The following is a 114,891-nucleotide window of genomic DNA, read 5'->3' as shown; positions in this document are numbered from 1 at the left end:
TCATTGGTCACACACCATCTAACCAGATAGTTTGCCTTGGCAATTTTAAAATCTTGTGTAGTGTGCCTCGAGTTGAAATTGAAGAGGTTGAAAAACACTGGTCTAGTGTGTAGTACCCACCTTTACACTACCCCGGCCAACCCAGCTGACTGCAGCTGTGACCTGAGGTCTTACAGTGCAGAGGTGGATCTCCTTCCCATAGAAAGGATCGGGCCTCCGGGAATCAACGCCATCGAAAGAGGTTGTTTCTTCTCACAAGTAAACTAAAATTTGCTGAATACTAGGCATCCTAATAATAATGGGCTTGTTACAGAAAACAAGCGTTTCCACATGTGTAAAAGGTCTATAAGGCATAATGAATAGGCCCCTAAACACCTTTTCCATTTTAAAGGTAATGTCTGCCTTAAATGTGTATGCAGCGTCAATAATATAATATCAGTGTGGAACCTTTAGCAAAAGGCGCAAGACATTATAAATTAAGTAAAAACTGCTTTAGAACTAATCAGAGTGCTCTCTCATAGATAAATAACACAAGCAGTCATTTACTTTACACAAAATGCTGCTTATTGTAACATACCTCCATATTACATTGTGTTTAGAACCTAAGACAACTCAGTGGGATGAAAGCCATTCATATAAAAATCACCTTCACTGTACCTCCACTATGAAGACTGTATTATGCAGGTAACATGACTTAGTAAATAATGAACAGGCAGGGGAGTGAGCAATATGGAAGTTTGCATAGCATATTATGCATGTAATCGCTCTGTACATACCCAGAAAGTGGATGCACGGCTATGTTCCCATGCAGAGTTGCGTGATTCTGGCACTTAGGCCTGCCAGTACCTGGATAATTGGGACTTTCTAATGTAGGCAGAGTACAGTAAGGAAGCGTTCATGTCAATGCAATCAGATTCAGATTGACACACTTACACATATACATCTGAGCAAGTTGTGTTATCTGTGGTTGGTCAAGGGTGGGGACAAATACCAGATGATGATGGAGACTGCCTGCACTAGTAAAACTGCTTGTGACTGGCTGTTTGAGAATGGATCTCTGCCTATTTAACTAGTATTATAGTGGAACTTGCTCTGCCACATTCTGCTGGCACTACAGTATCTCATGATGGCAATAACAGAGTAAAAAAAAGACCAAACCAGCTCACACATGCACATCTGCAAAGAAGTAGTTTAACCCTTACTGCCCTGATCAAGTATTGCGATTGTGGCTTTTTTTTTAAAGGCTACAGCTAAGAAGGCAGATTATTTATTCATTTACTACAGTGGCTAGGGATGTGGGATGAACATTTATAGAAATATGGCAAGACTCAGTGAACAATAATTTCTTCTTTAATAACTCAAACTACTCTAGCACTCAAGGAAAGGTAGACAATATGGGGCCTGATTCAGAGCCAGTCGCAAATGGCATTGCAGCTGCGATCCCGTACACAACGGACGTGCAAAAATTTGCAACTGTATCAGCTTCCAGGATTTTACTGAGACGCCCACAGTCGGCATCTCTGATCCAGTGCTTGTGCATGAGGATGCAACAATTGGACACACATTGACCAATCATTGAACGTCCGAGTAACCCTATGGTCGCGCAGAATGGCTATAGGAAGAAGGACACCAGAGCCATTTTTAACTGTGTAGGGGATCGCAGTCGCAAGATGTGACACGCCACAGAAATGGTCGTGGCACATCTGCTTTTCAGTGGTTAAATCCACCCCCACCCCATTGCTATCCGGTCTGTCATTTACTTTGCAAAAAAATCCTCACTGCGATCACAGGACCATTGTGGTACAGTGTGACATATATGCATGCGCAGTAGCAAAAGATCAGCCATTTGCAAAACTATTGGCATTGCGACCTTCTCTGAATCAGTCGCAACCCTTATACAAAAAATACATTATTTTTGTTATAGCTCCACTATAAAATGGGTTGAAGGTAGGAGCTAGCTATGCCCTCCGTGAAGTTAGCCAGACCTCATCCTGTGCAAACCACACTGCTAGTTATGCACCAACATCAATAGTCACACTGCACAGCGCTAGTCACACCCCCGGTAGCAGCACACAATAGGCCCTAAATAAATGTCAGCTCCAGGCCCATTTGGACCTTAATCTGGCACTGGCTGGCCGTACTCCACTGGATGGGTGGGAGGGCCCAAGGACAATTCCGTCTTGCACTACCTTTCATTTCTGCCACTGCAGTGTGGCAATGTTTCATAGATGTGCTTTAAACTGTGGTGTCTGTGCCGCTGCTCTGTCGCTTAGTAACCAGCCAGCTCACTGCAGTCTTTGACCAATAATGGTGAAAATATTGTAAGCTGTGAGGTGGTCTAAATTGACTGTAAATAAGTGGAAATTAATGTTAATAGAAAGTATGGTGGTTGCTCACATCAGCTTAATGATATTGCTCAGGTGCTTGTAAAGGGCGGGGTTTATACTGAACCACAGAAAAAAGAAGATTCCCTCCAGCACACTGCAGCAATATTAGCAAAAATACTTGAATTCTACATTGGTTACATACATTTGCAAATATATGATTAAGCGCCGGGCCAGTGTCAAGGCTTCTCTATACCGGCGTCCCTAACATTAAGGTGGTCTATTTACTAAGCCTTGGATGGAGATAAAGTGAACAGAGATAAAATACCAGCCAATCAGTTCCTAACTGTCATTTTTCAAACTCTGTGACATGGCAGTTAGGCGCTGATTGGCTAGTACCTTATCACCATTCACTTTATCTCCAGCCAAGGCTTAGTAAATAGACCCCTCAATGTAAAAGAGGCCTTACTGTGGCAAAATGTGTAAGGAGCCTTACTGTGGCATAATGTGTAAGGGGCCTTACTGTGTCATAATGTAAAGGGGGCCTTACTGTAGCATAATGTATATGGGGCATTACTGTGGCATAATGTGTAAGGGGCCTTACTGTGGCATAATGCTTCATGTGATGCCCTGGGGATGGTCCTCAGCTGGATTCTTTTGGAGTGCCCTGCTCCTCAGACGTGAACCCCTTAATGTTAGGGATGCCGGTATAGAGGAGCCTTGACGCTGGCCCGGCGCTTAATCATATATTTGCAAATGAATGCAACCAATACCTCTGAATTTCTATTATCATGGAGGATTCAAGTATTTTTGCTAATATTGCTGCAGTGTGTTGGAGGGAATCTTTTTTCTGTGGTTCAGTATAAACCCCGCCCTTTACAAGCACCTGAGCAATATCATTAAGCTGATGTGAGCAACCACCATACTTTCTATTTGCAGTTCTGAGAGGCATGGAAGGAGCCAGCATTGGAAGGATGTGCTGGTCCGTGTAGTGCCATTTGGAGGTTTTTGGGGTACCTCCTAGGTGAGTCAGCTCTCAGCTTATACATGTGCTGTTATCATGCAGTACATTAATTGAAATTATATGACCCAGAGTGGGTGCTACTATTTTCTAGCAATTATTATTTTGGGGTGAGACTTTGGGCGTAGGGCCCCCGGAGTGGCTCTGGCTGGGTCTTTTTCAGGGCATCACCACTTCATTCACATAGATATTTTTTCATCACCTTTCCATTTGTGTTTATTATTTATATCATTTTAATTCGTTCTTATATTAATACTTATTGATTATCTTGACACATCTATACTTTACACTTCACTATCACCTTTCTTCCATTTCTCATGTGATGCCCTGGGAGTGGTCCTTGGCTGGGTTCTTTTGGGCTGCTCTGCGCCTCGGACGTGAACCCCTTAATGTTAGGGATACTGGTATAGAGGAGCCTTGACGCTGGCCCGGTGCTTAATCATATATTTGCAAATGTATGCAACCAATACCTCTGAATTTCTATTATCATGTGGGATTCATGTATTTTTGCTAACATTGCTGCAGTGTGCTGGAGGGAATCTTCTTTTTTCTGTGGAAATTAATGTTATTGAGGTTAATAATACTCTAGGTACAAACAAAGCCCAAATTATGTGATTTCAGCTTTTTTTTTGGCACTTTTTGCAAAAAAAATCCAAATCCAAAGCCAGTCACGGCAGGTTTGGCAAATCCAAATCCGGACGACGAATCAGATCCAAATCTAGCAAAAATGGTCCGGCGCACATCCCTAGTTTTAAGTAAAGGGCCCATTCCTTCTTAGTAGAGATGTGCAGGTCCAGTTCTCAAAGAACCAACAACAACTGAATTTAGGTGTTCCTAGTCAAACCGAGTCAGAGTTTGGACTCACTTGGCGGTACCGGGTCGAACAGAGTCCCGGTTCGGATCTCTCTGCGGTTCAGAACTAGGATTTAAAAATAGAACTCAGGTTTTGAATTGCATGCTATCAGGTAAAAATGACGTTTTCTTTTATTTCTTTTAAAAAAAATACAGATTCAAAACCAAAAAATGTGAGGGTGGTTTTGCAAAACTAAAACACGAAGATGAATCCTGATCCAAAACCAAAACAAGGGGGGTTGGTAAACATCTCTACTTATTAGTAGCCTGATGGGGCCATGTAGTGTTTCAGTATTTTCCTGCACTAACCAAAGCGATCTCAGATTTTGAATCTATTTTGAATCCAAGATGGATTCGTATACAGTAGTTTTGCATCAGTCATCTGGGATTTAAAAAGAGGCTGCTTCTTCTCTAAGAGCCAGCTGAGATCTGGAATGGGAATGCTTTAGGTAGGGGTTGAGGTTGCTCACCCCGTACGAATGCCTGTTGGGATTGTCCAAACCATAATGCTGACAGAAGATGTCTTTTGGTCCAACTTGTTTCCTATCGTCACAGTACTGTTACGCCCACATAGTGGTACACATTGCTGGTGCCACATTTTCCCTCTCAATACCATAGTGCCAATAGTAACACTAGGTAGCATACAATTTTATGTTATGTATTCCATGAATTACTCATGGGAGGAGATGTATCTACCCTGGGAAATATCAAGTAGAGAAGTTGGCCAAAGCAACCAAGCAGCTTCTGTCATTTATCTAACAGTCTTTAAAATGAAATTTAGAAGCAGATTGGTTGCTTTGGGCAAATGCTCCCCTTTATCTCTCTCCAAGGTTTGATACATTTCCCCCTTGATGTGGTCAGAGACAGAGTCGGCCAAGTTTTTGCCATTCCCAAAACTCCAAAAGTTATAATAAACGGCCGGGTCAGAGCTACTCTTGAAGCAGTGAAGTGCAGCCTTACATTGTTACATGGCAGACAGCTACACCGATCTATCTGGACAGAAAATAACAAATTGTCAGGAAATGTTTTTCAGCGGTAATTACATAATCCTCTCTCTGTATTACTTGTACTTATTCTATCCCAGTTATCCCTGTATACGTGACATAAATGTGAGGCTACATGTCGAGCAGCCGTATTTACCTATTAAACCAATAGTTGTTATCTCCATTATCTGTTAAAGTAAAAGCTATCCATGTTCTGCCAGCTAAAAAAAAAATATTTACAACCTGGTTCCAAAGATGTCCAGGAAAGTGAGTTTGCCAAAATGTTCTAGGGGTATATTTATTAAAGTGCAGGTTTATAGAAGTGGAGGAGTTACCCATAGCAACCAAATTCTTCTGATCATTTATCTAGCACTTTCTAGAAGATAATACCTAGAATCTGATTGGTTGCTATGGACAACATCTCCACTTCTAGAAACCTGCACCTTAGTAAATATACTTCCTAATGTCTACAAATAGTGAAAACAGAGTACCCTGGCCTCCCAGCTCCTCTTGGAACCTGTCTCCATTTGAATTGTTTCATTATAGAGAGACAAGTTATCCCACCCACCTATCCATATATATTTATATATATATTCCATAGACAAAAAGCCTTACGGTTTCACATGTCCCATTACGGCTGCTTAGACATGATCTGAAAATTCACAAAACCTATTGATTTTCTGCCACTCAAACTTCAAAAAGCAATGAAATTATGATCATTAAGGTTGACGCCTTAATAGATGTGTTCCTTGCGCAATACAGATATGGTATGCCATCACACCCTGTGGTTAACTGCAGATTCAGCACTTTCACAGAATGATATTGCTGTAACTCACAAAATGGTGGAGTTGCTAATTCACAGAATTGTGTGCTCATTGGAATACACACATGCAGTCTATGCAACTGAGGTTTGAGCAGTTATGTGGCTCCCACATCCCACTCCATGCCCACAATCTTCCCACTTGATCACCAAAACATGTGTGGTGCATATGAATATATAAATATTGTCTTTTGCAAGGGTACTATAGGTACCAGCAGGCCCTTAGTGCCCCGCCTGCTGGTACTTGTGGTTCTCCAAGTGCCAGTATGCGGGGGATGCCTGCTGGGACCTGTAGTACTACTGCAAAAGACAATATTTATATATTCATATACACCACACAACACAACACAAATCAACCCAGCACCCACCGCCCAAGGGTGCTGGGGATAGCCCGGGCTATCAGCCTGGGCCTGGGGTGCCCTGGAGAGGGGGACTCCTTTATTGGGGGGGTCCCCAACTCCCCAGGGCTCCCTGGTCTGGGCTGACTAGCGGTCAGGGGTGATGCTGCGGCTGGGGGGCCAGGTGAAAGGGCTCCCCTAGCTGTGGCATCACCCCCCCCCCGCTAGAAAGAGTCCGGTGCTGGTTCTGGGAAATACAGGGGGGCCCTATGCATTTTTTGCCCCTGTATTTCCAGGACCAGCTCAGAGCCCAGTGCTGGTTGCGCTAAATACGGGGGACCCCTACGTCATTTGTCCCCCGTATTTTGGCAACCAGGACTGGTTTTGAAAAGCCTGGTGCTGGTTGTGCTTCATACAGGGGACCCCTATTTCATTTGTCCCCTGTATTTAGCACAACCAGTACTGGGGCTCCATAGCCCGGGGCTGTTGTTTTTTTGGGGAGGGGGAAACACCATTTTTTTTTTTTACACTGTTTTTATTTTTAAACACAGAAGCACAGACGGGTCTCACTGACCCATCCGTGCTTCTGTGTTTGTTCTTTTTAAACCCAGATGCAGGTATCACAGAATTTTCAGATCCGAGCCTGCATCTGTGTGCTGCTACCTCCCCCGGGTCCTCACGCCTGCACCACCACCGCCGCACCACCACAACGCCCGCTACCGTCCCCGGTTCCCAGCCGCAGCTAATGCCCGCTAGCCCCTACCCCCTCTCCCCCGCATTCCGGCCGCAGCAAACGCCAGCTCCCTGTCCCCGAGTCCCAGGCCCCGCTACCACCCACAAACGACGGCCATCTTGCTGCACCCAAGTGACTATTAATGACTATGTCTACACCTGCTGGAGGCTCCTACTGAGGCTGCGCAACAAGTTGAAAAGTCCTATCTCTACAATGGCACATTCTTGAGGTAATAGTTTAAAAACAGTAACTTTCTAATTTACCTGAACCCCAAAAGCACATACCCTGGCACAATAGCTACCTAATAAAACAAATCCCAAGTCTAAATTCGCCACCTACCCTGAGTTTGCCTTCCCAAAACACCCCCATAGACTATAGCAGAAAAGTGGTCCTAACTGAGAATGTCAGCAAAATGTGACAGTTGGAGCTTTAGATTACTCCCAAATCCTCATTTTTTTATGTTTATGCCCTGAAATTTGGCATGCAGCACCGTGCGACAGTTCTACCCGCCCCTACCAAATTTCAACTCGGTACCTCCTATAGCTTTTGGAGGTGTAGCCCCTTAAACACCCTGCCCCCCCTTCGGAATACTCTATGGAGAAATCTGTTTTTGTAGATGTAGCCTTAATATAAGGGCATGACTGTGCCCTTATAATTTAAGTGGTCCTCAGGAAATTTTTCTCCTTTGACTGAACATAAGGATTTGACGATGACCAGACACCCAGCTGGCCACACATTTGGGGCTAATAGTGAAGGTGTGTAATCTGGCCCTCGTGCACCCTACATTCATATACAGCATCATGAAAAATATATTGGTCCTGGTGCCAGGTCAGGGTGGGGCAGTCCGCATGTCTCCACTTGTTCCAGTATTACACAATTAATTTGTAAGCTGGTTATCATTGCTTGACACAAGTCAATTAGTTTTTGATTTACAATACTCGGTTTGCACATCAAAAAAACAATGGAATACGTTAGTGTAATATGAAAATATAAAGAAAATATCAGTTCCTCAGCAACAAGACACTCGGGCCTGCAAAATGCACAATCTGTTTTGCTTGGTTGGTCAAATCAGTAAACAGTAATCGCAACAGGCAGAAAGGAAGAGGGTAAAATTATTTTTCATTACCATGGAAACTGTTACTGGAAACATGCAATGCCATTTAAAAAAACAACAACTTAGTGATTCAGTGAGTCTGAAAATTCAGATCCGAAAAAAATCAGGTTGGGTATGTTATGTCAACATGAGTTTGTCGACATGGTCATAATGTCAACAATGACCATATTGAAATTCATCATGTAGACAGTGATGAAATGAAATAGACAGTGATGAAATGTGGACATGTTAGAATATCAACATATTGTTCCTGGTGGCCTAGCAGTGACTTACCTGCTCCTGATGGCTACAGCAGCTCCCGTGTCCCAGTGGTCATGTGATGTTACTTTCAGGTCAGGCCTGTGATCCTGCAGCGTTCTGGTAAGTATTTTTCTCCTAACTGTAATGCCTAAGCCTAACTGTCCCTCTAGTGGCCAGGGGCGCCGACAGGGGGGGGGGAGCGGGTACACTTTACCCGGACCCGGGCTTGCAGAGGGGCCTGGCGGGGGTCCGGGTCCGGCGCCACCCCCCCCTCCCTCCCTCACAGCAGCCAGCACGTAGGAGATTGCTAGCGGCTGCTAAGTAGCAGCCACAGCAATCTCCTCTGCCTGATGGGGGCAGTGATCACACTGATTGCGCCCCCCTCTGGCTTTGCGCCAGGCTGAGGGGCTCACAGCGCCCCCTTCCTGGCCATGCCGCCTCCTTACCGGGGCCCGGCGACGCTCTCTACGGCCCTGCTAATGCCTAACCCTAACCTGCCCCAAACCTCCCCCACAGAGCCTTACCCTAACCCTACCGCCCGCAGCCTAACCATAACATCGACAATCTGATCAGGACAACATTTTACATGTCACCAATTTGAGAATATCGACACGTTGCCTGTCGACATTATACATGTGTACATCCTGACAAAATCATGTTTCTCTCCCTGCAGAGATTTAACATTTCTTATAATTTAATACAGAAAGACTACTAAATTTATGCTGCATTTAGCACTAATATTTTTTTCCAAAAACCGCTCAGAAACTGTTTTTTTTATGATTAAAGTAGGTCAAGAACATCTACTTAAAACGTATCCAACACTATTTTATTTAAAGAAAAATGTATTTTTAAAACAAAAATCAGCTGACTATATACCGGAATATTGATCATCGGGACATCACAACTTTACATTTCCTCAGCGGCTTCTCCTCTCTGCAGCTGCCGGGTATACACTGGGGTCTAGATTATTTACATTTCCCCAGCGGCTCCTCCTCTCTGCAAATGCCGGGTATACACTACGGTCTAGATTATTTACATTTCCCTGGCACCTGCTCCTCTCTGCCGGGCACCCGATGAGCAGTGATCGGCAGCACAGCAGACACTGGGGGATTATGCAGGGATGCAGAAGGCCCGTAGGCAGACGCCCAGTAGGTGTTTCTGACTGGTCGCAATATTTGCGACCATGTCAGGTAACTCACAGCCTGGTGTGGTCGCAAACGAAGCAACCATATTAGGCAAGTGGTTAAAGCTGAAAGGGTCAGTATCAAGTTGTTATTGTTATTCTAGTAGTGGTGTAACTAGGGGGGGGTCGAGCGGGGCACATGCCCTTGGCACCATGGCAGGCCCCGCAAAGGGGGGCGCCGCCGGGCCAGGGCATCGCACTCGCAACACCCGCCCCCTGGCCACCATTGCATTGTGAGTGACCAACTGTCGCTGCAATAAGCAGGCAAGTGTGCCTGCTCGTGCTGGCTGGGCTGCCTGTAGAGGCAGCTGTAGCAGAAGTGTGCAGCCCCTCCCAATCAGTCTTCTTACCATTCTCCATCCTAACCTGAGAGCTGCCACCTGCGCCAGATGAAAAGCGATTCTTCCTTCCTTGGCACCCACTCTGCAGAGTCCGCTTGCTGCAGGCTTGTATTGGGGTTGGGTGGGCAAAGCTGCTGTGGGGGGAGGGGGGCTGGCTGCATTTGTGTGAAAGAGGTGTGTGTGTGTCTGTGTAGGATTTCTCAGTGTGTGTATATGTGTCAGTATGTATCTGTGTCAGTGTGTGTGTATCTGGGTGCATGTCTGTGTCATCAAATAAACAGACATGCAATATGTGTGACTGAAAGATGATGCAGGGGGGGGAAGTGATAGTGTGCTGAGAGATGACACGGGGAGGTGATGGTGTGACTGAGAGATGATGTGGGGGGGAAATGGTGTGCTGAGAGATGATGCAGGGGGGAGGTATGGTGTGACTGAGAGATGACGTTGGGGGGAGATGGTGAGAGACAAAATGGTGGGGAGGTGATGGTGTGCTGAGAGACAACACAGGGGGGGAGGTGATGTGTGCTGAGAAATGACGCAGGGGGTGATGGTGTGAGTGAGAGACGACGCATGAGGGGAAGATGATGGTGTGCTGAGAGACGATGCAGGGGGGAGGTGATGGTGTGCTGAGAAACGATGCAGGGTGGGGGGTGATGGTCTGCTGAGAGATGATGCAGGGGGGAGGCAATGGTGTGCTGAAAGACGATGCGTGGGGATATGATGGTGTGGCTGGGAGACGCATGGGGAAGGAAGTTACACAGGGGGTTACAAGAGTCTTGTTGAACCGCTGTTGTATGATGATGACCTTGTTAATATTCTTACACAAACAGGCATCTTCCGGACGATGGGACTTACATGAATATTGAATAGCGAGTGAAGACGCCGTCTGCACAGGGAGGATATATTTCTTCAGAGGTTCCATATTGTGAGAAACCACCATATAGGTAAGGTGCATATGGAATTGAAAGGAATGTTCCCAGAGTGACGAAAAATGAGTGGCGTGTTATGTTGGCACGCCCGATTTCCAGTGGTCACGCCCCTTCTGGGATGTTGCCATTCCCTTTTTTGCCACGCGCTAAAAGCTACTCCTCAATGTCCAACAGTGGGGAATATAAAGGCAGCAGGTACTCCATGTCGACACTGCCATAAATTGTGGGCTTGCCACAAAGGGTGTGTGGTTACTTCTCATGCCTCGTGTCGCACCCCCGTCTTTCAGTATCCCCTCCGAGTAGAGTGCCAGGAGACAGAGCTGCTCAGCACTTGGCGCTGCTCCTTTGTTGATGCACGTGCGCTACTGCACATACATTTCACACACAAACACAGAAAAAAAAGAATTATTTATTTTTTGTGGAGCGCACTTTGGGGGCTACACCACCCTTTAACAGACTTATGACACAGGCGCACGCTTGGCGCTGCTCCTTTGTTAATGGACATGAGGCTACAGTGCACACAATTCACAACACAAAAAAGAATTTTTCATTTTTTTTGGAGTGCACTTTGGGGGTTACACCACCCTTTAACTGGCTTATGACACAGGCGCACGCTTGGCACTGCTCCTTTGTTGATGCACGTGCGGCTTCAGCACATGCAATTCACAATACAGAAAAGAAGAAATTTTTTTATTTTTTTTTAGTGCACTTTGAGGGTTACACCACCCTTTAAGAGATGAGCCAGCCAGCCCTTTACTTATGACACAGGCTGATATCCTGGTGGTACCTCCATCCGAGTCTAATGATCTTGAGTGAAGAAAGCAGTCCACTATGGGTCTGTATGGGGAAACCCTTATACTATAATATGTATTTGCAGTGGACTTTGCATATTGGTTACTGGAAAAGGTTGACCCATTCACCCATCTGCAAATACAGACAACAGGTGTTAAGGTGCACACATACAGATTTTCTGTCCAACCATCCAATTAGTTGATTGGTTGGAATGAAAATCTGGTAAGGTATGTAAGCAAATATAGATTGTAAGCTTGCGAGCAGGGCCTTCCTACCTATATATCTGTCTGTTATTACCCAGTTTTGTTCTATCAATGTTGACAATTGTAAAGCACAACGGAATATGCTGCGCTATATAAGAAACTGTTAATAATAATAATAATAATAATAATAATAATAATAAGCAAATGACAATCAGCAATTTGCTCCCAAATGCTGGAAAATGGACACAAACTGTTGTTTGAACAAATTATTTAGATCAAACATTTAACAAACTTGTCTGACGACCATTTTCATCTGTTTTCTGGCATTTATGAGAAAATTGCAGATCATCAGTTACTTCCATATGTTACCAGATTTTCATTCCAACCAATCAACTAGTTGGATGGTTGGACAGAAAATCTTTACGTGTGTACCCAGCTTTACACTTATTTGTTGGTACTAGGAAGGGGTGTGTCCTCATGATGAAAGAGATATGGCTTGGGCAGCTCTAGGTGTGTATTAGGCAGATATGAGTAGTGATCTAGGTTTGGTTTGGGTTGATCATGGAACGTAGTTTAAAAGCCCCTCAGAACCTGAGAAAGGAGGAAGAGAAGACTGAGAACTAGAGCAAGATGTTGGTGCATATAGGGGAGATGTATCAAAACCTTCTAAAGAGAAAAAGGTGAAGTTGTCCATAGCAACTAAACAGCTTCTAGCTATCATCTATCAAGTACAGTCTATAACATGATAGCTAGAAGAGGATTGGTTGCTATTGGCAACTTATGCTCTTTAGAAGGTTTTATAAACCTCCACCCTATGTAAGAAGCACTTAAAATGTAGAATGTATAATCTGAGTGTGCTATAATATGTCAAGAGTCATAATGTCCACATAGTCATGATGTCGACTTTTATCGTATAGACAGTAATGAAATGTCGACATGTTACATTGTGAATATATCGTACCTGGTGGCCCAATGGTGACTACCTGCTCCTGTCAGCTGCAGCGCGGCTTCCGGGTCCTGGAGGTCATAAGATTCATAAGAATCCTTAATCCCTACCCATGGAACCGTAACAAGGCTTTATGGCGCCCTGTGCCGGCCATTCCCCCTGACGGCATGACATTATGCCAAGGGGATGGGGCTGCCAGCACAAGCAATGACAGCTGCAATGCTGGAGCATCCTTAGGATGCTCCGGGATGCTGTATACATTGCCGTTCCAAATACCCTATAAGCCAGACTCAGATTGGCGGGGCAGCATTGGTGACACCCACAGAGCCCTGCACTCTGTGCGCAGCACCGCTTGCATACTCCTAGTTACGACCCTGCCTACCCCAAAACCGCCCTCTAGTTCCTAACCCTAACCTCTCCCTGCAGCCTAAAGAGAACGTCAACCTTCTGAGAATGTCGACATAATGAATGTTGACATTGTGATAGTCAACCTTTAGACTATATCCTGTATAATAATTTGGGAAAATACCTACTCCCAGGAATACCACTGCATTGCCTGGAAATTGATAACACAGATAACTTTGTTGTTTCCTATGAGAACTGCAATTGATACATTTGTTTCTGTGAACAAAAGACACATTTCTGCTTAGTCATAGTGAAATGAAGCTTTAGGCCACAATTACAGGTTTTGAATATGAATTGCGCCCTCCCTTATAGCTCCATATATATATATAGTATAAAAAGAGCTGAATTCTTCAGAAATGCTATACCTACATTGTTTGCATTAGCTCACAGTGGGGGAGATGTATGAAGCCCAGAAGCGGTATCAGCGCACTTTAGGTGCGCTGATACCGCTTCTCCCCGATGTATGATCGGGGGTCTGGGCGGTAAATGACAGGGGCGCTATGCACCCCTATCATTATCGGCGCTGCTATCTACAAGATAGCAGCGCCGATAGCCTGGGCCATGTACGAACGGTCATACCGCCTGACCGTTCGGCCCACTGTAGCTGTCGTTATCGACAGCTACAGCCTGGCGCTGTCCCTGCTGTAGCGGCCGCCGGCTCCAGGATGCACGCGGGATCTCGCGATACTTGTGAGATCCCGCACATGCTCAGTGGAGCCGGCCGGGACAGAGACACAAGGTATCAGCACTAGACTGATGCGCTGTGGTCTCTAGCGGGTAGAGCCGGAGGGGGGAGTTAACGCTCCACCACTCCGGCCGATGAGATGTTCTTACATCTCACCGGTAGTGCTTCCTGCTTCGCCTCGGTAAGGAGGCGAAGCGGGAAGCGGTATAGCGGCACGTTAAGTGCCGCTATCATACATCTACCCCATTGTGATATATTCCCTGGGTTAGCCAAACAATTGTACGATGTAGCATATAATAATAATTAAATGATGCACATTCTAGTTATGTAAAATTATACACATTTATTGCAAATTTTAAACCTTACCTATAATAGTGGATTATTTTCCTGTAAATAGTAAGTAACACATAGTAGAATGAGGCATTCTGTGAAGTGACCCTCTCTGGCTGCATTAGGCATTGTACAGCCATACATTACATGCTAGCCATAGATTCTAATGAAGTGTTTCTAGTGATCAATGTATCACTAAAAAAAAAAAAAGCCATAGATTTTGCACAGAACAGCTCACACATATGAAACTTCCATTTATCTTATCCAGGAACAGATCGGAAAATTGCATATCCATTTTTAAATACTCTCATTGCTTCTCTGTACTTCTTACAGGATTGATGAACATTTCTTCTGAGTCACGCTGCAATTTCCCACCATACTGCTTCTTTATTTTTTTCCCAATAATACTCCTCCTCCCATCTATCCTCATTGTACCTAATTTTATTCCCCAGATACATCCACCTTGCACTTTTATCTCCCCATACCCTAATTCCAAGCTACTCCCTCTTATGCTCCTCTCTCCCCATTCTACAGTATTAGTTAAGAGTGGAACTAACACTCTTGCAGTGGGGTTTGAGGTTAGCAAGTGGGATGCCATTTCTGCCTCCTCCTATTCCCTTGTCCTGTTCTTCTCTCGCTATGCCAGTCCATCTTCCTCCTCTTCTTACCTCATACCATTCTCTTGTCCTGGTCTCTCTCCATACCATTCCATCTTCCTGCATTTCTCTTCCCATACCACTCCCTCTTCCTGCTTTTAAATTCTCACACCGTTCCCAATTGCTGCTCTTCCTTTCCCATACCATCCAGTCCCTGCTCTTCCTTTCCCATACCATGCCCTCTACCTGCTCTTATCTTTCTATACCATTCCTCTTCCTGACCTTCTCTTCCCATACCATCCCCTGTGCCTGCCCTTCTCTTCCCATACCATCCCCTGTGCCTGCCCTTCTCTTCCCATACCATCCCGTGCCTGCTCTTCTCTTCCCATACCATCCCCTGTGCCTGCCCTTCTCTTCCCATACCATCCCCTGTGCCTGCCCTTCTCTTCCCATACCATCCCCTGTGCCTGCCCTTCTCTTCCCATACCATCCCCTGTGCCTGCCCTTCTCTTCCCATACCATTGCCTGTGCCTGCCCTTCTCTTCCCATACCATCCCATGCCTGCTCTTCTCTTCCCATACCATCCTGTGCCTGCCCTTCTCTTCCCATACCATTCCCTGTGTCTGCCCTTCTCTTCCCATACCATTCCCTGTGCCTGCTCTTATCTTCCCATACCATCCCCTGTGCCTGCTCTTATCTTCCCATACCATCCCCTGTGCCTGCTCTTATCTTCCCATACCATTCCCTGTGCCTGCTCTTATCTTTCTATACCATTCATCTTCCTGTTCTTCCATTCCCATACCACTCCCTCTGCCTGCCCTTCTCTTCCATACCATACCATTCCCTCCACCTGCTATTCCTTTCCCATTCCATTCCCTCTGCCTGCTCTCCCCTTCCCATAGCATACCATTCCCTCCACCTGCTATTCCCTTCCCATACCATTCCCTCTGTCTGCTCTTCTCTTCCCATACCATTCCCTCCGCCTGCTCTTCCCATACCATACCATTCCCTCCACCTGCTCTTCCCTTCCCATACCATTCCCTCTTCCCTTCCCATACCATTCCCTCCGCCTGCTCTTCCCTTCCCATACCATTCCCTCTGCCTGCTCTTCCCTTGCCATACCATACCATTCCCTCAGCCTGCTCTTCCCTTGCCATACCATACCATTCCCTTTGCCTGCTCTTCCTTTCCCATACCATACCATTCCCTCTGCCTGCTCTTCTCTTCCCTTCCCATACCATTCCCTCTGCCTGCTCTTCCCTACCCATACCATACCATTCCCTATGCCTGCTCTTCCCTTCCCATAACAGTCCCTCCACCTGCTATTCCCTTCCAATACCATTCCCTCTGCCTGCTCTTCCCTTCCCATACCATTCCTTCCACCTGCTATTCCCTTCCCATACCATTCACTCTGCCCGCTCTTCCCTTCCCATACCATTCCCTCCGCCTGCTCTTCCCTTCCCATACCATTCCCTCCGCCTGCTCTTTCCTTCCCATACCATTCACTCTGCCTGCTCTTCCCTTCCCATACCATTTCCTCTGCCTGCTCTTCCCTTCCCATACCATTCCCTCCGCCTGCTCTTCCCTTCCCATACCATTCCCTCCACCTGCTATTCCCTTCCCATACCATACCCTCTGCCTGCTCTTACCATACCATTCCCTCCACCTGCTCTTCAAATACCATACCATTCCCTCCACCTGCTCTTCCCGTACCATACCATTCCCTCCCCATACTATTCCCTCCGCCTGCTATTCCCTTCCCATACCATTCCCTCTGCCTGCTCTTCCCTTCCCATACCATTCCCTCTGCATGCTCTTCCCTTCCCATACCCTCTGCCTGCTCTTCCCTTACCATACCATTCCCTCCACCTGCTATTCTCTTCCCAAGCCATTCCCTCTGCCTGCTCTTCCCTTCCCATACCATTCCCTTCGCCTGCTCTTCCCTTCCCTCTGCCTGCTCTTCCCTTCCCATACCATTCCCTCTGCCTGCTCTTCCCTTCCCATACCATTCCCTCCGCCTGCTCTTCCCTTCCCTTCCCATACCATACCATGCTCTCTGCCTGCTCTTCCCTTCCCATACCATTCCCTCTGCCTGCTCTTCCCTTCCATACCATTCCCTCTGCCTGCTCTTCCCTTCCCATACCATTCTCTCTGCCTGCTCTTCCCTTCCCATACCATTCCCTCCGCCTGCTCTTCCCTTCCCATACCATTCCCTCTGCCTGCTCTTCCCTTCCCATACCATCCCCTCCGCCTGCTCTTCTCTTCCCATACCATTCCCTCCCTTCCGCCTGCTCTTCCCTTCCCTCTGCCTGCTCTTCCCTTCCCATACCATTCCCTCTGCCTGCTCTTCCCTTCTCATACCATTCCCTCCGCCTGCTCTTCCCTTCCCTTCCCATACCATACCCTCTGCCTGCTATTCCCTTAGCATACCATTCCCTCCGCCTGCTATTCCCTTAGCATACCATTCCCTCCGCCTGCTCTTCCCTTCCCAAACCATTCCTTCCACCTGCTCTTCCCTTCCCATACCATTCCCTCCCTTCCGCCTGCTCTTCCCTTCCCATACCATTCCCTCCGCCTGCTCTTCCCTTCCCATACCATTCCCTCCGCCTACTCTTCCCTTCCCATACCATACCATTCCCTCTGCCTGCTCTTCCCTTCCCATACCATTCCCTCCGCCTGCTCTTCCTTTCCCATACCATTCCCTCCACCTGCTCTTCCTTTCCCATACCATTCCCTCTTCCCTTCCCATACTGTCTCTCGTTGTTCTTTTTTCTCTCCATAGTATACCTCTCTGATCATACGGTTTTCTTTAAAAGATACAATCTAAATGATTCAACTGTGCTCTTATCTAATATAGTAATATACAGCGTGGAAATATTGTGCCTGCTACAAACACAGGGCCTGATTCAGACATGGATAGAAACGCAGAGCTGCACACAAGCGGCTGTGCAACTCTGTACATCGCAAATGCAGAAGGTGGGGTCTTTAGGAAACAGACACCTCCTTGCTGCATCTGCAATCCAAGCTTACCACAGCCTGACCGTGTCCTGGCAGCTTGTTAGGCCAGGAAGTCTGCATCCATGGGTTTCACAGATGCCCCGACCCCTGGTGATCGGGTAATTGCCCCAATCCATCACAGATGTATGGGGGCGTTAACACTTTCCCTGCCATAATTCACAAAGGTTTATCCAACTGATACTTAAAAACAGGGAGTGTGATTATTTTTTTAGCCATTGTACTCTGCATTTTTTACATCTTTATATATTTATTGAATAGCCTTTATGCGAGGTACAATGGTTAGAATTGCTGCCTCAGAACACTTGGGCGATAGGTCCAGTTCCAACAAGGACCATTTCTATGGGACATTTGTATGATCAATTCTGCAAGCTTACACAGGGCAGAGACTACTGGGAACGCTTATACATTCAACGATCAGCCCCACATAACATACAGTAATTGCCGCTGAAGAATAATCACTAGCCCTGTTTTTAAGCGTCAGATAAACCTTTATTTGGAGCTTTAGAGATTTTGCTTGAGGAGGATAGGTTTTACTGCGATGTGCGTAGCTTGTCCATGAAGTTAATTTAGGGTACATACATTAACATCACAGGATATTATTGTGCAATTTTCCCGTTAAACTTTCCAACGTTACCTTAGCAACGCAGAACAGAGAATCACGTCAAAGGAACAAACATTCAAACACTTGGCTCGGAATAAATTTCTATGCATTTTACTAGTATGCACTGAGATGTGATGCCAGATACACAAATCACGCTGACTCCCCCTTCTCTAAACCCCAAAACAGGTAGTATAAAAACAATAATCGGAAGTCCTGAGATAAGGTGAACACTGCTGAGACTGCCATAGGCTAAAGTAAAGCGTGAAAGCACAATAACATTTATGGGCAGGCAACCTGTGGCACTCCCGCTGCTGAGGAACTACACACCCCAGCAAGTCATGCCACAATTTTGCTGTTAGGGCATGCCAAAAACTGACAAGGCATGCTGGAGTGTGTAGTCCCACAGCAGCTGAAGTGCCACATGTTGCCTGCCCCTGGTCTAGTTAATGGTCGCCCTTCTTTTAATATTGCTGCATTAGTTTTATATTTCAAGGGCTGAGAAAGGCTTGTGTGTTACTATTTTCTTACACATATTGTTATTTTTGCCAATATCATTAATTTTGATATATTTTAGTGCCAAGTGTGCCCCATGTCATTATCTACCAACACCCTCCCAGGTAAAAGCAATACTTCCGTTATTTCTCTACAATGCTCTTGAGAATTCTGCAAAGACACAAGTGTTACATATACAAATCAGATGTCATGGAAGGGTGGGCAAGTCACTTATATGGCTAATGCAAAGCTGCCTGTTTGCGCATTAGATGGGCACACGTTAGTAACGGCAATGCAGAGTAACGCTGATCGTTTGCATCTAAACTTCTGAGCAAAGAGCAGTGTATAAATATATATATAGTAAATACTGATAATGCATGCATGATAATGTACCAGATTGATCACCGCAATGCACTTTAGTGACTATACCATTGTTCAGGGAAAGGCAGCATAACGTAACATATATAAATAAGCATTATGGTGATCATGTCTATATACACAACATTGATTCACTGTACATGTGATAGGGGACCCCGATATTGACTGGACAGTGTCGGAAACGCAATGACAACTGTATTAGGTCTAGTAAATGATTATAAAAAAAAACTAAGCTCTTACCAGTGGGATGAAAATTGTAGAGCCCGTCCAACCCTGGCGAAGAGGCAGAATCATGTGACGGGGAATACTCACATATGCAAAATTAAAAGTGAGGCCGTGTACAAGCAAACGCAGACTATGGAGACATCAGCAATACACCTTTTCAGGGGCATGTCTTTTGTACCTAGTACAGGACAGGTGCTCAGTTACGATGAGTAGCAAACCAGGTGCATATGCTACACACGTACATGCCTATTATCCCATGTGCGTGTGTACATATAGCAATATATGCCTGGTTCACTTCCAAACGTACCCTAAAGCTGGCCACACATCTAAAGATTATCTGTCCAACCAGCCAACTAGTTGATTGTATTCCTTACCAGATTTTCATTCCAACCAATCAGCAATTTGCTCCCAAAAGCCAGAAAATGGACTAAAACTGTTGTTTGAACAAATAGTTTATATCAAACATTTAACAAATTGTCTGAACGACCATTTTCATCTGTTTTCTGGCATTTAGGAGCAAATTGCTGATCATAAGTTACTCCCATATGTTTCCAGATTTTCATTCCAACCAATCAACTAGTTGGCTGGTTGGATGTAAGTTGGTCTAGTGTGTGGCCAGCTTAAGCCCAAACGTCTATTGTGCAGCTATAGCCTGATCACGTCCAGATTAAAGTAATAAAAACATATGCGTACAGCATATTAAAGATAATTGTACTAAATATCTAATAATTCAATTAAAATACATGCTCAATTAGAATGAAAAATAAACCAATTCACAGTTTGACACCTTTAATCGCTCATTTTAAATCAGTGGTTTTACAGACGCCTCTGTTGTTCGCACGCGCAACAGTATAAGAAGCTATGTCTGCACGATTTTCACAGGTGTTTGCTTCTGTGCCAGCGGAACGAGTCATCTACAACCGTGTCAGCAGCATTTGTCTGAACAAGACCTTACAATGAGAAAGGAGACGTCCTTATTACAATTTCCTTGAAACACTCCATATCAGCCATAATGTATAAGCAAACTACTTAGCAGAATACAAACAAGATAAAGAAACACCCCCAGGAAGGTATATAACAGCGGCTCCAAACTCAGGGCCTGATTCAGACCCACTCGCGAGCGGCTGTCCGCTCGCAAGTGGGTCGATGTTATGCACTGAGCATGCGCACGACGGAGGGAGCTCCGTCGTGCGCATGCGCCAGACGCGACGAGCGAAGGAAAGTCCTTCGCTCGTTGTGTCCGATCAAAGGGGGCGTGCTGTCAATGTTGATTGACAGCACGCCCCCTTTGGTGGGCGTGCCGGGGGCGTGCCTCCCTGACGGGGGCGTTCCCACGGGAACGCCTCCCGTCAGAAGCCGGCCCACTGACATCACTAGTGATGTCAGTGGGAGTGATTTTGGCTCTGATAGAGCCAAAATCACTCCGGAGCTTGCGGTTGAAAACCTCAACTGCAGGCTCCGGCTCGCAATTTCGATGGTCGCGATGGTCACGACCATCGCGGCCATCAAAAAGCACGCTCGTATAGCCTGTGGGTGGTGACCCACAGCTATACGAGCATCCAGGAGGACGCTCCATGAAAATGGAGCCCGGCCCTCATTCAGAGCGTGCGCTCTGCTCAGAGCGTACGGCTCTGAATGAGGGCCTCAGTCCTCAAAGAACTCTAACAGTTCAGGTTTTAAGAATATCCATGTTTGTGCATAGATGGTATAATCAAACTGACTGAGGTACTAATTAAATCACCGATGGATATCCTGAAAACCTGTACAGTTAGAGTGCCTTGAGGACAGGGTTTGGGAACCACTGGTATATAGTGAGATTCTTCCTTTCTGGGGGGGCTTTGAGAATGTCCCAATTTATTCCTGAAAAATAGAAAAAGGTAACATGGATGGTAATACTGGGCTGCAATGGAGTAGTTCAAAGAAATTATATTAATGGTGATAATGCCCTCATTTTCCCATCAACTCTATGGCAGCCATAATGGATGGGACATACCCAAGTAGGAGAGTGTGGGCACAATCCATACCCAACACCAAGTGCCTAGTGACATTTGTCACTGCACAGGCTTATAATAGTAATGACCGTATGGTGCACATTCTACAAGTGTGGTTACAACCTCTTGTGCTCAGAGGAGGATCAGGCAGCAGGGTGGTCATCGCTTCATATCTTTAGACATTGGGGAACATATACTAATACTCCATTTGCTGTGGAGAAAAAACTGCTCCTGCTTTGCCGGCTATCATTGTGAAGCCGGAGGTGACTAATACCCCTTTTACACCGGAGCTAAAAGCCTGGTTATTGCAGGGTTAACCCGGGCAGCTCCCTGGTGTAAAAGGAGAGAAGGTTGTATCGTCGGGTCGAGTGACCCGGCAATTCAACCCAGGTAAATAGCAGGGTTTAACACGGACGTAGCCCGTGAAACCCTGCTATGAGAACAGCGCACTCCGGGTCTCCATGACCTGGAGTGCGCTGCTAGCCGGCCGATTGGTCCGGCTTCAGTGGCGCTTGGAGGTGATATCATCTCCAAGCGTCCACTTTCACGCCGGGAAAGCCGGGTCTATGCAGACCCGACTCCGGTGTGAGTGGCGTCGGCTAAATTTCAGGTCTGATCCGTATAAGAACTCTGTTCCAACTCCGGGGCAGACCCGGAATTTGGGTGGAAAAGGGGTATAACACACTGTTTATCAAGAACTGCCGTACTGAAGAGGGTGAGCAAATGGTCAACCCCTCAGCGGTGGCCACAGAGACACAGAGCATCTTAAATTATTAGTGTGCAATATAAGCATGATCCTACTCAACTAGAACTGTTTTCTTACAACAGTTTTTTTTTATTCAATAGAAAAATAAAACATGTAAAAAAAAAAATATTCATAATATACAGCCATGGCCAAAAGTTTTGAGAATGACAAGTATTGGTTGTCACAAAGTTTGGTGCTTCAGTGTTTTAGCCCTTTTTGTCAGATGTTACTATGGTATACTGAAGTAAAATTAAAGCATTTCATAAGTGTCAAAGGATTTTATGGACAATTATATTAAGTTTATGCAAAGAGTCAATATTTGCAGTGTTGACTCTTCTGTTTCAAGACCTCTGCAATTTGCCCTGGCATGCTGTCAATCAACTTCTGGGACACATACTGACTGATGGCCGCCCATTCTTGTCTAATCAATGCTTGGAGTTTGTCAGAGTATGTGAGTTTTTGTTTGTCCATCCGCCTCTTGAGGATTGACCACAAATTCTCAATGGGATTAAGGTCTGGGGAGTTCCCTGGCCAGGGACCCAAAATGTTGTTGTTTTGTTCCCCGAGCCACTTAGTTATCACTTTTGCCTTATGGCAACGTGCTCCATCCAGCTGGAAAAGGCATTGTTCATCACCAAACTGTTATTGGATGGTTGGGAGAAGTTGCTCTTGGAGGATGTTTTGGTACCATTCTTTATTCATGTCTGCGTTCTTAGGAAAAATTGTGAGTGAGCCCACTCCCTTGGCTGAAAAGCAACCTCACACATGAATGGTCTCAGGATGCTTTACTGTTGGCATGACACAGAACTGATGGTAGCGCTCACCTTTCCTTCTCCAGACAAGCGTATTTCCAGATGCCCCAAACATTCTGAAAGGGGATTCATCAGAGAAAATAACTTTACCCCAGTCCTCAGCAGTCCAATCCCTGTACCTTTTGTAGAATATCAGTCTGTCCCTTATGTTTTTCCTGGAGAAAAGTGGCTTCTTTGCAGCCCTCTTTGACACCAGGCCAACCTCCAAAAGTTTTCACCTCACTGTGCGTGAAGATGCACTCAAACCTGCCTGCAGCCATTCCTGAGCAAGCTCTGCACTAGTGGAGCCCCGATCCCGCAGCTGAATCAACTTTAGGAGACGGTCCTGGCGCTTGCTGGACCTTCTTGGGCACCTTGAAATCTTCTTCACAGCTATTGAACATCTCTCCTTGAAGTTTTTGATGATCTGATAAACAGCTGATTTAGGTGCAATCTTACTAGCAGCAATATGATGACAGCAGGTAAATATGGTTAACAGAGGAAGAACAATGATTTCAAGCTCCATCCTCCTTTTGAAGCTTCCCGTCTGTTATTCTAACTCACTCAGCATGACAGAGCCTCTCCAGCCTTGTCCTCGTCAACACACTTACCTGTGTCAACGAGAGAATAATTGACATGATGTCAGCTGGTCCTTTTGTGGCATGGCTGAAATGCAGTGGAAATGTTTTTGGGTTTAAGATAATTGTCATGGCAAAGAGGGACTTGCAATTAATTGCAATTCATCTGATCACTTCATGACATTCTGGAGTATATGCAAATTGCCATCATAAAAACTGAAGCAGTAGACTTGTGAAAACCAATACTTGTGTCATCCTCAAAACTTTTGGCCATGGCTGTAATAAATTAGATAATTTCATTTACATTTTTTTTAATAACCATTATTTTGGGAAGTAGCAGACTCCCTTTTATAGCGGATGTGCTAATATTTAGTACCCACATCTTTAAGAGAAAAAAAAAAACATAAGGAGAACCAGACAGAGGTCAGATACTAATCTAGATGTTAGTGTAGGGGAGACAATTACAGATACAGTATGTGAAGGGAAGCCACAAGGTGATTTAAACACTTCAAGTTAAAAAAAAATTCTATTGTAGGAATTGGAAAATTCATTATATGGTCCAAGCCTAGAGTAGAGGATCCCACTTTTACTACCAGTTTACATATTCTTGCTTTTCTTACAGATCGCTTCTACATACAAAGGCCTTGTCTAAATATAAAGAAAAGCTGTTGTGCTGCCATTTCCAGAACTTCCACTTTGTAGGGCACTAATTGGATGGGCTGGGTACAGTAAGGGAATGAAATCGAAATTCTGGCGGCTGTTTAGCCACCGGTTCAAATAGACTGCAGATGCCCGACAGGATAAAGATCCCTACTGGGGCAGGTAAGTACTATTCCCCCCCCCTTCCCGCAACCTAAACCTAACCACCACCGGTCATTTAACTATGAGAGGGAGAGAGAGTGTTATAAACCCCACAGTGGAATTGGAGGCTCACAGATAAAGTACTTGTACCCTTAGGATTCTGGTTTAAGAGCTATCTTGTTCCTTTGAACATGTACAGAGATAGTGCAGCAGAATGGAGTGGGTGTATGGAAAAAGATTATGGAAGATGTACAGGAATAAACTTGCGTAATGCCTGATAGGCAAGCCTGACATAGAACACTGAAAAACAAACTGGGTGCATTACTGCAGTCACTTATTTAAAACAATATACTGTAGAAAGTTATAGGAAGCAGGTAGAGTGGTCACTGAATTAAGAGACGACCATAGACAACATAACCAGGAGTAAAAGGGGACAAGAACCTTCAGAAAGTCTGTGAATGGTATAATGTAGACCTGCACAGATGACTGGCTGTATACTACGGCTGGCAAGGTCCCTTGTATTTCAGGTAAATGACAGAGGAAGTTCCTGCCAGTTTACAAGTCATAACGCAGATTTTACCTCGCAATAAACACTTCCTAATAGGATAAAAACCATGACACTCCTGTCTCTTAAAATCCTGTACTCCCTACCAGTTTTTAGTTCTCAGATCAGTTACATAACCGGGAGAACAGCAGCGCTTCCTTGAACAGTGAGAGGAAATCATGAACGCGGTAGTAAATTGTGATAAAGCGATCACACACTGTCCGCACTACTTCTAGATCTAGGATGTGCCAAACCAGCACTTCATGCACATTGAGAGGTAGGTTCATAGCGTCCCCTCCATTGGATCCACGTTACATCCAGGTTCTGGTGGTTACTTGGCTAATAATATAGCACTGGGAAGGAATCAGCAGTCCTGGTGTCTACTGAAGCACAAAAGCAGGGAGCCACAGAGCGTGACATGACAGATATCGGAATAGCGCACACGCCACAACGCATTAGCACAAGATTTGTAACTAGAGATGACCAGACGTGGATAACTTTGCCACAACAGCACAATGCTGCTGGGTATAAGCTACAAACAGTGCTGTTCGTTTTTCCCATTCGTATGGTCAGATTAAGGTCAGACTATTCTCTAGATCAGTGTTGGCTAACCTTGACACTCGAGCTGTTATGGAACTACATAACCCAGCATGCACTGCTACAGTTTTGCTATTAGGGCATGCTAAAACTGTGGCAGGGCATGCTGGGATATATAGTTCCACAACAGCTGGAGTGTCAAGATTAGCCAACACTGCTCTAGATGTTGCTTGGAAACAGTGACACTTCAGTGGCCTAACCCAGAGTTTCCCAAATTTAGTCACTACAGTCCAGATTTTAATGATATCCATGCTAGAGTCCAGATTATTCAATCAAATTGACTGCGGTACTTTTTAAGTCACCTGTGCTCAAGCCTGGACATCCTTAAAACCTGGATTGTAATGGCAGAGTCTGGGAAACTCAAAAGTTCCAACCAGACATCAGAATTGGTGATTGGGGGGGGAGGGGGGGGGGGGGGGGAGTAAGGTGCGCTCTGCCTTGATGTTATGGTATGTTTGATGGGTGTGGTGACGTGAAAAGGGAAACCAACACCATCCCACGCACCATTTGTGCGAAAATTCTACCTGCTTTTACCGGTACAGGTGAAATCAGGATGTCTACCTGGACCCCCAAAAAGAGGCAAAGTGATATAGAATAACAATTTAGAGGTATATTAACGGCCCTAATAAAAGTATTTGGAGATTCTTAAATTGTGTCAAATGGCTATTTTAGGCATATTTCTAAATCAGCCAAATAATGTTAGATATTTAGAAATAAAGTGTTTTTTGGCAAAATAAAATGTTCTACTTAAATTGGGGGTGCATAAAGATGCCTAGAAGTATACATTTGTGTCATTTAAAGACACTTAAAAACCTTCAAAACACGCCTCTAAAGCCTCATACACTAGGCGATTAACGATATCTTTCAATTTATCGTCTTCAATATCTTCCAATGTGTATGCATGATATCGTTAACGAAGCACGCTCCCACGGATCGTTAACAATGTCTTCCATCGCCTGTACTTGCAGGGCAACCTGACGATATTGTCAGGTTCTGCAACTACGGTGATGGAGGATGCAGTCACTGAACAATATTGTGCACGATATCATTCAGTGTGTATGCTCAATGTCGTTAAGGACTGTTTCCGGCAGTGCAGGGGAAACAACGATATGCTCCATGAGCGATATCGTTACGTGTGTATGAGCCATAACACCCACCTACAATCATCTTAAAAACACCTGTCCCATTCATACAGCACACCCATATACCTGTCCCACATCAATTATCCCATTTCCCTGAACTTTTTCATCCCAAAAATGAAATGTCGTCATAGGCTAAATTAAGCCAATTAAAAAATTAGTTATAATAAGAACTTACCTTTGTTAACTCTTTCTTCAAAGTCCATAGGGTACACTGGGAGACTTTGGGGTGTAGCTGGTGGATCTGGAATCCGGGCACCCCGCTGTTAAAGGATGCACCGGCCCACTCTCCCTATACCCCGCCTCCAAGCCAGAGGCACCTCAGTTTGTAATAAGCCAAAGGCCGGAGGATAAAAGAGAAGGAAGACTGGTACACACAAGAATCACATTCTCACAGAGAAGGAGACGGGAAACCGGTGACCAGAAATGGGATGTTCCAAAGCAGTCCTTTTAAGGGTGGGGACGCTCCTGCGCTGAGAGGAGAATCCGGCACCCAAAGGAAGCATCCTGAGAGGCAAAGGTATCAAAGGCATAGAACCTCAGAGAGGTCTGGACAGAAGACCACATGGCGGTCTTACAAAGCAGAACAGCCGAGGCACCTCAGTGAGCTGCCCAAGAGGGACCCACAGACCGAGTACAGTGAGCAGTAACAGTGGCCAATACAGGAAGGCCTGCCTGCGTGTAAGCCTGTGAGATAGTCTGCAAAGCCATCTAGCCAATGTTTGTTTGTTGGCTGACCATCCCCTCTTGTGAAATCCATATAGCACAAATAAGGAGTCTGATTTCTGAAGGGAACTGGTACGGTCCACATGTATCCTGAGGGCACGGACCACCTGCCGAGAGGTCTGGTGATTGAGACACAGGGATTACAATTTCCTAATTAATGAGGAAACTAGTAACAAATTTTGGAAGGAACCCAGGGTGAGTCCAAAGTACTGCCCTGTTCTGGTGGAAAATTAGAAATGGGGAGCAACAGGAGGGCGCCCCTAAATCAGACACTCAAGTGGTTAACAGCGAAGACTCTTCTTCTGGCTATAGCATCAGCCAGAAAAAAAAAAAAAAAAAGTCTTCGCTGTTAACTACGAGTTCCACAGAATCCAGGAGGGCCCGAAGAACTACTGACAAATCCCAAGGAGCCACTGGAGGGACAAAGGGAGGTTGAATCTGGAGGACACCCTGGGGGAAGGTGTGGATATCCGGTAGTGGAGCAAATTTACGTTGGAACCAAATGGACAGAGCAGAGCCATGCGCTTTCAGTGATGCCAGGTGGAGTCCTAGGTAAAATCCAGCTTGAAGGAAGGCCAGGACTCTGGAAATCCTAAACAGTTGGAGGCCGTAGCTTTTGATATGTCTCCATTGGAAATATGTATGCCACACTCTGTGGTAGATCCGAGTAGAGGCAGGATTATGTGCTACAGCACTAGAGAAACCTTTGGACCTCAGGAGGGATGTGTCAAGAGCCACGCCATCAAAGTCAGATGACCCAGGCCCAGGTGAAGGAAAGGTCCTTGAGACAACAGGTCCGGTCATTGAGGCAACAGGAACGGAGTGTCGATGGAGAGGCTCCAAAGATCTGAGCACCAATGAAGTCTGGGCCAAGCTGGAGTCACCAGCATGACAGTGCCTCAAGTCTTGTTTCAACTTCCGAAGAACTCGAGGAAGAATGGGGACTGGAGGGAATAGGCACGCAAACTGGAAGGTACACTTCACTGGCGCGTCTACAAAAGTTGCCTCAGTATCTCAAGTTCTGGACCCGTACACTGGCAGTTTGTGATTGTGTCGGGAGGCCATGAGGTCCACCTCTAAGAGGCCCCATATGTTCACGAGGAGTTGAAACACCTCTTGGTGAAGCGACCATTCCCCAGGATGCTCATTGCGATGGCTGAGGAAGTCTGCTTCCCAATTGAGAACTCCTGGAATGAACACTGCAGAGATGGCCGGGAGGTGACCCTCAGCCCATGTCAGAATGCGTGACACTTCGGTCATTGCTGCCTGAATTAAAGCGCCTCCTTGATGGTTGATGTAAGCCACTTTTGTGGCATTGTCGGACTGAATCTGTACAGATTTTCTGTGAAGTATGAGCTGGGCCAGGTTGAGAGCCCTGTAGACAGCTCAAAGCTCCAATATGTTGATTGGCAAGGATGATTCGACCGATGTCCAACGGTCCTGAAAGGAGTGCAGACCGATTACTGCGACCCAGCCCGGGAGACTGACGTCCGTTGTTAGGATTACCCAGTACGGGAACCAAAAGGGGTGACCCTTTGTTAGATGAGATGTCTGTAGCCACCAAGATAGAGACAGACCCACCTCTGGAGAGAGCACAGTCATCTGAGCTTTGATCGGACGTTGGTAACCCGTTGCATCTGGAGAAGATCAGCCTTTGCAAAGGCCTGGAATTGAACTGAGCATATTCCACCAGGTCGAAGGCGGACACCATGGTTCCCAGAACCTGCATTGCTGAGTGGATCGACACTCAGTGACACTGGAGACATCTGCGCACTTGTAGTTGAAGTGTGGCGATCTTGTCTGATGTCAGAAAGATTCTCTGATCCTGAGACTCCAGCAGGGCTCCCAGATGAATCATTCTCTGTGAGGGATTCAGGAAGGACTTTTTCCAGTTGATTAACCATCCATGCAGGAAAGCAATGGTTAACTACAGACAGCGGTGAAGCACTTCTGGTGAGCCTGCTAGGAGCAGGTCGTTGTCCAGGTATGGTAACAGTCGGACACCATGACCACGCAGGTGGGCCACCCTGACAGCCATAATTTTGGTAAACATCCGTGGATAGTCCGAATGGCAGCGCCTAAAATTGGAAGTGTTGCTGTAGCATAGCCAACCGGACATATCGCTGATGTGAGGGCGCTATAGTTACGCATCCTGAATATCCAGAGATACCATGAAGTCCCCAGGCTCCATAGCTAGGATGATGGAGCGTAGGGTTTCTATCCTGAACTTTGGCACCCTTAGGAATTTGTTCAATGATCTGAGATTGAGGATAGGCCGATGAGACCCATTCGGCTTCTGAACCAGAAAGAGTAGAACCACCACCAGTCCCTCACTGAGATAGTGGGACTGGCACAATTGCCCCTGCTTGCAGCAAGGACTGTATGGCTTTCTGGATTTGTTAGGCCTTGCTCGGGACTGAATTAGGGCCTGTGTAGAATAACTGGTGGGGAGACCGTCTGAGAAATGAGAGTGCGTACCAGTTTGAGACCACTTCTCTTACCCAAGTATCCGTGGTGTTTTGACACCAGCACTTGGCGAACTGAAGAAGTCGGCCTCCCATTCTGGGATATCCCAGAGGGAGGCCCGTCCCGTCAGGCTGAGGGTTTATCCTTGGGTTTTGAAGCAGGGCGTCTGGTGTTCCAGGTCTGCTTGGTCCTGGATTTGGCGGCTGTAGTGGAAGCAGACTGCCTAGGAAAGGACTGACATTTACGCTTTCCGAGGCCTAGTAGAAGTAGTTACAATTTTGTCAAGGTCTGTGCCCAACAAGATCTCCCCATTATAGGGTAACCCTTCCAGGGAATTGGAATTCACATCAGCCTTCCATGAGCATAGCCACAGGGTACGGCGGGCAGACACAGCCGCGGCCGGGACTTTGGAGGTTAGGAGACTGGCATCTAATGTCACTTTTCCAAAATAGGAAGCTGCATCTCGAATGTAAGCAACAAAAGACATCTGATCCCTAGAAGCATCTGAGGGAAGAGTCTTCAAGTGTGTCAGCCCAGCTCTCTATAGCTTTAGCCACCCATGCAATAGCCATGGTTGGACAGGCAACGGCCCCTGAAAGAGTATATCGATTTCAGGCAAGCTTCTACTTTTCTATCCTTCAAGGAAGTAACTGTAGGAATAAGCAACGTAGCACTTTTAATTAAACCTGTAACATGTGAATCCACCACAGAGGGTGTTTCCCATTTTGAACAATGAACCGCAGGAAGAGAGTAACATGAGACAAGTATGAAACCTCTTACCAGGCTGCAGCCATGAGTTCAGCTAGATGATCGGATAGAGGGTGCTTAGATTTAGGGTCTGGCTCGTCATCTTCATTAATAAGATGGATCCGACAGCTCGTACCAAGGAAGGAATATTAATTTTTGACCGACTCTCATCCTCCTCCAGAGGGGAGTCAGGGTCAGAGAGAGCAACTACTGCCTCCTCAGATGATATTCAGAATCTGAGAGTTGCGTAGACTGACAATAACACAGTACACTTAAGAGAGCTTAATGGGTAAGTGCTTCTCATCTTGCAACATGGTTTGAAAGGCATTAACTGGAGCCATTAAGCTATGCACAGAGTTAGAGAGTACGTGTTCCCAAGGTGGGAGCACAGGAGGTATCCATCACCTGAACCAGTTGTGGCAACCCCACAGAGGGAATTACAGCTGTGATAACCCCATAAGGGGAATGACAGCCAGAACCGCTAGGCGATCCGCAATAGTGGCCAGAACCTGAGAAAATGAAGCCCAGTAGGCTCTTGTACAGGCACTGGGGTGTCTGATGGGCCTGGCCCATCTTGTATCAAATCCTTCTCACTTAAGTCTGCAGCAGATAACTTACATGATAGCAGTATGGGTGCAGATGCCTGTTTGTTACTCTTGCCTTTGCTAGACATCGCTGCAGAGTAATATGGCACTGGGTATAATGCAACCACAGTCTAAGTAAGATACTAGTAGAAATGCAATATACTGGTCCTGTCTTATGCTTGGGTAAGTTGCAGGAGCACGCAGCCCAAATATGGCATAGTGCACGACCAACTGTATGTGACAAACCTCACAAATACTTAGTTCTATATATGTGAAGTACAGGAAAACCCCTTAATACACCTGTATTTTAGGGTAAAGTCAGGAAAAGTCATGCAAATTGTCACTACAATCAACTACACAGACTCTGTGTCTGGTAGGCTATAGTAGCACATACGCTGACTCCAGAGAGATGCATGTAGAGGGACCGAACCCTGCATATCCCCGAGAGCGGTGTCTTAAAGAAAATGGCTGCCGGAGACCTCAGAGGGGGCATGGTCGGAGGAGAGCAGATCTCAGTGGAATGGCGCCCTGAGCTGAGGGGCCGCTTTAACGGGGAAGCTGACCTCCCCTAGCCGATTTACCCACCTGAATGCTGGTTCCCGCACCATGTGTACCCTGGTGGTCTCTAGTGGATCACGGTGGCTGGAGCCTGCGTCCACTCTCGGCACCTCAGGTCTGTCCCCTGAGAACGGAGGTATGACTGCTAACACGCGGGTCACCGCAAGCAGTGACCCACCTTACCTGTCCCCCTTAGTGTCCGGCTGCAGTCTGGGTCCTCCCACGGGGGCCTTGGCTAGCACTGACCCGGGATGCCCACCGAGATCCCCAGCTCTGTACTGGTGTTGCGGCACCGGAGGGGTGACGGAGTGGCAGCGCAGCCATCCCATGGACATTCTGCTGCTGCGCACTCTAAGTAGTAAAAGTAAAATAAAATCAGAAAAATAAAAAGCTTAAGGGCCCCGCATAATGGTGACCCGACTCCGGCCGGGCACAAACGAACTGAGGTGCCTCTGGCTTGGGGGCGGGGTATAGGGAGAGTGGACCGGTGCATCCTGGAAGCTGAAAGCTTTTAACTGCGTGGTGCCCGAATTCTAGATCCACCACCTACACCCCAAGGTCTCCCTGTGGAGCCTATGGACCCTGAAGAAACTTTTTTACCTAATAATTAGTCATTAAGTAGTGTCCTAGTGGTTCTGAAGTTTTTAGCTAAAAATAGGGGTTTTGCACAACTTTTCACTTGCTCAGGAGGTGGTGAAAACTTACCGTGGCAAATAGTATGAAGAATTTACACCCACAAAAAGTCGCGGCTAATAGAATTGCACAATAAGTCGTTTTTCGCAGTAAAGCAGCTTACCATGGCTAATTGAATTCCCCTTAGCCTTCGTTATAGGTTACCTTTGCTTTTATTAATGGCATAAAATGCCACAAGCAGATTTGACCCACGTAAAGCAGCAAATATCCCAGATTATATATTTTCATTAATGTTTGTTGTGTGAGCTCGAAAAAGAGGACAAGTAACTCGGAGAATGACCAATTTATTCCAAATTATTTTAAAAATTTACTTTTAAATTGAATGACAAAAATCATAGAAACAAAAAGAAAAAAAAAAAGAAAAAGAAAACTGAAAACCACAGTATAAGCAAATTGTTGGCCCTGTTTTCTAAAAGCTGTAAATGTAATGTGAAAGAACAGCTAGAAAGATTTTTACCATCCACATTTCCCTTTAACTGGTTTATTAAATAAACAATTCCGGCATCATGGAAGCCTGGCGTTAAACATCTGCATAGTATGGCTGGGAAGGAACTGAATTCTATGTTGTAGACCAGAGAAAAATAACCATTTTGCAAAGCATGTAAAATAAAGTTGGGACGTTGACTAGCAACAGGTTACTGGCCTTCAAGGCCTGCACAAATATTTATATTTTTCATTAAATATATCCATTTCTATACTCCATTGGCAAGAATAATTCCATATTTGAGTGGATGGGATTACACATTACAGCAAGCAAAAAAAAAAAAAAAAACACCAACTACAGAAACAAAATATTGTCTACGCCATCACTACTTAAAAGCGTAACACTATTTGCGATTTAGGAACACTTTTTTTTAAACTACCACCTTACTAGATATATATAGGATGCGGTATTCTTAACAGCAAATATTTTACTTTAAGAAATGGCCTTACCCTGTGCACTCCCGGCATTGCTATAACGATCGAATAAATTATACTGTGTCACTGGAAACTAATTGGCACTGGCTAATGGGCGTTGTCACTGTGCTTCCAATAGACACACAGGTGCCATGATGACAACCCCAAGGGGAACGGGGGAGAGGTTTAAGACACAAGCAAACAAGGAGAAGAATTGAAACATTTTTTTTTAAAGAAAACCCAAAAAAAAAAAAAAAAACACACTTACGAGTTCTTTTTATATATAGATACAATATTCTATATTTAGAAATAACAGATATTTGTAACTTTTTATTTATTTTTTGTTCTTGGGAATGAATAGTAAGAATGTCATTTGCAGCTGATTCATCATCACCTGGACACGTGCAAAGTAAGAAGGGAGGTAGGACCTCTACCCATTTTACAGTATAACATATGGAGTTGCACCATAAATATTGCCAAAATTAAACATAGAACAATGTTGTATAGAACTGGAATGGCAGATTCCCAGCTTAAGTTATCAGCGTAATAAAAAAAAAAAAAAAAAAAAGATACTTTTATCATATTGAGGGGTAAGACCACGGAAGTGTGTGACTGCCGCATCAGGTGCAAACTTCCCCACCATAAGGATGCAGTGCTTCAAGAGAGTTGAGAGTTGTGTATAGTAATAAAGCCAAACCACCCAGTGAGAAGAGGCTGCAGCCAGCATCCGTAAAGCAGCATACTATGTGGGGACAAAAAGTCTACTGTGTTTAGCCAAATGCCTACTGGGAATAGAGATTGGAGAAGATTGGCTTTGTAGCTAAAGCGTTGCAGTTGTAAAGAAATGGGCAAATTAAAGAAATTTAGCCACATTAACAAAACATTAAACAAAGTTCCCCCCCCCTCCCCTGCCCACCTCTCAGGAAAGTGGGACAAAAGGAGGTTCCCCAAAACCTGACCTATTAGGTCAAGAGGGCACAGCTGGGCCTTTCCAAGTCATGTAAGCTCAATGAGTTCAAAGATTGGCAATAAAAGGAAAAAAAAAGGAAAGCTTTAGAGAAGCAGTGGGAGCTGGCAGGGGAGTTTATCGGACAGTCACACCGAGCTTCTCCAACACACGTACGCCCTTCTCCTGGTACTCCTGTCGGGTCATCCAGAAATTGTCTTTGTCTTTCATAATGTCTGCTAACACTGCGCCCCCTAGGAATACCATGTGCTTACGACGGGGAGGATCTTCAATACGGATCTTAAATTTCTGCAATAAGAGGAAATTTACGTTATGTACAATATGCTTAGAACTCCGTTTCATTTCCATCATGCCTCTTATTTCAAACTGAAATGAAAGCAGCAATCCTACATAGAAGGGTTTGGTTTTTCTTTAAAACAAGTAACTTTTAAGCATGCATCTCCTTTTCAAAATCTCTCTGGAGGTTCCAAAGCATGACTCAATTCCCAGCATGTCTTGAGAAGGTACTAGGCGGGAGCCTCTGCATACTACATCACGTGTCAAGTGACTGTTATGGTAGTTCACAACAGTGAAGAAATATAGATCCTTCTAGAAGTCTCAAGAAACAAACCAAGGAAACATGGTAAAATACTTTTATAGCCCGCCATAGCAATTTTAGAAAAATACACCTAGCCTGAAATAAAAATACATGGTAATCCTCTCTTATGGAAATGTACACTGCTAGCTAAAGAAACACTATCATCATTGAAAATTGGTCATTATTAAAGTCCTTCATAATGTTTCTCAGTACACAAATGTTGATGTAAAGCAAAGACAAGATTGTTTCCCAAGTAATTAACCATTTACTTTTGAAAAACAGTAAAACTCTCTCCAGCTCTCCATACATTTGTTTTCTCATAATCTTTTTTTAATTTTACTAAAAATCTAATTTCAAAGTAAACAAAGATGCATATATCCATATCCCATAACAAGACTGACAAATATTTAAAAGTTATAGTAGGTGGAAAAAAATAAAAAACAAATTGTGATTAGAGAGATTAACGTGCTCCCTCTAGTGGTAAAATGGTGAATTTATGAACATTTTTCTCATGCAAAAAAAAAAAAATTAAAATCAGAATCAAACCAAAAAAAAAACATTTGTGCAGAGGCAGGAAAAATGCTCCAACAACTGCAAATTGTTTTAGTAATAAGGACAATATATGCTTTTATTTTGAATGTGTAGCATTCAAGGAACATTTCCATACTAATCATTCAGAGGTAAAACTGCTAGAATTGGGATGGAATATAGAATATGCCATGTTAATTTTGAGACTAATATCTTAATGCATCTTCTAATTCAGGGGTAGGCAACCTGTGGCACGCCAACCGCTGTGGAACTACACCTCCCAACATGCCCTGCCAGAGGCACACTGCTTTAAAGAATTACTTTACGATGGACAATGCCTTTAAGTGGGCCACTAACTACATTATAATGTCCACAGAGGCCAGGGAAATACAAGACTGGACGGCTCAGGCTGGTTGCTGGAGCCATTACTGTAGGTCACTGCATTACTACATAGTAACTCCATATACATACATAACAATGTTATAGTTTCTCTGAGTGTAATCAGGAGAGATTACATAAAGCTAATGACTATTTAATAATTACCCGACACCATGTACTAGAAAAGAGGCACAAAGAGCAGATCTGCACATTTTAAGTCCTTACCGATAGTTTCTCGACATCCCCCTTTAGGACTCGTTCTAAGTAGAGCTGCTTAAGTTCTCTCTCCAGGCGAGATGGCAGGCCTGGGTACATGGTGGAACCACCAGACAGCACAATGTGCTTATAGAACTCGGCCCTGCAAACGTGAGCAAACAAACATTAAGTGATCTATAAAGAATGTAAAACTAAAACACTAACAGCCTTATTGATTAACAATGTTTATTTCTGTACTGCAAGTTTTGTCCTTACATATGTTTAGCTTATACATCTTATGTACTATGTTCTATCAGTATTCTTCTCCCACCCTCTTCTTTGTTGTACCCCTTCTACAAAGAAATCTTTCAATAAAAAACTATTGAGGTTAATAAAAATGTATTACCCAGTCTTGGGAAAAATAAAACACACACACCTGTGTATCTAGTATTTAGGATAGACTAGATATCAAGAAAGGTAATTTCAGAGAGAGAGTGTGTGTGTGTGTGTGTGTGTGTGTGTGTGTGTGTGTGTGTGTGTGTGTGTGTGTGTGTGTGTGTGTGTGTGTGTGTGTGTGTGTGTGTGTGTGTGTGTGTGTGTGTGTGTGTGTGTGTGTGTGTGTGTGTGTGTACAGAGGTGGCTACAATAAGGCCTTAGCCAGGAGCAAACAAATTATTAAACACTACTAAAATGTACAATGATGAAGACCTCTAATAACCTACTATCTTCATGTAGAATATTCTGCTCCATGTACCCAATGTCTTCAGATTAATAAAATGTTCAGACAAGCAGGATCTAAGCAGTGTCTTACTAGCAGGAAAAGTACAGGGGAAAAAAATATATATACGTATAACAAAGTACAGAAAATCTCACCGAGTGTCAATGTCCGCTGCATGGATGGTGTTGAATAGTAACTCCGCAACGCCAACACCTTCAACATTGATCAGATGAGGCTGGAACAGGGCTTCTGGCGCTTCAAAACGCTCCCCACCTACTTTGATAACTCTGCCGTCTGGAAGCTGTGCAATAAAGAGGAACAAGTGAGCCTTTCCGTCGTCACCTATTCTTCCTCCAGGCGTAATTAGCCGGTGGTTTATGGTTCATACTCGTGGCAGAATTACCTTCCATTCAAATGCTCTACTACGTACTCATTGTATGTGGGGTGTATTTACTAAAGATTGTTTAGAACCAGGATGATTTTGCATGTATTACAATTGGCCTTTCAATTCAAGCCTTCAAAGCTGGCAAGACTCAGCATGGGTTATAGTAAACATAGCCCTAGAGATCTTCAAATTAGATTAATATTTACAACACTGTGCCATATGCATCCATGTGAAGTTTGAAGAAATTGCAATTAGTCTAATATAATCTTACACAATGAAAATGTGAGATTGTAAGCTCTCGTCTTATTGCACGCTCTCACGAGCAAGGACCTCCTGCCCAAGTGTTTTTCCTCCCCCTCCTTCCCACGTCCAACAGCAGCACCTAACCTTTGGGATTGGCCGCCCCACTACTCATGTGGGTGTAAGGACCACCACTGCAGCAATGTTTATACACCTTGTCTATGTCCTGCAATGATCTATACTGTAAGACACATTTTACTTGTTTTGTTCATACTTGTTAAGTATTCTGCAAAGTGCTACAGACCCCTTGTGTCGCTATATATATATATATATATATATATATATATATATATATATATATATATATATATATATACATATATACATATATATATAAAGGATAATAATACCAGGATATAAAATGTGCACAATAGTTTAATCACGTGAAAATACAAAACCCCACACACCAAAACACAACAACTGTCTCTATAAAACCATTCCACTCCCCACCCGCCAAGTTTTAAGTGCAGCTATCCTCTGAACTTGTGTACTTCTCCCATTGTTTTGGCAATATGGCGTTAGGCACCAAAGCAGAGAAACAGGAGAGGGTATCATCAGCGTTGGGATACTCACTGTGTAGGATTCCACGAGGACTGTGGTCTCTAATGCCAATTTCTGCTCCTGTTCTATATTGTACCCAACATAGCAGAGCTTCTCCTTAATCATACGAACGGTCTCAAAATCTGCAGAGTGATTGAAAGCGTATCCACGCAATAGGAGTAACTGGAGAAAAAAAATTATACAAGATTTTCAATAAATTTAGTTATGTACAGTTACTTATGCAGTGCCAGCATATTCAGTAATAAAACGAGACTGGGTAATAACAGACAGATAAATAGGTAAAAGGACCCTGCACGCAAGAGCTCACAGTCCTGTATATAATAAAAAATAGAATTAATCTGAGAGGTCAAATTCTATCCCCCTCCCCCCATTTCTAGTTTCCCAATCTCTTAAAATGTAGGTTGTTTTGCTGTAACTGTACAGCACTTTCTTGGTATTACTAAACTTGACTTCTAACTATAGCATGTCACAGAAATAGCCGTTTCCCGGTTATCTAATTAGTTGTATGAGCAAAACACTGATCACGTCAAAAGTAATCTTAACATTTTAAGTCTGTAATGCTGTAACCAGCCCGACTTCCAATTATAAGGACCAGCTTACCTATATGCAAAGTACTGCAGAAAGCCACTATTTATACACAACTGCATGCAATACTACTGCTCTTATGTAATTGCAGAATATGAAATAGTATTTGATAGCTGCAGAGTCATCCTTTAGGAAAGAAGCCTTTAGTACAGGTTTAAGTAATAACTTTGGGTTGAAAAAAGGAATGCAGAGAGCATTACATACAGTTAGGCATGGCACGGATATTATACAACCAGTGCTTATTTTACCTAGTTTAATATTAAACTCTAAACTACTAGCACTTAGAATACAAATGTTCCTAAAGTAACTGTCGGGCAGGCATTAGTCATTTTATTTGTGCTGCTTAAGTTTATTATAAATTGTAGCCACAAGATGGTGCTACAGAGCTAATTCCTGGCGTGTTCTAAGCTAGTCCGGCTCTCCTCTACGATGTTGCAGGTTAATAAGAAAATTGTCCAAGGAATCAGTTGCCTTTATCCATATATATTGTTGAAGGTCTCATGAACCTGTCCACTGTGAAAATGTATCATTATAATTAACAATATATTTATGGGTGTATCACATGTATGTATGCTTAAAATCAGTTTGTGCTTGTGTAACAGATATTATATAATTTTTCCCTCTTTAAACTTGAGCCAATACCAGTAGGTTAATTCTAGCAGCAATACAGTCTGCTAGGCTGCCCTGCATTATGATGTGTGTGACGTGTGCATGTGAGCCTAGTGTGCGGAAGACAATTATCTTCATCCATGTGGATTTGTTTTTTTTTGGCTCTTTGTATCACCTGGTCTTGATTCTTTACCTGCAACTTTATTAAGAACTGCACTACAACCTACTCTAACGCTTGCTGTAGGAGGCTTTTCCTGCAGTGCCTCTATTCTTCTCACAGACCTGGCTGAAAGATGTGCTCATTGGTGGCGGTGGGGGGGAAATAACAGCTTCTGACTGGTCAACACTGCAGAACCAGTGGAGTGCATAGAAGAGCCAGCTCCTCCCCTCAGCCCTGCGAGAAGACAGACAGGAGGGGGAGGAGCCTGTGCTGCAATCTAGCTGTACACGTTAGAGAATGTAAGGCCTCAGTGTATGTTCCTGTGCTGCAATCTAGCTGAACACGTTAGAGAATGTAAGGCCTCAGTGTATGTTCCTGTGCTGCAATCTAGCTGTACACGTTAGAGAATGTAAACTCTCAGTGTATGTTCCTGTGCTGCAATCTAGCTGTACACGTTAGAGAATGTAAGCTTTCAGTGTATGTTCCTGTGCTGCAATCTAGCTGTACGCGTTAGAGAATGTAAGGCCTCAGTGTATGTTCCTGTGCTGCAATCTAGCTGTACGCGTTAGAGAATGTAAGCTCTCAGTGTATGTTCCTGTGCTGCAATCTAGCTGTACGCGTTAGAGAATGTAAGGCCTCAGTGTATGTTCCTGTGCTGCAATCTAGCTGTATGCGTTAGAGAATGTAAGGCCTCAGTGTATGTTCCTGTGCTGCAATCTAGCTGTACGCGTTAGAGAATGTAAGCTCTCAAGTGTATGTTCCTGTGCTGCAATCTAGCTGTACGCGTTAGAGAATGTAAGCTCTCAGTGTATGTTCCTGTGCTGCAATCTAGCTGTACGCGTTAGAGAATGTATGTTCCTGTGCTGCTCTTCCTGGTGTGCTTCCTTTTTCTTACGGATTGTATTGTGGAACATCAGCGCAATATACCTGAAGGATTATCTCAGAAGTTGTAGAAACATCTGTAAAATGTCAATGAATAAAAGGAAAGTTATTTAGGGGTAGATTCCATTACACACGAACTAAGTTGCGCAAAAATCCACATTATCGTGTTTCAATGGGAGTTAACGCAACTTTCAATTTGCACCTTCTGAAAAAGGCAAAGAATAGGCAATAATCCTTACTTTGTGTAAAAAAAAAAAAAAAAAAAATGTAAAAAATGACAGTGCAGTCCCCCTGGGATATCTCTCCCAATGAATACAAATGTATTTAGGTTTTTAAAATGTAAAATGTGTAAATTTCTTATGTCATTTTCTGTAAATTGCAGAAAACTTTTTGAACAATACACGCTGGCGTGTAAACAATGTGAGGTGTGTTGTATTGATGGGAAAGGCGTATTTGAACTTGCAGATGGGAGTTTCAAGCATTTTTTACAAACTTGTATACACACACTTTAAAATCAGTATAGGGACACTTTAATCTACCCCCAAGATACTCTAGACCAGGCCTGTGGCTCTACAGCTGTTGTAAAACTACACATCCTAGCATGCCCTGCCTGTTTTAGCATTCCCAAATAACAAAACTGTGGCAGGGCATGCTGGGATTTGTAGTTTCACAACAGCTGGAGAGCCACAGGTTAGCCAGGCCTGGTCTAGACACTTATTTTCTGAACTACAACTGCTGAATGTCATTTTGCCGTCATTTATAAAGGTTATCAAAATCTACCATTTACCACCATATAACAGCCTCCAATACTTTGCTTATGGTCACTAGCAGCCCTCTACACTGTCCTGCTATCTTATATCCACTTCAGGATGATTTCCCCACTCTTCCTTGCATTTCACATAGGTCACACAATGTGTGAACATGACACTGCTGTAATACCTAAAACTTGGTCAATTCTGTATGAATGATGTGGGAATTGGGAGTGCGCTTAGTATAAATACCCAGTGAAGTGCGAATTACATTAACCTTCACACTACAGAACATCACAGCACCTTCATAATAAACGCACTATATAGATATTTAAATGTTCATTTAAAAGCAAATGTGGATTTGGCCCTTGAGCCTATCAAATGCAATCTGCTTATTCAACTCATCAGGTATTACTCTATAGAATGTATATGTACTGTAGGTGTATATCAGGATATTACATATACTTTCGGAAATACAGATCATTTAAAAGTAGATTTTGAAGCAGAAAAGCTTTTATAAAATGTAAAAAAAAAAAAAAAAAAAGTCTTAAAATAGTGTCAGTTCTTTGTAAGCAATAAATTACCCAGGGGGCCTGGTTTCTAATTTGTAATATCAAATTTCTTTTTGATGTGCGGCAAGATTAAAATTAGTTTCATAAAAAGTGGAATGATTATTTTGAGCAAACTGAAGGTATCCCGTGAATTTGCCTGCTATTTGGATTTTGGTGCCGCTATGCTTGGAGGTCCCCCCAGCGACAGTAACAATAACCCTACTGTGCTGCTCTATATGTGTGATCACAAAGGTACAGTCGTTGCCAACTCATCCGCTTACAGCCGTAAGCGGATGAGTTGGCAACGCTCGGTGACTGTTGTAAGGGTAATTATACTGGTACATTACTTCCTCAAAGCAACACTAATGAAACAACAGTTAACTATAGCAAAAATGTTGCTCTTGACCAGAAAATGTAATTTAATTTTTAAGCTGTACTAGATATAAGAAGAATCACAGGAGTGGCTATAGGAAATGCGTTGTTCCCAAAGCACCAGCACATCCATTGCACCTAGTATGGAATACAGCATTAATTCATGGATAAATTACTCCTAATCCCATAAACTGTGGCACAGGAGAACTATTTACTTCAACCATAGTCAAAGACATATTTTAAGCCAACACCACAAAAGCGGTCAGGAAAATGGATGACACATTAGTGAGTAAATATTAATGACTGCGATGCATATCACACACGTTCCTGATGGACTGGACATGTGGCTGGTTGAAGTTAAATGCACAAATGTCTAACACGTATGTTCTCAATCACCTAGAGCCATACTGCGCCAGACGCTTGGTGTGACGTAGAAACTCCGCCAAGGGTAGCAACCTCCGCACATTGTTCCTGAAGCCTGTATCTTATCTGCATCGCTGTCACATACAAAGATACGTACTGTGCACTAGGACTAGTACTTTTGTTGGGAAAGGAATTGCTATAAAGTTGCATAATAATATGTGACGCGGGTGTAATACAACACCTGTGTCTTCTGCCTTTTTACCCAGATTAGCGTCAGAGTGGCACACAGGAGCTACATGAAATGCTGCGTCAGTAGCCAGTGTACCCGTGCATTGTACTGTTGTTGCGTCAGTGAGGCTAATGAGACGCACATATTGTCAAAGAGTCTGACGTTTGCTTCATCAATTGTACATTTTTCCAGCAGGCAGCCATTCGAACACTGATTACATGAAGTGTCCATTATATATAAGCGGTTTCCAACGCACCACTGTCTGTAGAAGGCAAAGGGGCCAGGACATTTCACCCGAGCATTTGTGTAACTGGTTGCAGCCATTCTGAAAGGCAGCCTTCTACCGGTGTGGAATGAGGCCGATACATCAGCAAACACAAAAAAAAAAAACCACATTCTGCGCTGCGCCGCGCGCCTCCCCCCCCCCCCAAAAACGGCTCATCATTTTACTAGTAACAGTCTGCAAAACGTCTCATTGTTGTGTCATACACTGGCAATCTACAGCCCCAATTGGTCGGCAAAATATAACATGTTGGGACTTCTTGGTCAGAATTGGCGATTGGTGAACGCCATACGTTGCCAATTTTTTGTTTTTTACACAATCATCTGAAAACCGCAATATCGCCCTAAATGATTGCAGATTATGGGTCCCTTATTTTCTGCAAGTGACAATCCTAGGAGAACAATGTTAGCAAAAAAGAAAAAAAAGAAAACCACCCCATAACAAGTTATAAGAACAAGAATTTATTGTGAGCTGAGTGCAATTGTAGTTTTTACCTTGATAAGATAGCGGGTGATATCCCTGCCAGCGATATCCAGTCTTCTGGTGAGGTGAGGCAGAGAGAAACCCTCGTAAACTGGGCAAATATGAGTGACCCCATCACCAGAGTCCACCACAACGCCAGTCAACAAACCTGAGCAGAGACGGGTTTATAAAAAGGAACAGTAAGAAGATTATGCATTAAGCCTTGGCAAGGTATATACACATTACTTGGTTATGCATTACTCAACATTGTGTTTGCTGCTTGAATAAAGAAAACTATTTTGTAAACTGCAAACATATGGAAAAGTCAAACAATACAGAAGTGTGCACATTACTGCACAGGCAGCTGGGTAATACACTAACAGGACATGCAGGATTAACAGGAACAAGACAAGCAAAACAGGATAATAATAAATGTTCCCTACATCATATACACAGTTTATTAAAAAATTTTATTTTACACACATTTATAAACAGAAATAAAAAAAATGCCTGGCTCATTAGTAACATGTGTATCGGACATAAAATGACATTACACTGCAGAGACATGACATTATAAAGGGTCAGGCTCCTCTATCACGCTGCCTAACCAAATGGGATATATGCTGTACACTGTGTGACTAAAAATGTAATAACATTCCATCAGTGGGTCCTGGAATAGATGGCAGTTGCCGTGGAAACATGAGGTTCCCTGCACGCTTATTTCTTGAAAAGAATTAGTTAACTGCGTAGGATGGGAAGCAATTATACACAGTCATGCTCCCATGTACACCAGTGACAATGTGACAATACAACGCATATCCGAAAGACAGAAAACTACGTTTATTGCCTACAAGTGGTTTATAGGTGATAAACCCTAATCTACAGTATTTCATGTTTACTCTTCATAATGTGTCGCTGCTGCAGCCATTAACATGTTAGGAGATTATGGGCCGTGAATGTGCAAAAAGTCTTCACTTGTGTAAACTTTTCACCAAAATTGCATATTGTGCAATCCTATTAGCAGCGGCTTTTCGCTGGTGCGAATTCTCCATAGGCAACAGCTGCAAATAGTTTTCACCATCTCGGAGCAGGTGATAATTTGGGAAAAATCCCCATTTTTGGCGAAAAATGTGGGGACTTGGGTCAGATTTCACCATTTTCACCTGCACTTTCCGCCGCTAATGCCAAGAACTATTTTCAGGCGAATGCTGCTTCGAGTCTTTTACAATAGGATTGCGCGAATCCCGCCACCCGCAATAGACCCAAAAAGTGACACATTCAGGCGAACAGTGCAAAAAGTTAACGTTTTCGCGGCTAATTGGATACAACCCGATATATTTTCTCCATACACAAACACACACACACACACACACAGTAACAGTAGTTTGTATTTGTATATTTTAAGAATATATTTTAAATACAAAATTAAAGATCTAGTCTACCAAAGAGAAGAAAAAAAAAATCTGTTTGCAATGACTAAACACCTCTGAGAGGTGTTTTAGTTTGTTACCTAGGTGACTGCAAGCTATCTGAGATACAATAATTTAGACTACTGTCTACTGTTCCTCCTCCTTTTTGGACATGCAAATTTCAAAGGTCAAAGGATAGATAAAATGCTGGACATTTTTGAGCAAGCATAAACATGTCTTGTTCCAGAAGTATTATTTAGTGTCAGATAGTAGGAGCGCTGCTCACCCACCTTGTGCATACAATGTAAGAACAGCCTGGATGGCAACATAAACACCTGAAAACTGGTACGTCTCAAACATAACCTGTAAACAAAATAAAAAAATATGAGGCCATATAATATTCAGCATAAAAAAGTAGTTTTACATTATGGTCATGACACTCTACTGACAATGTTCTTAAAAAGATACATGTATGAATAGAACATCTGAGGACAAACCATACAGGAAATGTTTTAAGTCAATGGGCCAAATTCAATTCAGTGTGATGTTGAATAGCTGCGGAAGGGGGCTCCCGCAGATATTCAATACCCTGCACTGTTTGGGCGGCTAAAGGATTTCTTCTCACCCCCCCCCCTGGGGATGCAAGGAGAAATCTGACAAAACTGCTGGGCGCGCAGCTGTTTGCCGGCTTAGTGCGGCGCTAACAGACGCGTGCCCGGCACTTTAGTTGGAGAATGTTGGTCACCGCGCCTAAACACCCAGGTTAAGTCGAATGAACCGGCATTCTCAGACTTACCTGCTTCCCGACCAGACAAACAGCGCATTGAAGTGAATAGCCGCGGGAGCTCCCTCCCGCAGCTATTCAACATCGCACTGAATTGAATTCAGCCCAATGATATAAAAAGGTATAAATCGCCAATTAGTTATTTAGCCATTTCTTTTAATGCAAGAGGAATTTTTGACAATGAAATAAAAACATTTCAGTATGTTTTATTAACACATCTTATTTTTTTTAAATACTTGAATTATTAACCGAAATATGTTACCTTTTACTTTGGTATATTACTGAAAACAGACATAAAGTTCTGATATTAAAGAGAACTTCTATTATATACACACGCACAGGTTGTGTATGACGGCCATATCGCCACCTACTTATTAGATACAGGTGAATTGTGAATATACTTGGTAGTGTATTAATGCCTCAGTACTAAAAAATGAACTGAAATTTTTTTTTTTTTATTTAATTCTAAAAAAAAAAAAAAGTTAGTTGCAGCAGTTATGTCCCCGTTAGAAAACTACTTTTGGTTGGAGAGTCAATTAAGCGCAAGGTTTTGGCAAGACGTGAAGTTACGCACACTGTAAAATTACTAGAAAAAAAACCTCACTTGTTTTTGCTCGTACGTCCATGGGGTGCAAGCAAAAACCGAGCAAAGTTATCTGCATTGTATTAGCATGAGGTTCAAATTTAATCTCCTCCTTGGTATGTTGAGCAATAATCTGAATCTATGTAGAGATCACCTGTTGGAAGCACTTCCACACTCAAATAAGGGTACTATTCTACTCTGTACTAAGGTGCAAGCTCAAATCATCCCGTCCAAATTAATACTGCAAGCCACTAGGAAAATACACGAATGTGCAAGACACACAAAATACAAGGACTAAAACGCAGAACTCAATCCAATTGTTTGCGAAGGCTGTGAGGTGCTGTTGCCACAGCATTAAAACACCAGCAACCACACCTTGCAGCCCCCGCCGACCCCGAATTCGCATAATTTTGCTCGGAGCCCTATGTAGCTGAGAGCACTTTACGGCAACCCGAATTAACATAAAAGTGCAGCCATTGCCACGATGACTTGCACCCGCAAGATCATAGCAGCTAACTGGATCGAGCCCACAGTCTCTATAATAGATTAATATGGGTTATGATACTTGTAGATGGGGTAAGGGGTAGCTCTACCATTAAGAGTTAAAAGGCTATAAGAGCGATAGCAGTTATTTCCTTGTTAATACTACTACTGTGGGCAGCTTATTTAAAAGTCAATTGTAAGAGAATTGCTCCAACATCTTGTACACAGTATTGCACATGGATTATAAACATGATATATTAGTTTCATGCAACACGAGACCAAGTTACCTCGACTATTTTCTCTCTGTTTTTGGTCGGGTTCATCGGGGGCTCTGTTAGAAGAATTTTACAGTCTCTGGTGTCGATGTTCAGTTTTTCAGGCCCAAATGTATAGTCCCACAAGTGCTTCATGTCATCCCAATTCCGCACGATCCCGTTTTCCATGGGGTAATTCACTTCCAGCATTGAACGCAACTCGCTGGCTTCGTCGCCAACCATAAGGTCCTGAAATGTACAGACAGCGCTCAGTTAGTTCATACACAGACATCAGACACTTACTGCACCGAGACGGCACCTGTACATCAGTTTTGAGCAAATTCAGGCAGCCGTAAAGCGCGGCTGCTACTGCGCCGACTCGCAGCTGTACATTTGCGGCTAGTTGGATTGACCCCTAAAAGTCCTGACCGCAATGTTTGCAAAACCCACTCAGCTCCGAGACATTTAGGGGCTATGTATTAATAATCGCGGCACTGATGTGATTAAGTCTGTATTGCAAGGGATATTTTCCTTTTGTACTAAAAAGTTGTTCCCACTCTCCAGCGAAAGTGGTTTATGCCATCTGAGGATGGTGTAAAACCTACAGGGTCAATAAGTTCCTCCAATAAGTTTGCATTTTGGAATTTGGTACATAGGGGTCAGACCCTGCGATGTACAGCGCTTATTAGTCTTTTGCAGCAGATTCCTGTGACAGCTCCTGCATTAGGATGTCAGAACATGGTGGGAATACATAGACTTATGCAGTAACAATATTTTAGCGTGCCTCTCTCAGTTAATTGGCCTTCTGCAGTGAAGTGGTACCTTCGCAAACTACAGACATTCTGGCAGCTATATTGGATTTCTGAAGGACTGGACACACCATAGAAATTGTGCCTTCAATTAGATACCTCTCCAATTCATCAAAAACTGCTCCTGATGTCACTAGACCTCCGGTGGTGACATCATGATGGGGTCAAAAAGGGCTAATTTAACCACCAAGTACAACTACATGAAATAATCAGACTTATTAGCTGCACTTGCATTAAACTGGCCAAAGTTGATAGCAGATTGATTGGTACGGGTTACTGCACATGTTGTACTGTTGCAACATCCTAGCTGATCAATTGTATGCACCTACTTTTGTACTATACTGTTTTGTGGACATTATTTGAATTACCCACATTAACTGGGATCTAGTTACATTATATCAGTACCAGAAACAATGACGACTTGCCTTAGGTATTAATAACCACTGCAAGAGTCCTGCAAAACAGGTTAGTAGAGAACAGCTACAACACAAGACCATGCATGTTCATAAAGGCTGCAATACCAGATTCCAATTTCATATTAGGGCACAATTCATGAAATTTAATCATGCACATAGTGCATAAACATTTGATTATTCACAAAAAACACCACCCTCAAAAATGAAAAACAGTTATTACATACTAAAAGATCTAAGCAGCTGTGTGGATATGTTGGCGTATAGTTATAAGAGACACCCCAACACCCAGCACTCACAGGATTACATGCAGCCCTCCGGATTAGGGTCATTTCCTTGTTTGGTCCTTCTAGTAATTCCAATGTCACAGAGTGAGCACAGGGCATTCCCAGTGTTTATGTAACAGGTTAGTGGCAGTCTCCCTAGTTTGACTAGCCAGATACTAAACATGCATTTTTAATGCTAGCAGAAACATGTAAACTGGTCTGACACTAGAATCTATATCCCTATACCTAGTTATTTTACAGGCATTTAACAGGATTGCAGTAACATTCGATTGCTTTCAGTACATAATCAGGTTTTATTTCTGGTAAAGTGTACAGTAAGATCCATGAACCGTCGGACATGCGTTTTCAATACACTCGATATTGAGCCTATTATGGAAAAATCAATCTACTCATCTCTGACTGATAGCTACTGTTTAGGGTGAAGACCAGACAACTACTACATTGTTTGATAAACAAGGGTATAAGGGTGGAGGAAGATCGGGCACGAGTGCTCCCTCCCCTATTTCTGGCCTTTTAAACATTTCTCGCCTGGAAGGACTGGGCCTTAATGATGTAATCTCATCACAGCGCAATAGCAAGTCCCACTCCTCCCCATGTCCGACCTTGAAAGGTGAACTTTTAGGTTTCCTCCCCCATTTGGGGGAAAAAAAAAAAAAAAAAAAAAGAGTATTTATAGTCCCAACTTTAAATATAAGGGCAGCAATAACAAATAAGGGACAAACTTTTCTCATTAATTTCAATGGGGCATCATTTTTTGGTACTTGGGTTCTCTCTGTAATGAGTCCATAAAGTACACAAGTGTGCTACACTCGTTATCAATCATGGTAATGTCTAAATCCCCTTCACGGAGAGGACCCTGACGTCAGCCAGTGTCATTCCTAGTGTCCAGCGTCATTCCCAACCTTCTAAGTGGGCATAGAGGGGGAATATAACCTTGTGGCGAGGGTAGCGAGCCCCCAGCGTGGCGAGCCCGCGAGGGGACAACTTTCGGTACTTGTGTACGTAAAAGTACACAAGTACCCATTTTTCTAAACCTAAGAATGCAGATATCAGTGATTGTACGGATTTTGCATTTAGCAGATTCAGAAGAAAAAAAAAATCTGCATATGGACCTGAAGTAGAAGCTTGTGCGAAGCTTGTGCGTTCTGCTGGAGCTTTATTCTACAATGAGAGGAGTGGTGGAGGAGCTTGTGCGTTCTGCTGGAGCTTTATTCTACAATGAGAGGAGTGGTGGAGGAGCTTGTGCGTTCTGCTGGAGCTTTATTCTACAATGAGAGGAGTGGTGGAGGAGCTTGTGCGTTCTGCTGGAGCTTTATTCTACAATGAGAGGAGTGGTGGAGGAGCTTGTGCGTTCTGCTGGAGCTTTATTCTACAATGAGAGGAGTGGTGGAGGAGCTTGTACTGGTGCAGAGTTTTCCCATGTTCAACTGTATATGCTGGTAGTGCAGAGGCTGAGAGATGAACAGGTATGGCAGGGCAGGTCAGATAATGTACTGAGCCTTCCCTTATGAAGCTTACTGGTTAATATAGGTTGCACATAAAAGGCTGGAATTCTTGAGGGCAAGTGCTGGGAGGAAAAAATAAATAAATATTTTTCAGCAGGAACTACAAGTACAACACTGGCCCTTTGGGTTAATTAACTCTAGATTACAGAAACACTAATGCAAGCAGTTGTTTCATGCCTTAAATCCAGGATTTTCCGTACCTAGAGTGCAAACAATACAATCATAACATTCCAGGACTAGAGAAGCCTGGTGTTACAGGAATGCAGAGACATGACATTGCTAGCCCGGAATGTGTTCAAGGTAAAGCCAGGTTACCCAAATGCACAAAAATATGAGATATGGTAAGAACTTACCCTTGTTATCTCTATTTCTACGAAGTCCATAGGGTTCCACAGGATACCTTGGGGTATAGGTGTGACGTCAGTCGCAGGGCACCAAAGAGTTAAGCTTTCAGCCTCCCAGGATGCACTAGGTCCCCCTCCTATACCCCGCCCCCAGGCCAAGGCACCTCAGTTAGTTACCAAGCCATAGGCCGGAGGAGGAGAAGGAAGAGAGAGAACAAAGATCTGGACACATACAAGAATCACATTCTCACCAGAGGGAGACGGAAAACCGGTGACCAGAGCAAAGCCCATCTGCAGCACAGGTGCGACAGGGCGGGAGTCCTGTGGAACCCTATGGACTTCGTAGAAATAGAGATAACAAGGGTAAGTTCTTACCATATCTCATATTTTCTACTTCAGGGTCCATAGGGTATCCACAGGATACCTTGGGGATGTCCCAAAGCAGTATCCTTTAAGGGTGGGGACGCTCCTGTGCAGAAAGGAGAATCCGCCGCCCGAAGGAAGCATCCTGAGAGGCGAAGGTGTCAAACCTGTAATACCTCACGAAGGTATGGACAGAAGACCACGTAGCAGCCTTGCAGATCTGAACTGCCGAGGCACCACGTCAAGCTGCCCACGAAGGACCCACAGACCTAGTGGAATGAGCCTTCAGAGAAGGAGGGACCGGTAGGCCTTCATGAAGATAAGCTTCAGAAATAGCCATACGGATCCAGGCTGCCAAAGTTTGCTTTGAAGCAGGCCAACCCTTTTTACAGAAGCCATAGAGGACAACAAAGCGTCCGACTTCCTAAACAAAGAAGTGCGGTCCACATAAGTCCTTAAGGCCCGCACAACATCCAAAGAGGCCTCACCCACGGAAAGACCCGGTGAGTTAAAGGCCGGAACAACTATTTCCTCGTTAACCTGAAACTGGGAAACAACTTTGGGGAGAAACTCGGGCCGAGTGCGGAGCACTGCCCTGTTCCCATGAAAAAAACCAAGAAAGGGGGTCTACAAGAAAGAGCCCCTAACTCAGAAACACGTCTGGCTGAAGCAACGGCCAGAAGGAAAACAGTCTTAGCTGTTAGCCATTTAATATCCACTGAGCCCAGTGGTTCAAACGGCGGTCCTTGGAGAGTCCTCAGGACCACAGCCAAATCCCAAGGCGCCACAGGTGGAACAAAGGGCGGCTGAATACGGAGAACACCTTGCATAAAGGTGCGCACATCCGGGATTGTAGCAATCCTACGGTGAAACCAGACAGATAGGGCCGAAACCTGTACCTTCAAAGAAGCAAGGCGAAGCCCATGATCTAGTCCCGCTTGCAGGAAGGCGAGAATCCGAGACAGACGAAACTCCCGCGGTGCATAACCTCTCGGTCGACACCACTGGAAGAACGTATGCCACACGCGATGGTATATCCTCGCGGAAGACGGTTTCCGAGCTCGTAACATGGTACACAGCATAGAGCTGGCAAACCCCCAGGACCTCAGCATGGCCGTCTCAACAGCCACGCCGCCAAAGACAGCCGAGTCAGGTCCGGGTGAAGACAAGGACCCTGAGACAGAAGGTCCGGTCGTAGCGGCAACCGCAGAGGACTGTCCACGGACAGACCCTGAAGGTCTGAGAACCAGTGCCGTCTGGGCCACGCGGGAGCTATCAACAGGAGCGTCCCTCCTTCCTGTTTGAATTTCCGGATTACCCGTGGAAGAAGGGAGACCGGAGGGAACAGGTATGCGAACCTGAACGTCCACCGGACGGACAGAGCATCCACCAGAGACGCCCCTTCGTCTCTTGTGCGAGACCCGTACACCGGCAACTTGTTGTTGTGCCGGGACGCCATGAGGTCGATTTCTGGAAGACCCCACCTGTCCACCAGTAGTTGAAAAACGTCCGGGTGCAGGGACCATTCCCCTGGATGAACGTCCTGGCGACTTAGAAAGTCCGCCTCCCAATTTAGCACTCCCGGGATGAAGACCGCTGATATGGCCGGAAGATTGCGCTCCGCCCAAACCAGGATCCGAGAGACCTCTACGAGAGCCGCCCGACTGCGAGTTCCTCCTTGCCTGTTTATGTAGGCCACGGTGGTAGCATTGTCCGACTGGACCTGCACCGGGTGACCCTGGAGAAACCGCTGTGCCTGCAGGAGAGCATTGAAGACCGCACGGAGTTCCAAGATATTTATTGGAAGCTCCGCTTCTGTCGGTGTCCACCTGCCCTGGAACAAGTGTGGACCCGAAACTGCTCCCCAGCCTCGAAGACTGGCGTCCGTTGTCAACAGGACCCAATTTGGAACCCAGAACGGACGTCCCTTGTTGAGGTGGGTCATCTTTAACCACCACGCAAGGGACAGGCGAACCTCCGGGGTGAGCACAATCGTCTGGAACTTCAGAGACTGAGGCAGCCCGTTCCACTTGGACAGGATCAGGTGCTGCAGAGGTCTAGAGTGAAACTGGGCGTATTCCACCATGTCGAACACCGACACCATGGAGCCCAGTAACCTCATCGCCGAGTGTAAGGACACCCGGCGGCTGTGCAGACAACTGCGCACCCTTGACTGTAAAGCAGAGATCTTGTCCTCCGTCACGAAGATCCTTTGCTGTCCCGAGTCCAATAAGGCTCCAAGATGCAGAATCCTCCGAGACGGGATTAGAGTGGACTTCTGCCAGTTAATTAGCCAGCCGTGCCGTTGCAGCAGTGCAATGGTCAGGTCCAAGTGGTGTAACAGGAGCTCTGGAGATCCTGCCACCAATAACAGGTCGTCCAAGTACGGCAACATGCGGACTCCTTGCAGCCGCAGAGAAGCCGCCATGACCGCCATAGCGTCCTGTATGTCCAATGACACCATGTAGTCCCCAGGTTCCAGCGCCAGAATGATGGACCGTAGGGTCTCCATCCGAAACTTCGGGACCCGCAAAGACTTGTTGAGTGCTTTGAGGTTGAGAATCGGACGATATGACCCATTGGGTTTCTGTACCAAAAATAGATTTGAATAGAAACCCTGGCCCCTCTGGGAGAATGGAACAGGCACTATAACTCCAGCCTGGAGCATAGTGTGCAATACCTTCCGCAGCTCCGTAGCCTTGTTCCGGTCTGATGGTAGACCCGTGGTGAAGAATCGAGCCGGGGGTCTGTGCCGGAAGGAGAGGGCGTACCCGTGAGAGACCACCTCCAGAACCCAAGTGTCTGTCGTAGTGAACGACCAACACCGGGAGAACTGCAGCAGGCGGCCTCCCACCCTGGGATCCCCCAAGGGGAGACCCGGACCGTCAGGCCGCAGGCTTGTCATCTAGCTTGGGGGCCGGACGTCTGGTACTCCATGCCTGTTTCCGGGGCTTGCCCGATTTCTTAGGGCCAGCCTGTCGAGGAAACGACTGTGGTTTGGGCCTGCCCTGGGCCCTAGATGACCGAAAGGACGATGGTCCAGAACCAGAAGGAGCAGCGGCCGACGGGAGACAAGCAGATTTGGCTGCCGCCAGCGTGGCCACAATCTTATCCAGATCCGGACCGAAGAGAACTTCTCCGGTAAACGGCAACGCTTCCAGACCTTTCTTGGATCTGCGTCCGCCTTCCAGGATCGCAGCCACAAGGTGCGACGAGCAGCTACCGCTGCTGAAGAAATTCTAGACACCAGAGTACTAATGTCTAGAGCCGCCTCGTTGATGTAGGTGGCCGAATCACGGAGATTGCCAATCAACTCCGCTTGTTCGGCCGGACAGTCGGATTCAAAAGAAGCCTCTAATGAATCCGCCCAGCGCTCCATCGCTCTGGCAACCCAGCAAATGGCCATAGCCGGCCGTGCTGCCCCCCCTGCAAGGGAATAAGCGGACTTCAGGCAGATTTCTACCTTGCGGTCCGTAGCATCCTTAAGGGAGGACATGGATGGCATCGGCAATGTGGCACTACGGACAAGACGGGTCACGTGAGAATCCACCTGTGGAGGGGATTCACACTTAGCAAAATAATTATCCGCGAACGGATAAGCCACCGCCAGGCGTCTCTGCGGCTGGTATCTTTTGCCAGGTTGTTTCCACGCCTCCTCTAAATGGTCCACCAACTGACCCGAAAGAGGAAAGACTGTGGCATCGCCCTTCACATCTTTGAAAAAGGCATACTTAGATTTAGCCGCTGGGGGAACTTCGTCCTCAATCACCAAGGCTGTGCGGACCGCCCGAATAAGTCCAGGAATATATACTTTGGACTTAGCATCAGCGTCCTTAGTATGGAAAGGTTCCTGATCGTAAGGATCCAGAATCTCCCCATCATCAGACGTCCCTTCGTCATCCTCATAAGGAGCGGACAGAGACGCCACCGGCCTTTTATGAGGCCGCATCACAGACTCCCCTTGCAATACATCCGACAAGTGCTGTAAAGAACTCGTCAGGGAGTTAACCCACGCTGGCTCCTGAGAACCCGGGAGCAGGGAAATAGGGAGACTGTGGGGTACCACCAATTGTCGTGGGAACCCCTGCATGGGTGACGACACCACAGACTGCTGGGACAAACCCATCGGAGTAAACGCGGGCTGCGGAGCTAACTGGCCCACTAAAGCTGTTAACGCCTGAGCGAAACAAGCCCAGGGCGGCTCCTGTACCGGTGCTGTAACCGTAATAGGCCGCGCCATGGACAACACTGCCGGCAAAGGCCCTCCGCGCTACCCTCCCCCTCCGCTAACGGTACTTTGCACGTGGTACACTGTAGCCGGAGGGGAAAATCACTTTCAGACATGATGGCACCACGTATGTGACCTCTCTCACCAATTAAGTATTAAATAGGCGAGAGACCACCCTGCAGCACCGCACCGCAAGGGCTTTAGCAGAAAGAACAGGGACAGTAATAAAGCTGACAGTTTAGAGAAGAATAGTTACAGGCAGCGCTAGCACAGTCACATACAATGCAGAGAAATAACAATTCCTGCACTAACAGCGCTGATCACTCAACTACACAGACACAGGGCCTGGTAGGACACAGCGCTGCATACACAGACCTGAGCCACAGCGTAGGAGAGGTATGCGGGGGGACCCAGACCACGATGCTTCCTTCCAGACTTCCAGCAGCATTCACCATGCGTTGCAGAGAAGATGGCCGCCGAGGAGCAGAGAGAAGCTGGCCTGGGGGAGGAGCGCTGACACAGGACCAGTCAGCACAGTGCAGAGAGGGCTGTGTGCAGCGGGGGAGGCGCCGGCTGTGAGACAGGGAAGGCGCGCTCCCCTGGCATGCATTTAACCCCTGGGACGCCGCAGCGCTACCGCTCTGCTGCGGTCCGCTGTCCCAGGGGGTAGTGGAAGCGCAGGTTGGTCGCCTGGCTCCACGCTGCAGCCAGTCCCCAGGGAGCCCCCTGCCTGGGGACTTAGGACCATGTGATCAGCGGGGACCCACCGCGGGACCCCGCTGCTTACCTCTGTCCCCCTTGAATCCGGCCATGGTCCGGAACATCTGGGGTCACCGCTAGCTGTGACCCCAGATGCCCACCAGCATCCCCGGATCAGTACCGGCGTTCTGGTACCGGCGGGGTGTAGGGAAGACAGCATGGACGTCAGGACTGACTGTCCATGCTGTTCATCCAGTTGTGCAGCCACAGCTGCATGAAGAATAAGCTTCAGGGGCTCTTCTAGCCCCCACTCCAACAGGTGCATCCGACTCCGGCCGGGCACCAAACTAAACTGAGGTGCCTTGGCCTGGGGGCGGGGTATAGGAGGGGGACCTAGTGCATCCTGGGAGGCTGAAAGCTTAACTCTTTGGTGCCCTGCGACTGACGTCACACCTATACCCCAAGGTATCCTGTGGATACCCTATGGACCCTGAAGTAGAAATGGCCACTATCCCATCACAGTCACTTCAGGGCTGCTGTATAACAATACGGATAAGACTGACCTGTTTATTTTAGGTTATAAGTTCTGTGCTGTAGTCAGTGCGAGTAATAGGCATCTAATAAGAATCATGTATTAAACTGCAATATAGGGCAACCCAACACATTCCAAGGGCTGTGTGTATGCTCCTGTAAGCTTCAAAATGGCTGCTCACTACCTTGCTTCTCAGTGAGAACTTTACACTATATTTCATCGGAACAAAGAACTCCTGTCACACAAAGCTCAACATGCTGTAACATCACACATGGTGGGGTATTCAATTGTTTTATCGCATCCTATCTCCAATCTGCAGAGATGGAAGATCTGGGTGCGATATGAAATAGTTTTTGGGAGCCTATGCATATAACACGTTTTACCCAAATAGACAGGGTTTTGCCGCATGGAAACCGGCTAAATCCATGTTAAGTCCTGCTTTGGGAGTTTGGGTGCAAAAAGTGACGACTTATCGCACATTTCTGCTTGCCTGCCTGGGGGGTGTGCTCCTCTGGCTGTACAACTGAATTGCTCTGCCGGGCGAAAAGAATTGAATTTCACCCTTCTCTTCACATCACCCAGAGCATATCCCAATGGTTGGACCTGCCTTTCAGACACAATAAGAATCCCTGTGTTATGGGGAGGTGTTTTACAGACTGTTTATAATTATAACTCTGTTTTTTCATTATCAGGATTCATTTATTTTCACTTCTGGCGGGTAAAAGCAGTCAGTCAATGTTTCAACATATTGGATCAAGACGCTTAACTTGATTTTCATTAATAAAGATTTTTTGGAATAAAAAGGGATGTGGCATATGAATGGGCCAACTAAAAGGAGTTTAAAGAGATGGTGAGGGTGCTTTTATGCTAATCTATATTTTAAATTACAGCAACCGAGAGATCATATACGGTAACTCTGTACCGATTTTAGATTTTGTATGGAGTAATTGCTGCACTCTTTATATTTCGTTATTAATACCCCTTTCACACAGGGCAACCCGAGTCCAGGCTTGGTGTGAAAGGGTAAACCCGGGTTGTGGGTATCCTGGTCGCGACAAGGATTATTCTTGGGACTGACCCAGATAAGCTGCAGTCTTATTTGACCCGGGTCAAGTTAAAAAAGTTGCCGATTGGCTGTGGATGCAGAGGCCCGCCTCATGGGAGTGACGAGTAGTGTAAAGGGGATGACCCAGGAATAACTCAGGTCCAACGAGCAGTGGGAAAGGGGTCTGAGCAGCTGCGACATGGCTTGAAACAGTGTGCAAGGTTCAGACCTGTGAGTTTGGTCTGAAAGGGGCATTTATTTTATGGACAGTGCTGGCCCTATGACCAACGGTGATTCCATAAGAAATTTTGACATTAAGTAGTACTTCACTCCACCACACTCCCTTACTACAATTCTGTATATTTTTTTTTAAAAGAAACACTGATCTAGACCATTGTACGGAAATACTACACAAGCAGAAATACTGCTACACATCTAGGTGAGGGGAGAGAAATGCTCAGGTGTCACTGGGGAATACAATAGTCATTCTCTCTTCTAAAGTGGATATAACATACGCCAATATACAGATGTGTCCACATGCAACTAACCTTCCTGCACTAAAAGTCGCATTACACAACTCGTGACCGTCGTGCGACCCGATAGCATCAAGAGTCTTTGGGCAACTTTTTCCTTTAAAATTTGTCTTATTCACACACGCAGCTTCTGTCTATTAAAACTATGTGTGGCATGCCTATAATCTGCGTGTGACTGGTTATATCAGCATGCGACATGGTGTTTGAGGGGCTACACCTCCTGAGCTGATATTTGGCATGGGCGTGTAGAACTGTGTCTCTGTGCTGCATGCCAAGTTTCAGGGTGAAAAACAAAAAACAGGAGGATTTGGGAGTAATCTAAAGTTCCAACTGTTAGTTTTTTCTGACACTCAGTGGGTTTTTTTGGGAATATAATATATATATATATATATATATATATATATATTTATTAAGTTACACACACAGATTGAGTCTACCATATCCCGAAATACGGAATAATTTTGGCATGACAGATAATGAAACCTTTGATTTTTGATGGTTCAATGTACACAAACTTTGTCTAAGGCACAAATTATTGAAAATATTGTATAAAATGACCTGCAGGCTGTGTATATAAAGGTGTATTTGGGTCGTATTCCTAAGATATTTCATTATTAAATGCAAATATTCCAAAATACGGAATATTCCGATATCCAAAATACCCCTGGACCCAAGCATTTTAGATATGGGAGACTCAACGTGTGTGTGTGTGTGTATTGTAAAATATATAAAAAAAGCGCCCTGCCCCCCAGGAGGAGGGCAAAAAGCGCCCTGCCCTCACAGCCTGCGGGAGCCGTTCTCACCCGCGGGACGCAGTGTCCCGCGGGTGGAGAAACATGCGGTGACCCGGTCACCGCCGGAGAATAGACGCCGGGCGCATGCGTCTATTCTCCCTGTCTGCAGGGCTTGGGGGGCTGCCCGGCGTGTCCGTAAGTGCCGGGCACGCCCCCAAGAGTGACGAAAAGGGGACGCGTCTTATACACGCCCCCTTTTCCGATGACCGCGCCCCCTTCTCGGACGCACATGCCCTCTCTAGCTCCGGCGCCCTGCCTCCCGCCGGAGCTAGAAGGAACACACATGTTACATACCGGTTGTAAAGTTGGCAATTCATCTTTTTTTTTTATTATTATTATTTTAAATGTTCTCTCTCCTCCTTCTCGTTCACTCTAATATCCCATAGCTGCTCCTGGCTCATTACTAAATCTAACAGAGATCTGTCAGATCTTATTTTTGCAAAAATAAAATATACCCAGGTCTTATGACACAGAGGAAAATGAATAGTCTATTACAGGTTGTGACATTCAATGCTTACAGCACATCATTACAGACTAATAGGACAGTAGTATCAATTAAAATGACAATTGGAACACGCACTATCAATTGAAATTATACGAATGGAACATGCACCTACCACTGCTGTGTGAAGTTCCGTTTTCTTTTTTCCCGGTCATTTGCCAGTACAAATAATTCTTGTTAATTTGCATGCCCCATTTCTAAAAGCGTTCGTACTTCCTACACACTTATCTTTAACACTTCTAAATAAACAGGGGTATTATATATTTGTTTAAGCCAATTGACGGCCAAAGCACCACACGTGTTTATAGTGCAAGTATTACATAGACATGCTATGTATCACTAGACAAAACATGCAGAAGCTAGTAGGATCTGAGGAAGACCAATTCCTGAATTATGGTAGGTTAGATATCAGAATATGCATCATTAAGATGCACAAACACAGATCAGCAATCTCAAGCATTACACGCTGAATGTCTCCGTGATCTGACTTACCATCTTTTTCTTATTCTATTTGAGGATTTCAATAAGAAAGAAAGAGAAGGCAGGTGACCAAGTCAGATAACAGTTTCATGAACCATTCTTTATTTCAAATAATCTGTATCTCAGGCTTACATTAAGCAATTATCTAATTCACCACCAAAAAAAAAAAAACTATAATGTTGAAAACCATAAAATATTCACCACTTTAAAAGGGGTGGATTCAATTAGCATCACGTTGATGTAGCTACTGAGGTAAGTGCCCGGAGCTATTTAATTGTTCACACTGTAAGCCAGCAACTAGCGGATTTCTGCTTGTGCCTGCCTTGAAGTTCAAGCAGAAGTCTGCGCTAACTATCGCCTCGGGCTAGGCGTGGTCTCACCGCGTGCAGTAACAACATCGCACCCGGCACTTGACCCAGGAGATGCAGTGTACAGTGACTAAGCCCTGGGCATTAGTCGTGGCAAAGTGCACCAATCGGGTTACGTGCCAGACGCGATGCAGTCATTTGAATAGCTCCAGGCACTTAACCCAGTAGCTACATCCTCCAGATGATAAATTAATTCCCCCATAAGAAGTGTATGCATAATTAGTGAGCTATGATTTTAAAAATAAAACTATTAATACAAATGTGTAAAAAAAGAAAGGAAAAGTATTACTTTAAATGGGGCTCTCCAATGTAACAACAAAAATTACTTGGGGCTAGATTTACTAAGGAGGGAAGTTTATAGAATGCGTTATGTTCTTAATATAAATTTCCTTTTGACTGGCTCAAACTCTACATTTTACAGTCTATTGTGTTAGGCAATAATCTTCTTGGGCAAAGGAGACTCTTTAGTACCTGGGGACACATTAATTTATGGCTTGTGTTAATAGTTTTTGAAAAAGTGATTAGTATACGAAGTTTAAAAAAAAAAAAGTTCACATTTTTATAATTTGAAACAAAAGGAAAAAACACAAAGTATTAAATTACACAGTATAGTGTTAAAATATGAGGTCACTCCGGTAGATTCATATCCTAATTGTGACGCAGTGTAGGTTCAAATGCCTTGATTGATGTAATCCCCAGAAGCACCCTCTTTTAACACCTATCCGGTGATGCCAGAGTAATCCCTCACAATGAGAAATCCCTTTCCATGGTGCAAGTGAAAACAGTGTCCTCCAGGGGCCATAGGTGTCCTTGTCACCTGCACAGCCGTGAAGGAAAGCTAATAGCGGTCTTGTCCTAGAATACATTTGTAGACATTAAATTAGGTCACACTTAATAGTGTTCCTTTTCTGAATGTCTTCTAATAATTTAATCTCTCTGTCTAGGTGCCCTCTCAGGTTATTCTATGGCTGTCCTTATACAAGTGCCCAGAATTATATCCCATTCTTAGTATGTGGTCTAACAAGTTATACAATGTCTTAACTACATTTGCTTCTTCTGTAATTATGCCCAGTCTTTTAGAATACCTACCAATATTTTCTTAGCTCTTGCAGCAACCGTTTGATATTGAGCTCACCATCTACTAGCACACCTAATGCAGCGTATCCATTAGGCGATTAAAATGAGCGATTGAACGATAACGACATTGTTATTGTTCAATTGCTCATTAATCGTTCACAAATCTGGCATGAAAATGTAGAAAACGACCAGCGACCAGCGATGTAGAAAACGACCAGCGATGCACGCTCCCGCTGGTCGTTTTCGATATCAATCAGCGCCTGAACATGCCAGTCAATCTGCCAATAACGACAGATAGGGCATGTTCGGGCATGAGGGAGGGTGCCTGCACTGTACGACATATCGTTCAGTGTAGGCACTACAGGGGATGAGGAACGACAGTACAATTACAATGTTGTAATCGTACTGTCGTTCTGCCATCTACTAGTGGACACGAACTTACCTCTACCATTTATTTATCCAAACCATGTGGTCCAAGTCCTTCTGCAGTATTTAATGTCCTTTTCTCTTTTGATATACTTAGAAGCGAAGTGGGCAAATTGCTGTTGCAACGATCTAGAAATGCCGCAAGTCGCCATCTCGCAGCCCAATACCACCCCTGACGCGCACATTTTTGCTCACAGCTCTATGCACACAGCCGCACTCACACGTGCAGTGAGGGAACTTGCTCCTAATTGGATTGAGCCCTTAGTGTCATCTGCCAATATGGACACCCAACTTCCTAAACACTCAAAATCAATTCAAGTATTTTCAAAACAATCCAAATCATTACTTTATTAACTCATGAGTTGCATTGAGATCAGTATTAAGAATTCACCTTGCACCAGGATCGTGCTGCAAACACTTTATTAAATAAGCCTTTAGAAAGTTTGTGCAATGAACTGGGTGTCAGCATAAACAGTATATCGTGCAAGGCCAGGGTATTAAGGATGCATACTTTAATGGAACGTGATAAAATCCCTAAAGCAACAGAGAACCTGGTACCTCACATATTAGGCTCTGAAAGTGTATTCTACTAGAAGACTAATTGTAAACTGTCTGCATTAACTCTAGGCTTTATGCATGCAATGACGTAGGTAATTAATGTTTTCTAAACTGCTCTGTAACATACGCCCTGTCTTGCCTTTAGAATTGTTTATGTAAAATATACAGAACAGCTCCATGTGTCCCCTATTGGACGTAAGGCAGAACTCTTCTACCAAGCAAAGATTGTCTGCACGTAACTACCAGTCATAGCACAAAACCTATCACTGCAATACTGGGGAGTTTGGATTGCTCAGATACCTTGATTTCAATGTTCCCCACTTTGGCTGTAGAACGGATGACAGGTCGCCCGACCAGAGCCGGGAAGATGTGCTCTGGGAAGTTGGAGCCGGCATATCCACATTTCACAAACTAAAACATGGAGAAAATTTTTTTTTTTTAAAAAGTCAGATATAAATACATGAACACTGTTTCAAAATAGTTTGCACCAGGTATAGCAATGGCACACATGCAGATTCATTCCCTTTCATGTCAACCTATTAAAAAAGGTCATTTTCAAATATAAGAAAAATAAAACACACACGTGAGAAGTACTAATACCATAACAAGGTTATGCACCAAACTTTTTGGGATATTATCTTTACTACAGAAGTTCCCCTCCCCTGACATCACACTCAGTCCAACGCTATGATGTAAAGTTATACCTGTTTAATGTTTTCTTAAAACAAGATTTGAGACATGATCTGTCCTTGTCAAAGTATAAAATAATCCAAGCATTAAAAGGGGACATACCCTGCCAGTGCATATATTACCACTGCCGTGCTTATGTACCCACCAGAAGCTATACTACAGAGAGTGACCCACAATCAGTATAGATAGCCTTCTGCTTATATACACAGATACTACTCTAGTCATTTGGTAGAGATAAGAGTAGCTGTACAGGGATGCAGTCAGGAAGCAGACAGTCGAAATATATCTATATTATATATAAGAGATCGCCCAATACATTTGTTAGTGTGTACCCAGCATAAGTGACACCCTGCCTGACTTTTTTTTTTTTTTTTTTTAAACAAAGGAGCGACAAGGTGTCCACAGCGCAATAACCATACATTTGTCCATCTATACATAGGGTAAGTATTAAAGCGATAACACTTCACGCAGGTGAAGAAAATGAGGGAAGTGGGATGAAGAGTAGAGCAACTCATGGCTAGTAAAAAGCAAATAATGATAATTGGGTGGGGGGGGGGGTACGACTAAGGCAGATCCTTCTTCATTTACACAGGATCAGAGATGTTTGGTGGAACACAGAAATAGAGGCACATCGGTCACTTGGATGGTGCTCTGAGGATAGGACCCCGACTCTGAGGGCTTACAGCCTAAGAAGGAGGGGTGTAACCAGGAGGGTGAAGTGGATAGGAGAGTAGGTGACAGGTCAGAGGTGGAGTCATAATGAGTGCTAATAAGCTTTGATGAAGAAGTGAGTTTTAAAGATTCATTTGAAAGTGTACATACTGTAGGCAGCATAGGAAAGATCTTGGATGCAGGAGAGGTGACAAGAGGTGAGGCGGCAGTCAGTGGAGCAATGGAGAGAGCGGGAGGGAGCGTGAACATAAATGAGGTTGGAATGGTTAAGTGGGAGTGGTATAAAAAGAGACAGAAGTGAGGTAGAGGCAAGCGAGAGGCCAGAAAGGAGGCAGTCCCAATAGTCCATGGGGTAAATAACAGTATGAATGACCGTTTTAGTGGCGTCCATGGTGACAAAGGCTCAGATTCTAGGTACACTGTGAAGGTGAAAGCAGCATGATTATGAGATAGACTAGTGCGGCGAGAGCCGGGAGGAGTGAAGACGAGGGTTAGAGTTGTGGATTATGCCCAGCCAGCAAGCTTGTGGGAGAGAGGAGAGGATAGAGAGGAGGAGGGGGGCGGGAATAAATGGAGTTTGATTTTAGACTTATTAGTTTGAGAAGACACTGGGACATCTAGGAGGGGATAGCAAAGAGACAGATATACGGGCGGTCTGCAGACATATCTGTCCATCGGCTCTGCAGCACAGCCAATGCGATATATCGGTGAACGCAGACGTTCACCAACATATCTCGGGTACACACTGGCTGGCGGCCAACAGATATATTGGCCGATCAATTGATCGGCCAATGTATCCGTCAGTGTGTACCCAGCTTTAGTCATACAATAAAGTCCCTTTCACACATGCAACCCAGTAAATTGCCGGGTAGATCAATTCGGCAAATTTCCGGGTCTCTCAGTCCGACCCTGGTAAGGAGCAGGGTCGTGGACACGGTACTCAGACCCCCTTTCACTCTAAGGGCAGCATGCGATTAGCAGTGCTAAAGTAGCGCTGCTAATGGATCGTTGTGGGGCTATCCAATTATCCCCGAAGTGCCACCCAACTCTGGCAGTTATCGTGTGTTTAATTTCGGGACTGGATGTGTCCCGAAAAATAATCCAAGAAAAGTGCCATTTCATCACAGTCACAATGGCAAGAACACATAGGTCTGAGTTTATCACAGATCCAATGCGTTTTCCCCCAAATATCTTTCTTGGCGAAAAACAGGGATAATCGGCAAAAATTCCCAGTTTTTCACCCATGAAATATTGGTGCTTATTGGATACTGCACAGTCTAGATGCAGGTCAGTGCACATACACCAGCAAAAACCTAAGTATTTAGACTATCTGAAAGGGGTATAATACAAATATAGGGACCCTACAGATACACTACATTAATTTAAAAAAAATATATATACACATCTCCCCTGTTAGAAGCCCCCTTTACACACGCAAACTGCTAAACGGTTAAGTCACAGGCAATTATCCAGGTAACATGTAAGGTTTATATAGGGGAGCTATTGAGCACTAGATGGAAGCACTAATTGTGTGGAGAGAGGTAAATACTACATTTATTTCAAATTGCCTTTTCAAGCTGATTTAATCAGCCTGGTGCCAAGGCAAGAAATGAGACTAAAATGATTATTCCCCCAGTAGTCCCTACCAGTGTTCACTACCACTTTAAGCAGATGGCAGCCAGGGGCATCAGGTATTAGATACATGCTCTGCCTAAGGTTATGCCTTTTCACATCAATTCGCTTTTTACAAGCTTAAAGGTGGTAGTGGGGAGGGGGCGAGACTGATCGCTTTTCCCATGAGAAGAAACTCTGAAAGGGGTTATATTTTACCCTGAAAAATTTCATTTGATTAAGTATACAGCTATCACATGTCCTAAACCAAACTTACATGCACACAGTGCCCAATTCAAGCAGTAATCACTTTTGAGGGTATTCCACACAATAAAAAAAAATTTAAAGAGGGTTTCATTGGACACTTGGGAGGTATATTTTCAATTTCTATAGTGCACAGAGCACAAAGTACATGTAGCAGCTTACATACCATATATAGAAATGTGTGGGTTCACTTCCTATTGAGTCATACACAGCCAAAGTAGAGGGGGAAAAAAAAAAAAAAAAAAAAAACAGTATTGCAAACTACAGACTGTTCTCTATCAATTGGCAGCATGCTACATATTGTTCAGCTCGCCTTGCACAGTAGCAAATAAGCTTCTGAAGTGCTCGTACGATGGCGTGTCACTCCTATATACACACACAATCCACACTGAACTGTGAATATGATGCTGCAATGGCAAGAATAAAGTTGTACAATATGGGCACAGGGGCTAGTAACCGTAATTAGAGGGGTACGGACCTCCCTGCCACATCATTTTTGTGGGCAACTCAATTAGCTGCAAGGTTCTTCAGTGGCTAATTATCACCATCAGTTATTTATATAACATATAGCGCACAATATGTGTGGGGTTTTCTGCAAACCATTGCTATATGGACAATTTCTGCCATGTAAAACTCACTGTCAAAGTAGAAATAGGCTTCATGATGCCCTTCCCACATGATGGGTGATAGTTTTTGGAGGACAGTCTGCTGTAGACAAATTCGGCAGTGCCATATTGTCTCCAAATTGCAATGTGCTTTAGAATGTTAGAAGTTTTCTACATACTTCCCCTTTTTCACATATTAGTTTTGAACTTCATGATTAAGCACTTGACTAGCCTCCTAGGCCCTACATCAGGGGTCTTCAATCTTGGCCCTCCAGCTGCTGTGGAACTACACATCCGAGCATGCACTGCCACCTTTTTGATATAACAGCATGCTAAAACTATGGCAGTGCATGCTGGGATGCTGGGAAGTGTAGTTCCACAGTAGCTGGAGGGCCAAGGTTTAAGACCCCTGCCCTACATGTAAAAGTAAAAAAAAAAAAAAAAAAGTGACCCACTTCCCAATTTATTAATTTAAGAGTGTGATCAATGATCCATGCATGTATTTTCAGGTGTTAAAAAAAAAGTCCTGGGCAAGCCTGCGCTGCTCTTGACCCAATAAACTGCCATATTAAAAAGGGTGCAATGTATCAAACCTTGGAGAGAGAGAGAGAAAGTGAAATGAGAAAGCACCAACCAATGAGCTCCTGTCATTTTCAAACAGCCTGTAAAATGACAGAAGCTGTTTGGTTGGTACTTTATCTCTCTCCAAGCTTTGATACATGAATATTTATTTTTATTTATTTATTTTTTAAATCTCTTTTAACTAATTAATTGTTATAGGCAGGTTTTATACTGAAAGAAAATGAATAGAACCAGCTATGTGAGGTCACAAGGGAGGGTATGCATACATTCCACAAGAATCTTATCTGAACATGTCTCAACTAGGTAACTAGAGACTTGTTTGTCAGTGTAGCAGCCCTATCACAGGAGTCACAGATTCTGTTTTCATGCCACATTTGCTTCTATAGTCTGTAGTATAAAAAAAAAAATGCAGCTTTTATTAAAAATAATTGCATTAATCTGGTCAGAGAATTTTATTTTATGGAAACTGCAATGGGTGCAACATTGTGTCCAGTTCATAGTGACAGACAAAAAAATAAAATAAAAAAATTCTGTAGTCACATAATGACACCCGCTGAAAGGTAACATGCCCCAAACATGAAATTCTTACAGACTGGCGACTATTACACAGTAAGATTTTTTAGACGATGTGCACGATTTCGATCGATCGCAAAGATCAATCGTGCACATCGTGTGTGGTTTGGCATGCTGTACGATGGCGATGCGCGTCCCTGCCGCTGTACATCAGTACCGTAGATCTTATGGAAAAACCATAAGATCTGCGATCCGTCATGCTGTTGAATAGGTAAACGAAGCAACTTGTAAGATACATCGTGTACCACTCACAGCAGCATGCGATGCATCGGGCTGAATTTGAAAACGTACCGAGGTGTTGTAAGTTTTCATATCGCCCCGTGTAGGGCCCGCCTATGTTACTACAACTATGACCATAACAGTGGGTTTCCATCAGGTTTCTCTATGGGTATTTGGGTGGCTTTTATACATCCAAAACAAGTCACCTATTCATTTGCCAATAATCCGGAGATCACCTTTAGCTCACTTTAATAAAACCTCCTACTAACAGCTCAGACCCAGTTAGTACAGAAAGATACCAGCTATGCCAATATTCCTTCCACAGGTCAAAGTACAGATATATAAGCTCTCAGATATCAGTAAACAGAAAAGAAAGGTGTGGCCGGAGCAAATGAGATGTATTTGTGACAGTTATTTTTTTACAAGAGCTTAAGCCTGTGTCTACATCTGCGAACAGGAAAACCAGAAAGGTGCAAAACATTTAAAAAATAATAAAAATAAAAAAATGTGAAAAAAATATGATTTTTTTCTTAAAAAATAAAGAGAATGGCTGTATCATTTATAGGGGACCATATGTGGGCTGCAGCGCCGTACAGAGGGCAAATAAGACCGCACAATATAATAATACAGTATAAAATTAACAAACACCACTACAGCTCTAAACATAGCTATTGATGCCAGTGGGGAAAGCGGAATATTCATTACAAGATGAAACCTAGACCTAGATACTAGCATGCAACTAACAAGCTTAGAGCCACTGCAAGAGGATACAAAGGAAAGACAAAGACGAAGTGGAGTTCCAGGCAGAGAGTCCAAGGAGCAGGTAGATAAGTGTACAGCCATGGTCAAAAGTTGAGAATGACAAGTATTGGTTGTCACAAAGTTTGCTGCTTCATTGTTTTTAGACCTTATTGTCAGATGTTACTATGGTATACTGAAGTAAAACTACAAGCATTTCATAAGTGTCAAAGGCTTTTATTGCCCATTACATTAAGTTTATGCAAAGATTCAATATTTGCAGTATTGACCTTTCTTTTTCAAGACCTCTGCAATTCGCCCTGGCATGCTGTCAATCAACTTCTGGGCCACATACTGACTGACGGCCGCCCATTCCTGCGTAATCAATGCTTGGAGTTTGCCAGAATTTGTGGGTTTTTGTTTGTCCACCCATCTCTTGGGATGGACCACAAGTTCTCAATGGAATTAAGGTCTGGGGAGTTTCCTGGTCATGGACCCAAAACTTTGAGGTTTTGTTCCCCGAGCCACTTCATTATAATTTTTGCCTTACGGCAAGGTGCTCCATCATGCTGGAAAAGGCATTGTTCATCACCAAACTGTTCTTGGATGGTTGGGAGAAGTTGCTCTTGGATGATGTTTTGGTACCATTCTTTATTCATGGCTGTGTTCTTAGGCAAAATTGTGAGTGAGCCCACTCCCTTGGCTGAGAAGCAACCCTACACATGAATGGTCTCAGGATGCTTTGCTGTTGGGTATGACACAGGACTGATGGTAGCACTTACCTTTCCTTCTCTGAACAAGCGTTTTTCCAGATGCCCAAAACAATCTGAAAGGGGATTCAGAGAAAATATCTTTACCCCAGTCCTCAGCAGTCCAATCCCTGTACCTTTTGCAGAATATCAGTCTGTCGATGATGTTCTCCCTGGAGAGAAGTGGCTTCTTTGCTACCCTTCTTGACACCAGGCCATCCTCCAAAAGTCTTTGCCTCACTGTGTGTGAATATGCACTCACACCTGCCTGCTGCCATTCCTGAGCAAGCTCTGCACTGTTGGAGCCATGATCCAGGAGCTTAATCAACTTTAGAAGATGGTCCAGGCGCTTGCTGGACGTTCTTGGGCACCCTGAAAGCTTCTTCACAACTATTAAATCTCTCTCCTTGAAGTTCTTGATGATCCAATAAATGGTTGATTTAGGTGCAATCTTACTAGCAGCAATATCCTTGCCTGTGAAGCACTTTTTGTGCATAGCAATGATGACTGCACGTGTTTCCTTGCAGATAACCATGGTTAACAGAGGAAGAACAATGATTTCAAGTTCCACCCTCCTTTTAAAGCTTACAGTCTGTTATTCTAACTCAATCCGCATGACAGAGTGATCTCCAGCCTTGTCGACATACCTGTGTTAACAAGAGAATCACTGACCTGTCAGCTGATCTTTTTGTGGCAGGGCTGAAATGCAGTGGAAAAATTTTAGGTATTAAGTTCATTGTCATGGCAAAGAGGGACTTTGCAATTAATTGCAATTCATCTGTTCACTCTTCATGACACTGTGGAGTATATGCAATTTGCCATCATAAAAACTGATGCAGCAGACTGAAAACTTTTGCTCATGGCTGTAGTTGGTAAGGAAAAGTAGCAGATGAGACAGGAGACCCTTACTTAAAGGTTGGGATACAAGCAGACACTAACAAGAGTGGGGGAGATGGAGTATAAGAGAAGGTGAGGTGAACATGGTAAAGCAGTGGGCTGGTATGCTTTTATGAACAGGTGAATTTTCATCACCTATTTGAAGCACTGCAGGCTGAGGGATAGTCTGATCTAATGAAGGAGAACATTCCAGTAATGGGGGACAGCACAAGAGAAATCTTGGATTCAGCAGTGAAGGGTAGTAACCAGAGGGATGGAAAGGGGAGTCATTGGCAGACCAGAGTGGACGGGAGGAAGTACGTAGGGAAATGAGGTTAGGAATATAAGGAACAGTGGAGTTGTAAGTAAGTAAGGGCCATATACGTGAGGAGTAAGGAGTTTGAAGAGGGTTCTGTAGGGGAGGGAGAGCCAGTGTAAGGCTTGGCAGAGGGGAGACAGATGTGGAGAGGCGGGAGAGGAAGAGAAGTCTTGCTGCAGCCTTAAGTACAGATAGGAGAGGAAAGTTAGGAACACAAGAGGCTAGTAAAGAGAAGTTTGCAGTAGTCGAGCAGAGAAATGATCAGTGAGTGGACAATAGTCTTGGTTGCATCCTGGGAGAGGTAGGTTCTGATGCGAGAGATGCTGCCGGGCTAGAAACCACAGGATTGGGACAGGGATTTAATGTGGAGGCGTGAAAGAGGGAGGAGTGAAGAATGAGTTCAGTTATGGCCTGTTTAGTATGAGAACCACATGTGTAGCTATAGACTTTAGTCCAGATTGAACGCTGATTCGTAACTTTATGGTGTTATATTCTTAAACGGTAAGACAGCTAGCAGACACCAGGGGCTCAAACAATACATCAGACCTATACAAACAAACCTATACCCACAGTCCTCTCACTTAAGTCTCCTCTAAGAAAACTATTTGCCAAGCATACATCATTTGTTGTACTGTGGTGTATTTATGGAATTAGAAGACTAAATGATGGATGCAGTATTTTCTATTAGGGGTGGGAAATTAGTGCCTCACCCCCAGCTGTTGTAAAACTATGCCTTGTCACAGTTTTGATATTTGGCCATGCTAAAACTAACAAGGCATGTTGGGATTTGTAGTTAAACAACAGCTGGAGGAACGTTTATTGCCCACCCCTGTTCTATATGTTGACTGCCACCATTTTAGAACATTAGTCTGAAGTTTGATGCAGTGATCTCTAGAGGAAAGATCAATATAATTGCACTGTTAGGCTGGGTACACACCTAAAGATTTTCTGTCCAACTAGCTGATTGGTTGGAATGAAAATCTGGTAAGGTATGAAAGCAAATGACAATCAGCAATTTGCTCCCAAATGCAGGAAAATGGACAAAAACTTGTCTAAACCAATTGTTTAGATCAAACATTTAACAAACTTGTCTGACGACCATTTTCATCTGTTTTCTTGCATTTAGGAGCAAATTGCTGATCATTTACTCCCATACATTACCAGATTTTCATTCCAACCAATCACCTAAGCCCGTATTCAATTTGAGGCGAAAAGTAGTTTTCGCATGTTTTTGCCAGAAACTTTTCGCCGATGATGTCATTTCGCCAGACAGAAAAGTATCGCCGTATTCAATCTGAAACACTTTCCGCCTTGCAATGTAATAAGCTAAAAAGTTTCGCCTATGAATAGCAGGCGGAAAAAAATGCAGAATTGGGATTTTGGGGTGCAACATTGCGGGAACCCCCGTGCAGCCTTCAGACAGCCCCCCAAAGGTAAACTGTGTAAAAAAAATAAAAAACACTTTGAATGTGGGGACGAAAAGAAAAAATGTTGGGGGACAAAGTTAAAAACTAGCGAACTTGACTCTATGGGGGTCCACAAGTATGCCCCGGGTGTTTTTTTCATTGCAGGGGCTTGTGGCAGGTGGATTTTTCACATTTTTTTTAAACTTAACTTTAGCAACTTTAAAATATGCTGGCCCCCCATTTTCAAGTACCCCAAATTTGCTGGGATAAGTTATTTTCTGCAAAAAAAACTCCAGAATACTATTCTGCACCACTTATACAAAAACGCTATTTAGCAGCTATTAAGCCAGTTTAAAAAACACCTTCAGCAAGCCAAATTGGGGGGTATCAGAGAACCCCCATGTCAGAGCATCTTTTGGGGGGTGTCAGGCAAATTTCCCCAAATCTGACAGTACTTTCCGCTTGTTTAAGTTTTGCCAGGTCCCGTTTTCGCCTACTTTCAAGTTGAATTCAGGGATAAGCGGGCACACGCGCGATACTTAACGACCTGCAAAACACGCGATGTAGGCGAAAAAGTAACGCAGGTCCGCTCAAATTGAATACGGCTCCTAGTTGGATGGTTGGACAGAAAATCTTTAGGTGTGTACCCAGCTTAAGTGTTAGAGGGCTGGTATCATTTAGAACAGTACAACACTTCTGTGACAAAAGAAAAATAAGTTTTGGTTGAGAATTCTGAGCATAAAGAGGAAGGTAGTTTGTAAGAAGAGGAAATTACAGAGAAGGAAAATGGCTCAATGGGGGAGGTGCATTGGTTCCGGTCCCCAGGATTATGAAGTATACGTCTAGTCTGCTGCTGTGCATTACAGGCCCTCTATATCTTACTGGTTGCCTTCATAGTCTGGCAAATAGCCATGGAAATGGGTGGGGTGAAAGGGAGGCAGAGGAAATATATGTAAACCTGTAATCACACCAATATTTATGTATGCATAGGATGTGATCACACCTCACCTGCACGTTGGACACCACATTTCATCTCAGAGGAAAGAGGCAGATAATGGTTACAAAAGCACTGACATCTACAAGGGGATGGGTATGGGATGTTGGCGTTTGGGATCCCAGCGTTCAAAATACGGACAGGGTTAGGATAACGACACCCGTCGGTCGGTCTGTCTCCTTACCCTCCCCCTTCCCCCGTGCCTAAAGTAACTAACCTCCCCCCTAGAGCCTAACCCTCCCCCCAACTTACCTCCTGGATTCCGATGGTCGGGATTCTGGCGCCGGCATTCTGAACGCCGGAATCCCATCTGCCGGGATATTGAACGTATCCAGTCTGGTCGAGCTGCAGCTAAGAGCAGGTCTAGTAGTTTCCAAAAACCATCTAACACTCAAACTACAAATTTACCAAAGCAGATAATCAAAGTCTGCTGAAATGTAGGTCTATCCAAATGCAACTACATGGTTTCTAATCGGTTACAAACAAGCTGTAAAAGGCTAATGCTATATCAATGTTTTGCCAGATTGGACACAAAAATAATAAAAATGTAAAATAGGTACTTAAAGCAGATGTTAGTGCAGGCTTAAGATTATGTTTCCACCATGTTATGGGCCAGATTCAGAAATAGGAGCAGATCAAATAGGGCAGGGAGGGGGAACCTCAGGCCCGGGGGCCGTATGGCCCGCAGAATCATTTGGTCTGGCCCTCTGAGCTTTTTTTCTGCTAGCCTAATTTGGCTAGCAGGGTGCCTAGAATGGCCCCCAGCAGCCAGAATCTATGCAGCAGTGCCGCCTGGAGTGTTCTTAGGACGCTTCAGACAGTCACACCGCTACCCTTACAGTTACCCGGAAGATCCTCAGGATGCTCCGGGCATTGCTGTAATCACGGGAGATTGTGGCCCGGCCCCGTATGACATCACATGAAGGGGGTGTGGCCTGCACCGGTCCTGTGAATAATGTTCTATATATCAAAATGGCCCTCGGCAGAATAAAGGTTTCCCACCCCTGAAATAGGGGAACAGAAAAATAACAATTTCCTCCTAGAATAAACTATGTTGCAATGCAAGTAGCAACCGATACAGGACAGCTTTGTTTGTACACTGATATTTAGGAATAGCTGTTACTAGCTGCCCTGCAGCCAGAATCTATATGCAGTAGTGCCGCCTGGAGTGTCCTTAGGACGCTTCAGACGGTCACACCACTAACCCTTACAGCTCCCCGGAGCATCCTCAGGATGCTCTGGGCATTGCTGTAATCACCGGCAATTTTGGCCCTGCCCCCACGTGATGTCACATGGAAGGGGTGTGGCCTGCACTGGGCCTGTGAAAAATATAAAATTATATATATCTCAAAATGGCCCTCAGCAGAAAAAAGGTTCCCCACCCCTGTTTTACAGACTGTTTTTAAAAAATAATTTGATATGGTGCTGGACCACCAACCTGCCATTCTAGGCACCCTGCTAGCCAAATTAGGCTAGCAGAAAAAAAAGCTCAGAGGGCCAGACCAACTGATTCCGCAGGCCTTATATGGCCCCCGGGCCTGAGGTTTCCCATCCCTGCTATGAAGCAACAGTTACAAGCAGATTGGTTAGTGCATGATCTCCCCCCTGTATGCAGCAAATTCAGGCATGCATTTGTGGGTTTTAGGTCAGTTTATACTCCTGAGGGTTTTTAAAACGTGTAAGCGCAATGTAATATGCTAGCGCTATATGTTAATAAATGCTCCTGAATGTGACATGTAAAATTGTGTTGTCCCAGTCATACACTTGCTGTGAAAGCACTCTTTAGCACTTCGGGCAGATAAGGCACACTTGTGGGACAGAGTAACAGTGATTTCCATTGAAGGTCATATCATAAGAGGTTTTTCAAACTCAAAAGGAGTTGTAAAATGCCAGTGTGCCATAGCCCTAAATATAAAAAAACAAAACAGTAGTTTACCAGCAGAAATACAACCCATAATACATAGTAACAAGTTAATAGTTGGTATACACTGCTTTTTACAGACTTACAAAGTGCTCCAGTGTGATAACTAATGGTACAAAGTGGTTTTCAGTTGAAATAATAAATTACAGGTCAAAACTTGTCATTCTTTTACATATTTATAAGCATTTACTTCAATAGTGCCAGCATTGTCATTTGCACTTTATAATTAGGAGCAAAAAACAGTAATAAAACTAGACTGGGTAATAAGAGATCGACAAAGACACCAGAGGGCCTGCTTCCATAGAAGGGTGCATTATACCACAACTTTTTAAAAAGATAAAACAAATGAACGGATTTAACAATTCTGTGTATTGTAGTTGTGTCAGGATAGAGATATTCTGCTTTAGTATAACCCTTTGATCCTTCAGCTGAGCTCCAATACGTCCCAGTTCACAACATAATGAACACCCAGAAGTGTAGACTGAAGTCACCGCACTTGTGTTGATAAAGAACATCCAAATTATATATAGAGGGGAAAAATAGATTTCATGTGCGATAGGTTTCATGCACCACACATGGACAGGAGGAAACGTGAAATCAGTCTGGCTCAGCAGATACCAGAGCTGTGTGACCAGATGTGCACATCTTACAGTAATAAAATAAATACTTGTGGTCTGCAGACTATTTAGGAAAAAGATGGACTTCATCCAAAGTGAGCCAGAATGGGTTACTTACTCTGGGCTGGCAAGAGACCATCAACTACTAAACCAAGCAGAATAAATCCTTAGGGAAACTGCAAATCTGCTGAAGTTCTGGACAGGAAAGATGAGTCAACTATTTCCAACAGTTAAAAAAAAAAAAAAAAAAAGGGAAGAAGGATGAATTCTACTTTATGCACAGTACAAAGAAAAGACTGATGCTATTACAGGCAGTTCAACCAACTTAAAATGCCATTTTATTTTCCACACTTTTTCAACGCTGGGCACATACTTAGTGATGTGTACCCGGACGATATGTCGGCCCATTGGGCCGGCATATCGTACCACGTGTACACGTTGAGTGATGTAATGAACAGAACGATCCCTTGTTCCATCCTTCATTAGCTGTAACGGAGCGGTATGCATTAGCGTCCGGTTGGCTGTGCAGCATGACCGACATCGCATGTGACCGCAAATAGTCCATACAGACCGGACGATCTGGCCGTTATGTCATTCCGATTCAGGTGGAAAATGACATATCAGACCGGCATCGTCTTAGTTTTACCCAGATTAGGGTCTGCAGTCATTCTACAACAAAATGTACTACTTAGTAATACTAAATAAGCTTTCTACATAATTCAGTCAGCAAAAGAAAAACTCTTTGTGAGGGCACTCATTCTATAGATGCCTATGAATTCACTACGTTTATAAACTATGATAGAATTGTGAATTTTACCCCATCTACAAAATGCGCAGTGAAAACCAAAGTGCATTGTAACCACATCCCTTGCGGCACAGAGTGGTCCAAGGAGTAGTCCAAGGGGGTGTGTGTCCCCCTCCCCCATACTCAAGCTTGCCAGTGTCATCACATGCCAGACAAAGTAACATACCCAAGCACTCTCACTGGCAGTTAGAATAGTAACACACAGCTTCAATCATATTATCCCTGGAAAGGACACATGCCACATAATTCTCCATTTGCTTAATTCTTTTGTATCATTTCCTAATAAACCTGAACATGTTCCTTTTGCTAAAATGCTTCAACATGTGTGTATATTTATCTATAGAGCACTTTATAAATACTTCAGACCCTATTATGCAAATAATGCTTATAGAAATATAACCTGTGAGCCTCTCAAACAATAGTTACGAAAACTAAAGTTATTTTTGCCCAGTATAGTTCCCCTTCGTCACTTCCTCTAACTGACAAAGGACGAGAGTTAGATTAGGTCTTAAAGGGAAGTCTCAATTATTACATATATTTTTTTTAAATAAAATTAACCTTGAGCAGACCAGCTTTTCATTGAATTTTGTGCATCTTCTCAGACAAATGGGAGGAAGTCTCAAGAAAAATATAGATCTTGGAAAGAATTCACACAAAAAAATTGCTGAACTATGAAAATATTTAGGGAAAATTAAATATTGATCTCATGTGTTTAACCCTCACAAGTAGAGTAAAGCAGCCCATACACGGGTGAGATTTTTTTTGCACGATTTCGATCAATCGTAACGATCAATCGTGCGCATCATGTGTTGAGTGTTTACGATGCCGATGCGCATCCCGGCAATCGTATAGCTGGATCGTAGATCTTACGACAAAACCGTAAGATTGTGATCTGTTGTGTACAATGTGATACACATTAGCATCCGTATTGTATGATCATAACGATCAACCGCACACCATTTGAACTCATCGTATAGAGAATTTCAAGGGAAGAATCTCAAGAGAAATCATACAACACATCGTGACGTTTCAATATCGCAAAGTGAATGGTCGGCATAAGAGGGAAAAAAAAAAAAAAGAACAAATTAATATTTTATTGCAGTTTTATTAATATTAATGCCTTAAGTACATGCATCTACACTGACAGTCATTAGCAGCTTTCCTGTTTGTCAGAGAAGGTTAAAAAAAAAAAATGGACACCTTTCCTGTAATATAAACACCCCCTGCCCCAGCATAACCAATAAGAAAAGGGCAAGTCCTGGCTTACATTAACTATAAAGGCTGTGCTGTATACGCTGCATGCATATTGGTAAATATCAAGGTATGCAATACTAAAGTTTTTTTATGACTGAATACAGCAATCACAGAAACCATGCACTGTAAGAGACCAGTATAAACATGGATTACCATTATGAATATGTAAAACACTGGATAAGAGATATCCGATTTCTACATTCTGAAAACTTAGAAAAAAAGTTTTCTGAACCGGAATGAAGTTACAAAGCGTGCAGTGTATCAGCGGCACCCCATCCTGTCATGGTAGAAGTGAAACCCACAGCAAAGCACTATACGCCTCTTCACAGCACTGCCCAATACAGCCACCGCCACATCAATAGTAATGAATTAAGTCACAGGTTATATGATCACAGGAAGAGATCAGAAAGGAGATCTCAGTGCTCAGTCACACCAGGCAGATTATTCTCTATGTAATGAGGAGGTCACAAACTAATAATCTGTGTACTGCATTCCCCAGACTATGTTTTACAAAGATACAGGATAGAAGATGAAGGCTATCCCCGCCACATCCACATGTCAAGGTACAAGAGGGCCTTTGATCAGGCTGGGGCCTGCAGCTCCCATTCTACCCCAGCAGGCGGGGACAAGACTGTGTATAGCCCCTGTAGTGACAGAGGCTTCCAGGTGCCACACACACACTACACTGCAATCTCATGTGTCAGTGGTGTGTATAGCTATACATACACACATCTAACATGTTCTACAGGATAAATACTATGTATGCAGGTAAGGGACGCATACTGTATGTGTGACAGGTCATATGGGGTAAGTAAAGAGACACACACACACATATATATATATATATATATATATATATATATACACACACACACACACACACACACACATACACACACACACAGGTATGACAGGAAGGGATACAAGTGAATAGGGTCGCACAGACACTGGGGTCACGTCCACAAGATCTGTATAGTGTATGCGGAACAATCTTGGACCACAGCGGTGCGTGTGGCCCCCGAGGGCTCAGTATCCCGGTGTGCGGACGATGCCGGCACAGGGTGTGCCGCCCACTGACTGTACGGACTGTGTGTTTGGTGGGGTGGTGACAACCAACGCCCAGTGTGCGCCCGGGCAGCAGGACTTACCCCCGTCCCGTTGTCGCACACCACCACCTTCCTGCCTTGGCTGTCCATGTCGGTGCCTCCCTCCTCCGCTGGAGCCGCCGAGCCCTCAGTGACTGACTAGACCGGAAGTGTGTCCCCCGCCCGACACCGCCACTACTTCTCCTTCTTCTCCTCCTCCCGGTGGGTGCAGGCACGTGATCCGACTCGTCATCCGCTGCCTGCGCCCAGCCAGCCAATCATGGAGCCGCACACAAGACAATTGCGGTAGGAGTGGGAGGGCGGAAGTAGAGATGGAGAGAGCAAGAGGAGGGAGCCGGCTGCTCATTCACAGCCTGCTGACGCCGCCGGCGCCATCTTTCTTACTGGCGGTTCTGTAGCTCACTATAATATAGGCTGAGGGCTGTGTAGCAGACAAGAGATTCCCAAATCTTACATCTGAATAACCATCAATCATATTGTATCTACAGCTATCTATAAGCCTGGATTTGATTGCATTGTGGCTAAAAATGCTGCTATTACACGGGATCAAGTGAATGTCTGTGGCACTACCTAGGGGTCTAGATGATGACAAACCTGTATGCTTATATTGTAGTATGTCCATGAACCAGGGGGTATATAGATCACACTGAGCTGTCTACGCTTAACAAATATAATATATAATATTTTTTTCCAGCATTAAACATGGCCGCTAGTGGTAACGTCAGGAGGCGTGACAGCGAGTAGAAGGACGCTGTGGTCTCCGGGTCACTGTGCGTCCGAAAGACATTTTGTTGGAGCCAGTCAGTATCTGAGTGTCCCGCTCTTCAGCAATGTCAGTGCCCTGAGAGCGGAGACGGGTCGTCACTCTGAGCTGTGGCTCCATAGTAAGGAGAGAAGTCACAGGTTCCGCTATCCAATCTCACACGCTGGGCAGGAGCACACCGGCAGACGGTAACAGGTGAGGTTATATGGTGGGGCCGTCAGGTTATCTGCTTAGTGCTTACACTCCTGTATATGGGTTGTCGCTGTCACACGAGGGGAAGTGTTTAATAGAGCAGCGGGTGGCCACCCAGTCACATTCTGTCTGAGGGGGACATCATGTATGTAACCTTCTAAAGAGGACAGGTGAGAAGTTTACCCATAGCAACCAATCAGTTCCTAGATATCATTTTTTTTTTAGCATGTACTGGATAAATGATAGCTAGAAGCTGATTGGTTACAATGGACAATTTCTTTATAAGGTCCGACACATCTACCCCTAAATCCGCATATCCACTTGCCGACTGAGGAATGTTTGGACGATTACGACATCGTAATCGTTCCTCATCCTGTAGGTGCCCACATTGAACGATCAGTCTTTCAGTGCAGGTACCCTCCTTCATCCGCGAACATGGCCAATCTGTCGTTATCCGCAGATTGACCGTCTTGTTCAGGCAATGATTGATGTCGGAAACGAGCAGCGGGAGCGTGCTTCACTGGTCGTTTCTGACATTATACTGCCTGATTTATGCATGATTAATGAGCGATTAAACAATTACGTTGTCGTAATTGTTCTCTTTAATCAGCAAGTGGATACGCGGCATAAGACCTCTCCACCCCTACACTATTCTTATCCTTTATTTATATGGTGCCACAAGAGATCTGCAGCCCCTCACAAGGTACATAGACAAAAACAATATGAACAAAACAAGAACTAAGGGGTCTATGTACTAAGCCTTGGAGAGATATAAAATGGGTGCAGTTCAATTCAGTGCAGTGTGAATCGTGCTGGGAAGGAGTTCCTGGAGCTATTCAATTGTCATGCGCACGGCATCTATTCACTGGTGGTGAGTGCTGCACCACAATTTTTCCCAGCCTTGGGTCACTGCGGGCCATCATGTTTTAGCAGTGCGCCACTAAACGGGAAGGGTGTATTCTGCCCTTTTGAAATCGGGCAGGGCGCCGTGCCCTGGTAAAACAGCCTAGTGGGAACGCTAGTAACTGGGCTGCCCCAATAACAGGACATGGCTATTGTCATTTAAAATGTAAAACCTAAACAGTACAATATAATAGGGATTGCTTCACAGAACAAGAATGTGTCATTCCAAAGGTATAATACTGTAATGACATTTTGCTCCTATTTTTCTGCTGTCATGCCCATTTATATGGATTAGCGTGTCAGCGCCGGCATACAGTGAAACAGTCTTCCTTCTTCTGATGGTGATGTGGTAGAGTGGAAAATCAGATGATCAGTGGCTTGAGGACACATTGAAGTGTGAGGAGGTGGATGAGAGGGACGCCAGAGAGGATGAACTTGTGGTAGTTGAGGCGGAATATAATGAGAGGGTGAATGTTTTGATTGCGACTAGGGTGACGATTGGTCTGATACTGTGAAGGTGGACGGGGGGCAGGTTTGGGAGAGGGACTGAATGGGCAAAGGAGTGGGAGGAATCGGGAATACACCTAGACCTTGAACTTGAGGAATGGGGTGTGTTGTCAACAGAGAGGAGTGTGGATTCTGTCTGGAGGGAAGACTAGCTTTGTTTTGGAAATATTAACACACTTAACTGGCTAATATTTTTTCCAAAAACCTCTCAGAAATTCAGTTTTTTTTATGATTTGAATTAGGTAAAATAGATCTATAGCATACACAGCAAGATTTCATTAAAAAAATATATATATTTTTTGAAAAACAACATTAATATCGATTTTTAAAATATCGATCAACGATGTATTTGTCCATTGTACAACACGGCTTTGCATTTTCGCAGTGTCTGCTCCTCTGAGCACCAAGCTCACCAAGAGGAGGAGTACAGCGTGAAGAGGGCCGATGAAGGAATATAGGGCCTGATTCAGACCTGGTCGCAAGCTCTGAGCGCTCGCAACCAGGTCAATGTTTGCCCACTGGGCATGCACACGACAGAGCCGGCTCCGTCGTGCGCATGCGCGACACCCGGCTGGCGACGGGTCCTCCGTCGCTCTGGGTCTCTTACCAAATGGGGCGAGCTGTCGATGGTGATTGACAGCTCGGCCCCTTTGGTAGGCGGGCAGGGGGGATGGCCGGCCAAACGCAGGCGTTCCCGAAGGAACGCCTGCCGTTTGGGGGCGGTCCCACTGACATCAGTGATGTCAGTGGGAGAGCTTCCGGCTCTATTAGAGCCAGAAGCTCTCTGGGGCTTCTGGCCAAGAGACCCTACCACAAGTAGCGTTCCCGCTAGGCTGTTTTAGCGGGGCGCGGCACCCTGCCCTCCTTCTGGAGGGCAAAAAGCACCCTGCCCTACAGGAGGAGGGCAAAAAGCGCCCTGCCCTAACAGCCTGCGGGGACCCGTTCTCACCCGCGGGACGCAGTGTCCCGCGGGTGGACAAACATGCGGTGACCCGGTCACCGCCGGAGAATAGACGCCGGGCGCATGCGCCCGGCATCTATTCTCCCTTTCTGCAGCGCTTGGGGGCTGCCCGGCATGTCCGTAAGCGCCGGGCACGCCCCCAAGTATGCCAAAAGGGGACGCATCTTAGACACGCCCCCTTTTCATAACCACGCCCCCTTTTCGGGCACGCGCCTCCGGCGCGCGCACAAGGTTGCCCTCTCTAGCTCCGGCGCCCTGCCTGCCGCCGGAGCTAGAGGGTACACTACACAAGGGTCTTGTCGCAAGCCCAATGGTCGCAATGGTCTTGACCATCGCGACCATCAACCTGGCCGCTCGCAATAGCTGTTGGTGGTTTGTTGCAGGCGGATCTGGCATTCCGAGCGTGGAGGAGGAGAGTGACGTAAGCGCAGAGCTGTGGTTAAAATTTGTGGGATTGATGGTATGCCGGGGTGAACTTTTTTACTTTGGCCACCATGCACTGTGTGCCCATAATGCCGCAAAGCATTTGCTTGGAGACCCTTCCCTAAGAAAAAAAGTGGGTGTTTGTATAACTATATATCACACTTGCGTTTCCAAAAGGACGCCAACAATACAGTAATTAAATGAATTGTGTATTAGTACATACATGTTAAAAACTGTCCATACTCCTTTAGCAGTTCAGACCCCTCAATTTGCCAAATAACTTCCTTGAATTCCAGATAGGTAGAGGACTGGAGTGATGTAGCCTTCACTTGTTGGATCCTATAATGAGACCCTCATACCTGGGCCACTTTAGGGATAGGATGGTATCGACTTGCTGTCTCTCCCTATACAGGGTGCGCGCTCTTGACAGCAAAAGCTCCCATCGTGGTCAGTCCTGCACCAACACCCAACACGTTTCGTCATGGATGACTTCCTCAGAGGTGTTTTTTTATTCAGGTAATAGATGCTGTATGTGTTCTCAGTCTTCATCCTTCTTGTGTAATATAAATGCTGTTAAATTAAGTAATCTCACCTCAAAAATAATTTTAAATATATTGAGTTCCTGTAAAGAAATGGAGTTTTGTACAAGTACGGTAAATGGAGACTATGGTGAAATCTTTGTGCATCTAATGGAGCGTACACACGGTCAGATTTGTCAGACTTGTCAGATTTGTCAGATGAACGATTAAACGATTTGGACGATTTGACCAAAGTTTTGAACGATTTGAACGATTGAACGATTTTTGACTGCATTAAAATGAATGGAATCGTCCAAGTCTGACTGCAAACCCATCAGATGACAGATATCGTTATCTGACAAACGGGAACGCGCATCGTTGATCGTCCATCGTTCAGGCATGTCAGATATGAACGATTTTCCTTCAGATATGAACGACTGAACGATTTTTAAATCGTTATCGTCCATATCTGAAGAAAAAATCTGATCGTGTGTATGCACCATAACGGACACCTGCAACTTAGTGTAAAGGATGTTTTAGCTGTTTGTGTCATTTTGTCTTTTAATGCCTACAAAACAGCAGCGCTAAGGCACATGTACTAAGTAACACACGTTTTTCAATGTGGAAGATCTTTATCACATGTCATGTTCAGTACTTATGCAAGAACAGCAGTAAAGTCAGGATGTAGTCTGGATCCCGGTGGTGACCACAATACCGGCAGCAGGATCCCGACGGTCAAAATACAGACGAATCCCGATGGTGAGTATTATGGTTAGGCTGCGGTAGTGGTCGGTTAGGGTTAGGCTGCGGGTGGGGTGAGTTAGGGTTAGAATACTCACAAAAATTCATCAGCATTTCGACCGTCGGGATTCGGCTGCCGGTATTGTGATCATCGGGATGGTCACCTCCAGGATATCGCACCCAACCTGTAAAGATTGACTCAAGGGACAGTGGACCTCATTCAGAGTCGGTTGTTGCGGTCGTACGCCACCGATGTTCGCTAAACTGCGCATGCGTAAAGTTCGCAATGTGCGTGCGCAAACTAGCTGCTACAATCAGAAATTTCTCTCTCCTTGAATACAGTCAGGTCGGTAGTTTGAGTGACAGAATGAGGCTTTTGTGGGTGGTAACGGGAAGGTGCTTGAAAACGGGGGAGTGGAGATCCGAACGCAGGCATGCCTAATTATGCGAACAGCTTTTTATGGGAGTGCATAATTAACAAAGTAGCGTCATGGCATATGTGACATGGGAGGTTTTTACACTGACATGATCGTAGAGCTTAAGAGAGGGTATGGTCAATCTTAAGCTCTACGACCAGTTCCGATGGTTACCGATGGTCTCGATTAATCCTTATATGCCTGGAGATGACGTGTAATGCGTACGAGAAGGGGGCGTATTTTTTGTCTTACGGCCGCATTCTCCCCTTGGTCGGCCAGCTAACGATCCAATCTTAAGGACGCAACTTGCGAGTGCATCATTTGCATATCCGGCCCCTTTTCCCTTACGACCGTGCGGCCGCAACGACCGACTCTGAATGAGGTCCAGTTTGCTTCAGGATATGTAACAAGACAGTCATACTTTTTAGTTCTATGGATAATGAACAAGGATGTCTTGATAGAGATCACTTACCCTTTAAAAATAATTGGGAAGTTGTTTAACTGCATGGTGACTGGAGTTTTTGTTTTTCTTGGGACAGCTAAGGCTTCTTTCTGGTGGCATATTTGAATAAATTAATTTTTTTTATCTTAAGTCTGATGACTCCGCCGCGCCTATGCAGTCAAAAAGGCCCATATGAAGAATTTCATAAAGTCAGAGATGGAGAGAATATTTGCTATGAGCGTGTAGAGACCCGTGGCATGTGTTGTGTAGGATAGGAGCCACTGTGTTGCTAAGGTTCCAGCGGTGGCTCTGTCCCTCAAAAGAAGTCCATGATCTCTGTGTCAGGGTTGGGGCAATCTGTGGGACTATGGAATTTTCCAACATGAGAGTTGGTGATGGTGATTCATTAAGTTTTAAAAATGGAATGGATACCTCTCTTGAAAAAAAAAATGCTGCCTCCCAGAGCCCCACCTGTAATTGTTGGATAACTTTTTATTAGGGTTTGGTCTCTCCCAATATACCTCCTCACCCTCCCATGTGAGGGGGCACTCACTTGATCTGGTCTTCACTCACCATTATGATATTTATGATTACTCCAATTCCCCATTCCCCCTCTCTGACCATCAATTCTCTTTTATCTTATTCCTCTCTACTCCATCTCTGCCTCAGACTAAGGCTACCATTACTAAATGAAAAATTGACATTATCAACACCGTTTCCTTATCCTCCTTGCTCAACTCACTACTGTCCTCTATTCTCTCTCTCCTGCCCTGACCAAGCCACCCCCCTATACAATGCCTCCCTTACTTCTGCTCTTGACTCTGTTGCTACGGCGATCACTACTCACCCACGTGGATTCACACATCATCCCAGCATTCCAAATGACACCAGATATCTGCAAAAGTGTTCACGAACTGCTGAGCGACAGGGGAGGAAATCAGGCAGACTCCATCCATCTCAAATTTATGCGCTCATCCTACAGTGCTGCGTTTTCCCTCTATAAACAGTGATATTTCTAGAATCTCATCTCCTCCCAGTCCTCAAACCCATGGCATCTCTTCTCCATTTGAACTCCCGCCACTGCCCACCCCCTCCTCGCCACCCCTCCTTACTCTCTACTCTTGACTTTGCCACCTACTTTACATCTTCAATGACTCCATACAGCAGGACATCAAATCTCACCAGACCATCTGCTTTCCCTGACCACCCCACCCCAGCCATCTTACCAGCTCTGATATCTTTCTCCCCTGTATCTGAAGAGGAAGTCATGGCCTTCATCCAGTCCTCCTCCCCTTCCCCCCCCCCCCCCCTGACCCTATACCATCCCACCTCGTCCACTATCATTCTCCTTCTGCCTGTTCCCATCTTGCCCACCTCCTCAATCTCTCCATCTTATCAGTCACTGCCACTTCTGCATTCAAACAACCCCTTGTCTCCCCCATTCTTAAAACAAAACTTGCCCTTGATACTAATGCCGGGTACACACTAGAAGATGTCTAGTGTATATGACATCGGCAGGACCCGGTGGGGGTGCAGGCATTTGCAAGGGCATACACACTTTGCAGATCCTGGAGAGCGATGGCGGGGTCCATGCTGCATTTGGCAGCTTGGGCCCCACTAACGATAGCGCCTGTAATACCTGCATGCAGACTCGACCGAGGTTGTCGCTGATGGCTCATGGGAGTGTGCATAGTCAGCGATATAGTGGGTACACACTGGGCAATGTGGACGATATGTCTGCCCGATCCGCCGGATCGGGCTACATATTGTCTAGTGTGTAACCAGCTTAAAACTCAATTTGGCTTTTCCATTCTCTCCACTCCACTGAAACTGCCCTCACGAAAGTCAGCAACAACCTCCTTGCTACTAAATCCAAGGGCCACTACTCTATGCTCATTCCTCTCACCCTCTATGCTGCTTTTGACAATGTGGACCACCCTCTCCTGCAAATCCTTCACTCCCTTGGTCTACTTGATACTGTCCTCTCCTGGCTGTCCACCTACCTCTCTGACAATTCCATTTCTGTCTCTTCTCATGACTCCCCTCCCCGACTTCCACTAACAGTAGGTGTTCCCCAAGGTTCTGTTCTTGGACATCTCCTATTCTCCCTCTATACATCTTCTTTAGGTGAACTCCTTAGCTCTTTTGGTCTCCAATATCATCTCTATGCTGATGATACTCAGATCTTCCTTGCCCCCCTTGCCTCTCTTTCTCTCTACTCACTCGTATCTACAAGTGTCTGTGCTATCTCTTCCTGGATGTTCCAGCGCTTTCTTAAACTTAATATGTCTAAAGCTGCGTATCCACGACTAGATCTTGGAACGACCGTACGATTACGACATCGTAATAGTACAGTCGTCCCTGATCCCCTGTAAGGCCTACATTGAACGATACAGTGCATCCTGAAAGTATTCACAACGCTTCAATTTTTACCACATTGTTATGCTACAGCCTTATTCCAAAATGGAATAAATTAATTTTTGTCCTCAAAATTCCACACACAATACCCCATAATGACACCGTGTAAAAAGTGTTTTTTTGAGATTTTTGCAAATTTAATAAAAATAAAAACCATTAAGAAATCACATGTACATAAGTATTCACGGCCTTTGCTATGAAGCTCAAAATTGAGCTCAGGTGCATCCTGTTTCCACTGATCATCCTTGAGATGTTCCTACAGCTTAATTGGAGTCCACCTGTGGTAAATTCAGTTGCTTGGACATTATTTTGAAAGGCATACACCTGTCTATATAAGGTCCCACACTTGACAGTGCATGTCAGAGCACAAACCAAGCATGAAGTCCAAGGAATTGTCTGTAGACCTCCAAGACAGGATTGTCTCGAGGCACAAATCTTGGTAAGGGTACAGAATATTATATGCTGCTTTTGAAGGTCCCAGGGAGCACAGTGGCCTCCATCATCCGTAAATGGAAGAAGTTCGGTACCACCAGGACTCTTCCTAGAGATGGCCGGCCGTCTAAACTGAGCGATCGCGGGAGAAGGTCACCAAGAACCTGATGGTCACTCTGTCAGAGCTACAGCATTCCTCTGTGGAGAGAGCAGAACCTTCCAGAAGAACAACCATCTCTGCAGCAATCCACCAATCAGGCCTGTATGGTAGAGTGGCCAGATGGAAGCCACTCCTTTGTAAAAAGCACATGGCAGCCTGCCTGGAGTTTGCCAAAATGCACCTGAAAAACTCTGACCATGATGAGACAAAGCTTGAACTCTTTGGCGTGAATGCCAGGCGTTCTGTTTGGAGGAAACCAGGCACCGCTCATCACCAGGCCAATACCATCCCTACAGTGAAGCATGGTGGTAGCTGCATCATGCTGTGGGGATGTTTTTCAGCGGCAGGAAGTGGGAGACTAGTCAGGATAGAGGGAAAAATGAATGCAGCAATGTACAGAGACATCCTGGATGAAAACCTGCTCCAGAGTGCTTTTGACCTCAGACTGGGGCGACTGTTCATCTTTCAGCAGGACAACGACCCTAAGCACACAGCCAAGATATCAAAGGAGTGGGTTCAGGACAACTCTGTGAATGTCCTTGAGTGGCCCAGCCAGAGCCCAGACTTGAATCCGATTGAACATCTCTGGAGAGATCTGAAAATCTCCGACGCTTCCCATCCAACCTGATGGAGCTTGAGAGGTGCTGCAAAGAGGAATGGGCGAAACTGCCCAAAGATAGGTGTGCCAAGCTTGTGGCATCATATTCAAAAAGACTTGAGGCTGCAATTGCTGTCAAAGGTGCATCAACAAAGTATTGCTTAGTTGTGTGTTTTTTGTTTTTAATTAAATTTGCAAAAATCGCAAAAAAACTTTTTACACGTTGTCATTATGGGGTATTGTGTGTAGAATTTTGAGGACAAAAATGAATTTATTCCATTTTGGAATAAGGCTGTAACATTACAAAATGTGCAAAAAGTGAGGTGAATACTTTCCGGATGCACTGTATATCGTTGTGCAGGCACCCTCCCTCATCCCTGAACATGGCCAATCTGTCATCGGCGGATTGACCGGCATGTTTGGGCGATGATTGATGTCAGAAACTACCAGCGGGAGCATCTCTGGTCGTTTGACGTTCTAGTGCCTGATTCATGCACGATTAATGAGCGATTGAACAATATCGTTATCGTTCATTCGCGCATTAAAATCGGCAAGTGGATACGCGGTTTAAGACTGAGCATATCATCTTCCCACCCTACCACATAACCTCACTTCCCACAATGCCATTATCTATTGATGGCACAACCATCTCCTCTAGCCCCCAAGTGCGCTGGTCTTTGAGTTATCCTTAATTTTTCCCTCTCCTTTAAACAACACATTCAGTAACTCTCGCAGTCCTGCCGTTTCAATCTCAAAAATCTTTCCAGCATTATACCCTTTCTCTTAAGCTCCGTACATACGGAGCGATCAGACAACGATCAGATATCGTTGTCTGATCATCCTGCATGTGCTGGATGTTCGATATCGAACATCCAGCACATGCACCAACCGCCAAACAACTATAACAGCCCGATATCGACCAGGTTGGCCTGCATGCACGGGCGATTATCTATATCGACCATCATTTGGGGGTTGTAAGGGCCCAAAAACAGGACGATATGAACGATAACGATCTAATCGTTCTAGTTCTTATCGTCCTGTAATATCTAACCGTGTGCACGCACCATTACTCTGCAGTCGGCCTAGAATGCACCCATTTCTACAATTTGTCCTTGGAGGTTCTCAATGGGGTTAAGATCTGGACTCTGAGCTGGCCAGTCCATCAGGGTTACTGAATTTTCTGTATACCAGTCCAGTGTCGCCCTGGAAACATGACTGGTGGCATTGTGGTCCTGATAAAAAAACATTTGTTGTTTCCGTAGAACTATAAGTGCAGGGGCCTCCCTATGAAGTGTTCTTGTCGAATCCGCCACATTAGTGGAACTAGTGTGCAGTGTAATGCATGGTATGCATTTCGCTTGCGCGGGGGTGTTCAATAACTTTTGTTTACGTAGTATATCATTTACTCCTAACTCCCAACCAAATGATACCTAACACTTGGTTGCTGATACCCTGCTGCTTATTTGAGTGTTGTGATTGCTAATTCAGCAATGTATATAAACCATGTCCTTGTCCTGCATTGTTTTGTACTGTAAGTCACAGTTTTCTTGTTCACTCATTTCTTTATGTACTTTGTAAGGCACTGCCTGCGGAAACCTTGCGGAACCATATAAATAAAGGATAATAATAATTAGGGTGTCCATATTATATTTTCCTGTCAGTCTTTTTAGCTAAGGAGAAGCTGATCCTGTGAGTTGTTTTCATAATGCAGTAAGCACTGGATGAAAAAGGTAAATCCAGATACACAGGTGCTTAGAAATGTATCAATGACACTAATGAGCTCAAGGTAGAAGAGGAACTGTATGTCTACTCAGGAAATAAAAATTATTTCACTTTTGAATTTTGTCTCAATTCACAAACTCAGTCTGTGTCTATCTGCAGGCAGAAGTATGGCCCTGATGGACAGAGCAGTGAGATTTCTAATTTCCCAGTCCTGGCAGGCTGTCCACAAACAGACTTTCGGGTAAGTAAATTGCAGCATATTTACATATACACATACATAGAAATACACCAAACCTTATGCTATTGTACAGACGTCATGATTTACAGATGTTTTCCCTTCTAATAAAGAGACATCTGGATACAGACCTGCTTTTCAACTAATACACAGACATATTTACCAAGCAGGGGCTTTTATAAGCCACCGCTTCTCAGAAGGTTTCAGGTGAAAATTTAAAGGGGAAGAAGGAACATTGAGCTGAGATATACCTTTGTATAAAGCCTCAATATGGACTGATTATTATAAATCAATTTTATTACATCCATTATATAAAACAAACGCACCATAAAACGTAATAATTCACATATACAACACATTAAAATAAGCAATATCCAGTTATTAGTATATAAGCTCAATCTTGGAAATAATATCAACATATTTAAAATTATCTGGAACTAGATATTATACACTAGGGTTATAGTGGATTATAAAGTGCCACGTGACTGCTCTGTTAGTATATAAGATGCATTAAAGTGAATGCATCAGCCTCCGGCAGTTCAGTTATTTAAAGTGGCACTCGTAATAAGGCCAGTTTCACACCTGCCGGGTTTGGCTGTCCGGCCAAGAAACAGGCAGAAGCCGGACGGTGTTTTTCAGGCACTCGGTGACTTTCACAAGCAGCGGCTTTGAGACGCTTTTAATGTTTAGTTTTTACTTATCTACTGGGCATGCGCAGCAGCAGTATCTGCTGCACAAGCCGGCGTGTGTGTGTGTAAACATTGTTTCTTGTACAGCACTAGCGTGCAGGGACGGCACAGGCACGGCAGCCGTCCTTCTCAGATTATTTCCGTCTGTTACACAGCAACCGTGCCGTGCCCGAGCCGTGTGAAAGGACCAACCTGCTTAACTATATTTCACACCAGATCAAAACCGGCAAGTGTGAAACTGGCCTTAGTGTAAAGGACGGTGTTCTTATACTTAATGTGAGTGCTACTTTTAAATTTCACCTGAAAGCGCCGCTTTGTAAAGATAGCTCCAGGATACTGACTACTCACCTCTCCAAATACAGAGTCATCAGGACACTGCACTCTTCCTAGTACACAGGCATCAGGACACTACCCTCTTCCCTGTTCCTTATACACAGCCATTAGGCTATTTCTCCACACTCTGACACAGGATGTTTTCTGTCTCCCAGCCTCTCTGCATCAGTTGGAGGAATACAGAAGTTGACTCGAGTTCGAGTGGTGGATAACAGTGCGCTGGGTAATACACCTTATCACAAGCCCCCTCGCTGTATCCATGTATATAACAAGTCGGGCGTAGGGAAGGTCGGAGATGAAATCCTTTTGGCCATCAAGGGGCAGAAGAAGAAGGCTCTTATAGTGGGCCACAAGATGCCGGGGCACAATATGACTCCACGCTTTGACTCCAACAATGTAGTACTTATAGAGGACAATGGGAACCCAGTAGGGACCAGAATAAAGACCCCAATTTCATCCACCCTCAGAAAGGCAGAGGGCAAGTACTCCAAGGTGCTTGCCATTGCACAGACATTGGTATGATCATGACCTGTAGGTATTGGTTCTCTTCAATAAAACCTGTATAACTCTCTGTACCTAAATGTCTCAGGGTTTATTTCAAGAAATATTACAACCTAACTCTTTTTATACATCAGTGTGGACCAGTAGTTTCCAAACCTCCTTTTTGACATCTACCACTAGACCTCGTTTATTAGGCTTAGCACAAAACACCTTGGCTTTGCAGCAATTCTCAAATGACTGCCCAGCACATATGAAGGTTCCTTATCCCTTGGGCACACACTTTGTGGGGAGGCAAACTCCCCACTATGAATGGCACACAGGGGAACCTCACCTCAGAGACTACCTTTCTGCCACTTTCAGTATAAAAAAACAAAGACAACAAAATAAGAGTGTTGTGACAACAGGACAGTCTTTAGTACATATAGCATTTTAGCGTGTTTGAAGGTTGCTTGATACTGTGGGCAAAGTATGGCAAGAAATGCACTTCATAATGCGCCTCCTTAGAAGTAGAAGACCCTACGTCAGACTGCTCGGAGACTTATAGAGCTATTAGGACATGTTGTGCCAAGTGAAATAGCCTGACGAGAGTGCAGAGGTTTTTGACATGAGATTTAAAAGGACGGACCTTTTTTTTTTTTTTTTTTTTTTTTTTTTTATTGTTGCTGTTTATTTTTTTTAAATGGCATTTTTCAATTGACCAAAAAAAAAAAGATTTAGTGTGCTCTCTTTCTATTCTTTCTCTCATTTTTGGAAAAAATATTAGCCAGTTAAGTGGTTAAAAAATATTTGTCTCGCAAGTAACTCAACAAAATCTGTGCACTTTCCTCAAGCCGCAGCCTGTTACATTTTGTCCCTTTCTGTTTTAGATAATGAATTTTGCCCTTCATATCAAGGATACACAAATAAAAGTGCACCTTCTACACTCCTTTGTCACATACATGTGCCATGGACAGTTTTCATTTTGGGTGGGTAATACTGGGGGAGCAGGCTTATCTTTTCACCATCATGACCAGAGTCTTTACGCCTAGATTTCAGTTCAGTCTGCCCATGCTTATTTCTCCGAAGTACTAGCTCTAAAAAAATGTCTCTGCTAAGCTGGGTACACACTGAGTGTTGTTGGGCCGATATGCCGTTTCATAACGACACACTGATCAGTGTGTATGCATGATTGCGCGTTCCCGTGGTTGCTACCAACGGTCACAGGTTTTGATGTGCACATCAAACCTAGTGATATCGCTACTGGCCAATGCATTGTTAATGAATTGTTAGGATTTGCGGTTAGCAAATCATCTTGGTGGCAATTCCCAGTCTAATAGGGGTATTCAATATGGAGCAAAAACGCAGTTTCTGCGAGGTTTTCGATCGGATGACGTCATTTTCGCCGTTTTGACTTTTACGCCGTATTCAATTTGAATACTTTTCGCCGGTGCGAAAAGTATATTGCATTCGACCCTGCGGAAAAGTATCACCAAGGAATGGGTGGCGAAAAAAGTGCAGAATTGGGGTTTTGGGGTGCAACATTTCGGAAACCACCCTGCAACCTTCAGACAGTCCCCAAAGGTAAACTGTGTCAAAAAAAAAATAAAAAAATACCTGAGGACCCCAAAAAAAGCACTTTCATTTTGGGGCAAAATAAAAATTTGGGGGTACAAAGTTAAAAACTAGCGAACTACAATCTAGGAGGGTCCCCAAGTATGCCCCAGGTATTTTTTTTCTTTGCAGGTGTTTGCAGCACGTTGTTTTTTTAAACTTCACTTTAGCAACTTTTAAATATGCTCACCCCCATTTTCAAGTGCCCCAAATTTGCTGGGACTACTTATTTTCTGCAAAAAAACCTTCTAAATACTATTCTTCACCACCTTCCCAAATCCCCAAAATAGCAGCTATTGAGCCCGTTTAAAGACCCCAAAAACCTTCAGCAGGGCTAATCGGGGGTATCCAGAGTGATCCCCCATATCATAGCATCTTTTTGGGGGTGTTAGGGTATTCCCCAAAAATCAGCGAAGTTTTCGCTGATTTTACATTCGCCGTGTGCCATTTTCGACGATTTCATATTGAATACGGGTATAATCGGGGGCGCGTACGATACTTTTTCGCCGGCAAAAGCTCCGATGTGCGGTGAAAACTTCGACGGCGAGATTAACGTTTCATATTGAATAGCCCTCTTAGGATACTGCATCATGTCCTATCCTTGTTCTGGCTTTTTGCAGGAAGCTGGAAATCCTGTCTTGTCTGTGTCAATTCATTGCCTGTCATTCAGGTCTGTCTGTGTTTGTGTTGTTTCATGTGTTCACTAATTAACTAGCTCTCTCCTTGTAGAGCAGGTACACACATACCTTTTTTAATTAGGAATTACTCTCCAGGAATGGTCTCTGATTGGATCCTGCATCTCATAAGTATACACCCAGCCCTGATCTCATTGCCGGTTATACTGTGTCACTACCAGTGTATGTTTGCTGTGTTCAGTTCCTAGTGCTTGCCGGTCTACTGAGTACTTTGGTTATTGAATCTGGATACTGTCTCCATTCAGCCCTGCAGTATTACACCACAGTCCTGTCTGTCTGCATTTATCTTGTTACCTGCAGGGTTTCCACCTCACTGCTTCCATTATGTGTTACTGCAGCATCTGAATCCACCTGTCTGTTGTTTAGGCCCTTGCCTAGACCATCTCAGCTGCTTATGTCAACCGGGCGACACAGGCCGCATTACAGAGTGTCTGTGTGTTCCCTCGGCCTGGCTGCAGAGTCAGGTTTTTCCTGTTCACTGAACTCCCACACAGCATCCTAGCCGCATCCAGCAGCCCCCGTGCTGTCATCTGCTCAGCTATCTTCTAACTGCTTCCTAGCCGCTCCAAGTAGCTTCCGTGCTACCACCAAACGGTTTCCTAGCCGCATCCAGCAACTTCTGTGCTTCCAACGTTCACCATACGGCTTCCTAGCCGCTCCAAGTAGCTTCCGTGCTACCACCAAACGGTTTCCTAGCCGCATCCAGCAGCTTCTGTGCTTCCAACGTTCACCATACGGCTTCCTAGCCGCTCCAAGTAGCTTCCGTGCTACCTCCAATCTCCAAACTGCTTCCTAGCCGCATCTAGCAGCTCAAGTAGCTCCCTTGCCCCAACATCGGCACCATCGCTGCAACATCGGCACACTGGCCACACCATCGGCTCTCAAAGCCATTATCAAACCTTAGACTGTTTATCTACAGCAATTGCCCCAACATCGACTTCATCGCCGCACCATCAGCACAGCTGCCACACCATTGGCTCCCAAGCTATTGTCCAAAAAACAAACTGTACTCTCACAACATCCGTACCATCAATATCCTTATCATCATTAACTGTGTCAGTCCTAACTGTACATTCTTTACCCATTGAGTTCCCCTGTATCTCCATGTGAGCCACTACTACCACCAGCATAAGTCCAGGCGGCCGCCTAAGTACCGGTGAACGTATCCTAGTTCTAGGGGAACAACAGGCGGTTGTTATTGGCAGAAGATCTTGCTTTGTGGTGTCACATGGAGTAGGCATCGGAATTCGTAACATGAATTACGTAACTGTGATCACAAAATGATGGCGCAAATGTCTGAATATATCATTACCTTTTGAATAAGTATCTTGCGTATATGTGTGTATATAATAATTTGCAAAATCTAAAACCTCCCAGCACACTAATAAAACCTAGCTTGCCCCCGTGCCAAAATACAAAAACATGCCCATTCCAAAGTAAACGGCGCTCAGGGATGATAATGGAGTAGAAAAAATATATTAGCCGACGTTTCAAGGTTCAAAGCCTTTTCATTGGGGTCACACAGTAGAAAAAAAATATATATATCTACCGCTGTAAGAGAAGTTCTAAAATTGTGTCACAGATTTCCAAGTTTAGTAAAAAACAGTCATTCAAAAGTTCTGAATTTCATTTCATTTGCATCGTTACTTGGTGATGTGACCTCTAGTGGTAACTACATAAAAGTACGCATAAGGGGACTCATTTAGACAGATATAGGGGTATATTTACTAATGTTCAATTTTTATTTTTCAGTGATTTGACTTTCCATTTGCATTTGATTTTGCCTTTGGAAATTTACTAAAGGAAAAACCGAATGTCAAATTGAACATAAAACCAAATCCCACTCTAACTCGAACAACGGCGAAACTTCTGTACTTTTACATAGACCAACATACAAATCACACATTTACTAATATTCGTTTTGAAAAGGAACACCAAATTGAACTTCAAATCCCCAAAATATAGACCTGCTTCATGCTGGCGATGCATGAACAGGTATGTATTACGCAGATGCATGCACAGATCAGTGAGTGAAATGTACAAATGTAAAAAATAAAAATGGCGTGGGGTCCCCCTTAAAAGTACAACCAGCACCAGGCTTTTCTGAGCCGGTTCTGGTTGTGAAAATATGGGGGACAAAAGACATAGGGGTTCCCCGTATTTTGCACAACCAGCACTGGGCTCAGCGAGCCAGTCATGGTTTTGGAAATACGGGGGACAAAAGACATAGGGGTCCCCCTTATTTTCCAATATAAAATACGTCTTTTGTCCCCCGTATTATTTTCCAAAATATAATATATCTTTTGTCCCCCATATTTCCAAAACCAGGACCGGCTCGCTGAGCCCAGTGCTGGTTGTGCAAAATACAGGGGACCCATATGTCTTTTGTCCACCGTATTTTCACGACTGGGACCGGCTCAGAAAAGCCTGGCATGCCGCCGCCATTTTCCCTGTGATTTTTGCTGCTCTGCAGTGCCATGTACAGGTAAGTATATGACTATGGGTGCGCGGTGTGGCCCATGTGCACCATACACCCTGCACTCATTATAGATATTCCTCATGATGGAGAATGATGTTTGTTTGGTTCCACTTATACATGTAACCAACAACATTGCAGCACACTGATGTCCAAAGCTTGCCATACATGTACCGTCTATTGGGGCAATTACCCATTCTAGTAGATTCCTGGCTCGGTTGATTGGCAAATTCTGACATTTCCATGATTGGTATCAGCAAATTGGCAATTTTTAACATGGTAAGCTTGGTACACATTATTTGATGTGTACCCAGTGCGATAGCGCTGGCGACTGGACTTGCACCGGCAACTGCATACACACTTGCCGATGTCGGGTGCGCCGGGGGGAGAAGGACATGTCATGCTGCATACTGCAGCATGACATCATTAGTGACATCCCCTGTTGGGCCTGTGGTAGGGCCAACGGGCGATGTCGTTAACAACCTGCGGGAGTGTGCATGTCATGGGTACACACTAGACGATCGGTATTGGACGACATAGTCTAGTGTGTACCCACATTTAGATTTTGCCGAATCCCCCAACAAAAATCGCAGATCTACATCGGGGATTGGCACGCTAGATGTATGGCCCGCATAGCGGTAGCTGTAAAGGTGTGATGATTTATATTAAGTGTTTAAATTTGCCTCCCTCAAGTGCTTCCACATGAGTTAACTCCCCTCAGTATTGTTGCACATCAACGTCTTAGCCCCACTTATCATGTCTGGCGGTGCATCCTCAGGGTCCACCGTGCTTCATCTTTCCGTGTACTGCATCCCTGAAACACTGCATCTCTATTATTAACTAAAGTCTGGCTGCATGGGCGTGGCCATTTTGGATTCTGTCACATGATTCTCCCTGTCCAACTGGAATCTAGAAGCTGCTCACATGATCTGATTATCCAGTTGACACTGAAGGCACCCCATTTAAACTAGATCCGGAAACCAGCTAATTGGGCCTGATTTAGCAAGGAATTGGTCGATTAATTCGCACTGTGTATGCATCATAGTGTGCGCGAGCCAGACGCAGTCAGAACTGCGTACACAGAGGTTAGGCAGACGCATGACAGAGTGACAGGAAGTGCCTTTTCTGGGTGGTGACGGGGGTGGCCGTGCGTTTCAACGCCATTGCATGGGCGTACATAAATTATACACTGTGATACCAGACATTTCCTGAGGTCTCGTAGCGCGCACAGAAGTTAGCAATTCCGGAGTGAGGTCTGGGCTTCCATAACTGTGTGTCTGAGTTCGATGTTACTGATTGTTTTGCTATGTTGCCATAGTATACGGATGTGAGTATGCAGAAGTGGGCATCCTTATGTCAGGCTGTGTTCACAATGTGAATGTACACCGCTGATATTAGCAACTGTGGTGCGTGCATATATGCAAAATTGCGATCCTTAGTGAATCGGGCCCATTGTCAGAACACTGTTGTAAAGGAGAAAATGGCAAGCGCTCTCAGAGTTACAATAGGTGGGATGGTTATTTAACGTGTATGTGTGTATATATATATATATATATATATATATATATATATATATATATATATATATAAAACACACACACACACACACAAGAAATGTGCAAGGTAATATATATATTCACACTGTTTTGTATGTGTTGTATCTACCATTAGCTGCTTACCTTCTGGGGGTGTCCCAACCTCCCACAGTAGAGTGAATAAACAAATTGGATGGGTAGTGAGCGCTTTATGGTATATAAATATAAACTCTGTATGTGATTGATAATGAATGTTAGGTTGGTATAACTGGTTGTATATTGATTATGTCAGTATTGAGTCTGCTCGGCAAAATCTTTAGGCTGGATGTTCGTACTGTGTACAGGGTTTTGAAAAATTAATAAAAGGAAAAGAATTGTCCCAGTCTATTAGTCTGCTATGCAAAAACTGTAGGCAGGATGTTCAGTTTGTGTATGGTGTTAAATTAAAAAGTCTGATGAGTCTGCTGAGCAATAACTGTAGGCAGGATGTTCCAAGTATATGGAATATGGAGTTAAATGTTCACATGGGTAAAGGTGAGTCCCCCTTGTGGATGGAATATAAATCCTTTATGGGGTGTATCTTCTCAGGTGGATTGGTTTATATCAGTCCTCTTCTATACCATCTCACGATAACCTCAGGAATAATGGGTGCAGAATCAGAATGTTTATTTACTCCATTGTCAGAACAGCTCCCTTCTTTCCCATGAGGATAGTTCCCTGACTCCAGGCTTTTGTTGCTTCCAGCTCTGTTCCTGTGCTCTCAGCAAGTGCTCCAGTTACACAACCACAAGTAAACAGTCCGTCTGCTCGCATATCATCAGTGGTAGGTGACTGGTCTCTGAGTTATGGGTGTCTGGTAGACCGGGTGAGCACTGGGTCCCCGGTTCCATTTCCAGTTCTGTGTATCAGTGTTTAGGTTCCAGGTCTGTGCACCTGCAGTCAGCTTGCAGGCCTGAGGTACTCATTCCTGGTTTCAGTTCTGCGTTGCCATGACTCCAGCTTTAGCTTATTTTGGTCCTGAGTCTCTGCTGGCTGTATCTCTCTGAGTTCCCAGTAGAGGGTTCCATTTCCGAGTTCCTGAATTCAAGTTCTGGAGTTAAGTTGTCCATGCTTGGTTCCAAGGTCCTATAGCTGTGGGTTCTAGTTCCGTTATTGGGTCCAGTTCCTGGTTTTGGATTCTGTCCCTCCTGCCAGTGCTACTTTTGGCTCTGGTATTCAGAGGTTATAAAAGCCCCTAGCTTCAGCCGCACTTCTGCTTCAGCTAGACCCAAGGGTCCTGATATGTATCAACAAATACAGATGCCTGTGGATTGGCTAATTGGGCAAAGACAGGAAGAGCTTCAGGTCACTCACAGACGGAAACTAATTTCTAATGTCTATTTGAACTCAGCTTGTCCGATTTGATGCACTGTACTCGATTTTACAGGGATCAAAGCTCTTGGGGCCTCTTTGAGATGCGGGAAGTGAGTTGAATCATCACACTTTAGCTGACTAGACATAATTAATACCTGAAACATTAATTTTTAATGGTGAATAGGAATTGTTTTATTTTAACTGCATTGAAATGTCCCATTTGTCTGGGTGTCATCAAATCTGTGACAGGCTAGATTGGACATCAGCACTAATGGCCCACATACACTAGCGATGGTTTGTCACGATCCTGGGATGCCGGGTTGGAGGATCGGTGAAATTCAGCATGTTGGATTTCACTGATTTGCCGATCACGATCAAAATATGATCGTGATCGGTGCACATTGTAGGTTCCAGGTCTGTGCACCTGCAGTCAACTTGCAGGTCTGAGGTCCTCATTTCTGGTTTCAGTTCTGCGTTGCCATGACTCCAGCTTTAGCTTATTTTGGTCCTGAGTCTCCGCTGGCTGTATCTCTCTGAGGGCCTGAATCAGAGCTGAACGCTCTGACCAGAGCGCTCGCTTTGAATCAGGGCCGTCCCATCTAAATTTGGAGCGGCCTCCTGGCCGCTCGCATAGCTGTGGGTGACCACCCACAGCTTATGCGAGCGGCCAAAAAGATGGTCGCGATGGTCAAAGACCATCGCGACCATCGGGTTTGCGAAGAGACCCTGCAGTAGGGTCTCGCTTCCGCAAGCCCAGGAGTGATTTTGGCTCTATCACAGTAATGATGTCAGTGGGGCCGGACTCAGACGGTAGGCGTTCCCATGGGAACACCTCCGTCTGGCAGTCACGCCCCCGGCACGCCCACCAAAGGGGGCGTGCTGTCAATCAACATCGACAGCACGCCCCCTTTGGTGCGAGACCCGGAGCGACGGAGAGCCCGTCGCTATCCGGGTCTCGCGCATGCGCACGACGGAGCTCCCTCCGTCGTGCGCATGCGCAGTGGGGCAACATCGACCCGTTTGCGAGCGTCCTTTGCTCGCGAACGGGTCTGAATGACCCCCTGAGTTCCTAGGGGTGGGTTCCAGTACTGAGTTCCTGGATTCTGGTTTTGGAGGTAAGTTGTCAACGGTCGGTTCCAGGGTCCTATAGCTGCGGATTCTAGTTCCGTTATCTGGTCCAGTTCCTGGCTTTTAGATTCAGTCCCTCCTGCCAGTGCTACTTTGGCTCTGGTATTCAGAGGTTATCAAAGCTAACTTCAGCCTCACTCCTGCTTCAGCTAGACCCAAGGGTCCTGATACGGATCAACAGATACAAACAACCGTGACAAAAGTGAGTTGAATCATCACACTTTAGCAGACTAGACATAATTAATACTTTGAACATTAATTTTTAACTATGAATAGGATTTTTTTTTAATTTTTTTACTGCATTGAAATGTCATGTTTGTCTGGGTGTCTTGTGAAATCTGTGAGAGGCTAGATTGGACATGAGAACTAATGGCCCCTATACAACCTATAGCGATGGGTTGTTGCGATGCTGAGATCCCAGGTTGGAGGATCTGTGAAATCCAACATGTTGGATTTCACTGATTTGCCGATCACGATCAAAATATGATCGTGATTTGCCAATCGATTAAATTTAACATGTATAATTGCACCAATCCTCTGATGGATCGCGGAAACATCGATGGCCGTCTGTTGGCATTTCCGACTGGCGGATCATTGTTTCCGATTCAATCGCAGGCAGGCTTGGACTGGGCTGCCGGGGAATCGGGTAATTCCCCGGTGGGCCCCGCGGTGTTGTGACCACGCCCCTTTCCATGAGGGGGCGTGGCTTAGCGGGTCGCGAGCGGTGGGGTGGGGGCATGCTGCTATGCATGGTCTGGCCCTGGGTCACTCACTATCCGAGTATATCACTGTCGGAGTATGACAGTCAGTCCCTTACTGATCGCAGGAACGGACAATCAGTGGTTAGGTGTATGGGGCCTTTTGAGATAGCTGGAACTCCAGTGCACAATTCCAGTTCATCGTCTGATCAGCCAGGGTACTTCAATGGGAAAAATCAGTTCTATGTAATATTCAGCACAGCAGCCACTTCAGCCAGAAGATCTACAAACTGCTTGTGCTGCAGTGTCCATGTGCGAATAAAATGAGCACTCCTGTGGCGGCTCCTACCTTTAGACTAAAGGGGGGCTGCAATTTCCAAGCTACTGCTGATTCCTCTCACTACACCACATACATATACTTTACATCACCTTAAGCTATGGCATAGCACGCCCATAAGACAGTGCATCTGAATAGCCATCACCCAATACATTTCAAATATACTGTACTTCTGAGACCGTGCATCTTAATCGCTACTGCGCATCTGTGCGCACACCCTGTGGGACACATGTGCCATGCAACTTTGTAGTGACGAATGCACAGTTAAAATAAATCATCCATTTGCGTGACTATCGGCATTGCATGCGATTTAGAATTGAGCCCAATGTGTTTGTGAGCTATCTGCGATCGCTCCCTCTGAATGAGGGCGGCCGCTTTTTTTTTTTTGTGCGGCCTCCTGGTCGCTAGCTAAGCTGTGGGTTACCACCCACAGCTTTAGCGACCGACCAGGGTGATGGTCGCGATGGTCAAGACCATCGCGACAATCGGTGTTTGCGACGAGACCCTAAGGTTGGTCTCGGCAACCGCAAGCCCCAGGGAGCTTCCTGCTCTGATCAAGCAGGAAACTCCCCACTGACATCACTGCTGATGTCAGTGCAGCCGCCCACAAAACGGCAAGCGTTCCTTCAGGAACGCCTCCATTTGTGTAGCCACCCCCCCCCCCCCCCGCCCTGCCTTCAAAACGGGCCGAGCTGTCGACCAACATCGACAGCCGGCCCTTTTGTAGTGCGCTCCGGAGCGAGACCAAAACATCGACCCGGTTGCCAGCGCTCGGCGCTGGCGACCGGGTCTGAATGAGGTACATTATTTTATTACACTAAGCCACTGTTATATAATATTGTATTTATAATAGTACAATTAATTCTATCTGTTGTGACTTGTTTGATATAATAGTGCATAGCCAGTCAGTGTTTTCTCATGCACAGCTGCAGTGAAACAGCTTCTAGGACTGCACAGTCTGCAACCCCTAGAAGCACATTGTGGCCAGCGATTAGCACAGTGTGGGCCTCCTGCTGGAAGCAGGGATGGACATCGATGGTTGATGTTTGCCGACCCTCTGTTTTTTTTCTTATGATTGTAGTGTTTTTAGCATTCGATGGCGGCGTTCCGATGTTTGCCACCATCAAATGGTAATGATCCAATCATTTTGATGTCTGTGCTCCAGATGTCCATCCCTAGGTGGAAGCTCTTACTGTTAATCACCCTCTAGATTGGCAGGCCCACAGGGGGAGGAGTTCCTCCCTCTGAGACTGCCAGTCCTGTGTGAGATGATAAGCAGGAAGAACTTCCAATCGGGAGCCACTCCAGAGACATCTCTGCTCCTGCTCCCTGCCTGATAGCTCCGCCCCACCATCAGTACTAAGTGCTGGGGGCGGGGCCAAGTGTAGAGTGTCGGAATGGAGCTGCAACTAGATAAAATCTGCCACTGACACTGTCCACTATCGTATCCATAATTGTCTTCCGCTACCTTCTAGCTTTATACAGGGACCCTCCTGGTGAACAGTAATGTGTCTCCTCAGTAAATATTTGAGCTCCCACCTTGGGGTCCCCCAAGTGAAAAGAGAGTGCGTCATGCAGAGGGTTTAACCACAGGCTTGTCCTGTTGGGACGAGGATGCAGTGGATCTACCTCGGCCTCTGGATCCACGGGACCTGGTATACTTGCATCATAAACAGGCAGAAATCTCTGCATCATGCACAAGAGGCTCAAAGTTTAGAAAGTCACCCCCTGGGTACGCCCACGTAACCCTATTAATTGCAGGAAGATGGTAACTGATCCCCCAAAGATAAACAACATCCCTGTTGTCTTTGAACTTATCTAGGGCCAAGCAAAATGCATCTGCTGCTTAACAGACCAACCATACAGTAGTATCAAACTGGGCATCTGCTGAGCTTTGGATTATTAATACTCAAAGGGGCTAATTCAGACCTGGAAGCTGGGAGCTGGGCTAATTCAGACCTGGGAGCTGGGCTAATTCAGACCTGGGAGCTGGGCTAATTCAGACCTGGGAGCTGGGCTAATTCAGACCTGAGAGCTGGGCTAATTCAGACCTGAGAGCTGGGCTAATTCAGACCTGGGAGCTGGGCTAATTCAGACCTGGGCCTGATTCAGCGATGGATGCTGTTAGCATTGCTGCTGCGACTTTGCATGGAGCAGCGATACTAAGATGTGTTAATGTGGCAAGGAGGCGTCTGATGACAAAAAACACCTCCTGCAAGCACCACGTAGATCAGAGTGCTGCGTCCGAAGATGCGTCATCGAATCACCAATGCGGCCATTGTGTCAGCTTCCTCAGAATGAGCAACGGAACTGCTCAGCCAGAGACAGGAAATCTGTGTTGGAATACCCTGGCCCCGGCACGCTGACAAAACAGGGACGACACACCCTTGTTTTGTAAAATGCCCCTCCCCCGCCCCTAAATGGCTGCAGTATGTCAATCATGTGCTGTTTTGGGGGCACTGTGAGCGATCCTGCAGGACCCGTTATCAGCGCGTGTGCAGAATGGGTCAAGGGCATGCGCAGTCCCCACGCCATCGGAGATGTACGCAAACCATCAACATTGCATACATCTCTGCATCAGGCCCTTTGCATCCTTGCTTCTGGATGGCAGGGTGCCTTGAATGGCAGCCAGGATCACTGCTGCGGTGCCACAGAAAAGTCCTTTGCAGGAACCCTGCAGTCTATGCCGCTGATTAAATCATCATTGAGACCCTCCAGTCAGCGCTGCACTTACTGGTGCTGCCGAGCCCGCCTCCTCCGCGCAATGTAATGACGTCATGACATCAGTCACTAAGGGGGTGGGCTGGCGAAGGATGCTATTTAGGCTGTTACGGCTCTGCTTTAACCTATTACACCCTAAGATGTAGAACAAATAGTGATTGAGGCTACTATTTTTAATTCAACGTAAATGTTTGACAAAGGCAAAACCATTATATTCAGTAAGAGGAAAAACTTGTTACAATTTATTTGGGTTTACATACTGTACCTAACAAAATGGGACCACCCTCTTTGTTTTGGAACTTACATTTCTTTTTTTCCTCATTGCATTTAGAGGCACCATTCCTTTTATATCTTTAGAGAACAGAGGGTCTCATTCAGACCCGCTCGCGAGCGCAGGACGCTCGCAAGTGGGTCGATGGTACCCAAATGCGCATGCGCACGACAGAGGCTGCTCCGTCGTGCGCATGCGCGAGACCCGGCGAGCGACGGGGAAGCCGTCGCTCGGGGTCTCGCACCAAAGGGGGCGTGCTGTCGATGGTGAGTGACAGCACGCCCTCTTTGGTGGGCGTGCTGGGGTGTGGCTGCCCAGACAGAGGCGTTCCCATGGGAACGCCTACCGTCTGGGTCCGGCCCCACTGACATCACTAGTGATGTCAGTGGGAGTGATTTTGGCTCTGATAGAGCCAAAATCACTCCTGGGCTTGCGGCAGCGAGACCCTACCACAGGGTCTCGTCGCAAGCCCAATGGTCACAATGGTCTTAACCATCGGGACCATCATCATGGACGCTCGCTATAGCTGTGGGTGGTAACCCACAGCTATGCGAGCGTCCAGGAGAACGCACCAAAAGAAAAAAAGCGCCCTTATTTAGAGCGGGCGCTCGTTCAGAGCGTCCGGCTCTGAATCAGGCCCAGTGTTACTTCCCTACAGGAAGCAAATATGTTTCCGCTGGTTCCTTCCTGAACTGAAGAATCTGTGATTGTCATACGGACCCCATTGTGCTGGTACACTGCAGTAACACTCATCTTCCTTCTACAGTCACTTTCTGTGTCAATATATATATAAAATTGTTTTTAAATAGTTGAGCAACCAATGGAAAAATCACGTTCTCTACAGATTTCCTTTCATTTACATTTTTTTAAATAAATGTGTTAAGTAATCTAGGGGTCATACGACAATTCTGATTAGTAGCTGCAATCTTTATTTTCTTTTTCTGCTGCGGTAAATTTCTCCGAAATGCCACCCAATGCCCAAATTATAATGAACAGTGGTTGAAGGTTTGCTTTACATCAGGAGCATCACTCATTCCTTATGTTTTACCTAACAAGAAAAGTCAAACGGTATGCAGTCGGGATGTCTGTGGTCTAATTGCCGACCGTTGGCATCCCGACTGTCTAATCCCGGCAAGGGTCTAACGGCAGGCGTCAAAATCCCGACGCCTGTCATTTTACCTACGCCGGGAGCACGACGGCCAGCATACCGAGCGAAGGTAAGATGGGCGCGGACAGCAGCGCGGGGGGTTAGGTTAGGGGCTTCCGGGGGAACCATGCGGCCGGCGGTATTACATACTGATACCCTGTCATGTTTCCAATAAATAAATAAAATAAATATAATAATATATTGTTTGTCCTTACAAAATACATGTAGATTCAACATACTGTGTTCACCTTAGATTTCAAGATCACCTGAATAAATGGGCTGGGTACGAGATGATGGTGCTCGGGATCCCGGCGGTCAGAATTCCGACACCAGCATCCCGACAGTGTTAGGATACCGACACCTGCGGTCAGGGCCGCCATCAGGGGGGGACCGCCGGGAATTGAGTCCCGGGCCAGGACACTCGGGGGCCTGGCCACGCCTACCCCAGTATCGCTAAGACCCCCAATCCCCTGGCGGACCACAAAGGCAGCCAGGGACAGACTGGGCTGGGGACATGCAGGCAGAGGACGCTCCCCGGCCGTTTCAATTGTGTTTGTAAATACAATTAGAGCGGTCGGGCAGCATAATTCACACAGCACCCGGCGGTCGGCAGCTCTGTTTGGCTGCAGTCAGTGACGTGCCGCTGTGCGATGCTGATTGGTTAATGGCTGAAACTATCCACCAATCACAGCGCAGGAGGCTGTGTGGTACTGTATTCAGGAATCAGGATCAGGAGGACTATATGAGACGGCAGGGCCAACCAAAGGCAGCCAGGTGAGGATTAGAATAGATATTTTAGGTGAGGAGAAAAGTGTGGGGTTTTTAATCAGTGAGTGGGGGCATTGTAGTTTTGGGACATGTTTTTCAATGATGGATGACAAATTGATTATTGATTAAAGGAGAGGGACTCTGATTCAGGGTTGTCTTAACAGCAGTGTGGGCCCTGGGCAAATCAATGCACTGGGGCCCCTACCCACCCATTCATGGGAAAAAAATTTAAATGGTCAATAAAATTAAACCCTCCTGCATGCCCATCAAACCTCCCACACATGCAGAGAGACTCTGTCTGACTGGTCTGAAGCTGGCGGATGAAGTGAAACTGGGACTGAGGTGAGTACTCGCGGCTGTAGGGGGGCAGGTTGGTGGGCCCCTACAAGTTCCGGGCCCTTGGGCAACTGCCCAACAAGCCCAATGGAAGAGATGGCCCTGCTCTGATTTGGGGGAGTGATTTCTCATGATGGAGTATGGGTATGTATGCGTGTGTGTGTGTGTGTGTGTATGTATGTATGTGTATATATATATATATATATATATACATACACAGTCAGGTGCATAAATATTGGTACATTGACAGAATTTTCATATTTCTCTATTCACCACCACAATGGCTTTGAAATGAAACAAACAAGATGTGCTTTAACTGCAGACTTGCAGATTTAATTTGAGGGTAATTACATCCAAATCAGGTGAACGGTGTAGGAATTACAACGGTTTCTATATGTGCCTCCCACTTTTTAAGGGACCCTCACTTATCCCTCCCTACATCTCTAACCTTATGTCTATCCACTCTCCCTGCTAACTTCTCCACTCCTCATCTGACCAATGCCTCTCCTCTACCATGGTCCCTTCCACTCATGCTCATCTCCAATATTTTTCACAATTCCTTATAAAACATAATAATAATAATAATAATCTAAATTACGTCCCCTGTCACTTTTTTCCTGTCCATCACTATTGGGGATGAGTAAGTATGGGTGTCCCCACTATTATCACCTAACACTAACAGCCTCATTTATCAACGAGTTTATCACTCAAAACTAGTGATAAATATCACTTTTTCTGATAAATGGTGCTCCAGCCAATCAGCTCCCAACTGTCATTTTTCTAACAGTTGACAATTGGGAGCTGATTGGCTGAGCACCATTTATCAGAAAAAGTGATATTTATCACTAGTTTTGAGTGATAAACTCGTTGATAAATTAGGCCCTAAGCATGGTGCACTTGACATGTGGGAAATACTCAAGATACCATCTCTGAACATTGGGCCTGATTCAGACCCACTCGCGAGCGGCTGTCCGCTCGCAAGTGGGTCGATGGTGTGCACTGTGCATGCGCACGACGGAGGGAGCTCCGTCGTGCGCATGTGCGAGACGCGACGAGCGAAGGACTTTCCTTCGCTCGTTGTGTCTGATCAAAAAGGGCGTGCTGTCGATGTTGATAGCACGCCCTCTTTGGTGGGCGTGCCGGGGGCGTGCCTCCCAGACAGAGGCGTTCCCAAGGGAACGCCTACCGTCAGAAGCCGGCCCCACTGACATCACTAGTGATGTCAGTGGGAGTGATTTTGGCTCTGATAGAGCCAAAATCACTCCGGGCCTTGCGGTTGAGAAACTCAACCGCAGGCTTCGGCTCGCAGTGGCGATGGTCAAGACCATCGCGACCATCAACCTGCACACTCGTATATGCTGTGGGTGGTGACCCACAGCTATACGAGCGTTCAGGAGGACGCTCCATAATTATGGAGGTGGGCCCTGATTCAGAGCGAGCGCTCTGGTCAGAGCGTCCGGCTCTGAATCAGGGCCATTGTATTCTCAGCTCTTTGGTTCTTATAAAGTTGGAATGTTAATTTTTCAACTTCCATACATACACAGTGTGTATAAATATATGTATACCTACCTATAAATATATAGAGATACACATGTGATACCCCAAATATTTGAGGTATTATGCCTGCCACTCTACATTGTGTTTACCTATACATGCAGAAGTAGAGATACCCAGTGATAGATTAGCTGGATGGCTGGAGACAGTTGGGAGAAGAGGAGAGGCAGTTGGTGAGCAGTAGTTAAGCTGCATACACACGGTATGATCTGTACACAGTGGCGTCACTTACCTTTATTGCACCCGTTGCGGCGCTCGGTCCGTGGCCATATTCTCGTGCCCCGTCGGCGCGCGCGTGTGCGGAAGGGGGCTGACTTTGTTCCGTGAAGCCACGCCCACTTATGTTTAACAATCTTGGGGATGCGTCACGCCCCCGTCTTCTGCAGTCAATGGGCAGGGGAGGCTAGGGGCAACTGTGCTGCTCTGCTGAGCAAGCCCGGCTCAGCGCAGAAGCAGCTGCTGGACAGCAAACAGCTTCTACCCTGCCTCTCACGAGTGTGGCTGCTCAGTGGCACCATCGCGGGGGTGACACCAAAATAGCAGAGCAGCTCTACTATTTTGGTGCCACCCCCTCGGATGGTGTCACCCGGTGCGGCCCGCATCCCCCTTGTGATGCCAGTGTCTGTACCACCAACGACTTGAAAGATAACTTTCAGTGAAGTCATCTTGCCACATCTCCGAACAGGCAAAGTTGACAATATCGTGCAAGTTGGCCTGCATGTATGGACGATCATAGATATCGTTATCGTTCACGCGGGAGCGTGCATCATTGCTCGTTCACTGCATAAATTTGAACGATATGAACAATATATCGTTGAACAATATCATTATTGTTCATATTGTTCATAGATATCGTACCGTGTGTACGCACCTTTAGTCCGGAGGGAGCAGCTAAGAGACAGGAACTACTGGTTGGGTTGAAGAGATAACTTGCCTCTACTGTGCAGAAAGAAAAATAGAAAATAGAGCAAATCACCTCTCATCGATATTAAAGAAAGAACACTGAGTGACTACATTCCTGTAGTTGTTTCTGGTTTATTACACACACAACAAGTCAATCTAAATGTGACATTGCTATCCAATATCAACGCTACATTATTCGATGACATTGGTGCTTCAGCACATAGCAGGGGCGTATTTATAATGGGTGCAGGGTGTGCGGTGCACACGGGCCCCTAGATCCAGGGGGGGCCCGCACCACACAGCCTGCACCCATACTTCTATATATACTTACCTCTCCAACATCCCACGGAGTAGCGCTACAGAAAACGCCTGGAAAATGGGCGCCACAGCCATTTTCCCAGTGTTTTGCGTATGCGCAGTAGGAAATCTGGAAAAATGGCTGCCCAGAGTCTACCGCTGCTGTCAGTTCGCTGACGGCAGCCGAGGAGAGAGGAGGGGGACCCCGGACTGTGAGTGAACACAGGCCCCCTCCTCTCTTAATATGCCCCTGGCACGTAGTGTTAAGTGATTGCAAAAACATAGCAGCTGTTGATACTGTGCTGTATGATACTATAATGGCTGCGATGCAAACTAAAAACTAAAATAACAAAGATCTGAAAGATAATTCATTGATTTACTTAAGATATATGCTTGATAAGCAAGCACTTACAGAGCTCAGCTATTGAACCATCGAGTCACACTGAAAATATCAAGCAGCTGATTAAGTGACTCTTTAAAAGCAAATATAGTGCTACATAAAACGTAATAACTTAAAAGAACCAATGTGAATAATGAAAGTCACAATGTAATAAATGCACAGCTTATTTAGTGACCACACACAAGTAAATTAAGATAAAGTCACGTAATATACTCACATATTATTTAAGTGACTGTTGATACTAAAAAGATCTATAAGGATTCATATATGCACAGAGAAGTAATCACTAAAGCTGCATACACACACAACGATTGAGTTAATGAACGATTTTAGTAAACGATTTTCTACTTTGAAAAAATTAACTAAAATCGTTTACTAAAGTTGTTCATTTACTATGTTCATTTAAATGTAATGAACGATTTTTATGAACTACAAACGATTTTTGCATATTAACTTAATGAAAATCGTTGAGTTGACAAGTCTGACTGAACTACAAACGTGAATGCGCATGAACGAAAATCGTTCATCGTTTGACTCAGAAAGTGAACGATTTTTACAAACGATTATCGTTAAACTATATCGTTTAACGATAATCTGTCAAAAAATCGTTGTGTGTGTATGCACCTTAAGAAATAGATATTTGAGGTATTTAGTTGCGCTGCAATATAGCAGATCAATACTTTGAATAAACAACTCCCTTAAATATATTATAGATCTTTAGTGAACCTATAATCAACATTGAGAAACAAACATAGCCTAATAAATAAGATTGCAGCCACCTTACATGCCTCAAATATGCTGCAGAATTGTAGGATTGTGACAAAAGCACTGGTAAGATCATACATGGGAGATAAATTTGTCCCAGGTTTCTGACCTATATGTATTAAAAACCCCAGGAAAATGTCTGTGATTGCAAAATAGACTTGACAGTGTTTGGGCTTTAGTAAAAGCTGGATAAGGGTTCCTGGGTTTATGGATGGAGAGTGAGGGTGGGCTCCATCCATTAGGCCCATTTCGAGTCTTCAGGGCTATAGTCTGAGAACAGGCTAATTAGTACTTGCACCTGTAAGAGGCTGTTAAAAGTGTTTTCAGGGTTTTACTTAATGTCTCACTACCTGGGGAAAAAGACAGCAGGCCTGTGATTTAATGACAGTGAGTACTGTGCATATGCCTATGTTTGTGGTAGGTGCATTAGGTCCTACCACTGATGAGAGAAGGTACTTCTATGTTTAGTTAGAGCCCAGACGGGTTAGGATTTTTTTTCTTTGTGCATAATAAACTAGCTTTGGCTAATTTCACGGAAACCCAGACTGGTGTCTACCCCAGGAGAGGACACACCTACATTGATCCTATCACGTGATAAAGAATCTAAAAGGAGGAAACAAACTTGCAAGTATTGTTACAATAAACAGATACTTATTACTGAATGCAAACTATGTGAGGACTATAATTTATTGTAATTGTAGAATCCAAAGGACCTTAAGAAATACATATATAGAACTACTAGGAGATACACTATTATATAAGTCAGATCTTGACTAACAGTAAATTGTATCAAGTATTTGCAGCAACTACGGGAACATTCCAAGTGAATACTACACTGCTAATACTAAAGAGCAACATGTGAGTAACCCATTATAACCGCAAGTGTGGACTATATTATTAATATGAAAGGCAACCAATAAGGCTAAGACCGTGGCAAGATCCCTTGAGAGACTGAGGGCCTGATTCAGACCCGCTCGCAAGCACTATGCGGTCGCAAGCGGGTCGATGGCGGGGTATTGCGCACTCGAGGCGTGCGCAATGCGCGTGCGCAAGCCCCAGAGCGAGAGAGAAATTCTCTCACTCCGGGGCTCACTACAAATGGGCGGCTGTCGATGTTGATAGACAGCCCGCCCCATTTTGTAGGCGGGGTGGGGGGGTGGCTGGACAAAAGGAGGCGTTCCTGAAGGAATGCCTGCCGTTTGTGGGCGGCCCTACTGACATCACGAGTGATGTCAGTAGTGAGCTTCCGACTCTATTAGAGCCGGAAGCTCGCTGGGGCTTGCGGCAGACGAGACCCTACCACAAGGGTCTCGTCTACCACAAGGGTTTCGTCGCAAGCCCGATGGTCGCGATGGCTGCGACCATCGCGACCATCACCTGGCTGCTCGCTAAAGTTGTGGGTGGTCACCCACAGCTTAGCGAGCAGCCAGGAGGCCGGGTTATTTAAAACAAAGCGGCAGCCCTGATTCATAGCCAGCGCTCGCTTTTTGTGAGCGGCTCTGAATCAGACCCTGACACCACAAGACATCTCTACATAGTTGAATAATAAGATACTTTCTAAGAAAAATAAGCAGAAATAATTATATGTTGGAGACAAAAAAGAATTGTAATACAGGTGGACACTTTGGCCCTCATTCAGAGCCGTACGCTCTGAGCAGAGCGCACGCTCTGAATGAGGGCCGGCCTCCATTAAAATGGAGCGTCCTCCTGGACGCTCGTATAGCTGTGGGTCACCACCCACAGGCTATACGAGCGTGCATTTTGATGGCCGCGATGGTCTTGACCATCGAAACTGCGAGCCGGAGCCTGCGGTTGAGGTTTTCAACCGTAAGCTCCGGAGTGATTTTGGCTCTATCAGAGCCAAAATCACTCCCACTGACATCACTAGTGATGTCAGTGGGCCGGCTTCTGACGGGAGGCACGCCTACCAAAGGGGGCGTGCTGTCAATCAACATTGACAGCACGCCCCCTTTGATCAGACACAACGAGCGAAGGACTTTCCTTCGCTCGTCGCGTCTGGCGCATGCGCACGACGGAGCTCCCTCCGTCGTGCGCATGCTCAGTCCAGAACATCGACCCACTTGCGAGCGGACAGCCGCTCGCGAGTGGGTCTGAATCAGGCCCTTTGTTTTAACATATTATTTTATTTCACATATTCTTATTTGAAATCACTTCTATATTTTATATTTTGCTGCTGTTATGACATTAGGCCAACATTTTAAGGACAAAATATAAATAAAAGTTGTGAACATTCATTACTGTATGTTATTGTTGTATGTAGGTGAGGAGTAAGTGCACTGAATAAGGAAACCCTTTCCTTCTTTTTTCTTTCAAAGTTGATTAGCATAAGGGGCGTCAGTGGCACTCCTGTCTCATTGACGTTATAATAACCTATATCGGATAAAAATATATTAATATTCCCAAATACTCCTAAGCACTGCCCATATAATTGAAAATAACTAGGGACTGGTTTTAGTGCAGGAATCAAAATTTCTTTGAGCCTAACAAGCTTACACTACTTCTTCACGGACACAATGGATCTATATTGGAGATCATGTGGACAAATGTGCACCCATTGCGCAAGTGGTGAACATATGCTAAAAGACATTGTTTCGAGATGCAGATCTAGTTAAGGGATGTAGTCAGGATCCCCATGGTCACAATACCAACAGCGGCATCCCTCCTGTCAGAATCTCGACTGATTACATAAGTAAGTATTAGGGTTAAGGGGAGGCTTAGGGTTAGGCTGTGGGATGAGAGGGCTAGGCTGTGGTAGGGTTGGAATGGCCCACAGGTGTACTGAGAAAATCCCCGGTGGGCCTCACTGCCTTAAGGCCCCACCCTCTCATCTAAAGATTAGTAACTTAGTGGAGCAGGATCATGGATGAACTTGGGTGGTTTGTTTCTATGGAAACTACACCAAGATCAGTCTTCCTGTCAATCAAAGTGTGTGGTCTTGACACACCTCTGTCCCCTCCTTTATAAAGGGGCCCTGTTCTTTGCATGTTCTTTCTAATTGTTGGCAGAGCCCCTGTGTGGTGGCTAGTCATACCCCTTATGCTTGGGCCCCTACCACTGCATTCTCTGGTGGGCCCTTCATCCCCCAGTCCAACACTGGGCTGCGGGATGGGTGGGTTAGGGTAAGGGTTACAATACTTACCTAAATTTTGACTATTGGGGTGCCATTGTCAGTATTATGATCGTCAGCTTCCTGACCATCGGGATCCCGTACCAACCCCTAGTTAAAACCAATAATATTATTCAACTGCATGAGTCACCTATATACTCTCTCTTACCTAGACCTCTAAGAAATATTCTGGAATATACTCATTTTAAATGCAGAAAAGTGTTAAATAGCTTCTAACTGTAAACAGACGGAATCTCTTTCTCTGTCTACTATCCTACAATTAATAATATTTGGTCAATATGTTGCATGAATAATTTCACAGCTGCTAAGACTGCACGGACCAATCATTATGAAGCTAAAACCCCTGATGCCACCAAAACTCTCATTCATGCTCACATCATTCCAGTGCGTCACTAGGAGGGTGCACGCAGCACCAGGTGACTACATCCGAGGGGGTGACATAAAAATTGCAGAGCTGCTCTGTGATTTTGATGTCACCGAACAGCGCTGCAGCAGTGATGGATGACGCACTCATGCGCGCCTCATCCAGCCTGTGCTGGCAGAGGCTAGGTGTTTCCCAGCAGCTCGAAAACACCCCCCCCCCCAATACAGCACATACCAGAAGTTGTGTCCTCATGGGTATGAGGCCACGCCCTCTTTCTCATACATGTGCGAGGGATCGGTAAGTGCCACTCTGATTGATGCCTTTGCATCATTCCCCACTTAGACTACTGTAACATCCTCCTCCCTCTCACTCACCCATATCTATTACAATCTAGTCTTCTTAAGACAGCTGCTCATCTTATTTTCCTCTCCCTGTGGCGCATGCCTCCTCCTACTGCAAATAATTCAAACTCCTCACCCTCACTTATCCCTCCCTACATCTCTAACCTTATGTCCATCCACTCTGCCTGCTAACTTCTCCACTCCTCATCTGACCAATGCCTCTCCTCTACCATGGTCCCTTCCACTCATGCTCATCTCCAATATTTTACACAACTCCTTATAAAACATAATAATAATAATAATCTAAATTATGTACCCTGTCACTTTTTTCCTGTCCATCACTATTGTGGATGAGTAAGTATGGGTGTCCCCACTATTATCACCTAACCTCTCCCAACCCTAACTCTAACCCTCCCTCTTTGGTGCCTAACCCTAACCTCCCCCCTAGTGCCTGAACCTAACCTCCCCCTCCCCGCACCCTAAACCTAATCCTCCCCCCTTAGTGCCTAGCCCTAACTCTCCCCCTAGTGCCTAACCCTCCCCCCAACCCCGTTACTTACCTTCGGCATCCCGGCGGTCGGGATGCCGGTGCTGGGATTCTGACCAGCATCGGTATTATGGTGCCAATAATGTAAGCGTCGGCATCCTGACCGCCGGGATTCCGAACGAATACCAGTTAGACAATAATAATACATTTTAACTATTTTAGTAAAATTATAAACCAAACTAATAAAACATATAAAGTATTACACTTGACCACATACAATAGGCAGGAATATATTATTTAAGGAATGTGATTTTTTTCTCTTGATGATACACAAATACAGGGTATTTTGGCCAATGAGGAACTACAAAGGACAAGAGACAAACAATGTACTCCATGCAGAGTAGCAGCCAATGCGCTGCATACTATCCACATTCTCCAGTACACACACATCTCTTAAATGTCTACTGACCAGTAGAGTAACGCCATCATGCAGGGTAAATACTATACACCATTATGGTGAATCTCAGGCATTGGTAAGACACTAAATCAATTATACCAGAAGGTAGTTGCTTAGCAGTAGATTGAGGGGTCTACTATGTACAAGATAATTTCCCAAATCTGGTCCTCATGCCTCCTCAATTTGAGGTTCTGGTTTTGTTGTGGACCCGGGGTGGTGATAGGAGCAGACACAGAAGCAGATTTAAATGAAAATGTGGAACTTTTAATGAGTGGCTTAGTAGACATGGAAATGGCAAAAGAAAGAGTCCAGGTAAAGCACTGAAGTGCACTTGAGAACTGTAGTGAAGCTAATGGGAGAATGTCCAGATAGTGACAGGCAGGAACAGTCCAGTATGCAGGTTTCGTGAGGCTGAAATGAATTGCAGAC

At 44.9% G+C, this 114,891-nt stretch overlaps 2 protein-coding genes across 4 annotated transcripts; one reads left to right on the top strand and one right to left on the bottom strand.

The window, feature by feature from the left end:
* Window positions 1–33,241: 33,241 nt before the first annotated feature.
* On the bottom strand, window positions 33,242–77,998 carry ACTR2 (actin related protein 2). 2 transcript variants are annotated; one of them, XM_088477249.1, is made up of 10 exons: window positions 77,780–77,998; window positions 62,037–62,147; window positions 59,320–59,334; window positions 46,807–47,022; window positions 44,960–45,032; window positions 43,293–43,429; window positions 38,028–38,177; window positions 36,925–37,070; window positions 36,082–36,214; window positions 33,242–34,661 (listed from the first exon to the last, which is right to left on the bottom strand). In XM_088477249.1, the coding sequence occupies exons 1-10, from the start codon at window positions 77,825–77,827 to the stop codon at window positions 34,491–34,493; spliced, it is 1,200 nt and encodes a 399-aa protein (XP_088333375.1). In that variant the 5' UTR covers window positions 77,828–77,998; the 3' UTR covers window positions 33,242–34,490. The 2 variants fall into 2 exon arrangements, with proteins under 2 accessions (XP_088333375.1, XP_088333376.1); XM_088477250.1 differs by lacking the exon at window positions 59,320–59,334 and having other exon boundaries at window positions 77,780–77,997.
* Window positions 77,999–78,485: 487 nt separating this feature from the next.
* MRPL14 (mitochondrial ribosomal protein L14) lies at window positions 78,486–90,765 on the top strand. 2 transcript variants are annotated; one of them, XM_088477506.1, is made up of 4 exons: window positions 78,486–78,695; window positions 81,899–82,002; window positions 89,093–89,174; window positions 90,346–90,765. In XM_088477506.1, exons 2-4 carry the CDS (start codon window positions 81,972–81,974, stop codon window positions 90,710–90,712), a joined length of 480 nt encoding a protein of 159 aa, XP_088333632.1. In that variant the 5' UTR covers window positions 78,486–78,695; window positions 81,899–81,971; the 3' UTR covers window positions 90,713–90,765. The 2 variants fall into 2 exon arrangements, with proteins under 2 accessions (XP_088333632.1, XP_088333633.1); XM_088477507.1 differs by lacking the exon at window positions 81,899–82,002 and having other exon boundaries at window positions 78,487–78,695.
* Window positions 90,766–114,891: the final 24,126 nt, after the last annotated feature.

Source organism: Taudactylus pleione, unplaced genomic scaffold (genome assembly GCF_031769625.1).
Source record: "Taudactylus pleione unplaced genomic scaffold, aTauple2 ptg000201l, whole genome shotgun sequence".
Taxonomy (NCBI): domain Eukaryota; kingdom Metazoa; phylum Chordata; class Amphibia; order Anura; family Myobatrachidae; genus Taudactylus; species Taudactylus pleione.
Note: the sequence above shows the minus strand (reverse complement) of the source record. Positions and strands in the feature narration are given on the sequence as shown.

Bases quoted from the DNA above. Each gene is read 5' to 3' on its own strand.
- ACTR2 (XM_088477249.1), bottom strand. From the start codon at position 77,827: ATGGACAGCCAAGGCAGGAAGGTGGTGGTGTGCGACAACGGGACGGGG. The intron at 38,178-43,292 runs GTAAAAACTACA...TTTTTTCTCCAG, and splicing joins TCACCCGCTATCTTATCAAG to TTACTCCTATTGCGTGGATA. The intron at 36,215-36,924 runs GTGAGATTTTCT...TCACGTTTGCAG, and splicing joins GCAGCGGACATTGACACTCG to GGCCGAGTTCTATAAGCACA.
- MRPL14 (XM_088477506.1), top strand. From the start codon at position 81,972: ATGACTTCCTCAGAGGTGTTTTTTTATTCAG. The intron at 82,003-89,092 runs GTAATAGATGCT...GTCTATCTGCAG, and splicing joins AGAGGTGTTTTTTTATTCAG to GCAGAAGTATGGCCCTGATG. The intron at 89,175-90,345 runs GTAAGTAAATTG...TCTGTCTCCCAG, and splicing joins GTCCACAAACAGACTTTCGG to CCTCTCTGCATCAGTTGGAG.